General features: G+C 45.1%; 3 protein-coding genes across 5 annotated transcripts; 2 read left to right on the top strand and 1 right to left on the bottom strand.

Moving 5' to 3' along the window:
* Positions 1-5,352: 5,352 nt before the first annotated feature.
* On the bottom strand, positions 5,353-15,283 carry LOC119841922 (oxidative stress-responsive serine-rich protein 1-like). 2 transcript variants are annotated; one of them, XM_043495563.1, is made up of 5 exons: positions 15,097-15,139; positions 11,088-11,175; positions 8,871-8,992; positions 8,102-8,212; positions 5,353-6,223 (listed from the first exon to the last, which is right to left on the bottom strand). In XM_043495563.1, the coding sequence occupies exons 2-5, from the start codon at positions 11,088-11,090 to the stop codon at positions 5,521-5,523; spliced, it is 939 nt and encodes a 312-aa protein (XP_043351498.1). In that variant the 5' UTR covers positions 11,091-11,175; positions 15,097-15,139; the 3' UTR covers positions 5,353-5,520. The 2 variants fall into 2 exon arrangements, with proteins under 2 accessions (XP_043351498.1, XP_038225664.1); XM_038369736.2 differs by lacking the exon at positions 11,088-11,175 and having other exon boundaries at positions 15,097-15,283.
* Positions 15,163-28,211, top strand: OSER1 (oxidative stress responsive serine rich 1). The gene is made up of 4 exons (XM_038369739.2): positions 15,163-15,456; positions 19,876-19,981; positions 25,774-25,887; positions 27,227-28,211. The coding sequence occupies exons 2-4, from the start codon at positions 19,905-19,907 to the stop codon at positions 27,918-27,920; spliced, it is 885 nt and encodes a 294-aa protein (XP_038225667.1). The 5' UTR covers positions 15,163-15,456; positions 19,876-19,904; the 3' UTR covers positions 27,921-28,211.
* Positions 28,212-33,688: 5,477 nt separating this feature from the next.
* Positions 33,689-99,299, top strand: JPH2 (junctophilin 2). 2 transcript variants are annotated; one of them, XM_043495562.1, is made up of 6 exons: positions 33,689-34,869; positions 50,401-51,184; positions 78,767-78,885; positions 92,662-93,584; positions 96,291-96,388; positions 97,561-99,299. In XM_043495562.1, exons 1-5 carry the CDS (start codon positions 34,491-34,493, stop codon positions 96,369-96,371), a joined length of 2,286 nt encoding a protein of 761 aa, XP_043351497.1. In that variant the 5' UTR covers positions 33,689-34,490; the 3' UTR covers positions 96,372-96,388; positions 97,561-99,299. The 2 variants fall into 2 exon arrangements, with proteins under 2 accessions (XP_043351497.1, XP_038226380.1); XM_038370452.2 differs by having other exon boundaries at positions 33,691-34,869; positions 97,566-99,299.
* Positions 99,300-114,825: the final 15,526 nt, after the last annotated feature.

The following is a 114,825-nucleotide window of genomic DNA, read 5'->3' as shown; positions in this document are numbered from 1 at the left end:
CTCCAGCTTCTTCTGATCCCTTGTCTTTGCCCCTCATGCTACAAATGTAGCACTAAGCCTCTGGGGTGAGGAGTGGCTGGAGGGGGACTGAGATGTTTGGTGAAATGTGCCCGTTTAGACCATTTAACAGGAGCTCCCCACCTCATCTATTCCCCACAGGCATTGTCTATGGGAAAACGTGCAAGACAGGTCTGACCTCCACAAATAGATTTTTAAATGAGGCAGATTTCCTTTAAAAACCTTTGGGGGGGGGGGGTATGGGACGGACAAAAGAGTTAAAATGAATAAGCATTTCCCAGTGCATTGTGTCCCTCAAGCAGGGAAAAGTAATGGCAGAGGGAAGAGCTGGGGGTTAGGAAGGGCTATTGCTGCCCTTACTCCTTTATTCTCTTCAGTCTCATGAAACAACCATGGAAGAGATTCACTGTCTATAGCAAGGGCTTGCAAAGTGCAGCCAGAGGCCTCAGTGCAGCCTGTGAAGACTTAACAGAAACAGCTGTTCATCTCTAGCGTTTATGACAGGGGAACTCAAGCAGCAGGCAATTGCTACTCAACTGCCAAGAGAGATCCAGCTCGCAGCCTTGAGGCTGTGCACACACTGTATTACAGTTATATAAGTGCAAACGTGGGCCTGCCTCTAGGGGGCTGGCAAGTTGCTGATGTAGCCCTCTTTGTCACAAACTTTGTGCGCTCCTGGTCTGCAGCTTACACAGAAGCACAGTCTGAAGTGCAAAGAAAGGCAATGCCACCTTCCTCAGCTCATCCTAGTCTTGAATTTAGCATTTTCTATTCTCCAGGCACAAGAATAAGAGGTGTTTTCATTGCCCATAAAGCATCTTTCCAGATCTCTTTATATTAATAACTCTCACTGACAATGTACATAATCAAATGGTGCCGCTGTTTTGGGCTTAGAACAAGAGAAGGAGAGCCACTCAGTATTAACCTATCCGACCAGATCATTGTCCACCAAGCACCATCTAGTGGACTATTTGATTTTATACTATATATTGTACAGTCAGGACTAGACATGACAGTCTCTGTATCTTTCTGAATCCTGCAGATATTCACATCCTTTGGGAGTGTGTATTTGGCTGGCAGTCAGACTGGGTGTGGCCTAATAAACCAAGCAAAGGATTGAGAGGCAGGATTGCTAGGTTCTATTCCTGGCTCTGATGCTAACATTGTGTGACCTTGGGAAAGTTCTTTTCCCTCCCTCCTGTCATCAGTTTCTCCATCTGTAAAAATGGGGGTGAGATTGATCCCCCCTACCAGCTGTTGTGAAGTGAATTTGTTAGTGTTTGAAAGTTGCTGACTAGAGATATGGAAAGGATCAAACTGAAGGCATGCTAAGGGTTAAAGTACTGTGGGCTTGCTAGCTAGGAGATTAGGAGTGAGATTGAAAAGTGGGTGAAAGGCTGAATCCAGGACTTCAGAAACACAAAAACATGGCCCAACTTAAAAAGAATTGGTGAGTATCAGGTGCTTTGGTTTTTCCAGCTGGCCTGAAGCCAGGGAGTGCCAACATATATCCTATAGAGTCATAAACATAGGGCTCAGGAGGTTGTCCAGTGAAATCCATGACCCCCAGGCCAGGGCAGGATTACCTATACTTGTCAGATGTTATCTAACCTATTCTGAGAGTGGAATTCGTCCATCCCCCTTTGAGGAGAAAAATAATTCAGTGAACCTAGCTTCCCCACACTCAAACGGAGCCATTTCTGAGGCTGGCAAGAGTTAACTTATTTGATGTCTTTGTCTTGCAGCATTCTAAGTTCTGTGAAAGTAACATGAAACAAATGAACACGATGAAGAATTGGCCCAGCTTTGTTAACTCCTTGTTTTGTAATGATTTTGAGCTGTGGCTAGAGGAAGAGTGAGGAGCAGCAGGAACAGAGGAGCTCATAAGAATAAGGGAGCACAAAAAAGAAAGAAGGGGAAGAGGGGCCGTCACAACTCCTCACTTGCCTTACCTAGCCACAACCAACCAACAGGGTTTTGTAGGCACTACTGTAGAGATGAGGGCTTATTAATTTTACCCAAGAGTTTTCCCCAGGTAACATGGAAGAAAGCCGGATGGTGTTTAATGAAGAAGTTGAATGTTGGACAAGGAAGCCAGAGACGCTGGCAGATCAAAGGCTGCGGCTGACGCCACCACGAGTTATTAGTTAGGCTGAGATGAAGAGGGAGCCAACGAAGGGACTGATGTGATCAGAGAGGCAAGCCATGATGATGATCTTAGCAGTAGTATTCTGGATGGACTTGAGGTGAGCCAGGCTGAAATAGTCAAGCTGTGAACACTTCTATCTAACTCAGGGCACACTGGAAACTTCATTGGAGAACCTGCTTTCGTGCTATTTCCACCTGTTTTGCAGAGCTAAGTTCCATAGTTCAAATGAGACTCCAAGAAGGTCCTAGTACTCTAGGGTGTTTCTTGGAATGGTTTGAGTTCTATTCTTTCCTACATTTCTCCCCCAGCCCGGATCAAATAGCACCAGGACTTGATCCATGCTCTGTGCTGAGAAATCTGCTACATAATTGGTGCCATCTGATGCATTTACAACATTTGAGCTTGAGGCCAAACGATCATAGTATCAGCCTGTTGGCCCAGGCTCCCCACATTTCCTGTACATCTTTCACAGCAGCAACGTCATTGCTCAATTGCAGTTGGTAAGATACAAGCACCACTGCAGTGCTTAGCAGGAGCCGCTGCCCCAAGGTGACCTGGGAGTCCCTTTCATCAAACACAGTAACAATGGAGATTTCATTTTCAGGGAATATGGAATGGCTGGGCCAGTTTTCAGTGCTCCTGCCGGTACATGGAGAGTTGGGTTTTGTTTTATGTTTGCCGTGGGTCACAAACAATGAATACCAGTTTCAGGTGGAATACAGGCATAGCCTAGAAGCAAAAAAACATCACATGAATGCTTTATAATATGGATTTGTTAACATTTTGGGCACCCCTCTCAATGGCAGGCAGTCACCATTTTGTAAGAGGGTATCTTTGCTAAGGGCAACGCTGTAGTCTCACTCCCCTTGAGAATAGGAAATGGCAGAGGGCATTTCTTCATGGAATTCTCTGCAGATGAACATTATCCATTTTCCCCCTGCTGAGAAGAAATGTTCTTTTTTGAATAGGTTAAAAATCATTAATCCTAAAAATCTGTTTTAAAAAACTACCACTTGTGTCAGATTTACTCAAAAGGAAGGAAAGAAGGGACAGACTGGGGAGGGTATGAGGGGGCGGGGACTGTGTGTGTATGGTTAGTAGAAAGCCACAGGAAGGGGAAATTGAGTAGTGTGGTTTGCAGGGGGATGTGGGAGGGAGAGAGTGAGAAAATGGTCGTGAGTATGCGCAGAGAAATACACGGGACATGAGGGAAACTTGGGTGCGTGTACAGGGGAATGTGGAGGCCAGGAGCTGGGTGAATCTGCCCAGTACGCTCTGGCTGGTTTTTGCTGCTCCAGAGTAGGGTAAAAACAGACAGCCTACTGCTGGACTCTGGACCTAAACGTTAAAACTTTTTTTCTCTTAACGCTGATATTAGATACCTTCAGACCATTAGAAATATTACATGGTAACATTCTCTTTGCATTTCCTGAGTGTTCATGTATGAAAATTCCTTTGTATTGCTATTTATTAATAATTCCCACATAAAAACATTGAGCTGGAATTAAAAGGTAACAACATTATAGGGATTTTGTAATTATCAGAAACAAGCATTACAAGCCCAAGAGATTCAGAGTTAAGGCTAAACTTAAAAGAAATCCAAACTGTGTTAAGGTATGAAATGCACAGGAAAGGTACCCAAATAATCTTAACTGTGCCTTCTAGCGGTGTGATGAGGGAGAAAAGACAACAAAATTAATGTGTCTAAAAATCAGTTTAATCTAATCTGGGACTACAAACACTATTACACATTAATAATAGTTGTATAGTTATTACATAGCATCACTAGAGGTAGAACCTGTTGGTTCCAGCTGACGCTTGGATGTGAGCAACACAGACGATGACGCACATTGTTGATGAATGCCTGCTAACTAGTTTCAGTGGTGGCCTAGAAGAACTGCATCATGCCACTGAAGATGCCATCGCTTGGCTAGACGACTATGCTCATGCTAAATGAAATAAAGTACTGCAGGGAAAGTTATGGTTCTTTGGGTACCTTAGCTGTGTGTTTCCAGACTTCAGCATGTTTGGATTTCTTTTAAAAGCTTAACTCTGAACTTCCTGGATTTGTAATGCTTGTTTTGGGGATAATTACAATATCCCTGTAATATATTTACCCATAAATTACTGATCTATACTCAACCTGAACTCCAGATGTGGAAAAAAAGTAAATGAAAATGGAAGGGGGGGGTTTTAAAAAAAAAACAAGTTTTTGATTTTTGACAAATGAAAAGTGATGGGTCAGTGTGTATTTTTACAAGTGTGTTTTTCGGTGAAAATTTCAGTTTAGTCAAAGTGCCATTTTCTGCCAACAGAATGTTTTGACAGAAAATGTTCATCCAGCTTCAGTGTTATTGCCCTACACCATCTAGTTTGTATGATGTGTATATAGTTTCTCTGCCCCATTCCAGACTCTCTGCCTATGGCAACATTGGCCCAGAAACAACCAATGAGGAAAAACCCATAATTTGATGTATACAGGAGCTGATTTTCTTCTACAAACACAGTGTGGCCTAGTGGACAGGGCACTGGACTGGGATTCAGATTTGAGTTATTGCCAGCTCTGCTATGGGCCTGCATTGTGACCTTGAGCAAGTCACTTCACTTTTCTCTGCCTCAATTTCCCCATCTATAAAATACACAATACTTACCTCCTTTGCAAAGCTCTTTGAAATGTACAGATGAACAGTGCTATGAAAGAATATTATATTATTATTATTATATAGGGTGCAGAAACATGCTCTACTACAGTCTGCACTTCTAAACATAGCTGTGAGGAAGAAGCCTTCAAAATTTGCTTCAAGTGGAACCATCTATGCAATACTCAGATTAAGCAATGAAAGACACCCTGCCCAACACACAGAATATTTACTTATCCTTCCCACACAAATGGGATGGTTTAAGATAGAGCCCTAACTACATATTGTTTCTTTAAGTTACTGGGCCTTACTTTGTCTTAAGTATTTTGCAGTTAAAAAGAGAAAGGATCTCCCAAATACCACAAATCCCCTGATTCAGTCATAAAAGGCTATTCTTCTAAGACATATAATGAAAGCAGTACAGGCAGCTCAAATGTCCACAGCACAGACCAAAGAACAGAGGGAGTTTATTTGATCTACAATGAATTCTTTGAGCTTCGCAGAGTTTAATGCAATCTTTTAAAACACTAAGCTCAGAGGCTACTGTCTGTTTTTCACTTTATTAAAAAACTACACTGTATGGTGCAAAGAAACATTTGATCAAATACACAGCAATGAGAATGGCCAAATTCCCACTCATGCCTCTGAGGGAGCACTTCATCCACTCATTACTACTGAATTTCCAGCCCGTGATTCTCCATGGATTCCTTGTAGTCAAGTGTACATCATTTCTGCCATGTGGGACATTTTCTTGGGAATATATAAGTAATATTCCATGTATCCGGAAAGATCTTCAATTGTCACATCGTCCACGAAGGCTCGAGCTTGCTCAGAACAAGATCGGGGAGAACCTGATGAAGCCATACCAGAGGACGATTTGTTCTGCAGAGACTGGGAATGGACTTCTAGCACTGCCTTTTCACATTCTGACAGGACGTTCCGCAAGCCAGAAAAAGAGTACACTTCCATGTCTTGCCACTGTTTGCACTGGCATTCCTTGTCCACGCAAGGACACTGCTTGCTATCGCTAAGCACAGATAATGACTGGAAATCTGAAGGCTGTCTAGAATCCAGGCTGGTTTCAAAGGATGAAGAAACAGCAGCAGAATTCTCTCTTGAATTCTCCAAAGGCTGTTCAGTTGTGGAAGCTCCCCAAGGTTCATTTCTGGCTCTTCTGCAATCACTGGCATCAAAGCAGGAATCATACTTGTCCCCAGTACACGGTTCTTCTGCAACACAAATGTCTGAGCTGATAGTACTCTTTGAAGTGTCTGGCTGGCTTTTGTGTTTCAACTGGCTGCGGGCAGAAGATGCTTTCATACTGCAGTAGGTAAACTTGGGAGGATGCAGGACAGGAGACTTGGAACGTCTGCGACGCTGGGTTCTTGATGATCCCCTGGAGGGCTTCCTCACACACCTGTTAGTGAACAAAAGATGAACAATTAGGTTACTCAGAACTCAATTCTGGAGCCTAATGCTTTCCAAAACAGGACCTCACTTACAGCAAGACAGTGTCAAGTATCAGACCTGAATGATGATAATCTATACAGCTATAGAAAATCCCAGCACTCCACTGGTATCTGAAACCCTCAGCAGACCAAGTCACAGAAAAAAATTGACAAGAGATATTCTGAATGCACATTTATAATAGCTATAAATGCCAGTGTTGGTGATTAAACTCTTGTATCTTTAAATAAAAGGGAATGGGGAGAGAGAACTGACCTTTCCTCTACCCTAGATTATGTTGGAAGCAGAAGAAAGTGGGAGAGTAGCATCTAGAGAGGACTTTAAGAAGGATTGTGAGGGAGCTAATACCCCAAGGAAGGATGCTTTCCTGCTGTAGGATGTTTTTTGTAATTGAATACACCAAGCTGAGGAAGTTTTGAAGTTGCTGTTGAGGGAAGTAGCAACAGACTCAGGAGAAAGGAACTGATGCTGGGTTTTATTTCATTTATACTAAATTACAAAATGATCATCCAGGACACCTAAGGATCTGGGTGAAAGAAAGGAGAGGAAAGGACTGATATGACAATTGTCACAGATACTGATACTCAGGAGGATGTAATTGATATCATGACAGAAGAGGAGCTGATATGGAATATTGTTATAAATACTGTAGGAGCAGGAATGTATTGATACGTAAACTAGTTATTGAGAGAGTATACACTTCTACTGGGATAGTGGAATGTTTATTGCACACCATAATGCTTGGATTCAATAGGGGCTGTAGGAAGAACAAACGGGGAAGCGAAACAATGGCTTCCCAGATAAGAACATCTAGATACATACTTGAAAGACAATGGTGTTAGGATCAGGGATCCTGTCTCCTCTGTTTCCATCAAGTTTCAAACCTCACAGATCAAAGGGCTACAAACAGGAAGTATTTTGATTCCTGCGAAGATGGGGAGGGGTGTCACTGGTCAGCAACTGGTTTCAGAGTAGCAGCCGTGTTAGTCTGTATTCGCAAAAAGAAAAGGAGTACTTGTGGCACCTTAGAGACTAACAAATTTATTAGAGCATAAGCTTTCGTGAGCTACAGCTGTAGCTCACGAAAGCTTATGCTCTAATAAATTGGTCAGCAACTGTTTAAGGAAACAGGCTGGCATGGACAGGTTCTGTCGAGGAGTATGAAGGAACTGGTCCTTCCCGGATCTAAGAGGTGGTAAGTCTAAAGGGGCAGATAAATATACGTACAGTCTGTCCTATTTTTTTAAGATTGTTTTCTATTAAACGGTCTGTCCTATTGTTTTCTATTAAACGCTTTTGTGCTAAATACCTAATACTTTGCTTTAAGGAGGCTGTTTGGTCACTGCTTACTTCTGTCATTGCCCCAGAGGGAACAGAATTCCAGAGTCTGGAAATAAATCAGATCTGCTGAGGTAATCAGTTAGTACCAAGGGACTGATACCCAAAGCCTGGTCTGAGAATGGAAGAATCCCACAGTTCCATTCAGAGCCAGGTAGCAGCTAGAGGCCTGAGAGCTGAAGGAAGATACACTCAAAAACATCAGGAGGGATCAGAGGTGAAGTTAGCACAGTAACTGTGACACATATGGATACTAGTATCTCTTGAAGGGACACAAACAGCATTTGCTTCAAGGCTTTGTTAAAAGGCTATTAAAAAGAATTAAGATGAACTCTAAGTTAAGGTTTCTATAAACAAAAAAGGGGAAAAATAACATGGCTCAGCTGCTTAATTAAACAAGCAATCCCTGTTTGAAATGATGTTATACATGTTTTCATCATCTCTAATTAACAAGGAATAAATATACAGTTCAGTTAACAATGTGTTTTACCCATGCCAAGTCTCTTTGGCACAGACAGGTTGAGGTTTGGTTCCGTCCATAGCTGTTCTTATCGGTGCTCTCAGACTTGTTCCCTCATCCACAGACAGAGATGCAGTAGATCTGAGTGAGAGGAAAAATGCCACATTAAGATAGTGCCACAACATATGTTTCAAAGTGTCTCCACATTGATGTTGTGCCCTACCCCTCTCAGAAGGCTACTTTAATGGTAATGGAATGTAAATCCATGTTACGATTTCTGTTGTCACACATTCATTGCTAACCAGAGACTTATGGTTTCACTGAAAACAGGAGGACAGAATGTCTACAGCAGCAGACCAAGGAGCCAGTGGGAAGGAAGGGAGATGTGGCAACAGAAGTGAAGAGGCTACCTATCCATAATTACTCTCAGACAGAAATGAAATGCAAGGCAATTCCTGTATAGGACTCTAGGCCCTGTTTTTCAGAATTGCAAGCATACAATTGCATTACCAGAAATGCTTTGTTTGCCTAACTCTCTCAACTGCAGTAAATGCAAATAGCCAGTCAGAAGTCTAATGAGCCATCTATAAATACAACCCCTGTGATTAAATGTGTTTCCACCCCAGAGGTAACTACATTGCAGCGGTCACTGAAATAACTCCTTTATGTCCCTTACTTACCTGAGGGGAGATTGGAGGCTTAGGTAATGCTTCTAAAGAATCGAACAATGGAAGTACAAAGTGTTTTTCATTTTATTAAAACTTGACAAACTGAGCTACTTTTCTACAAGCTCACTTACCCTGCTGCATCTACTCTTAGCTTTTTGAAAGCTGTCTGCAGACTCTCTTCCTCTCTGTCTTTATCTTCTGAGTCCATTGATGAGCTGTCAGAGTAACACTGATTCTGCCATGGAAGTGTGCACTGAAAAATATACAAATTGTGATTTGATATTGGGAACTGAAGACTTACTGGTCTCTGAATAAAACTCTACACAACTGAAATGAGCCATCATGTTGTGTTTCATTCCTCTAGTGTCAGTCCCATTGCCTTCAGATTGGAACCATTCCATTAATATTATTTGTTCACCATGAACTGTGTACTCAGCATTGTTCACAGTGCAGAGGAAGACACAACCTCTGCCCTGAAGAATTACAATCTAAGTCTTGCCATGTCCCTACACACTATTTTAACACAAGATGTATTTTGGTATTAGTTTATAAAACAGTAATACTGGCATTTCAATTTCACTTAGGCACTTATCATTGACAGACGGGACACTGATCTCAATCAGCCCTACTGAGTGGTTTCTGGTCAGCACACTGAACCAACACACACTGAGGAACTTTTATGTCAATAAGCTAAAGAGAACATACCGAGAAAGAGTAAGAACAGTGAAGCCTATAAAAAGTATATATATTATCTGCTTGAAATCATACAGAGAAGAGTTAATTTTAGCCGATAGGGCTACACCACAGACAGGAGTGTAGAATTTAGAGATTAAACAGTCAGTTGAGTTGTACTGCTTTTGTAACCTGTTACTTTAGATAGGCCACACCTAGTCTAGATAAGGAGATACGAATAATAGGTAGGGCCCTACCAAATTTACGCTTCACTTAGGTCAATTTCACAGCCACAGGGTCTTAAAATCGGTCAATTTCATGATTTCAGATGTTTACATCTGAAATTTCAGTGTTGTAACCCTGGGGGTCCTGATCCAAAAGGGGATGGGGGGGCAAACCTGCTGTAGAGGGGTTACAGGATTGCCATTCTCACTTCTGTGCTGTGGAGTTTGATGCAGCTGGAGGAGGCTCCCAGAGGTGGAGGTAGGTCTGATCTCCCCAGTGCTGCTGGGAGCGCCCCAACCGGGTGCTTCTAGCTGCTAGTCAGGGCTAGTGATGAATTAACACATGGGCCCTGGACAATTTGAAAAATGGGTGCACCAGCCCTGGCAGGAGCCCCAGGGCGGAAGCCTGGAGCCCCAGCAGGCAATGCAGCCCTGAGCCCGGGCAGGAGCTAGGAGGGGGGGCAGCAGCCTTGAGCCTGGGCACCCTGAGCCCCAGCTGGAGCCACTTGGGGGGTGAGGGGGAGAGGGCAGCAGCCCTGAGCCTGGGCAAGAGCCAGGGTTTGGGGAGGCTGAAGCCTAGAGCTCAGGCAGGAGCTGGGAGGGCAAAAGCTCCAAGTCCCAGCTGGAGCCACGGGGGTGGCAGCCCCCATCCCAGGTCCCTGAGCCCAGGGAGCAGCCATTGGGGGGTGCAGGCAGCCCTGACAGGAGCTGCAGGGGCTGGAATCGCCGAGGGTGGAAGCCCAATTCCCAGCTGGAGCCTGGTGCCCCCAGCCCTGGCAGGAGCCATTGGGTGGGATAGCAGCCCCGAGCTTGAGCACTTAGAGCCCGGGCAGGAGCCATGGAGAGAGGGACAGCCCTGGGCTGGACTGGAGCTGTCCGGGGGTGGCAGCCCCAGCCCAGGTCTCTGAGCCCAGGCAAGAGCCACAGGGGGTCAAAGCCTCAAGCCCTGGCTGGAGCCCGGGCAGCCCCCAGCCCCAGCAGGTGCCGCAGGAGGGAGTGCAGCAGCCCGGAGCAGCCCTCAACCCAGCTGCCTCAAGCCTGGGCAGGAGTCGCAGGGGGTGGCAGCCCCCAGCCTGGGTGCCCTGAGCACTGGCAGGAGCCGTGGGGGGGTGGCAGCCCTCAGCCCGGGCACCCTGAGCCCCAGAAAGAGCCGCAGGGGGTGGAAGCCTGGAGCCTAGCTCTAGGGCTGCTGCAGCACAGAAGTGAGGGTGGTACTCACTTCTGCACTGCCTGTGGAGGTGGGTCTGACCTCCCTCCGATAACAGCCACACAGGGGAAGGAAAAGCCTTGTCCCTCCCCAGCCCAGCTTATTTCAGGGAAATCAGATTTCATGGGGAAGGGCTTATTTCACGGTCCGTGACATGTTTTTCACGGCTGTGAAACTGGTTGGGCCGTAATAACAGGAACTGAAGTGTTGGGATAAACAGCATAATTATATAGTAGAATATTTACCATTAAACAGTTAGTGGTGTTGTATATTGCTCTTGCAAATTGATCCTGACTTGAAGGCAGTTTTCCTCCCTGCCACACCTAGCTTGGACTAGAAGCAGAAAACAATAAAACCCACATTGGAAGAAAGTCCCTCTGTGCACATGTATCCAATCAGTCCCGCGCTATAAAGATTATACAGAACAAATGAAAGCATTTTACTGTCTGAATCTTAAAGTGGCTGAGCATAGTACTCACTATTGAGAAACTGGCTGATCATAATGCTTGCTATTAAGAATTCATTGCTATCTGTTGTTCTAGGTGGATTTTCTCTTCTGTACACTGTCCCACTGCTACTGAAGAACTCTTCCATAGGTCTAAGAGCTAATATCAAATATCACTTCCTTCCACTACAGCAGAAGGACCAGCACCTTGTCTGGGACCTCAGATATCAGCTGTGTTCTCCAATCGTCTATTCTTTCATGCACTATGTCAATGGTTCCCAAACTTTTTACTCAGGTGACCCAACAACTATATTTGTTTTTTTTTTTTTTGCATCCAACTCAGGGGTCATATGGGGGAGGGGCAAAATGAGAGTCCTCCGCACCCCACTGGTGGGCACCAACCACCCACACCAGCACCCTCTGCCTTGGCACCACAACTTGAAGCTTGGCCTAGTGTGGAGGGGAGGCCTGGAGACAGGAGGTTGGAGAGCAAGCCCACCCTGCACTTACATACTGGTAGCTGTTCCAGTCCCATAGACATGGCCCAGTTACCCACTCTGGGTGCATGGGATTCCAGTGCCACTCAGGTTTGGCCCAGCCACCTGAGTGGCAATGTGACCCCATACATCAGGTCACAACGCCTGGAGGAAGGAACTGGGCCTAGCCCTGGGGGACAGCTTTGGGGTGAGTGCATGGTGGGTTCACTTTCCAACCCTCCTACGAGATTCCCCTCTGCACCAGGTTTACAACCCATTTAGAACTTTGTTGGGACCCACCATTTGGGAAACGCTGCTCTATGTGCATCATAGGCTGCAAAGTGTAACTTACAAATTACTTGAGTACATTTCTTTCTCCAATCCATAGTGCACATACAGAACTGGCTAAATGTGGCAACAAGACATGCAGGAAAAAGGAGAGACAACAAATCAGGGTGGAAGTAGAAAGATAAAATTAGTCACTGAGACAGGACAAAAATGCCTTAGTTTACTCTCTGCTTATGAATTCCTGTCTTGGAGCAAGGTGCTGCCACTCTCTGCCCTGATTCAACAGCATCCCAAAGGCTATTTAAGTGGGTAAGTATAAAGGTGTGCAATGTACCTTCAGATCTGGGACTAAACAGGAAGGTAGGTGACAATAACCTGACACTTTCTGTAGTGGAAGCTCAACTATTTTAATTTAATAAGCAGTTGTAAATGTATTACGTTTAACAGATGCAATAAAACCTTGCATGCCATACAATGCTAACACCATGCTTTTTGGGCAGCTGTGCTGTCCTTCAGCATGCCATCCCCAATGTATTCAAGGGGACGTTCTCAGCACGTGCACCTGTTGTGTTGCTGGGTTTCCTTTTTATCTATCTAGGTTTTTTACAGTTTAATCACCATGGTATCTGAGCACCATTGTATCATGACATATATATCTGCAAAGTAGAAAGGTGTGATAAAAATATTCATAGCCTAAAAGAAAATAACACAATGTGACATGTGATTCTTCTCTAAATGATAACTCTATAAAATGCCATTTTCTTACCCTATGGATCTGTGTGTATTCAGTCACACTTAGTTTTCTATCAAAACCACATTTTTATTTCTGTTTACTTCAATTAGCTCTGCACACCTCCGGGAGAGGAAATGAGATTCTATTCTGGGAGCTTCTGCATCAACAAATTGTTAACCACATTCCCATTGCTTCCTCAATTTCTGTCCTCAGGGCATGTAAAAACCATGGAAGACAACTCAAGGTAATGATGCTACACTGATGCCTGTGAAGGCATAATTTAATCTCCATAACCTGCAATCTGATTTCACTCAGTCCTGGATGCGTTTGTGGCACTGGCACGTAGGAAACATCCACCCCAACACTCAGTTTACAAGTACAAAAGGCCATTCTTGACTTGGAGTCACTGAGACACAAACATCGAACCCCACAATGACTTTTCCACACAGCCTTCTCTGAAAAGTGTGATTTTATTTCCCACCCACCTACACATACAAGTTTTATTTCAAATGTGACTCACACCTCGCTACACACAAAAGTGGTACCGCTTTAGAAAGCCAGTATAAAGAAAAGGAGTACTTGTGGCACCTTAGAGACTAACAAATTTATTAGAGCATAAGCTTTCGTGAGCTACAGCTCACTTCATCAGATGCATTTGGTGGAAAAAACAGAGGGGAGACTGATATACACACACAGAGAGAACATGAAACAATGGGTTTATCATACACACTGTAGTGATCACTTAAGATAAGCCATCACCAGCAGCATGGGGGGGGAAAGGAGGAAAACCTTTCATGGTGACAAGCAAGGTAGGCTATTTCCAGCAGTTAACAAGAATATCTGAAAAAAGAAAAGGAGTACTTGTGGCACCGTAGAGACTAACAAATTTATTAGAGCATAAGCTTTCGTGAGCTACAGCTCACTTCATCGGATGCATTAATGCATCCGATGAAGTGAGCTGTAGCTCACGAAAGCTTATGCTCTAATAAATTTGTTAGTCTCTAAGGTGCCACAAGTACTCCTTTTCTTTTTGCGAATACAGACTAACACGGCTGCTACTCTGAAACCTAAGAATATCTGAGGAACAGTGGGGGGTGGGGTGGGGGGGAGAAATACCATGGGGAAATAGTTTTACTTTGTGTAATGACTCATCCACTCCCAGTCTCTATTCAAGCCTAAGTTAATTGTATCCAATTTGCAAATTAATTCCAATTCAGCAGTCTCTCGTTGGAGTCTGTTTTTGAAGCTTTTTTGTTGAAGGATAGCCACTCTTAGGTCTGTAATCGAGTGACCAGAGAGATTGAAGTGTTCTCCGACTGGTTTTTGAATGTTATAATTCTTGACGTCTGATTTGTGTCCATTTATTCTTTTACATAGAGACTGTCCAGTTTGGCCAATGTACATGGCAGAGGGGCATTATTATTGCGAATACAGACTAACGCGGCTGCTACTCTAAAGCCAGTATAGGTGAAGTAGTACAATCCTCCCTGCGGACACAGTTATATCAGTACAAACGTGATTATAGTGGTATAGCTTAGTCACATATATAAAAGGGAATAACCTGTAGTGGTATAAGGTACCATTATATTGGTATAGCTTTGTCTACACTAGGGCTTGTACCCACATAACTATTTTCACGAAAAACCAGAGCCCGGGCCGAGGGTTACACTGCAGACCCCCTGTGCGTAGCTCAGGCCTCCCTTGCACAGACCCTCCGATCCTGGCCCGGTGCTGCGTGAAGAGCAGCAGCTCCCCGCTCCCCGCGCTCTCTGCGTTTGTCTCTCCTTGCGCTGGAGCGGACTGAGCCGCACACGCCGCAGCGGGACCGGGCTCGGCAGGGGGCGCGGGTGGGCGCAGAGCGCGCTGCTGCCAGGCTCACTGCGCAAACCGAAGGGCAGAGCAGCTCTCCGGGGCAGCGGGCGGTCGCCGTTCGGCGGTGTGCCTACAGCGCCGAGCACACGGGGGCCAGGGCCCTGGCTCGGCCAATCCAGGCAGGCCAGAGGAGCTGTGGACGCTCCCTGCCGCCCGCAGCCGAGGGGGCACCGGTCCCCGATCCCTCACGCGTGCGATGCTTGCCCGCTGGGAGACCCTGAGCGGCGGCGGCGGCGGCGCTCAGGCGGGCTCCCCTCACAGCCAGCGCGGCCCTATGCCCCGGACGAGCCCCCGCTGCGTCACCTCCCGGGCTTCTGGGGTGGCCCGTCCCACACCCCCCGCGCGCGGCCCCGATCCTTCTTCCACGAGAAGGGGCACGGAGACCGGGGAGGGGGAGGGGGGAATGAGACAGGCCCTCCCCGCCCGGCTGCGTCACTCACCAGAGGGCCTCCGACTCGCTCTCCGAAAGGGGATAAAAACAACAGGAACTGACGACAGCGCACGCGAGGAGCAAGACGGCCGAGACGCATGCGCAGCCGCGCCCCCTCCCCTCCCGCGGAACTATCGTGCGGGGGCAGCATATGCGTCCTTTGCGTTTCTGCCCCCAGCGTTCCCGGAGGGCGCATGCGTGCAGCCAGCCAGCCAGCCAGCCAGCCAGCGTCCCCTTTCTGGCGCGGAGGGTTTTCCCATCCGGGTTACTCGACCCCGAACGGTGGCTCCCGCCCCGCCCCGCCCCGCCCCGGAAGAAGCCGCTGGGTCTCGGGGCGGCGGCGGGCTCCTTCCCCGCGGGGTTGAGCGCGGTAAGTGCGTTGGGCGGGGCACCCCCCCCCCTCCTCCGCTTTCTCCGGCCCGTCCTCCCCTCTGGGCGCCCCCTTCTCGGGCGGCTGCTCCGCCCCTTCCCCCGGGCCAGCGTCTGCCGCGACTCCCGGCCAGCGGGCTGTGTCCGTGCGGCAGGGCAGCCCAGTCCTCGGCCGCCCTCGCACGGTTCCTCCCCGCCCTGGCCGAGCGGGGGCCCCCGGTCGGCCCCCGCTCTCGGTTTCCTCCGGGTGACCGCGGTTTTTGCTGCTGAGTCACCCCGGCCGGGCATCCCGGTCCCCGCTGCGGGGGACGACACATCGCTCCGGGCTGGGAGCCCAGGGCGAGGCCGGAGCTGCGGGGGGACGGGGACGGCCGGGAACTCAATCCCCGAGCTCCCGTCGGGTGCTGCTGGCCAAGGGCGGTGAACGAGTCCGGTTTAAAAAAGCGCTAAATTAAAAATTCCCGCTGGATTCTCTTGGCAGCTTCCGGCCCTATAGGTATCGCTGATGTTCCTAAGTGCCTGAGCCGCCTCCAGGCCGGGCTAGACTCTGTGCCTCAGGGGACGGGCGAACTGATGTCTCCTTGCCGTTTTTATTCACTTACACGCTCCTTACCTTTGCGCGGCCAGTGTCCCCTCGAGGCTTCTCAGAGACTGGTCTCCAAATGAAATAGAACAGTGGTTTTCAACCTCTGGTCCGCGGCCCCGGGGGGTCCACAGACTATGCCGAAGCTTCCCAAAGGGGTCCGCGGCTCCATGTGAAACGTTGTAGGGATCTGCAAATGAAAAAGGGCCAGACACTACCGAAATGGAATGAATGTGTTTGCACAGTGATGCTCATACTGCCCAGCCTTTTGCGTGGTGGGGAGTTCCCTGTGATTGCTATTTGGGTTCTTAAAAATATTTAAGTCTCTTTCTGAAGGTAATAGAACAGAAGTGGCTTGAGATTATATAGTGTGAAGGCAGGTAAAACAAGAATATAATTTTGGCCGGCATTAACTAGTTTTAAATCTCCCAAACTTTCTTCTCATGGGTTTCAGAGTAGCAGCCGTGTTAGTCTGTATTCGCAAAAAGAAAAGGAGTACTTGTGGCACCTTAGAGACTAACTCTAATAAATTTGTTAGTCTCTAAGGTGCCACAAGTACTCCTTTTCTTTTCTTCTCATGATTAGTCTTCAGAAGCTATCCAGATTATTGAAGATCACTCAGAAGGATTTAAATTCATCCTACCAGTTTATCATAAAATGCATAAGTTCACAATCAGTTGACTTTTGTCAGTGAATAAAAGTAACAGGACCACATATCATGTAAAAATTCCACCCAAACTAAAACTGTCACTGTACTAAAAATCTTTTACTAAGATTTTTAAAAACTTTTGCTCCATTCCCTTGCTACAGCCAACTGTTATGCTTTTCAGCCTGCTGTGATAGGAAGTGTTCTGGCTTAAAGCTTCAAGTTTAACTTGGTATCGGTCTAAAATTGGCAAAAAAGTATAAGCTGTTTTTAAGGATAACTTTTCTTTGGGGGCAGAGAAGAATAATTTTATTGAGGCTAGTCCCCACACTGGATTTATGATAGAAATTTTCACCCAAACATCTACGTAAAGTGGTACCATACCCAATTAAGAGTGTACCCTAAGCCAGGCTGTTTTGTTAACCTTTTCTCATTTGTTTGCTCAGATGAACATCACAGTGAGCAGTATTTTATTCAACCACTTCCCCTTGTGTTGGTTTGCTGCTTCAGTTCATAATATGTGCGTCAAACACATTATGACGCATCCATCTTTCTGGATGTGTCATAATGGCACCCAACTAGCAGCTAAGGAATTCATCTGAGTGAAGTCATTGTAGAGCAAGCAGCAGACACACCATCTGGGAGATCTGAGGGGGGCCAGGTAGAAATGAAATTCTCAGGTAGAGAATTTACCCTTCATATTTACTTGTTTCATTTTGTCTTTTGATATCTGTGTGACTATTTAGCTGCAACTCTCTTTCATCTAAATTTATTCTCTCTTCCAACATATCAAAGAGTTAGAATTAATTTAGTAAATGTATTATTCAAATACCAATATAAGTAGTATTGTACTGGTAGCTTGATTTAATAGCCCTTATTAATTAGCCTTCATTATGGTAGTTGAGATCTGTTGCTCTTAGGTATCTATCTCTCTAGTGACTTGAGAACTCAACTCTGTAGTGAGTAATATTCCATTTATATCTGTCATATCAAAAGAGCAGCTTCATAAGGAGTTGAGACAATGTGTGTGTATGAGGACTCATCTGCGGGAGTATATGGAGTTCTTAAAAATTAAAAGAATCATTTTAACCATAGTGGTCTAGTACTCCTTTCCCAATCAAGACAACTTCAGTTTAAACACCAGGTGTTAAAAACTTGTTTTAGAGTGATTAAAGTACTAGAACAATTACTAATTTGATTTTGGGCAACTGATTATTAATAAAATATTGACAAATTGGGAGGAGCTGGAGAAAAGCAACAGAGATTGTTAAAAGAATCCAGCTAGGCCAACTGACTGCTAGTTGCACGAGCAGTAAGGGACACAAGTCTAGAAGTAGCCTGTCCTGTAGTAGGTGACTTCTGGGTATTCTTCTGGCTCTGTCAATCTGTTTCTTCCCTTCAGCAGGTGGGTATATTAGTTGTAAGAATGCATGATAGAGATCTTGTAGGTGTTTGTCTCTGTCTGAGGGGTTGGAGCAAATGCAGTTTTATCGTAGAGCTTGACTGTAGACAATGGATCGTGTGGTGTGATCTAGATGAAAGCTAGAGGCATGTAGGTAGATGCCATCAATGTAGCGCAAGTAGAGTAGGGGCATTAGGGGACGAGAGCTGAGGAAGCATTGTTCTAAGTCAGCCATAAAAATGTTGGCATACTGTGGGGCCATGCAGGACAGGCCCAACAAAGAAAATAACAGTACGCCAGTAGCCATCACCTTCAGCCCCCAACTAAAACCTCTCCAATGCATCATCAAGGATCTACAACCTATCCTGAAGGACGACCCATCACTCTCACAGATCTTGGGAGACAGGCCAGTCCTTGCTTACAGACAGCCCCCCAATCAGAAGCAGATACTCGCCAGCAACCACGCAACAGAACCACTAACCCAGGAACCTATCCTTGCAATAAAGCCTGTTGCCAACTGTGTTCGCAGATCTATTCAGGGGATACCATCATAGGGCCTAATCACATCAGCCACATTATCAGAGGGTCGTTCATCTGTGCGTCTACCAATGTGATGTATGCCATCATGTGCCAACAGTGCCCCTCTGCCATGTACATTGGTCAAACTGGACAGTCTCTACGTAAAAGAATGAATGGACACAAATCAGCCGTCAAGAATGATAACATTCAAAAAACAGTCTGAGAACACTTCAATCTCTACGGTCACACGATTGCAGACCTGAGTGGCTATCCTTCAACAAAAAAAACTTCAAAAACAGACTCCAGCGAGAGACTGCTGAATTGGAATTAATTTGCAAACTAGATCCAATTAACTTAGGCTTGAATAGAGACTGGGAGTGGATGAGTCATTACATAAAGTAAAACTGTTTCCCCATGTTATTTCTCCCCTCACCCCACCCCCCACTGTTCCTCAGATGTTCTTGTTAACTGCTGGAAATAGCCCACCTTGATTATCACCACAAGGTTTTCCTTCTTCCCTCCCTCCTTCCTGCTGGTAATAGCTCATCTTAAGTGATCACTCTCCTTACAGTGTGTATGATAAAACCCATTGTTTCATGTTCTCTTTGTGTGTGTGTGTGTGTGTGTGTGTGTGTATGTGTATGTATGTGTGTATATATATATATATATACACACACACTCTATATATCTCCCCACTGTATTTTCCACCGAATGCATCCGATGAAGTGAGCTGTAGCTCACGAAAGCTTATGCTCAGATAAATTTTAGTCTCTAAGGTGCCACAAGTACTCCTTTTCTTTTTGCGAATACAGACTAACATGGCTGCTACTCTGAAACCTGTCCTCTTCTACAGGAAGTTGATTGGTGTTGTGGTGCTGGCCCTCCTTGTTTGCTCTACTGCTTCTGGAGTGGAGTTTTGGTTACAGTGGAACTAAGTACAGGAATCTATAGAAAACTGCGTTGAAGAGATCTATCCCATCTCTTGCCCCCATTTGGCTCAGAATTGACACCAAATTATTTTACTGTAAAGGTTTTTATTTGCCTGAGCTGTTACACATGATGATGACTCTATCATTTTTGCATATCTTCCTGCTCCTCTTTCTGAATCCTCTCACAGAAGTGTCTTAATATAGTGACCAGGGCTGTATGTATGCTACAATTTGCTGCTCAGAATTTATTTCTTGAGTTATGATGATGGGCAATTATAGTAAAGTGCTGGTTGTCTCCATTTAATTTTCAAACAATTCACTTTTTGCTTTCAATACCATAGGGTAACTGTCAGCACCCACAGTGCCAAGAATGAAAACAGAAGCTAAGGATGGAGAAGAGGAAAGTCTTCAGACAGCTTTCAAAAAGCTAAGAGTTGATGCAGCAGGGTAAGCAAGAGTATAATGATGTATTGAGGAACTATATGACCAGTGAATTGCTAGGGAACCACTCTACAAATCTGAAGTGATTGAGGTAGATACCAAAGGATTAGGTAGTGGAAGGCTTAACTGTAGCACAACAAATTGAAGTCTTTTTTTTTTTTTTTTTTTTTTTTTTAAAAGTTTAGCTGTGGGGATTAGTAAATGGGATACAGATCAATTCCCATCTAAATTGCTGGTTCAAGTCCAACCTGGGCTAACAGTAACCAAAAATGGTTACTATTTGATAGCTGTCATTTGGCTGCCCATATTAAATGAATTTGGGCTGAGCCCTGGTTATCAGAGGACATGTACACATTAATAGAACGCTGCTAATGTAACTAGTATTTATTGGCAGTACCAGCAGCAAGGCCAACCACTGAATTGAACCAGGGAGATGGACTCCCTTCTTACCCCTTTGAGTTAGGTGGTCTTGCCACATCCGTATTGAAGATACTGGTGAGGTGATGTAGGAATCCAGCATTGCCACCATTGGACTCTAGTCTCCAGGAATGGCAATTTCTTTAACAAAAACACTGAAAGGGAGGATGTTGTGTATATCTTCTCCTTACTTGGGAGACATGATATGCAGTACTTGACTCACTGCTCCACGATACTAGAGCACAAAGAATCTGTCCACCTCACTTTTAATTCTCAGAATGGCAACCCTTTCCTACTTAATAAAAGAACACTCAATACAATTATCAAGTCTGAACTCTCAAACCTGGCCTACATTGGAATTTCAGCCACTGGTGTAGCTGCACCAGTGCAAACTCCTAATGTAGGTACAGTTTGCACCAGAGCAGCATGATTTGCAGTGATGCAGCATTCCTTGGTTTGAAAACAATGTAAACTGGGCTCGTGTAAATAACTCCTGTATAAGCTATTTGCACCAAAGCAACTGAACAGGTGGTTACAATCCAAGTATAGACAAGGCCTCAGTTTCAAGCTGGCCAGGGTACCACTGGAATCCTCGCAGAGCCCCAGTATATTCAGGGTCTTTCAATACAATTAACCAGGCTCACTGGAAATCTGTGACGCTCCCGTTCCCTGCACGTGCCCCGTCTCCAATATGCTTCAACTCTTTTCCAGTAAAGAGAGCTCAAAGAACTGATATGATCTCTCCCACCTTCAGTCTCCAGTCAATTGGTCCGTGTTCACAGCAGTTACAGCAGAAAGAGGAGCTTCTTTCTGAATATTAATATCCTGGTCTTTTCTGCATGTCAACTGTCCTGAGCCCAGGACAGGGAGAAAGGGCTGAATTTCATTTAACAGGAAACCTCCACCTCCAATCTGAACCAATTTAGTGCAAGTGTTGCAAAATAATTCCCTGTTTGGCTGAAATCCAAAGTGTCAACCTGAAAGGATGCTCTGAACTATTACAACTCCCTGAAAATGGGGTTTGGAATGGATTTGTGGTGTCCTACTTTGACAGTTAATGAGCATCATAAATAAATGAACACCCTGCACATATCAAACATATTTAATCCAATGATCTCTGATTTGATTTTTAACTATTTGGTTCTATTGCATTTAAAATCTGAAGTTGGGTGCTGGCTTTGTTTAATCAGATTCAAGGATTCCTAATATCAAAGATCAAACATTGCAACTGACTAAAGAGCCTGAAAATAATCCTATGAGAAATGTCACATCTAAATATTCTTATCTTGCATTCCAGTCCTGACTGTGACACTCACTGTATTCCCCATCTGATTCACTTCAGCTCTCCGTACCCAAGTTTTTCTGTCTGTACAAATGTCGGTATTACCCTCATTTCAAAGCACTTAGGAGTGAAGTATTATAACAATAGTTTACAAACATAATGTCCGTACGGAGTTTTCTTTGCAGGTGCAACAGTAAAACATAGCTAGTATTCTTATTTCCCATGTTTGGGAGAGGACCAAAATACATAAGGATATTACAGAAAGGCCACTTTAGTAAACTTAAAATATCAATGTCCTTGTTTAAATACTGCTGCTTGGTTGCTGTATAATACTTGGACTTTCCACCGCAGTGCCTTATGAGTAAAGATGAATGATCCATGGATTGGATATTTGGAAACTGGAGGACACAGTAGTGATGAATGACACGGGAATGGGAAGGGTGATTCACTGCTGTGACTAAGTGGAGATTACTACATCATAAATTCTCAAATGTCATGCTAGCAGCTTAAAGCTGCCTTACATCTGTCAACTGAGCTAAATAGTTTAGGTTGCCAATATGTAATCTTCGTCTTAAAGCAGTTTTAGTTCAGGTCCTACTGGTCTTTGCATTAAATGAGCCATTTTTTCTTCTTATAAAGCCTTACTGCCCCTCCACTGACTACTTTGGTCTGCCCTGATCCTTCTGCTTCACAGTGATTCCCTGATCCCTTTTAAAATGCAGTTCATCTCTTCACTGCCTTCAGCTATTGCACTGTCATTTGTTTTCCCCACTGCTATACTCTTGCCTGACCTCATGCTTCACCTTCCCCTCCTTGTCTGTTACTGCCCATTTTCTCTTCCAGGTTCCTGTCATGAGAGTTGTATGAGCAACTCCTTTTGAAACTGTATAAACAGTCTTTTGAGTTAGTGGGAGAGGAGGGAGTATGCTTTCCTGACCTGACTTGTCAGGACTTTCCAGAAGGTCGATAGACATGGGCCTAAACTTTAAGAATTTCAAGCCTAATTTTCACTTGCCCTTTGAGTAACTGCATACACAATTGTAGTTTATGTGTACAGACTGTGGGCAGCTTGAAAATGTGGACTGGGGGGGGGGCAGTAAATCTTCAAATTCTATTTAAGCCAAGGCTCTGAAAATGTAATGTACTGTAACCTTTCAGCTCTGTTGGCCAAACCTACAATAGGGAGAAGAGTTTCTTGTAGCTAACATTCTCCCTGTACACAGGGACTAGTGTGTTCCAGTTAAACAGTCTATTTATATCCAAGGAATGTTTATATTTAGGAAAGACTGGCTTTAAGACTTGGGTGGTGTTGGGTTTTTTGTGGCTCTAAAAATTGAGGCATTTTCTGGAGTCTGTTTCTCTAGGAAAAATTCCATTTAAGGCTGTTGTGTGTAGCTTAGAGTTGCAGTGTGAAGGTCTAATTTAAAAGCTAGTGTTTAAACAGCTGCCATTCTAATTATTTGTTAAAAATTGTATCCGTATAATGCTCCTAAGCATTTAATCAAAATTCAGAGAAACTCCATGGACATCCTTTCCTCACTCCCCCACCTCAATTTTCACCTAAGTGTAATATACACCAGCAGCTTTTGTCCTTTCAGCTACAGAATCTTCTTTCTACCCTGTTAATCAGGTTGATTTTTTTTTTCTAACTGTTAAGATTTACTTCAGATACATTTATCATTCTTCCCACACCATCAAGTTCATAAGGCAGCAGTCAAACAGCCTGTCATCCCTATCCTGGACTTGTTTATCCAGATTTTTTTATATTCAGATGTAATCAGATGCTTCTTCAGCCACTATCATGCTATGGAACATGCCTCTGTATCTCTTGCCCTTAGAAATGCTATTTTAGGGCATTCTTGAAATTGACATATGAGACATCTTCTGTCTGTATTACTTGTAGGTGGTTGTGCCTATTTTCGGACCTTTTCTTTACTTGCTCTCAGTCCATTTTAGTTTGAATATTCTATGCAGGCACTTCCATTGAAAGCTGTTCAAATGTGCATTGGTCCTATTTTTCCAGGACCCTGCTCCATGTAATGACTAAAGATTTATTGCTTCTAAATATCTTAAGTTTGGTGTTTTTGCTAATTACATTGGACTTCCATACTTAAATTTTTTGAAGTACACTTGGCTTTCCTATTCTGGACCCTCCATCAAGTTCTGTTGGATATGTTTTTTCAGCAGTTGGCTCTGCTTTTATAGAGTATCAAGTGGAAGTCATCCAGCAAGAAAGGGTAATGGAGCAGACTATTTTCATATACACCTCTACCCCGATATAAAGCGATCCAATACAACACAAATTCGGATATAACTTGGTAAAGCAAAAATGGCTTTCTGTCTCGTCTACAACATTGGTTCTTAAACTGGGGGGTCGTGACCCTGTGGGGGTTGCGAGCCCCGACCTCTGCGCCGGGCTGTGACCGCGACGCATAGCTGCGAGCCTCGACCCCTATGTGGAGCTGCGTGGCTGCAAGCCCCAACCCCAGACTTGCTGTGAAGGACGACATCAGATGCGTCTTTTCTAAAACAACACCAAGAATAAAACTTGTTTTGTCAAGTACTGTATTAATGGTAATGCTCGAGGCCAAAGCAAGTTCGATTTAACATGGTTAGATTTTTTTGGCTCCCGAGGATCGCATTTTATCGGGGTAGAGGTATATTCCAAATCATACAGTCTTCAAATTTTACTTTGTGGGGAGATTTTTCCCTGCACTTAATGCAAGAATGTGAGTTTCTTTAGGGGCCTAAGTATTTTAGTAATATGCAAGTAATGGTGCTGAAGAAGACTTGAGTTAGTAAAAGCTTATAGACTGATGTAAGCTTTCTCATGTCTCCTACTAGTACAGTACTGTTGTACACCATTTGAGAGCTGCTGCATTTCACCTTGGTGGTTGATCCACAATCAACTACCATCTGTAAAGTGCTTTGAGATTCTCCATACTGAAAACCTCTCCGTAGAAAATTCATCCATTTTTACATTTAGTGGATTCAGAAAACATGGGTTCTAAGCATTCATTCATTGGTCATGGGAGCTATGATTTGGTTAAATCTAACTTTACTTCCTTCTGGTCCTCAGCAATGAGCAGCAACGCATAGTCTTCAGACAGAAACTGGATTCTATAAGCCTCTGTCCATTCCACTGCTAGTAATCTGCTTTTAAAACAGTTTTCAAACCTGCCTGAACATAGTTGTAATGCTGTTTGCCTACACTTAACCCATTTTATAACTGTCTGATATCTGGTTTCAGAGTAGCAGCCGTGTTAGTCTGTATTTGCAAAAAGAAAAGGAGTACTTGTGGCACCTTAGAGACTAACAAATTTATTAGAGCATAAGCTTTTGTGAGCTACAGCTCACTTCATCGGATGCATTTGAAGTGAGCTGTAGCTCACGAAAGCTTATGCTCTAATAAATTTGTTAGTCTCTAAGGTGCCACAAGTACTCCTTTTCTTTTTGTCTGATATCTGAGCATTATAGAATGTAGCTATAGAAAAAACTTATTGGCTCATATACATTATTCTCTATTACATATTTATTGGTGTTTTCTTGCCCCATTAATGCGTAATTGCAGGTTTCGTTTGGCTAACAGCTTGCAACAAGGTATGATTTGGTAAATAAGGCTGACTGGAACTGTTATAATCCTATTTAATATTTATTTTAGTGCCAAAAGGTGTGTTAAGAACATTACAGGACAAATGAAAAACCATGATCCATGCCCGGCAAAGCTTAGACTTCAAAATTAAACATAATGTGATGAGCGTAACAAATAGTAGGGTGAGGAAGGACACAGGTTACTACAATAACATCATATGCTTGCTTAATTTATGTATGTTCACATATTGGTGGTTCACTATGAAAATTCAGTGAATTTTTAACACTTCAGTTATAAACTAGCACACTATGTGTCTTTCCTGGTTTGGTGCTTCAATGAAGCTTTTAGGAGGCTGTTCGTTTGCAAACAGTTTGCTTAAGGCACTTCTGATTACAGATTAATGTGTTTTTTGGGAAAGAAAATTCATAGCCTCTCTACAATATTTTGACATACATAACTTTTGCATTCTCTTCAGTTAATGGCGGTGTATTAATGTTCCTCTTTCAGGTCCACTGCTTCTCTTCCTGTGGGTGAGGGTACAATTCCAAGAGCACTGGTTAGAACAGCTACAGATGAAACCAAACCTAAGAATGTGTGCACATCTAAAGAAGCCTGGCATGGGTAAGCAGAGGGCAGCCTGGGACTGACTGAACGGGTTTTTTAAATGTAAATGAACTGGAATTATTTTAACTCTAATAACCCAATTCTGTTACTGGTTTTGGATTCTAAACAGACTTGTTTACAAAAATTTTACATTTTTCAGTTTCCCTTTTAAAACAAACATGCCTGTCATCCCTTCCCCCTCATTCCCATGCCATTTGTGTTCTGTTTCTAAATTTACAAAGTGAAACACCTCTGAGCTGAAGTGGGTGAAGTTCTGAATGCTGTAGCCGCACCAGCATTAGAAGGAGCAGAGTAAACCTATCCAGCAAGCTGCTGTACTTGAAAATGAGTCATTTTACGTCATGAATCCTTTCTTGCAGGATCATTTGGCATCATACAGTAGAGTAGTAGGTGCCTCTAAAGCACCTCTATCTCTGAATCTTTTGCCTTTTGTTTCCTTAAAGTGCTGCATAAGCACTAAGCATTACATTTTCAAATTACTGTTGAAACAGTCTTGAATCGCTACTAATTTCATAAAGAAAAGGAATACTTGTGGCACCTTAGAGACTAACAAATTTATTAGAGCATAAGCTTTCGTGAGCTACAGCTCACTTCATCGGATGCATGTGGCCCCTGTGTTCTTTCATTCCATGTGCTAAGTGCCCTGCCTCGCCTCTTTCAGATTCCTCCTTAAAACCACCTTTATTCATTCTCTTACATCAATCTCTCAGGTGCTAGTTCCACACCTTAGTTTACCAGAACTGATATCATGTCTGTCTGAGTTAGTTCGTATAATCTTGTACACCTGTTCTGTAAAAGCTCAGTGGATGCTACTGCACTCATTAAAATGTAATATAAATACAGTAGCACCTCAGAGTTACGAACACCAGAGTTATGAACTTGACTGGTCAACCACACACCTCATTTAGAACCAGAAGTACACAATCGGGTAGCAGCAGAAATCAAAAAGCAAATACAGTACAGTAGTGTATTAAACATAAACTACTAAAAAAAAAATTAAAAAAAAAATTTGACAAGGTAAGGAAACTGTTTGTTTCATTTAAATTAAGATGGTTAATAGCACATTTTTCTTCTGCATAGTAAAGTTTTAAAGATGTATTAAGTCAATGTTCAGTTGTAAACTTTTGAAAGAGCCACCATAATGTCTTGTTCGTAACTGAAATGTTTGTAATTCTGAACAACTTCCATTCCTGAGAAGTTTGTAACTCGGAGGTTCTACTGTACAGTGGAGGAGGTTGCTTTTTAAATGCTTTTTCCTACTCTGATTCACAGAAAGAAAATACTACTTGCATCTGGTTATAGAGTAAACACTCACTTGTGTATCTTCTACTGCTAGGTCTATGAGGAAACCTTCAAGAGGGGCAGTGAGAACCCAGCGTCGGAGGCGTTCTAAGTCTCCAATCCTTCATCCTCCTAAGTTTATCCACTGCAGTTCAAAAACGTCTTCTGTGTGCAGCCATCTGGTACACAAGAGCCAGATTGACACTCCGGACAACAGCACCGGGCTAGGGGTGCCAGTCCCAAAGGAATTCTGTGCAAATGAACGATCCAGTCCTGTTCTAGATGGTGTTGGCCACAAGGGAGTTGTTGCTGAGCATTCGGGGGCTTCTGTTGCAGAACCAGTGCCAGAGAACAAACAGGAAAACTCTTCTGTTGTTGTTTCTCTGATGTCCAAAGCAAGTCTAAAGACAACAGATCTTTCTGACTTCCAGTTGGTGTCCAAACAAAGCAAGAGTAAGCCATGTGCATGCATGGACAAGGCCTGTCAGTGTAAGCGGTGGCAAGACATGGAAGTGTACAAATTCTCTGGCTTGCAGAACACCATCCCGTTGTCACCGGAAAGAACAGTTGCTGAGGACCACTCCCAGCCTTTGCCATCAAGAACTCCCTCAAGTTCTCCACGATCTTGCTCTGAGCAAGCAAGGGCCTATGTGGATGATGTGACTATTGAAGACCTTTCAGGATACATGGAATATTACTTGTATATTCCCAAGAAAATGTCTCACATGGCAGAAATGATGTACACCTGACATCAATGGGCTTTAGAGAAAGGGTTTGATTGAAATCTGCCCTCAGTCATACTCCACATGAGAAGCAATCCACTCCCTGCTCACCGTGCTTGCAATAAAAACACTTCATTGCATCCCAGCTAACTTTTGTTATTTAAAACAGACAAAACACCTTAATTTAGAAACATGACAGCTCGAACCCTACAATGGTGGTTGATTTGGTTAGAGAACAGTCTCTTCCCATATCTGCTTATGGAACTGATTACTTGGGAAATTCTGCATTGATTAAAGATCTTATTTAAAAAAAAAAAATCCTGCAGTTCTGGGTTATTGCAGAGACCAGTCCATAGAAAGCGCTGTATGGGATCAGACTTCTTTATTTGGAAGTCTGATGCTGTATCTTAACTCATGAGGTCCCTTTTTGATGTTCAATTGCAACTCATAAACAGGCACTTATGGATTCAGGGTTAGCTTTGGAAACTTGTCAAGTGGGGCTGTATAGCACCAAATTATGGGAACACTTTAAAAGTGGGGGTCATGCCCCATTTTTTTCCTTTCTTTACATCCATTGCTCTAATTATTTCCAGATGCCTGAATTTGCTTTTCTGGGGGGGGTGCAATCAATTTTGCTTCTTTATGATTAAAGAGCAGCTTTGTTTCTAGTAGGATAAACTTTCTCTTCAGACTCTGACCTTTTCTTCCATTTTCCTTTCTTCACAGCTCTCCTATTCTCCAAGTTAGTATACTATCAGATTCTAGTATTAACCTTGCAAGAGGTATTATCACATTAGGCTCCCTACTCAGAGAAATAATTCAGGTAATCAGATCTTCTACCTTTGTCTGCTGCAGCAGAAATAGATGGCTTTGTATCTTGAATGTAATTGTTCCTCATTAATAGCCAAAGGAAAAGCAGTTGATGAGGTGAGTTGACTCCTTTGGAATTTTTTTTTAAATGCATCAAAAGACTAAACAGCATTTTCCATCTTCAGTGTGCTTTTGTCTGCACATCCTTCCCCCACTGTAATCCTGATTGTAGTTAGACAAAAATACCCAAATTTGTCCTCCCTGCAATTGCTCATTTCTGAGGGCTTGTCTACACTGGTATGCTAAATAGGCGCTGCTGTGATTGATGCAGCAGTGTACATTTAGCAGATCTGGTAAAGACGAAATAAATCAATGGCAGAGTGCTTTCCTGTCTGCTTCAGTACTCCACTTTCCAAGAGGCGGAAGGCAAGTTGGCAGGAGAGCATCTCCCACCGACATAGTGCGGTGTAGACACCAAGTTAGGTCAATGTAAGCTGTGTCATTTGGGCGTGATTTTTTTTAATACACACCCCTGAGCAACATGACTGACTTTAACTTAAGTGGCAGTGTAGACCAGCCCTTTGAGACATAATAGACCTGCAGGCTTCAACTAACACTTGGTCAATTGCCAAGTCGGGACATCTTGGGTCTTCTTACTGCCTCCATATGTTCCCCTTTCCCTCCCTTCTGGCAATCCATTTACTAAAACATAAAAATATTGGTAGTGTGATCCTTGTCTTGTCGTGAGGCAGAGTGCTGATGGATACATGTACAGTTCTCCACTGCCTGTAGTGCATATCTCCCTGCAAAGAAGAGCAGATGCAGCTCAAATCTGCATGTGATCACATCAAAGCAGCACCAACAGCTGTCTCCTGTTCTAGGTTTAGCAGTGGAGAGGGGCAAGGGAATATAGTGCCAGGTACTGAAACTACCCCTTGTGGGGAGGGCATGAACCAGTGTTATCATGTGCTGATGCTTTTACAGTTTTGTGCCTTGTGTGAGAGATGAGAAGAATTTAGGAGAAATGCTTCCTTGCTAAATTCCATTGGCACCTCTGGTTATTAAGAATGTCATCCTTGCTCCATTATCTGCAGCTTGATATGGCACAGGATGGTCATTGTCTATCAGTGTTATAATCTATCCTAGTGAAGTGGCCTCACAGTTGAGACCGAATTGATGACCCCAAACTACCTAGCATTTCTTAATGTCAGAAGTCCTAAATAGGCAGGCTGTGCTGGGTCCATTTTCCCCTTCAATTTCCCTGCATTCAGATAACTTAATAAGATTTGTCACATGTATTTGAATGTGAAGTAGCTCCATTTCCTTGTGTGTGGTTGTCTGCTGCAGGAATAGAACTAGAACTGTAAACTCTGAAATTTCATTGTATCCCCCAATTGCTCACTCTTTTGGATTTTTTTTCCTATATATATAATGCCAGTACCAACTCATTGCACTGCTCATTTATAATTCATACAGTAGATATTACATCTGGGGAATGGGAGTAATACCTTTCATAGGGAGGAGGGCCTAGTTACCATTCCACTATTTTGTTTTCTCATGGGAGTCCCATAGACTTAAGGGTAAGGATTTATATTTTGATTGCCCTGCTTTGCAATACATGAAGTGCAATGTGGTGGACTTGGTACAGTCAATTACTTTGTCCTGAATTTTACAAAGAGTGAATCCTGGAGTACAAGTCAATATCTAGTAGGGACCCTAAAGGAAAACTGTACAATACTTAGGTATGTACTGTTGATGGTTAGGGAAGGAGAAGCATCCAAACAAGTTGGTAATCCATGTCTGGCCACTAGATGTCACCTTTACTCCATGTCTCTGACAATATAGACCCGCTGGCTGATGCTTACTTTAAACTTTCTAAGTCGTGCATCAGTTCAGTCATTTAGGAATCCTATAGCCAAGTGGTGCTTAAAATATACATTTGAACATAATTTTCATTACAGTTTTGTTGTGGAACAATGCTGCAGTTTGTAATAACTTTCATGGTCTTGAACTTGACCTGTTTTTAAGACATTAACATCATTGGTGGTGGTAAACCAGATAGGAATATTAAACTCTGGTCTTCTAGAACAGCATGAGATGTACCTGAAGACACTTCAGTGTTAATATCTCTTCTGTTTTATCACAAGTCTTGCAATATTTTGTTTTAAAGTCCCAGCACCTTGAGTAAAGTGACTACATGAAATTCTCAGTTCTCATTTAAAAAATAAAAAAATCTACCCCTCAGAGCAGAGTGAGTTGAAAATGTGACCTGCCTGTACCATAAGGGCTCAAACCAGAAGATGGTGAAAGAACCCAACACTTAACTATTTTAGAATCTTCTTTTTAAGCCAATCTTATAACTTGAGGTCTAACTCATGATGTTTGAATGCTTGGGGTTGACAGTTCTGCACCTGCCATTTCTTAGCCTCAGATATGCTTAGATACTATGGTGATAAGTGCAATATAAGAAACTATGTAGAATAGAATTTTGTTGCTAGTTCCCTTTTTGTTTGAATGACCTCTCTGAGAACCTGAGTGGCTGGGTAAGGGAAGAACAAGGTTAGCCTAAGTGACTGTTCGCTTCACTTTGTGTGTGCGTGCGTGCCCAATGGGTAGGTGTATTTGCATGTGGAGTTGTATTTAGGCACCATGTAGCATGTACTTTTGCAATTCTAAAAACTGAAGCCCATAATGATAGCATCAGTTGTAAAGCCCTGTACAACCATGCAATGGGTTGTCTTAATTTTACAGATGAGACAAGATGTTGCAGTATGCCTGGACCCATACAACAAATCAGTAGCAGAGCTGGACGTAGAACTCTGGAGTTCCTATCTCAATACTTTACTTCTTACTAGGGGAGCATAATGTGCCAGCAGTAACACAAGTTAGCTCCGTAGCTGCCATTGCTTCCTTTGGGATAAGCACCTGCTCCTAGTAATATGGTGGTCACTAAATAGCACATCATACTTTTATAGCCTTGCTAAGCATCTTCTTAGAGTATGGGGCAGGTTGAAGGAGGGAAAGATTTGGATCAGTGGGACATACTGGGGTAACTTTCCCCCATCTCTTTCCTGTGTACTTACCCAGTCTTGTATTTGAAGATGGGAGTTGTGTCAATACCACAGCAGCTGTATCTGGCTCTATAGTTTAGTTCTATCTCTTCCAAGCACAATGCAAATAAATAGTGCTCACACCACCTACTTGGCAGAGCCACTGCTTGTAAATCTTTTGGAGTAGCAAACATGTTGATTGACTATAAAAATAAATAAATAAAAGCAGACCATAAGGTGAAATACAGCCAGAGATTTTTTTTTTTTTAAGTGGGTCCTGTGTCACATCTGAAGTAGACAGAGAACATTGAAGCAGCCAGCAACCTCTTTGGAGACGAATGCATCTTCTGTGCATCTGATGAAGTGATCTGTGGCTCACAAAAGCTTATGCTCAAATAAATTTGTTAGTCTCTAAGGTGCCACAAGTACTCCTTTTCTTTTGTGCAAACTTGGTCTCAGCTGACCTGGGAAGTGGATTTCAGCAGATGCTTCACATGCATTTACAGTTGCTTGTTCATTGAGGGCTTGTCTATATTTGAAAACATGTAGGGGCTAGCTAAAGCGATTTAAAATTGATCTAAAAACATGCCAACCCTCCCAGTCTAGATCCACCTCAACTGCTTTAAACTTTGCTTAAATCTGTTTAGTTTAATTCTGTAAATTACACATGCAAGCAAAACTGGTTTAAACGCATCTACACTAGTGGCTTGAATAAACTAGATTGATTCAATGCAGACCAGGCTTAAGTAATCCTGGCTCATACTACACATCACAGCATGAAAATGGGAAAGTGCAGTGCTCAATTACACCTGTACTATTGGTGACAAGACCCTGGATTGTCAGCAGAGCAACCGATTCCTCTTGGCAGGAGTGATGGAGATGAGCATGATTTCAAATAATGTTTGGAACTCAAAACCTTTCTTGGGGTTTCACTTTAATGTGTATATTCTTGTCTTCGTCTCACCCCCATGTCCTCAATACTGCCTGTGAGTGAATAAATGGGCTTTATTTAAAATTTTAGTGCTTCATGCAGCATACTTCATCGTATTCCCAAAAGTGTTTGTCACCTAAACACTAAACTGCCCGTTCGATGTGGCCTCTGCCGCATTCATGTAATGGTCAGAAATTCTGGTGAAAGGAATGGTATTACTAGGGAACAAAGACTGAGCGGATGGGTGAAATTGTCAGGTAACAGAGACCTGAGCCATGTCCCTGCAGATGGTAAAGGTCCTGTTGTGTCCAGCTTAGCAGGAGAGGCAGCCAGAAGTCTAGTAAGGCTGCCTTCTATCCTGAGGCTTGTGGGACTGGTCTGAGTCTCGGTCTTGCTCTCTAATTGTACTGGGAAAGAGGTAGTGGAGGGAAGTGGATACTTAGCTGTTCTCCTTTTGCTTCAGTGAGCAGGGAAGGAGTGGGAGCAGTTTGCAGATGCATGTTGGGGGGGCGGGACAGCGTTGCCTCAGAAACATTAGCTTTATATGAGCTTTTTGCCTTGGCTGTGTCTTTCTGCTCCACATAAGGCTGGAAGCAGGACAGCAGCAGCTGGGAACTCAGAACTGACTTTTAGGGGGACGTCTTGGCCCTTTGCCATTCACCCCTTTGCTTCCCCACCTCTGGTCCTAGCCATTGTTGTGGAATGACTGTGTTCTGAGAGTAAACCCCCAGTCATCTGTCCACTTCCTGCCCCCTACACCCTCTGGTTCCCCCCATTCCTTCCCCCCCCATCAGGAAACATGCCCCAGCCACTGAGCAAATCTCTGTGCAATGGAGAAAAAATGCCAAAAAGTAACTGAGCAGGAGAAGCTCTCCCCCCTACCACGCACACCTCCCCTAGCTGCTTCCCAGGGTCTATTTTTAAGCAGGCACTTACCTACTTTCCCAGCTTCTCCCCTCCCCTCTTCTTTTTCTGGATTCCTGCCCAAGCGGGGGGGGGGAGGGGGGTGTCTCTCTCCTCCTTTATAAAAGGCCCCTGGAGCAGGGGCTGGGCCTGTGGGGGTTTATTTTGGGAGCAGCTCCTGGGATCCGATGGCCTTGTTAGGGCAGCGCTGACCTTTCTACAGCCGGAGGAGGAGAGAGGGAAGGGGGAAGGGGCAGCAAAGGAGAGAGAGAGACACGCACATAATGGGACTCTGAGGAGGGAGGGACTCTGCAGGCAGCCGGAGCCGCAGCAGGAGCCGTGGGGCATAGCAGCCTGGGCGGGTATGATCAGGAAAGGGGGACCCCCCCAGAGAAGCCCGGGCCCCCCCTGCCCTTTCCTGGAGAGCCTCTTAAAGGGGCCAGACGCTTCCCCAATGCACCGTCAGGGCAATGCAAAGCCTGCAGAGATACGAGTCAGATCTTGCAACTGAGTTTTATCCCTCCCCTCCCAATCTGCCCCAGTCCCACAGCATGGCCCTTGCTTGATTGTCCGGTCCCCTAGGTGGCAGGTGGGTGCTGGGTTGCAGAGAGGTCCCTGTGGCGTTCAGTGTTTGCAGTGTCCTCACCCCGATCCTTCTCCAAGACAGGATCCCTTCCCAAATCCCTCCCTCCGTCTATCCTCTGGCTGGGCAGCACAAGGCAATCATCTCCTTGGGTCAGAACCTTGCTTTGAGCATTTTTAATTTGGAAATGTGGCAACATTTTAAACTCCCCAAACTTTTGCTTATGAAAAACAGTCCAGCTAAGTAGGAAGGAAAGAGAAAGAAAGAAAGGAACGAAGGAGCAAAGTGGAGATCCTGGCTTGCTGAGCTTGGATGGCACCATGAGTGGAGGAAGGTTTGATTTTGATGATGGAGGAGCATATTGTGGGGGCTGGGAAGGGGGGAAAGCCCATGGCCATGGCATCTGCACTGGTCCCAAGGGCCAAGGGGAGTACTCGGGTTCGTGGAACTATGGTTTTGAAGTGGTGGGCATATACACGTGGCCCAGTGGCAACACCTATGAAGGCTACTGGTCTCAAGGCAAGAGACACGGTTTGGGGACTGAGACTAAAGGACGGTGGCTTTACAAAGGCGAATGGACCCATGGCTTTAAGGGACGGTATGGGACAAGGCAGAGCATGAGCAGTGGAGCAAAGTATGAAGGCACCTGGAATAACGGGCTGCAGGATGGTTATGGCACCGAGACTTACGCAGATGGAGGTAAGGGTGACACCGGAGGGGCCAGTTGGGGTCAGGTCAGTGAGCAACATGATATTTGACCTGTAAATCCAGAGGCTGTAAATCATCCCAGGAGTGAGGGAGTTCAATTCAGATCACCAACAGCAAAAGCTGGGGTGGAGAAATCAAAGCACTTTACTAGAACATTCTACCTCTACTATATATTTTTATATATATCTGTGTGTGAGCGAGCTTTGTGTGTGACAGCTTTTTATCTACTTGCAGTTAGGTCCTAATTTCTGTAGTCTGGCTGCCCCTTGGAAAAGTGCAACATTCAGGAATCTACATACATTTCCTTTTCCGTACACCAGAAAAGTGAGAGAGACCTCAAATAATTGTAAATAACTATGCTTTCTATGTGAAAAACTTCCTCAAAGGTCTTGATTATAGATGTTTCCTCCAAACTTTATTTTCTATAGTGTGAGGCTAGTGAAAGATTGGATTATATTATGGGACCTCTGATTGAAGAATTATGGGCCCATGGCTACAGCAAACTATAAAGTGATAAGAATTAATTCTCTTTGAGCAAAGAGTTGTGGATGTTTTGCCTTATACATCATTGTGTCATCTACAGCATTTTAATGCTCTGTGTCTGTTTACTAAATACCAAATTGCATGAATGCACTTAACTTGTATATGACTAAAACTCAAACCAAATGTTTATCAAAGCTATCTGGAGAATTTAGAGGTTTCAGAGTAGCAGCCGTGTTAGTCTGTATTCGCAAAAAGAAAAGGAGTACTTGTGGCACCTTAGAGACTAACAAATTTATTTGAGCATAAGCTTTCGTGAGCTACAGCTCACTTCATCAGATGCATTTAGTGAAAATACAATGGGGAGATTTATATACACACACAGAGAACATGAAACAATGGGTTTCATCATACACACTGTAAGGAGAGTGATCACTTAAGATGAGCCATCACCAGCAGCAGTGGGGGAAAGGAGGAAAACCTTTCATGGTGACAAGCAAGGTAGGCCATTTCCAGCAGTTAACAAGAACATCTGAGGAACAGTGGGGGGTGGGATGGGGGGGGGAGAAATAACATGGGGAAATAGTTTTACTTTGTGTAATGACTCATCCATTCCCAGTCTCTATTCAAGCCTAAGTTAATTGTATCCAATTTGCAAATTAATTCCAATTCAGCAGTCTCTCGTTGGAGTCTGTTTTTGAAGTTTTTTTGTTGAAGGATAGCCACCCTCAGGTCTGTAATCGAGTGACCGGAGAGATTGAAGTGTTCTCCGACTGGTTTTTGAATGTTATAATTCTTGACGTCTGATTTGTGTCCATTTATTCTTTTACGTAGAGACTGTCCAGTTTGACCAATGTACATGGCAGAGGGGCATTGCTGACACATTATGGCATGTATCACATTGGCAGATGTGCAGGTGAACGAGCCTCTGATAGTGTGGCTGATGTGATTAGGCCCTATGATGGTGTCCCCTGAATAGAACTGCGAACACAGTTGGCAACGGGCTTTGTTGCAAGGATAGGTTCCTGGGTTAGTGGTTCTGTTGTGTGGTGTGTGGTTGTTGGTGAGTATTTGCTTCAGGTTGGGGGGCTGTCTGTAAGCGAGGACTGGCCTGTCTCCCAAGATCTGTGAGAGTGATGGGTCGTCCTTCAGGATAGGTTGTAGAGTCTGGATGATGCGTTGGAGAGGTTTTAGTTGGGGGCTGAAGGTGATGGCTAGTGGCGTTCTGTTATTTTTTTTATTGGGCCTGCCCTGTAGTAGGTGACTTCTGGGTACTCTTTTGGCTCTGTCAATCTGTTTCTTCACTTCAGCAGGTGGGTATTGTAGTTGTAAGAATGCATGATAGAGATATTGTAGGTGTTTGTCTCTGTCTGAGGGGTTGGAGCAAATGTGGTTATATCATAGAGCTTGGCTGTAGACAACGGATCGTGTGGTATGATCTGGATGAAAGATAGAGGCATGTAGGTAGGAATAGCGGATCTCACAGATCTTGGGAGACATGCCAGTCCTTGCTTACAGACAGCCCCCCAACCTGAAGCAAATACTCACCAACAACCACACAACAGAACCACTAACCCAGGAACCTATCCTTGCAACAAAGCCCGTTGCCAACTCTGTCCACATATCTATTCAGGGGACACCATCATAGGGCCTAATCACATCAGCCACACTATCAGAGGCTTGTTCACCTGCGCATCTACCAATGTGATATCATGTGCCAGCAATGCTATCATGTGCAAGCAATGCCCCTCTGCCATGTACATTGGTCAAACTGGACGGTCTCTACGTAAAAGAATAAATGGACACAAATCAGACGTCAAGAATTATAACATTCAAAAACCAGTCGGAGAACACTTCAATCTCTCCGGTCACTCGATTACAGACCTGAGGGTGGCTATCCTTCAACAAAAAAGCTTCAAAAACAGACTCCAACGAGAGACTGCTGAATTGGAATTAATTTGCAAACTGGATACAATTAACTTAGGCTTGAATAGAGACTGGGAATGGATGAGTCATTACACAAAGTAAAACTATTTCCCCATGTTATTTCTCCCCCCCCATCCCGCCCCCCACTGTTCCTCAGATGTTCTTGTTAACTGCTGGAAATGGCCTACCTTGCTTGTCACCATGAAAGGTTTTCCTCCTTTCCCCCCCTGCTGCTGGTGATGGCTCATCTTAAGTGATCACTCTCCTTACAGTGTGTATGATAAAACCCATTGTTTCATGTTCTCTGTGTGTGTATATAAATCTCCCCACTGTATTTTCCACCAAATGCATCTGATGAAGTGAGCTGTAGCTCATGAAAGCTTATGCTCAAATAAATTTGTTAGTCTCTAAGGTGCCACAAGTACTCCTTTTCTTTCTGGAGAATTTAGTCACCTATCTTCCACTAGTATAAATCCCCTAAACTACTTTGAAAATATCAGCCCATGTTCACGCACAAAGGCACACAGAATACAAGTATTCGTCAGACATTTTGCAAATGCTCTGAATGGTAAAGAAAAAATTTAATTAGATGTGGTGGGAAGCGTCTGAAACTGATAAACAATTGTAATGTAACATCACAGGAATCCTGTGCAAGTAATTTTGCAACTCTTCAATAGTGTAACGGTGCGTGCTGCCATGTTTTGTATGGCTAATCAAGAGGCTGATTTGCGGGGAAGGGAGTATTCGCGGATATATTCCTGAGGATTGCACTTTATTATTATTCAGGACCCACAACGCCAATTATTTATGAAGAAAAATAATTTGAGAAATGTATCTCTTCATAATAAAAAGCATATCACATTTACAGCATTTCTCAACTGCGGCCACAGCCTCCTGGGTGCTGACTGGGGGAGCGGCAAAGCAGCAAACCCTCCCCCAGTGTCGCCAGCATGTGCTGGTCCATGCCCCCTTCTGAAGTCACAACCACTGTAGGATCAGGTAACCAGTTTGAGTTCTCCATCTTCCCGGGGTGGTGCTGCTTGAGCTTCAGCCCTGGCATGGTGGGTGGTAGTCTCTGGCCATGTGGCATAAGGCTCTGGCCCCCAGCTGCAGGGCTTTGGGTTCCGGACCCTGAGATCCGGTCCCAGGCTCACCTCCCGCATGTCACTCTGGCCCCTCCTGCCTCTTCCAGTCTCCAGCCATGCAGCGGGACCCCAGGTTCCGGGCTCACTCCTACCCTCCATTGCCCCAACCCCTGCTGCCACCTCAAGCCCCCACGTCACCCCTGGTCTCCCTCCCCGCCTTCCCATTCTGGGCTTAATTTGTTGCCCAGCATGCTGGGCCTAAGTAAGTCTGCTGTGAAAATAGTATTTACAAATATTGCTTTTCACAACAGCAGACTTACTAGCTAGCAAGTCTAAAAAAAAAAATCAGCCAAAAAGCAAAACATGCAAAGCACCTTATTTGAGTTTCTATTCTGTTTCAGTCCAGTAAAGACGAGAGACAACTGTCCATTATTTTTATTATTGAGTCTGCAAAAAACCCTACATAAATAAATTACAATTATTTGGACACATATGTGTGCATATTTATTTGTTTTTCCTAAAGTTAATTAAGCATTTTAGGAAAATTTGTCAGAGTGGCCACCAGCAAAAGTTTTGTTGGTGAGAAAAAAAATGTGCTGTGAGAACCCCTTCAAATAATAGGAGAGTTCAAGCTAGAGTATTGGCTTTCCGGGACTTTGCTTTAATGTGCCCTTATTCAGCAAGGTACTTAAGCATATGCCTAACTTTAAGCAAGTGCTGAGGTTCTTACACTTATGGCACATGAAGTTGCAGTTAAAGCTGCAGATTAGAGATGAGCAATTTCATTTGTCCAGTTCTTTAAACTTCATTCTTCTTCTATCTTCAGGCTATGTGATTTGTTAAATAATCCAATGCAGTTTACTATACCGTGATAATGGAGTGTAGGGACTAAACTATGTGTTTGTAATGAATGGAACGATTGACATGAGGATCTTTAGGTCATTTGTAAGGTATGTATATGTTTAGTGTTATGACACACTCATACAGCTGTTATCCAGCTAATATCTTTCATTTATATAACACCTTTCATTCTTAAGGATGTCAAACTGCCTTAAACCATATGCAGCGATTGCTTCATCCACCAGTGAAACGCAGCTACCTTTGGGATGTGATGGTGCAGATATTCAATAACACACATTAGCACTACAGAAGAAGGACATCTAGGCAGGCAAAATATTGGCACAAAAACTGGAGTTTAACTGCCCCAGGGTGAACACTTCCCCACTCTTACCCCCAAAACAAAACAAAAAACCACCACTATAGTGGTTTCCTCTGCCATGAGTCAGAACTTGAATGTTATGTGTCATCTAAACTATGGCATCTCTGTTGACAATAGTGCTCAATTTTACTCCTGGGGGCGTTCTGAGCCAAAAAATTAATTCTGAGCATAATATTTTAAAATTCTGCATATTTTATTTGTCAAAATAACACAATGTAATAATGCCAGTTTCAATTATTTTGGTTATTTATTTCAAAATACCTGTCAGCAAGTATGTCTGTAACAGTACAGACAACAAAAAAGATTCAGGAAATGTTTTTTTGATAAATAGATCCCTTACTGGACATATTAATACATAATTTTGAGTAATAATTCATGTACACTACAATACAGAAATGGATTTTCCCTCAGAAGCAGTTCAAAGGTTTGGGGAGTCAGGGGTAATGGAGGAGCTGAGGGAGAGGCAAGTAATTGCTGGGAAGGATCCTGGGAGAGAACCTGGAGGGTTGTTGGGTGTGGGTAGAAGTGTGGAACACGGTTTTTTTGGGGAGGGGAGGGAGGCAAAGGGATTGTTAGGGAGTTGGTGGGGAGCCTCTCCCATGCAGACTCTGGCTGACCGCCTAGAATCTCCCATTCACTCAGGCACATCTGCTCCCATCCCTGTGTGGCCCTGCATCCTCACTCAGCCACCTCCTCCTCCCTGTCCCCATGTGGTCCTGTACCCCATGCCTATTCAGCCCCGGGGTCAATGCTATCACCCATTAGCTCTTGTGTCCCCACACCAGTCTTCCCCCAGTAGCACTTCTGAACCCCAGTCTATGTGACTCCCCAGGATCCCTGTGTGCCCCATTCTGTCCATTCCCCCCATATCTGTGCCTCCTCACCTGGGCCCCTGGGCAGGGTGCTTTGAGGCACACAGCCTCCAACCCCTCCCTCTCTGTAGCTGGCTGTTCCGGACCTAAGCCAATTGCCCTCTCTTCTGGTGTCACAGCAGCCCTTGGTAAATGAAAGGTGTAATTGCAGTGCTTCCCCAGCAGAATCCATTTTCTGCGGCGAAAAGGCCTGCGGGGGACATGAATTCTATGTGCACACAGTAGCACAGAATTTCCCCAGGAGTAGTGTCACTTACACTCATTGGGTCTGGTTCAACATTAAAGCAGAACCCAGACTCATTAGGGACCATGCCACCTAATGTATCGTAACACGTATAAGAACATGTATGTTTGGGTTTTTTTAAATGTGGTTAACTCAAAGCATCATGATATAGTTCTGTTGACAAAGTGTGCGACTGGAGCCCTTTAAGAGAATAGTGCATTATAGGTAAAAGGGAAGGTGATCTAGGATCAGGAATGCCCTGTGTGTGTGAATGAGGTAAGCACATTACAGCATTGCGTAAATGATTGCTTGAGCTTCAGTCTCTGACTTTATTTGCAAACCCCATCATTTTTTGTGCAAGAAAGACATGGAGGGTGTCTGGAGGGGCTCTGGGTGTTTCTTTGATCATACTAAACCACACAGAAAAAGCTGTAATGTAAACATCTGGTCTTCAACCCCTGTTTTGCAATACAATGATTGTATAATTTTTAAAAATGTCTTGTGTTCAAGCTGAGGCCTGAAAACAGTGTTAAATAGTGCAGGACTGTTTCTGGGGAGCTGGGAGAAAGCACTGGTGTAAATTCATCTCATGGGGAAATAATTAAATTAAGTTGTCATAAGACCGGTGGGAGAGGTGAAAAGAAACAATGAGGCGAGTTTCAGATGAGCTGTGAAATAAGCTGAAGACTCAGTGAGGTGAAGAGTACAGAAAGGCTGTTGCAGCTGATAGGAGCTGCAGAGAAGAAGGTTCTTGCACCAACAATGGTGAAATTGTGCGCTTAGAGGAGTGATGGGAGGAGGCTGGAGAAGGAAAGAGAGAAGGTCCATGGGGTTGGCCAAGGTGAGTCTGTGCAGAGTTTTAAAAACAGAGAAGGCAATTTTCTGGAACCTGAAAAGGGAACCAAGGAGAGGAGCGATATAGCCATGCTTCTTTGTGTGTACCAGATGGTGAGCAGCAGCGGTGCTGTGCATATTCTGGAGTCTGAGCAACTGGGCCATGCGGAAGCCATCAAAGAGGGAATTAGTAGCAATAATCAAGCTGAGAGGGGACTGAAGCTTAGAGGAGAATTTCTGTAGAACTGGAGCTAAGGCAGTAACCATGATTTTTCTGCTAGTTCTGCCTATTGCCAAGTGCAGACAACAGATAGCAAATGTATACGGAATTCTTCACACTTCCTACTGATTCTGAGCTGCAGTCCTCAGAGGCAGCTAAGGGACTTGGAAGTTTGGGCAAAACTCAGCCCTAGTGTAACTTCATTGACCCCAAAAATAACAATAACAGGGCTTATAAAGTACAGTTCCTCCATAGATCTTAACGTGCTTTACAAAGAAAGCATCACCATTTAACTGAGGATAAGTAATTCACCCAGGGTCATGCAGCAAGTCAGTAGCAGAGGTGGGAACAGACTCCCAGTCTCCCAATTCAGGGTCCAGTTTCCTGTTCACTAGCCCATGTTATCTTTACAGTGGAGCTTTACCAAGGCTGAATTTGGCCCCAACATTGATGCTTTTTAGTTATGCACTGTCTTAAATCAAACCTCACTCAGGTGACTTTTGTTCTAACAGCAAGCACTAAGTTTTCATTAGTTTGTTTTACTTGTGTGTCTATTTAATCTGTCTGTCCATGACACTAAGTACTTCCAAAATGTCCATTATCATGGTATCTGTGCATGAAACTTTACGTCTGTAAGAATTAGGGATACTATTTTGGCTGTTGCCAGTAAGCTGGCAAGTAAGCTCTTTAAAACTACAGTGAGAATTTTTTTATCTTACACCATATGCCCAGTGTGGAAAAGGAAGAGGGTGGTGTCTCCTGAAGAATAGACCCTGGTTCATGAAGTGAGATACACTATGTGACACTCAAATTTCAGCACTAGCCTTTGAGCCCATCAATGACCTGTGGATCATCCTGTCTCTGTACTAAATTGACCACAGCTACTTATGGAAGGTGTGATATATTATCTGACCTAAGCAGAGGGCACACACAATCCATTTGTGAATCAGAGTGATTGAGACTGAGGTCTCCAGAGACAATGATTAATCTGCTCTGCAACTTGAGCCTTCCCATCTTGTGCGTATATAAATAGAAAGGGTCAGCTCTATTTAGGAGCAGATCTAGAAATCATAGCAAAAACACAGAAACCAGCCAGACTCCCATATGTGTCTAACAGGTATTACTAAGAGCCAGGTATGGTATCCTTTGGGTAAGAGAGAAGGGGGGCATTTCATAGGATTTCTTGTCATTAAAAAAAAGCAAAGCTTTCCACTGATGATGACATAAAGGGGTATTTTTGGCTTTTTGTTGTTTTTTCTTTCCAATCTACACATCTCCCCATCCACCCTGTTACTTCATCTATCAACCCTCTGCCCTGGCCCTGCTAACGAATGAGTGACTCTGCAAATTAACATTTTGGCCTTTCACCTCTGCCGATCTGTGTGTTCCAGCTTTGACTTAAGTTGCGGGGAAAAGCGAGGCAGTGGTCCATCCTAATCATAAATACAGGGTTTTCCCATCACAAAACACACTGCATGTTGGCTGAGATTTTGGGGCCCAGGGCTGCAGTAGCTGGGGCAGCTGTGGGTCAGGGTGGATCTGTGTGGGGCTCATGATTGGAGTAGCAGGAGTTACTGTATGTCAGGGCTAAGATGCATTGGCAAAGCTCTGCTGGTGGAGACTTCAGTAGCTGTCCACACCAGATCTCATTCTGGCCAGTACCCTTATTTAGGTTCACAAAATTATACAAGCTGTTAAGAAGAACTAAAGAAAATATGATTCTGTTTACCCACTCCCACTTGCCTCTGTACATTCCTTTCCCTGCTTTGCATCATTGGGCTTGTCCTGATGGGCCTTGGCAGGAGAGGGCTGTTGCTTTCTCTCCAGCTCAGTGATGAGTGGGTGTTTTTAGCCAGGCTGGACAGAACACAGCTGTGTGTCTCCTTTAATTGCCCCTTTCCTGAGGCCACCCTTGGGCCTGTGAACAGTTGTATTTCTCAAGGGAGTAGTGGAGAGAGGAATGCCCGTTCTGTGCTGTGGGGAATGAGACAATCCACATTTACACGAGTGGGTGTGAATTATCCTAGCTCTGTGGATCTGAGGAAAGAGGCCAGGCTGACTGCATCAGGGCTGTGCCTTTATTCAGATGTGATTTCCAGCTCAGGTCTTTGTTCCTTTCCCCTCTGCCCCTGAAGAATCTACTGTTCCAACTCTGGACAATTTTTCATACCAAGAACATTGTGCCATTAAGCAGAATTTTTCAAAACTGCTTTGAAGACTTTTAGGGTTTTTTGAGCTGTTGCCAGCTCTAAATCCCTGGTTACCAGCACCAAGCTTCGGACTTTAATGAGATTACTCAAGGCTTTTGCCTCATCAGGGACAAGAGTCACATTTTCAGGGGTCTCCAAACTGCTGCAGTTTTCTTCTATTGCCTCTGATTTGGGGGGAAAGCAACTGGGAGATTTCAGAGTCTGGGACCTGTTGTTGTGACTATAAAAAAACGTGTATTTGATTATTTTTTTGAAAGGTGAAGGAAGAGGAGAGGAAGTTTTCCCATTAAAATGTCTAACCTGGTCGGCTCAGCCTGAGCCCAGGCAGGGGGGTCATATTGTGATTTCCTCGGAGGAAAGCTGTTGCTGTGGGGAGTGCAGACATATTGCTGTTTCTGAATGTGGATGTTCACTAAAGCTGGCCAGAATAGGGGGAAAATATCTAGGAAAAAATGTACACACATTGTCCGCACCCCCACCTCCAACCCACCCATATTTGGAGTTAATTTTTTAAACTTTTAAAAAGTCTGCAACCAGCTTTGATCTTCACAGAGTGGAAGATGGGCTGATTTGCACATGGTTCTAATCCCACATATATTAATGATGCAAAATAAATAGTTACACATTTCCATTTTACAGCTCCTTTTATCCAGGGAATTTAAAAGGCTTTACACATACTAATTAGCTAAGGACTTGGCTCTATAAAATTTGCTGCAATTTGTGCAAGGTGTGTTTTTAAACCAATTTAGTTAAACCAGGACAAAACCCTGTCTGCACACTCTGTACATGTCTACACTATGAAAATAAAAGATGGGTGCATTTTTAACATGAAGTAGCTTTATATGTGTTAAAATCCTAATGTTGACAAGGCAGTTGTAGTTCTGGCACATTAGCTTGTCAGCTTAAACCCTAAAGAGGAGCCCCACTAACATATGTTAAAACTATACTTATCTTGTCTACAATAAGATTTTTCCATGTTGGTTATCATGGATTAAAATTACAAACTTTCCCCCCCTAATTAAGAGATTGCCTCTTTTTTAGGGCTTGTCTTCACTATAGTTTTATACCTTGTTAATTGATTGCCAGGCTCCAGGTGTTTGTGGCTTACCATAGGTTGACCCTAACGTTAGCCTGGAACACACATTTGCCGAATACCCAGACTGGCCTTTACATAGGTGTTAGGTAGGTCCATGTTGGCTTCGTTTTCACAGACACAAAGGTGGTTATTTACAGCGAGCTAAGTAACAAGGTCACTAGGTGACTCAGTGCTGTATCCCTTTCACCCCTACTCATGGTTGACCACATCTCCTTTTCTGTGTGCCCTGGGCTACCTGCTGGGCATCCTCCTCCTATGACATTGCTTTTATGCCACTGTAATTCCATTAAAAAGAACAGGAGGACTTGTGGCACCTTAGAGACTAACAAATTTATTAGAGCTTTCGTGGGCTACAGCTCACTTCATCGGCTGCACCATTCCATTGACTACAATGAAATCACTAGAGTAAGTGCGAGGAGAATTGTGTCTCTTAGCAGGTTAGTGAGCTGTGAGTAAAGGTTGACACTAACATTGATTCCATCTGGTCAACACCCCCGTCCCTGGCTTTTTCCTTGCCCCTCCTTGCGCCCCTTGCACTGATTGGGGATCTTGCTAGGAAGAGGCTGTGGGCATCCCTGTCTCCTTGACTGTTTCCATATGCTGTTCTTTGCTGTGTGACAGGCAGACTGGTGCAGGAATAAGTTGTCTTTCTGCTGCTCACTGACTTCATTATTCAGTGCTACACAGCGGTGGCCACCTCAGGCTTTCTAACTACTCTCAGCAGCTGCCCAGTGAGGCCCTGGAGTTTGTTTTATGGCTTTTGCTGGGTAAGAGGGTGAAAGCTCTGAGAGAGGCTATAAATCATGGCTTGGGAAGTGACATGGAAAAACACAAAGCTGAGTCCGGGCACTTTACAGGGAATCACTGTTTGTCCAGAAATGAGCTGTGAGCACAGTCAAGGGCTTTCAGTGCCTCATCTTCTCTGCCTGCTCAGTCTGGGGTTTGTGCTCAGGCCCCGTCTACATGGGGCATTTAGCTGCATGAGCTTAACTGTTTGAAACAAATTTGTTTTTAACAAGAGTGGACTGGGAAGCGTGGTCAGTGTCAAAACCAGCTTAAACTGACTGTAGAGTCACTGGCCGGCCGATCTATATGTAAATCGAGCGGGCTGAACCATTCTAAACCAGCTCTAAAGTGATCCAGTGAACACACTTAAAGACCCAGAGTGGGATTTTCAAAAGTGCCTATAGGAGTTAGGCACACATTGACAGTCGGTAGGAGATGGGCACCTAATTGGGCGCTTAAAAATCTCGCCCCTCCAGTGTGGACAGGTGCTTACAGAATGTGGCTGGGAGGTGGCATTGCCTAGTGGTCAGAGCACAGTTGTAGACATCAGGGGATCTCGTCAGTGGCGCTCATGTTCTGCTCTGCCACAGACTCACTGTGTAACCCTGGGTCAGTCGCTTAAACTCTCGGGGCCACGGAGACTTGCTAGAATTCAGTTTTAAGCTCATTAATATTGAACCAATATTGAATGGAGTCTTCTATCCTTAAGGCATTGAAAGAGGCTGAAGGTCACTAATGTCCTACAGAAAGGTTTCTAATGTCATTCCATATTATGTGTCAGCTCTGCTTTCAGGCTGCAATCCCAGCACAAGCAGAGACAAAGCAGTTGAGTTCAAGGGCCATCTATACACAGAATGTGAACTTATTTATAGATGAATAATAAAACTTGATAAAGGATCATTGTCACCATTTTACAGAGGGTCAGAGAAGGGGTCAAGTTATGTGCCCAAGCCCCGCAGCTGGTGAGTGGCCAAGCAGGGAATGGAAACCAGGTCTCTTGACTCCCAATCCATGCTGTACCCACTATACCATGCTGTCTCTTTTCTAAAGCAGTTTCTCCAAACCATGCTAGAAAACAGCATGAAGAGAATTTTGCCGTGGTAGGTTGTTTCCATTCGGCAGGTGGCCACTTCACACCCCAACTCTTAGTTCTAACTGAGCCCTTTGTTTAGCTGCCTCAACAGAGAAACCGAATGCTAAGTGAAGATTGGGTTCCCCTTTTCCCACCATCTGTAGTTCTCCTAGCTCAGGGTTGAGGTGTTCAGGCTCTATGCTGAGGAGCACAATGTGAGAACGTAGATAGCTGGAGAGAGGCACATGGGGAGGAATTCGTGGCTGCTGCTGCACCTGGGCACTTCTTCTGTTCCTTGTTGGAGTGTATAAGTTAACACCCTGCTGACAGGTTCAAAGAGGATTTCAATGAAACCAGCATCTTGGGAGTAAAGATTATTTGGCAGAATCGGCCAGGGAGACTGTAAAATGTTCACTCCCATTATTGCCAAAGAAGGAATCAGAAACCATCTCCTGGGCAGGACCATCTTGGGTTTGACTAATAGATTGTGGAATTTAATTTCTTGGAACTAGGCTGATCCTTCCCTTTGGGTGAGAGCTGGAGAGGGGAGGGAGGGAAAGTTAATGGAATTGACACACATGCTGTCACCAGCCTCACCTGATGCTAGATAGTTAAGCACTGGTTCCACCGTCTGCAGAGGATCATGCAGTAACTGATGTTGTGGCAGGGAGGATGCTTTCTGTGTCCTTCTCTGCATAGGGTTTGCTTCTCTAAGGGTGATCGTACTCTGCTACCTGCCAGTAAATCACTGACACTGAATCTTGTCCCAATTTAATAGAAAGCGGCCCATTTAGAACAGATGCCCATAAAAATGTCCCCTGCACAGCTGGCCATTTGCCCGTGAGAAACTGAGCCCTTAGGAGGGGCGAATGGCCATGCTTTGCAATGGTATTTAACATCTGCACTGCACTAGCACCTTTCATCTGCTGACCGAGGGCAGCATGGTGCAGGGGACCGTGTTCTGCGCTGTGGTTTGCAGATTTCAGAAAGGGATGGCCCATTCCGGACTCTCAATGATGGCTGGAGGCAGAGCTGAATGCTGCTTTTGTTTTTGGTGGTTTGCCAGTTACTGAGGCAACCGTATCAACAGAGTAAGGGAAATCCAGGGAGAAAGGGATTCTGGCATGAGTAGAATTAGCATTCTGGGGTATTGACTGGGCAGGAAATGGGCTCCCCCTTGGGAAACCTCCAAAGCAGCCACAGCAGTGAAACTGCTTCTTTCCGATTGCTCTGTATTGAGGCTCCACAATGATATTCCTGCCTCAACACAAAAAGCAAAGGTTTTCCCTGTAGCCCATGCTACCCTTCTCTAGTGCCCTTCCGAGGGTGGATCTTGACATTAGGAAATTAAGCTTCACTCACATCCCGGGGAACTGTGGCACAGGAGCTGAAGAGATTTCCCCAAAGTCTAGAGAAGAGAAGGTTGACTGGGGGACGTAACAGTCTTCAAATATAGAAAAGGTCATTTCAAATAGGATGGTGATCAGTGGTTCTTCATATCTGCTGAGGGCAGCCTGAGAAGTAAATTGGCTTAGTTCGCTGCAAGGATGATTTAGGTTGGACGTTAGAAAAATGTTCTAACTATAAGGATAGGTAAGCTCTGGAACAGGATACCTAGGCTGTGGAATCCCCATCCCTGGAGATTTTGAAGAACAGGTTAGACAAACACCTGCCAAGGAGGTACTAGGTATACCCTGCCTCAGTGTGTGGGAATGAACTAGTGATCTCTTGAGATCACTTCCAGCCCTACATTTCTATGATTCGATGACAGTAGCTTACCCAAGGGGCAGTTTGACTCCACACTGAGGTAATGAGTGAGGGGCGGCTGCAGTCCACACTGTGTTCCCACCACCGCAGACCCACCTGCTGATGAATTGCTAAGTCAGTTCTGCTCTGAATGGGTGGCTCACGACAGCCTTTTGAACTCTGCACAGCAGAGGGCATCTTTTCAAATGGCTGGAGGAAAACTGGCTGGCAGGAGGGACATTTTAACTCCCCAGCGGAATCATTTTGGGTTGAATGTATCCAGCGCTTTGTAAATGAAGGGACCACAAGTAAGAGCCTCCATGGTTGTCTAGTAAGAGCACCTGGCAACTTGATTCAAATCCCACTGCAACTAATGGGAGTCTGATTTCAATAGGCTTTGGGTCAGGCCTCTAATCACCGGGCACTGCCAAGCAGAGAGCTGCTTTTGGGAAGCTGGCCTCCCAGGCCAGTAGAAGCTGGGAGTGCTAGGGAGGCAGTCTGCTCACTCCTGACTGGGAAGGCAGCCCTTGTAACTTTTGATGACCCCCGTTCTGTCCCCTTCCATATGGGGATGCTGAGGGGATCACCCTCAGCCAGAGGGAAGCTTAGTGTAATGCAAATCCTTCAAAGGGGTGAGGGGAAGGGAGAGGGTGTCCTGCAAACATCCCAACCTTGGGTCAGTGCTGGAGGGCCTCGAGGTGTGGCTGCCTCTCTTTTCTACCTATCCCTAAAGCTAGGAGCTTTATCCATCAGAACAATAGGTTATGGGCTTTGTTCTGGGAACAGTGAAGGGCAGCGTATTCAAGGGCTGCAGGAATTGATCTCCAAGACAGACGCTTTTAGACTTGTCTCCTAGAGTCTCCCCAGCGTTTTGAGAACAGTTTTGGTCTATCTAGGTGCTTCTTTGGGCCCAACCATATTAGTATCTGAGCACCTCACAATCTTTTAATGTATTTAGCCCCTCAACACCCCTGTGAAGTAGGAGGGTGTCGTTATCTCTATTATTCAGATGAGGAACTCAAGCTGAGTGACTTGCCCAGGGACTCAAAAGAAGAGCTGAAAACAGGCCACAAGATCATCCTTCTTCCCAATCTTCAGTTAACTTCCCATCTCTGCTAGGCAGCCCAATGTGTGGCTGGCCCCTGGGGAGATCACGTTCACTGTATACAACATTAGCCATTTTCATCGTATGCAGTATTAGTGGTGGACAATAATGTGAATCTCCAAGAGCGGAGCAAGGAAGTGGACTGGAAGGGGCTGTCATGATGCTAGAGAAGAACTGTTTACATCGCTGACTGTGCACATACAGAGAATAAATACCATGGCAATCAGCCATCAGGTGTAGTACACACAACCTAAAATTCCAGAAACGTTGGGGCCAGATTCTGTTCCCAGTCACGCTGGTGTAAATCCAGAATGTGTCCATTAGAGTGATTTTGGGTTTACAACTGGTGTAATTAGAGCAGAATTAGGTGAGCTAATGGAGAACACCCGCTGTGTGTCAGGGCAGGGAATATGGCTTGCATCTATTCTCCAAGCCGCCTGCCTCTATGGGCTGTGACATTTGCAAACTGGTAATCACTTGTGCAGCTCTGACCTTTCCCTCCCAGCAGAGGGCAGCAGCTGGTGCACAGGCACGAGGGCAGCCGTTATGTCATGCGGTGGTTTGATTTGCTGTGCTTGTTCTTTGTATTGAGGCATCGGTTTGAAAAATAAGTGCTGTGCTTAACGAGGTCCCTGTTCTTGCCTTTAGGAACGTACCAGGGCCAGTTCACCAATGGCATGCGCCACGGATACGGCGTCCGTCAGAGCGTCCCATACGGCATGGCGTCTGTGGTCCGCTCCCCTCTCCGAACCTCTCTGTCTTCCCTCCGTAGCGAGCACAGCAACGGCACCTTGCCACAGCAGGACTCGCCGGCAGGCAGCCCTGAAAGCATCCTCATGTCACCCACTATCACTCGGGGAGGCTTTGCCCTCAGTCTGTATGCGGATGCTGGAGCCAGCAAGCCGAAGAAAGGGGGCCTCTTCAGACGGGGCTCTCTGCTGGGGAAGCTAAAGAAATCGGAGTCCAAAACCTCCCTGGCCAGCCAGAAGAGCCGAGTCAGCTTCCTTAAGAGCGAGAGCGGCATCAGCTCTGCTGCCAGCGACGCGACCTCCACTGTCAGCTTGGGCGAAGGGGCGGAAGGGGAGGAGTTCCCGCCCTTCGAGTCTGACATTGATGCCACCACCACAGAGTCCTACATGGGTGAGTGGAAGAACGACAAGCGCTCGGGCTTCGGGGTGAGCGAGAGGTCGAGCGGCCTGAAGTACGAGGGCGAGTGGCTGGACAACGTGCGGCACGGTTATGGCTGCACCACCCTGCCGGATGGCAAGAAGGAAGAAGGCAAATACCGGAAGAACGTCCTGATCAAAGGCATGAAGAAGAGGGTGATACCACTGAAAAGCTCCAAGATCAGGCAGAAAGTGGACAGGAGCGTGGAAGGGGCTCAGAGGGCCGCAGCCATCGCCCGACAGAAGGCTGAGATTGCAGCCTCCAGGTAGGAGCTCCAGCTCTGACAAAGGCACACCAGGTTTCATTACTGATTGTGTTGTTTGTTTACAGTTTTATAGAAGAGTAGCTAGGAATACTGCTTTTCACAGAGCAGAGCTCCCTGCAGCTAAGTGATGTGTTGGAGCATGCAGCCAAGCTATCTTCGGCATCTCTTTGGCTCCCATTACTGTAGCATCTAGCACCTCACTATCTGGGTATCTTCACTACACCCCTGTGGGTTAGGGGACTGCTGTTATTCCCATTTCACAGGTGAAGAGTTGAGACACTTAAGTGACTTGCCCAAGGTCACACAGGAAAGTCTGTGGTAGAGGAGGGACTTGAACCCATATCTTCAGGATCTTGGACTAATGCTCTAACCACTGAACCATGCTTTTTCTCTGCTGCATAGAGTTGCTTGCACTGATCAGTTAAAACCTTTGCAGCTGATGGGACAGACGTGGGGCGTGAGGAAGAAAGATTGGCCATGGTCTGAGCATCTCGCAGCTCAATTACTTAGGTCCCGTGAGTCTTTCAGGTTTCTCTGTTCCCCCCCAAATCTAACAGAGGCCGGACCTAGGGGGTTGGGGAAGGCTACCAAGCCACTAACACTAACTTCAGCAGGACAGGAAAGGATGGGGTGGCTGGGCCAGCTCTTTAGCTGGTGTAAATTTGCATGGCTCTGTTGACATCCAGTGGGACAATGCCAGCTGAGAATCTGGTCCCCTGTGTGACACATCATCACCTTAATAGATGGCAATACTCTTAAGCATTTATAGAAATGTTTGGAGATAACATAGGGAGGCACCTTTAGTCCTCAGTGAAACTCATTGGAGCAGGTGGATTTTTTATTACTAGAGCAGAATGAAAAATAGTCTGTTTTGGCTACAATAAATCAGGACAGCCTTCTGCATAGGGACAGTTTGGCATCTGGGTGACACCTCCTTTATTAAGAGAAAAACCCAACAACAAAACCACCACTACAGAAACATTCCATCTCACAGTAGAGTCACTGCAGGATATGGGGTCTGTAATGACCAATAATGCTGCAGCTGCTGTTGGTCTTCTAATGAGGGCTTTCCATCTGTTGGACACATAGTCATATCTTGGTCACATTGGGCTACAAACAGAACATCTCAGCGTTTCCTGAGAAGTGTGTGCTGTGCCCTGGTTTCCACTCCTTCCCCTCACACAGTGCCACAAGGGTTCAGGGCATGTAGTGATTTGGGGGAACAAAGTTATTGTCATAACCTAATTTTAGCAAGCAAAACAATGTCAAGGGCTAAAACCAGGTTCTGCTTGGATTTCACCACTCAGGAAGCAGGTCCCTGAGTTGGGAACCATACTGAATAGTGGGAGATGGCAGATTGGTGCAATGAGTTCCACTGCTAGTCCATGTATCACTCCAGAGACCAGGGACCTGCTCCAGTGATCTATTTGCATTCACCCAGGTTTTTGAATGATTTACCAGGATTCATGTGCCATGAGGCAGAAGTCAGCTAAACTCTGCTACTGACAGCTTGGAAACTGTTCTCTCAGCTCAGACTGCTTTAAGATACTCTGGGAAGTAATAATATGAAATACTTTGGTTAGGTTCTGCTCTGTTCTCTGTTCTCTCTGCTTTGCCTATGCACTAAGAATATTTTGTCAAATGGCTGCAGGTTGTACATAAATGCTTCTGACTCTTTGCTTAAAGCAACACTGGCTAGTAGCTCAGGCCATAAACTTAGGTTTGTATTAAAAAAAAAAAGACAGGGCTTGCAAAACCTCAGAGAATAGAAATATTGGCACATATTTAAAATAACTGGAGTTTTTTAAATTGATCTTTCATCCTTTACTGTTAGAGACCAAACATAACAGGATGCCACCGAAGGCAGAGAAGAGATGCAAAATGAAATGGGCTATAAACAGAAGATGGAATTGACGCATCTAGTTTCACTTGACAAGCAGAGTGAAGTGCAAGGGAACCTGCAGCCGTGGTGAAAAAGTGCATTTAGATTTTTAAAAGTTTGTTCAGCTTTAATGATCAAAAGAGTTATTGGCAATGTAAAATAGGAGGTTTTTATTAAAATATACAGGGCCAGGTGCTTAGGTCTTTACTGAGGAATAGGTTCTGCCACCTTTATGCTAAGTAGTAGCTTACTTTGGTGGTGTCCCACTGATTTCAGCGTAAGTAATGGTGATGGAATCTAGCCATGAATAAGGACCAAAGGATTTGGCCTTATATATTTAAAAAACCCAAGCCGTTCCTTTTGTATGTTACCAGTTTGATTTCAGTGGCATGAGTAATGTACTATTCAGTGTGAGTGTGGGTGGCAGGATCTGGCACTAGATTTGCACTTACTCTTTACCCAGGCAAACGGCTATTGAAGTCAATGGGAGTTTGGCCTGGATGTGGCTCGTGGTTCTTTTTTGACTTGTCCCTTTTAACTTTGTTCAGCTTCTCAGGAGATGATTTTTTGAAGACTTTGCCTCATTCTCAGGCAGGTGCGGGGAATACCATCCGCCTGGTGAAATACAGCATGGTGCCTCCATTTAAAAACCATCAAAATCCCTTGGAAGCCAGGCAGATACTTTGCTCGATAATATTTCAGCTCAAAGTTTTGAACCAAGGCTCCTGAGCGAATGTTGAGTTTGGCTGCTTTTAGCGAGCTTGGTTAGCGCAGAGGCTGTCAGAAAAATATCGGCAAGTTTCAACAGAGTGTCTTGTGGAGACGACGATGATCAAAATAACAGATCCATGCTGCTGCCTGAGCTCGCGAGCGGCACTGGGCCATGTTCGTCTTGGCACAAAGCGCTCCCTGTTACATCATCTGGATGGGCCTGGTGCTCTCTTTGTTCGTGCGTGACTTTGTAGTGTACTGGAAAAGGCACATTCAAAGAGCGGCAAGGCCATAAATAATGCTGTTAGAGCAGCAAAGCTGCTCCCCAAGCACTGGTCAGTTTATATAAGGCTCTTTTTTAGTAGACACGATTTACACTTCAAATCCAAAGGAGACTCTGTAGTGTTTTCCATCAGGGGTTGGAATGCGTCCACTGCTCTCACAGGGGCCAGCGTCCTCGCTAGCACAGCTTGGAAACCATTTCCTATTAAGGGAACTTTTGAGTCAGAGGAAATAGGGCATTACAAACCTTTTCCTTAATGAGTCCTCCCCTCTCGTACATTGTGAGACAGTGGATAGAATGCCTCTGAGCATGCTTAACTGGTTCTCCAGCTGGGTACCTATCTAAAACCAAATGTATGTCGAGGTTCGTGTGCTGCCCTAGTCTGTGCCTGGCAGTGCCAGCCTCACTCCTGCAGTGCGTAGGTTTGCTCTTGTGACAGTTAGGTCAGGGAGCCTGACCCGATACTGAGAGCGCTGCTCTGGCTTCCAACTTCTGCTTGCAATGAGTTCTGTTTGCAAATTTGGGTTCGAGCGGCTGCAAGGGGAGGACTGGCCTTGCAGGTGATCCAGCCAGGATGTGGGGGTGCAGATGAGGATGGGGTAGTGACTCAGGAAAGGGGTGAGCAGAGCTTTGTCTTCTGTTCACTTCACAATAAAGTCACAGTTTCAGTGAATTTTTACCTTTGGGGCCATAATTGCTGTCTTTGCTTCATAAGGGGCTAGCATCCCTATTCACAGCGTCTTTTTTGTTAATGTGTCCCTTCCCCCTCCTTTAATCTCAGCTCTAAGGACTAGAGTAAATCTAATGCTCGGAGTGTTGACTGGAGAAACTCTTGAGCTCTAACCCTGACACTGACTTTCTCTGTGACATTGGACAAGCCACTTGCTCCCTGCCTCAGTCTCCCCACCTGTAAAATGAGTCTAATATCTTTCTGAGGGCATGAGAACTAGGTGACTAATATTTATAAAGTGCTAGATAATCATTCACTTTCTTCTAACCATAGAGTGTTTTCCCTCTCATCAGTTTTGCCACGGGGCTTCTGGGCACTCTCGCAGCTGGAGCTATCTCTCTAGCTAAGGTATTTATGGGTATGTCTACACTGCAGCTAGACACCCATGGCTGGCCCGTGCCAGCTGACTCAAGTTTGTGGGGCTTGAGCTAAGGGCTTGTTTAACTGATGTAGACGTTCAGAAATGTGGGCTCAGGTTGCAGCCTGAGCTCTGGGACCCTCCCACCTTGCAGGGTTCTAGAGCCTGAGTCCGAATGTCTACGCGACAATTACACAGCCCCTTAGTCCAAGCTCCAGTCACCTGGCACAGGCCCGCTATGGGTTTTTAATTGCAGTGTAAACATAGTTTATGTGGCCCCCATCACCACAGCAGCTGAGCATCTCATAATTCCTAATGTGTTTATCTTCACAGCACTCCTGTGAGGCAGGGCAGTGCTATGATCCCCATTTTACAGACGGGGAACTGAGGCCCAGAGAGACTAAGTGACTTGCCCAAAGTCACCCAGGAAGTCTGTGGGAGCAGGGACTTGAATGCAGGTCTGCCAAGTTCTAGGCTAGCTCCCTAGCAACTGGACTATCCTCCCTCACTTGGAGACCTCTCAGGGCCAGGGCTAGTGCGAGCTTCTTGCTACAGCCCTGTCTGAACTCCCTTTCCCTTTCTGTGTCCCACTAGTGACTCCACACCACTGCAGGGACCTTACGCAGTGTTTGGGTGACCTAGACAATGCCCTCCTGGAGCGCATCCCTAAACCATTCTAGAGACAGGAATTGTTTTCAGTATTAAGAGAATTTCCAATCTCTCATCTCCAATCAGAGCTACCCAGAGACTCTCGGTCCCTGGGGAAACCTCCCTATACAGCCAATAGTGACCTATAACACCCGGGCCAAAATCCTCCATCCTAATGCCTACTGTGACCATCTGCTGAAGTAGGAGACCTTGGCATGTCCTGGGAGAAGAACATTCTCATGACTCTATCAGGATAGCTGCAGTGACAACAAAGCTGCGTGTGATGAAAGGGGAGTTGGCCTCTTGCCTGTATAGGGAAGGAACCACAAGCAGTCACCTCATCTGGGTATATAGCAGGGCATTTGCCAATGAGGCAAACTGGGGGAAGCCTGGGTAAATGTGCTGATGTTATGAAGGGGGAACATATGGCTCTGCAAATTAAGGGTTGAAATTTGTGCACTAGGAAGGAAGCGACATTGGAATTTAGCAGAAATGGGAAGGTGGCTTCAGGGTGGTAAAATAGTTTCTTTAATGCACAAATTCTAGGGTAGTGAAGCTGGGGGATCAAAATACAGAATGAGCCTCTTGAATCACAATATGAAAGTGCATTGAAGTCAATGGAACTGCCTTGCTTACCCCAGGGCGGAATTTAACAGCATAAAACCCTGGTTCCAATTGATGAAAAGTGTCTTGGCTTTTTGGTCCCTATGGAAATGTCCTTAGCTGCCTGGTAAGGCTACATGACTCCTCCATTTAGAGGATAGTGCTCATCCTTATATGGGAATGTGAGGGTATTGTTAGGGTCTGGTTACCCAGGCCAAGCAGTCAGATTCTGCAGGAAATCTGAGCATCTGCATACTTGTACGTGATCATGATTTTTCACTGGCTTTTTATACCTTAGGGAGCCATTTAAGGATCGAGTTCTGGCCTCCTCTCGGCATTTCCACCATTCAAAAAGGGAAATATCACAAGAAGACCAGTGCTGCTCACTTTTTTTTTTTAGCCCCATAAAAGGTTCCTTGAGGTTTGGTAAAACCAGTGAGAAATAAACCCAAAATGCTAAAACCTGCCCAAACCCCAGCTCTTTGCGGCTTTGGTGGCTCAGGCAAGCTGCAGAGGTGTAAAGAAAGATAAACCCCCACCTATGCTACACAGTCCGTGCACAAATTTCCACATTCTGACCAAAACCCAAGCCTTTATTTGGAGCATGACAATCTACATGGAACAAGCATTGACAGATCAGGGGACATACATGTAATAGACCACTTTACCCCTGGGTCATACCTCTTCCACGTCTCTTGCTGTGAAATGTCTCTGGAGCAGCATCTGTGCAGTGTTTCAAAGGGAGCAGAAACTGGGAGCAGCCCCCTGCTGGCTGTGGATTTTCCCATGTCTCCAGCCAGAATATGGCACAGTTGAGTGTGTTTTCCTTCCAGAACTGTATTGTTTTGGCCCTGACAGGTCCCATTATAGTTCTTTCTGAATTAGAAATCCAGCAGCATTCCCTGTTATGTCACCTCACATTCAGAAATTTTGATTTTCCTTTTCATGATTTTAGTAAAAAATTGTAGAGGTTATGTTTGTGTAACCCTGAATGTTCTGGCTAAGTGTGGGCAGGCTTTTTGCAGGGTTCTCTCTCGCAGCTTTGTCAGGACACTGTCCTCCCACCTGGCTGCAACCCCGGCTGTTCCAGTCTGGGATCTGCCACACAGCTTTGCCAGTGTATCTCGTTCAAGACCTACAACAGCCAGTCTAATGAGCAGAGACTCTCAGTTAAGCCCAGTTAATGTGTTTGTGATGTTGCCGAGTGTCAAGTGCAAACTAGATGGACCGTCAAGCTGGCTTGCAACCCAGATGTTTGGTGCAATGTGGCACAGTATGAATTCACTAACTGCTGTGCACAAACCGGCCCCCGTCATTCATCAGTTACTCTACTCTGTGGGGCTCGTTAAGCGAAAATGTATGATGCAGTGCAGGTAATGTGGCTAAGGAAAGATGACAAATGAGGTCTTGAGATACCACATGGGAAGTTATTTGTCAATTACCAGTGTACAATGATTGGCTATAGGACAAGCATCATGTTAGGGGGAGTTACAAGAAAATACCTTGTAGAGGCAAATAACCAGGTTATATAACAACCAAGAAGGCACGGGCCTACATGGCAAGAAGCTGTACTGGGATGTTTCATTCAAGTGTCAGGGAATGTTGCCCATTCTAAAGAGTGGCCTTTGATTTTCCGTTCTTTGTTCTGTGGGTATGTTCCCCTGTGAACTGGCAGAACAAGATCCTCTGTATGGGGCATAGTACTAAGGCGAGAGAAATAACTATGGTACACATGCATCTCAGGCCGGTATTTCAGTTTGGGGTGACCGTAGTGAAAGGTGCTCTCCAGGCTGCTAGGTTGCGATTGGAAATCTCCCTTTAGGCCAGCCTGAGATTTGTTGAGTCTGTGTGGTGGAGGCCCCCAAATACACGAGACATCGAGCAGCTGCTGACATGGCTTGTGTGTCAGGCTGGCATTCTGCTTCCCTGAGAAGCTCCTATTGTTTCTGGTCAGCAGAAACAACTCAGAGCTAGTGAGAGCTGTGCAATTAGGAAGGCTGGTGACTGTGCGGTTACCTGACGGCATCTGTGCTAGAATGCAGGCTATGTGCTAACTTGTCAAGCAGAGGATAAGTGATTCCTTCGAAAACAGGCAACTGAGGGACAGCTTTCATCTCCTTAAAAATAAAAATCCAAGATGAGGCACAGAGCCTGGCTGCTTTTTGAGGGCCCGAGCCCGGATCTAGGTAAGACTTGAGTGATTCAGCTTGGTTGGTTTGCTGGAGGCCTGAGACCCCCCTCAAGTCATTAGCTACAAAGCAGTCCTTACAATTGCTAACGAGAGTGAATTTCCTTCTTTGCCTAAGAAGACTTTTAAAAGGGCCAGATCTACAATGAAAATTCAGCAAATCCTTCTCACTCTGGGTCACGCTTAGCTCTCCGTGACCTCGTCAAGTCTCTGCAATTTGGTATCTGTGCCAAATGAAATCCTAGCACTTCTTAGCCAACTGGAATGAAAGCAGTGTTTTTTAAAGGGACACTTCCATGTGTTCTGTAATGTGTACACTGTACCTTTGGCCCTTTCTTTTGAACACCTTGAAAGTTGTATATTGTGTCAACAAATATCCTCTGGAATATATCTGTCATGTGACATATAGTATTTATTATCACCAGGAAACCCACTTTTATGGAAGCAGGAAGAAATCACTGCCACACTTTACTGATTTATCTATAGGCGCCTCATATGAAGATATCTAAGCACCAGGATTTTTTACTGGAGACAAACACAAACACAAATCAAAATTAGCACAGTTTTATGTTTGGGCTATACAACATCTAAAATCAGTAGGGTATCTACTATTTGAACATACATTTTTCCACGGCTTTATAACATAGATTCAAAGTGCTTCCACATTGTCCTTTTAATACATAATGAAAAAACTCTCAAGAATACACTGAAATAATTTAAGGAGAGGCCAGGCAGTGTATAAATAGCATAACAGAAATGGGATGAAGTTGCGGGTACAGGAAAACACTCTGGGACTTTCTTTCCCAAAGGCTGGCCTCAATTAAAATTGTGTGCGAGACTCTCTTCTTACCAGATAAATGGTTTACTCCAAGGTTTTGAATTCTAAATAGCCTGGCTGTCTGTGTTCTGTGGGGCACTTCTGAGCTCTCCCTTCGACTAACAGAGGCACTTGTCTGCTGAAATGTGAACTGAAACTCTCCGATCATTTTTCTGAACTATTCTGCCCATTCACATTCTTAAGCAATGTTACTTATATCTCCCTGTGCTCAGCCTTTCAAACTTACATTACCTAGGCAGGAATGAGCATCTCCTTAGGGGACCGTGATGTATGGTGTAAATGACGCATTGAAAACACTGGAGTCAGCAGAGAGTCCCTGACTAAATAAGGGAATGCACAGCAAAGGTTTATCAGAGCTACAGGAGAATGCAACAGCTGAGAGCCAAAGCCTGTGACTCTTAGCCAATAAAACTTGAGCCCACTCAGGTGGACCTTAGCTGCATGGTTCCAGTAATAAAGTACTTGAACTGTCAAGACTTGCTTAAGCCGCATCCAAGAGCCACCATCCATTCTGTCCTGGGGTATTTGGAAAGGTTACACCAGCCACTAGAGAAATCAAACAGCAAAAGGAATGGCTCACAGCCTTTCACAAAGCAACTCCATACATAATGTTCAGAATATCTTTGAAAGAGCTGGACCCCCACCTGTGATGTTTGGAGCCAAACTGATGCCTAGTCCTGGAGTATGGACTTCCAATTCAGTCTATGATATAGGCAGGTGATAACTGCAAAGTCTGTATCTGTATGTAAACTTCCCCAAAGTTGGGGAGCATGTGGATCTGGGTGGTTCAGTATTGCCAGCCTCCAAGCATTCAAAACTTACTAGCTGTGCCTCAATATTGTGAGATTTGGCTTTAAAATAATGTGATTTTTAATAACAGTACATCTGGGGTTCATTTTCTTTCCCTTCTGGTTTGTGGGTGATTAGCATGGACTCAGGTCATGGTGTAAGCTCTCCACAGCCATGAGGGGTAGAAACATACTTTTAGATTATTATTGATGACAGCTAAGTATTCACATAGTTATCTATTCACAAAGCTGCCTGAGCTGGGGCTTTGAGAAAAAAACCAAACATTGTGAGTCTAATAATAAAATTGCAAGAGTTGGCAATGCTGGAGTGTGGTTCAGGCCCATCAGTACTAGGGCAGTTTCCCCAAGTTTAGACAAGGCTCCAGGCCCTCCTCATTGTTCTGATTTTTGTTCTGATTAATGCTCGCTCCCGGCCTGGGTACCATATGATGGATGTGTAATGAATAGAATTGCGGTCTATCCATGTAACAAGCAGACAATATGGAGGAACTAAAGTGAGCCTGCTTACTAAGGACAGAATCCCATGTGGAGTGCTACAGAATCCCATGCTGAGTTGCGAAAATACCCCTCCCAGATAGGATTGCAAGGGAGCTAGAATAGTTGGGAACAGCATTTACATAGTAACGTGATCAGACCCCTTAAAAAAAAAAAAGGAGTCGACCAAAATAAAGTTCTGTTGCCAGTTACAGTTCCACAGTCAGTGCTCACTGGTCCCCACTGCTCCCATGAGAGGAGACGCAGGTCATGTCACAGCGCACGCTCTCATTCCAGCCCATTTCCATAGTATGAGCAAAGAAACATTGAGAAGGCAGGAGGGAGAGATCATTCCTGGTCCTTTACTTTGCTCCATTGAAGAACCCTTCTCCTTGCCAAGTTGGGTTATGCACAATCCCTGCTAGAGCCCATTAAAGCTTCCCTGAGTATCCATCACTTGAAGCTTTACATTTTCTAAAAGATATCATCTGGCTCAGCCAGAAGTCATTGGGCTTGATGCAGGAATCACTTGGTGGAATTCCCTGGCCTGTGTTACATAGGGAGGTCAGACTCGATAATCATAATGATCGCTTCTGGCTTTGAAGTCTCTGAATCAGTAAGAGGGGGAGTCACTCCAGGTCTGCAAAAGGCACCCCAAGCTCATGTTGTGCGGGGGAGTAAGTGACTGAACAGTGGAGCCAAACTCAAATCCCTCGCGCAGCAGCATGTTCAGCCTCCACTAATCAGCCAGGCTGTCCACGCGTCCTTTGATCTGGAATCATATGAATGAACATCTCACCTGCTCAGTAGACACAAACACATGGGAGTTACTGTACATATGGGCAGGGAGATATGAACATACCCATGACCCACACGCCTGTAGCCTGTGTGCTACTCCTCAGGACTCTGGGATCATGAATGCAGCGGTTAAGGGAAGCTGCTTGTTCTCTTTCCCAAGTGGGTGTGTGTCTACGCGTCGAGCTAGAGGTGTAATTTCCAGCTTGAGGAAACATACCAGTGCTAATTGTGCTCAAGCTAAAATAGTAGCAAGGCTGCAGCAGCGCAAGGGGTGGCAGAGGCTAGCTGCCCCAAGGACGATCCTGTCTGTGGCTCTAGGTATGTACTCAGGGCAGCTAACTGGTCTCACTCCACTGCTACACTTTATTTTTAGGTAGGTCTCCTCACATTGGAGATTACACCTCCAGGTTGAAGTGTCAATGTACCATCAGACAGCTCCCACACCATTAAAATTCCATGTATTTGAAAAGGGTGTGACACTAAATAAAGCCTGTTAATTCATCATAAAGTCATAGATCCCCAAACCACCTGCCGTTATTTTAGCACCAGCTGAAGTCTGGGGCCTTAATACATTGGTTTGTGGCTTTTTATAGGCATGCTACTGCTGCACTAGCCCCAGAACTAAAGAAAAGGAGTACTTGTGGCACCTTAGAGACTAACAAATTTATTTGAGCATAAGCTTTCGTGAGCTACAGCTCACTTTATTGTATGCATCCGATGAAGTGAGCTGTAACTCACAAAAGCTTATGCTCAAACAAATTTGTTAGTCTCTAAGGTGCCACAAGTACTCCTTTTCTTTTTTGCGAATACAGACTAACACGGCTGCTACTCTGTAGCCCCAGAAATGTTTGTTTCTCTCACACGAAGCAAAATGAGTAATGCTCTTCCTTTTGCATTTGTGGAGCCCTGTGCTGTGCATTATGCTATTTGTCTGCATGAGCTGGGCTGCTGAGCACACGTGATCCTATCTGTGCTGTTTGCCGGTGCAAACTCAAGCTCTATGCATACAAAGGAGGGAGCATAAGCACAAAAGGGAGGCTTGCTGAAAATTTGGGCTTCAACAGTCAGGCTGCCAATTTTGGTTGCACATATTCCTGGAGGTTTCATCACATGACATAATCTTTAATTAAAGATTAATCTTTAATGCCTGCAGACTCCAGGACAATCCCGGAAGGTTGGCAACCCTATTCAACAGCCACAGCAGTGAGCTTATTGACCCATCACCAGCCTCCTATAACATATGGCCTGAGGGAACCTTTGGCTGGGGAAACGAGAGAGTTCTCAGGGGCTTTCACAGAATCTACTGCCTGCACCGTAGTGGGTTATTGTAGTTCACAGAGTCTATTTTGGAGGAAGAGAGCATTTCCACGCTCCTGTTTGCTTTCCTTGCCTCAGATTCTCACGTATCATAACTTCCTTTCTAGGCTGACTCATGTATGCACATAAAATGGGTCTGTCTGCAAAACATGAGGAAAGTCCATTAGCCTGCTAGCATGGACGGAGCCTGGTGCCAAGCACGGGAACACCTAGAGGAATCAGCTCACTGGTTTTGTCACTAGAGTTGGGAAACAAGAATGGCTGCGGTGGTCATGGGTGGAGTAGCCAGGCCACCTTGGATGTTTTGACAAAGATTAATGTGATCTGATGACCTTTGATGTGCATTGAAGAAACATTTTCCACCACTTCCTTGACAGCTATCTGTAGTAATTGGTCCCTTTCGTTAGAAAGCTCAGCAGAGAGGCCAAGCACTGAATAGGCCAGGGAGACTCAGCTCCTTTCTCACCCTGCCTTAGAAGTCGTTCCTCCAGGCCAGGGACGAAGAGTATTGGTGGGGAGCAGTGCAGGGGAAGCCTGTCCTGTCACTGCCTGTGCCAGAACTGGCCCTGAGACACACTGGGCTGTAGTTCTTAGCTCTGGGGGAGCGTGGGCGATAGTACAGACACACACACGGATGGTGTGGTCTGAAATTTTCTGGTGCTGCTGGGACATTAGCCGCGTTGGCTGGAGTGGGTGTAGTCCTTCCCTCTCGTATGCGATGGCTGCAGAAAGCTCCTGCCTCTGTTTTTCCCAGTTGTTGTGGTGCTGAATGGATGTGAATGTCACACTCTCGGCTGAAGTCAACCTTGCTGGCATCGGGACAGCGCAGGCTGCACTGCTAGGCAGTACATGCTGCTGGGCTGCTTTTCTCTGGTGCTTCCTCTCACGTCTACTTTTCTATCTCCCCTCCCTGAAGTGACGTTTCTCCTAGAGTTTGGGCCACAGTTTGCCTCAAATCGACTAGGAAAAAGACTTTGCAAGGCCATCATGAGTTAAGATTTGGCTGCGTCATTCGGGATTACTAGAGAAGGAAGAATGTTTCGGATAATCACAGGTTTCAGCATCCGATGAAGTGAGCTGTAGCTCACGAAAGCTTATGCTCTAATAAATTTGTTAGTCTCTAAGGTGCCACAAGTACTCCTTTTCTTGTTTCGGATAGGATCTGTTGAACTCCCTACCCCAGTTCTACTCCCCCAAACTGGCAGATCAGCAATCTAGTGGCCCTTATGACACAGTTCATGTCCTGGAGCTACTCAGCTGGTCACTTGAGCCTCATGAGCCTGAATTATAGGGGCTGGTTTGGGCTTTTTTTTTTTTTTTTTAAACCAAAGAGCATGGCCATCCACCTAGCCAAGAACCCCAGGGAAACAATTCTTGTGTTTGCAGAGACGGCGCAGGGCAGTTGTCACTACAAACATGCTGAAAATTAAATCAGAAGAAGGTTGTATTTCTTAAAGAAAAAATTACAAGAAATACTTTGGTATTTGGCAGTACCGCTCCCAAAAACCAATACTGAGCCCTTATAAAATGCTCCCCGTGTTTCAAAGCACTGTGTAAACTTCAACTGCTCTCTCCTCATCCCCTCACTGTTAAGGAGGTGTCAGGATCCCTGGGGAGACTGAGCCACAGGTGTCAGAGGGATTCAGTGTCAAAGATGACAGGTTTCAGAGTAGCATCCCTGTTAGTCTGTATTCGCAAAAAGAAAAGGAGTACTTGTGGCACCTTACAGACTAACAAATTTATTAGAGCATAAGCTTTCGTGAGCTACAGCTCACTTCATCGGAGGCATGTATCTGATGAAGTGAGCTGTAGCTCACGAAAGCTTATGCTCAAATAAATTTGTTAGTCTCTAAGGTGCCACAAGTCCTCCTTTTTTCTCAACTGAGTGCACTTTCCTAGTCATTACCGAAGGGTTATTCAGTACAGCTCTGAAGAAGGGCAGAATGTTTTAGTCAGGTTACAGTAGCGTCTGCTTCTTTCTTTTGAATCAGGTTTTGTAAGGAGGGACTGAGACCATCATGGATTTCTATTCTCCTTTTTGAGTCTTGCTTGTATTGGTAAGGATGAAGAGTTTAAAAGTATTTAGGCACCAATAGATGTAGATAGGTGCCCAGTGGGATTTTCTAAAGCACCTAGGTACCTAATTCCCATTGAAATCAATGGGAGTTGGGCACCTAGGCACTGGTGTAAATCCCACCAGATGCCTGTTTATATCTTTAGGCACCTCAATGCCTTTAACAGTCTGGCCATAAGGGACTATAGTATTTCTGGAAGGTGCCAGTTGCTCTCAGACAATTGAGGTAGCTATGCTCTCGCCTGTAGAATGCCTCTGATTCAGGGTTGGAAGGAAGGATGGCTGCATGATGCTAACTCCCTTCTGGGTGTGTGGTAAATAATGCTGCAGGGAGCCTGGTGAATGAAGAGCAGCCCCTTTAAGGAAATCATATTCACCTCATTTGTGGACTCTGCAGGCTCATATAAGCTTCACCTGGTGCACTAGTACTGTTTGTGCAGAAAGTAGGTTTGCCTGGGGTGAGGATGGTTACTGCTGTGTTTGCTGCTATTTTACACCACTAGCTTACGCTGATCTTATGCAGGTTTCAGAGTAGCAGCCGTGTTAGTCTGTATTCGCAAAAAGAAAAGGAGTACTTGTGGCACCTTAGAGACTAACAAATTTATTAGAGCATAAGCTTTCGTGAGCTACAGCTCACTTCATGAAGTGAGCTGTAGCTCACGAAAGCTTATGCTCTAATAAATTTGTTAGTCTCTAAGGTGCCACAAGTACTCCTTTTCTTTTTGATCTTATGCAGGTTCTCTAACGTGGGCAGGGGGTGAACATTATGCACCTGACTAGCTGAAGGGGATTTTGTTCCTTGCAGTTCGGCTGGGTGATATTTTGCCACCAGTGCAGCTAAAACACTTTCCATTTGTGTTAACAGTTTCTGAGTTCTCATCCCTGGGCTCCCAGATTTTGCCTTCCTGGTGCCTAATGAGCACAGTCCTGACTCCCAGTGTGTGGGGTTCATTGCTCTTGGTGACAGTAGTAAATATTCATAGAAGAGCTTTGATGTTCTGGGTGGACTGGGAGGGAAGCTGAGGTCTCCAGGCTCCTCTGATTTCAGACATTTGATGTGGGTGGGTGCATTCAGAAAGGAAGACCCAGTGTCGTATCTTCCCATCCCTGCCCTTCTCTGTTCTATTGTAGCCCAGGGCCTGTAGAACCATTTCCACTTAATCCCTCGTATTCTACTGCAGGTTTATCATGTCAGTGGGGCTTCTCCTCCAACTGGGTTCTCATAGAGATCGTCCTGGAATGACTCTACTTGTCTTTTAATACTAAGGAAATGGAATAACAAAAGGTCCTTGCTGCTCTCACCTGTTTTCCTTTTCCTTTGGTAACCTAGCAGAGAAGTGAGATTCCCTTTGGTTATTTTCACTGACAGTTATTCTGGGAATAAAAGGGTAGAATTTGGGTTAACCTAACCATTCTTTCCAATGCACCTACGCTGTGAGCAGAAGGACAGATGGTCTTGGAGTTAGGGTACAGGACTGGGGGTCAGGAGAACTGGGTTCTACTGCTAGGTCTGCTGCATAGTTCCTGTGTGCCTCAGTTTTCCCATGTGTAAAATGGGGTTAATAATACAGGGGTTGTGTGAGGCTTCATTCATTAATGTTTGACATGTGAGAAGATACTATAATCATGAACACCAGAGAAATGCATGTAAGACACTTGATACAAATTGCCCTTTTCAGATCTTCCCCAGAACTGAGTCTTTATCTAAAACACAGACTAGCCGCTGCTTCTGTAGAATCAAAGCCACAGGTGTTGATATATTTTTGGCCTAGCACATTTTTAAACCGAGAAGGATTTCATCTTCCAAAGGCATTTGCACACAGCCCTGTCAGTTTTCTAGATCCCTCATCTCAAGAGAAAAAATACAGGAAAATCAAAGCGTGGCTTCACTCTGAAAAGTGACTGTAAAAATGTCAGCTGCTTGATGAACAGAACTGCTATGTGTGTATGCAGAGCCACAGCCACTGCACTTCTGACAAACATGAGATTTTTCTTTTTTTATTCCAGTTAGCCCTGCCGAGCCTCTACACGCAAGACAGGGAGCTGGATTCTATTCCTTCATGTGCACTGTCAACAGAATTGTGTACTGAGTTTCAATCAGCGACTCTTGGGCAAACCCACAGAAGACAATGGGGGGCAGAGGGGTCACTGAGGGGCTATATTTACTGCACAACCTTTCTGACTGGTGGTGATACTGTAAGGGAGATAACCCAGAACAACACGAAATTCCACAGTCTGTGTTATGCAGGAAGTCGGACTAGACGATCATAATGGTCCCTTCTGGACTTAAAATCTGTGAATTTTGACTCTTGAGGACAAAAGGGCTGGTACGAAAATTTTGTGTCAAAGCTTATTTGCAATGAATAATTGACTTTTTGCTTTAATGGAACATTTTTCACCAAAACTTTTTGTTTTCCTTGAAAATTTCCAATTTTTTCTGTTTGTTGGAAAATAGAAAAAACCTATACTGAAAATATTTTCATTTTTCACCGTTTTAGGCCAAAAATATTTTTGGTTTATCGTTGCCAAAAACTGACCAATATGTGGTGGGGTTTTTTGTTTTATTTAATGAAAAATCAACATTTTCCTCAGGGAAACATAGCCATTGCTGATCAGCTCTTTAGCCCAAGTAGTTCGCAGGCTGTCAGTCAGAAAAACATACCTTTACTAATAAATGCAACATATTTAATCTTGGTGCCACTGAGAAATTTGCTCCCTTCATCATTCATGGAATCTATATTTAGTCCTGTGACCCCACCTTTCTCCCTGCCCCACACTGCACTTGAAATGAACAAGAGGAGGCTTCTGGCAGGGTGTTCTCCATGCGGGATCCTTGACTTTGGAATTGATTTCCTCCCACCCCTCTTCACACACACACATGCTTGCATGCGTGCACTTGTTATGAAATAGTCCACATTTGTCAACCTAAGGTGCATGCTGTTAGGCCCAAATGCATCCCGAGGAGGGAGTGGGCTGAAGATTGGAAGAGCTTGATTGCTGTGACTTCAAAGGGGTTATTGTCTTTAATGTATTTGTCAGTGGAATGCATCATCCAGTTTGACCTTACTGTGAAAGTTAATTATAAAAGGGGTGTCCTGAGCATGAGATGAGCTGCTTTTTATATAGTTTATAAATCTAAATCACTAGCATTGGCAGTGATTGTTCACAGCCTGAGGGCAGTGTACCTTGGCATATTACTGTGGGGCTGATCGCAGGCACTGGGCTGCACAGACTGATTTGTTATTGTAGGGTTGCTAGGCTGTGCACTCTGATTGGAAGAAGTTATATACTCACGCTCACCCTCCTGCTAATAGGCAAAGCAGCAGACAGAAGCCTTGGAGCAGGCCAAGAAAATGGGCAAAAGGAAGTGCAGCCTCTAACAGCGAGAGATTGAATCTACCCTCCTGTCTGCAGAGAACTGCACTGACTTTGTCATGACATATGTTCCAGCCAGGTTGAAGGGTGAATGGAAAAGCTTTTCATCAGCTGAAACTCTAGTTCAGGGCTCTGTGTTCTTCCTGGAGCAGGAGATGACAGCAGTAAGAGTTAAAGCATTTGTTAAATTCCTTACACTGATATCTCTGAGGCCCTCCACTCTTGCAGGGCAAACAAGGCCCATGTAGTTGTTTAATACAGCCTGCTTTATCTCTGATAGGTGTGGCCTGTGGAGACTGCAAGTCCCAGTAACAGCTGTTCCATCCTGAGCTGTCTCTGGGCACTGCATGTTGGGACCTGCAATCTGCATTAGCAGCATCTCCATAAGAAAGAGAACGGCAGCTGACTCCCAGCCAGTTGCTGTGTTGGCCTCTCATCTAGGTCAATGGGGGCCAAAGCTGCAGCATTAAAGAACATGGTATATTAATGAAGCAGCAAGAAAGCAATACTGAGAATTAGAAAACCTTAGAATGTTTAGCTAACCAGTTTCCCTTGCTCAGAATGGGGATCCTTTGGTAGATGTCTTGAGGAAGATAGCTGCCGATTCGTCTGCTGTAAGATTAATATCGCTTTAACTGTTCTGTGGGGAAGTATCATTCACTGAAGGATACAAATGGCTTTGAGCTATTTAGGGCTGAGGATAACATTTTAGTATTTTAAAAATTCACCAGGTAATCATAAAGACTAATGCTCACTGAGCTTGTTAGATTTCAATGAACTTTGACAACAATTCCTTGCTCCTAAAGCATTCCCTAAAAAACGATACTTTTTTCCAAGACTAGATGGTTTGGGCATTACCCTTTATGCCAGAAGGGAGGAGTGAAGGTACTGTTGAGCTAGCTAGCTAGCACAGGTATTTACACAGTGCCAATCACTTCAGTAGCTGAGTGCTGGTACAACAGAGTGAAAATCCCAGTGCATCTCACAAATGGGTTGTTTGAGGAAGGAGATTGGAAATCAAAGTAATTTCAAGGTTATTATGTTTTATCTTTTTTTAAAAAATAGTGACATGCTGTAGAACAGTAAGTATATTTCCTGCATTAAGTAGTTGCTAGATTGTTTGTTTGTATTTTATTTATGACTTACACAGCACCCTTGGTGTGCATGAGCATTAACAACTATCAGTAAAAATCCTGCCCTAAGGAGCTTACAGTCTAAATTGGATGGATACGAAACATAAAAGGTTGATATCCAATGGAGGAGCGGGTAGTGAGGCCTCCATTTAGCCTCTAGAGCAGTCACTTCTGTTTGTAGTGGGGTGAAGGGTTGGGAGATGGAGACGGATGGGATAGATCCAGAAGTAAAAGTAAGCCGGTACGCCCCGGTACAGCGTACCAGCAAGAGCCGGTGTACTGTACTGGCAGCTCGGCTTCCCCAGGGGGCAATTTAAAGCAGTGGCTGGAGCCCCAGGCCCTTTAAATTGCCTCCAGAGCCCCACTGCTGGAGCCCTGGGGTAGTGGCTGTGGGGCTCCGGTGGCTATTTAAAGGGCCCAGGACTCCTCTGCTTCTACCGCCTGGCCCTTTAAATAGCTGCCAGAGCCCCGCTGCCACTACTCCAGGGTTCCGGGGGCTATTTAAAGGGCCGGGGCGGTAGAAGCAGGGGAGCCGCAGGCCCTTTAGCCCCCAGAGCCCTGGGGTAGCGGGGGCTCCCGGGGCTATTTAAAGGGCTGGGGCTCCAGTTGCCTCTGCCGCCCCGGTCCTTTAAATAGCCACTGGAGCCCCGCCACTTCCCCAGGGCTCTGGTGGCTAATTAAAGGACCGGGGCAGTAGAAGCAGGGGAGTCCTGGGCCCTTTAAATAGCCCCCGGAGCCTCGGGCTACTGCTGCTACCCCAGTGGGGGAGGAAGAGGAGGAGGGGGGCAGTTACCTTACAGGGTGGACTGGGGTTGTCTCTGACCCCTTCAGCCCCGCCCCTTCCGCCCTAGGCCCCACCCCTTCCGGGGGCCAGAGCTGGCCCCAGCATACCTGTAAGTCACTCGACTTACTTTCACCCCTGGACAGATCTGAATAGAAGTATGGGCAGGGGAAGGAGGAGAAGAGCTGACTAAAGGGGAGGAGATAGAGCAGAACGTTACAGTAGAGTTATGGGTGATCAGTGATGTAAGTCAAAAGATGTAGGCTTTGAAGAGATGGAAGGTGGCTTAACACATGAGAAGAGAAGGCTCCAAGCATAGAACTGAAAATGGAAAAGCAGTCAAAAGCATCTGTACTTTACACATATCAACCCTCCACCCGCACCTCCCCAAGAGTTGGCCTCTTTCTGGTACCAATATGGAAGTTCTGATTTTCCCTTAGGCAAAAATGTGCATGGAATATTCCCTGTTTTTTTTCAGTGTTGTAAATGTTATCACTGAGCCAAACTATTATATCTTACATTTCCCAGGAAGGATAAAATGCAATAGACTTCATATTTGAAATATACAATATCTTCCCCCTCCCCTCCATACATTGCATTAGTAGAGTACCAAGTATGGCATTTATTGATTAAATGGACAGCAGCCATCAAGACCCGGACTTTTAGAAGAGTTAGTTGTGCACTTTGCAGGTGAAGTTAGAGTGATTGTACATGCAAAATCAGGTACTTGCACACTCAAAAATGAACATTATCAGCCATTTGTATACACAGTTATTGCGTCTGGACTTGCAAGTGCAGCAATTGTGCGTTCAGTTAGATGTGCAATTCTGTCTTCATTTTGCATATACAACTTTTCTGAAAACCTAAGGCCAACAAACATGTTACATGCATGATATGTAGGGCTGTCTGACCTGTCAGATTAATGCATGTAACATACAGGCATTCATATTATTATTTGTATTATGGTAGCACTTAGGAATCCCAAACAGAACCAGGGTCCCATTGTGCTAGGCACCGTACAAACTAATAACTAAGAAGACAGCCCTGCCCCAGACTGCTCACGAGACAGGACACAACAAGCTGATGAAACAAACGGGGTAGGTGTGGGTCGGGAATAGACTGTAACAATAGAACAAACAGGGTTTATCAGAGAAGCCAAGTTGCCTTTCATTTAACCTGTTAATTAGTGAAAATTCATGTAACATTTTTGAACCAGTGGTAATTTGAATATCAGAAAAAAGGGGCTCAGTTAGTCATTCTTGATGGGGGTCTCTGAATCAGTCTGATAAGGCAAAACACTGAGTGGTAAGAGCTGTGATGAATGGGGCTGTGCTTCCTGGACCCTGCACAGAATAACACTCTCTACTGAATGTGAAATAGTTGGGGCAGGCATCTGAGTTATTCCACTATTTCTGGCTACAAGGTCAACTCAGTACCTGTAGGTTGTAAGTGGCTCTCGGGCTGTATTTGGCATTTGCAGTATTCTCTGCTCATTCTAATCTCATCTACAGTCCAATGAAATGTGGATGCGCAAAACACAAGAACAGTCCAAGAAGACAGGTTTATTGGCTTGGCTTATGGGCTCACCTGTTAGTGAGCGGGCCCAACTTTGGCTCCAATACCCTCAGAGGATTTTAGTAGCAATCAGAGGAATGGATTGGGCAGCAGCACTACTGGGAGTCAGCCAGAAAAGAGAGGAATGGTGCTGTATCCCTGCCCTTATACAAAAACTATTACAGCATTAGAGCTTTTCTACTCTCTCCAATTGAGTGCTAGCTAAATCGTAAGCCATGCTGGTGGCTCAAGAGCAGCAAAAAGCATCACCATACGGGAAAGGGTGATTCTGGATCATAGCAGGATGCCAGCTCCCCAAAGCACCATAAAGGGGAACTAAAACACAGGGCAATGCACTCCAGAGGCAATGGGCAGCGTGCAGTGTGCATCATATGCACATCTCCTCCTGACCTCTGCTTTAGACAAGTGCTCCCCTTCCAAAGAATTTGTGCAACCTATTTTTAACCATGCTGACTGGGGAGCTGAAATTAGGAAGAGAACTTCTCCACTGCAACAACCTGAAGTCTGTGCTCCCTAATGTGTAGGTTGCTGCTGGCTGTCCCCGGGGGCGCATTCCTAGATCACTGCCTTCCTAGTTGGGACAGAGAGTTCTGTCCTGATTTTTACGGGGCCTTTTCCTTCCTTTCCATTTATTGTTACACATGAGATTTGGATTGTGTATTGTGTAGTTCTGTTTTGAAGAAGAGCTATTGACTTCTGCCACCAGTAAGTTTAGAGTGGAATTTTCAAAGATGCCAGTCCCTGCAGCACCTTCCTTCCCACGCAAATATTCTGCCCTGCTTGTCTGCCTGTTGAATTGCTCTCTGGTGTGGTGCTATATGTTTGTGTAGAGCTGGTAGGAAAAAATCACATTTTTCAGGAAAAATTCACCCTGATTTTGACCAACTAAAGAGCTGGCTGAAAAAATTCAAATTTCTAAAAAATTTTGCAAAAAGTGTTCCTGTTTTTTACCAGCTCTAGCCTTGGGGGAAATTGCTGGCTCTTAAGCACTTTGAGGTCTATAGCTGAAAAGCTACTTCTTTGTCCTCCTTCAAATCTCTCCTTAAAACTCTCCTTGGCTGTGATGCCTACAAAAAAAGTAGCGATGGTTAGGTGGCTGGTGTGCTGAGTCCATTGCCCGTCGTACTGAATGAGCATTATTGTCTGGTCATTTCCCGGTGCTTCCCTGTCTCTCAGTCTGTCTCTCCACTTGTTGCCTTTTGTCTTATACTTAGACTGGATGCTCTCTGGGACAGGGACCATCTTTTTGTTCTGTGTTTGTACAGCCTCTAGCGCAATGAGGCCATTGGTGCCAGTTTCTAAGCAGTGGCTCCAGAGCATGCAGCAGTTGTAGCCGTAGGCCCCAAGTTCATGGTGTTAGAAGAATTGCAGGAAAATGCTACATCAGTGCATTGAGGCAAAGGCCAGCCTCACAAAGTGAGGGGAATCAGCCGCCATCATAACAATATCTCTTATTTACACAGCACCTGGAGGATCCCAAATTCAGACTATGTGCCGGTGTGGGGAGCAGATCACCATCAGTTATGGTGGTGAGAATCCAGACTCACTCCATTGTCTGCAATAACTGAGGTCAGGATTGGCCCCGCCCACATCCCAGTGCGGCGACTTCCGGCTGCTGAGCTACAGACCTGCTGCCTAGGGTGACCAGATGTCCCGATAAAATCAGGACTGTCCCAATATTTAGTTGTTTGTCCCGTGTCTCGACTGATGTATGGTCGGGATGCCATTTGTCCCAATATTTTGCTTCGGTGGTACTCTGGTTTGTTTGTTTGTTTTTTGCTTCAGCGGCACTCTGGCTTTTTTTTTTTTTTTTGCTTGGGGCGGCAAAAAACCTAGAGCCAGCCCTGGTGTGGGGGTGAGCCTGTGGCTGCCCCCCCATGTGTCCCGATATTTTGTTCTTGTCATCTGGTCACCCTACTGCTGCCCTTTCAGTTGGGTAGTGTGCTCTCCTTCTCTTCCAGCCCTGAACTCCTATGCAGTTCCCCAGGAGGAAGGAGCTAGGCTCTGATCTCGTGCCAGTGTATCTCCGGAGTTGTTCCATTGTCTTCAAAGGAGTTGCACCCACTTATGCTAGGGTTAGGTCTGGATCGCCATTACCAGGCCCTGCACTGTTCCTTATCCAAGCACTGAACTCAGCCGTGCTTAGCTTGGGAGGACTGACAGAATCATTGCCCCAGGTCACGTGGTTCAGGCTGACTTTACTGTACTGTTCTTGCCTGGCCTGGGTCTGGGCCTGTAGGAACTGTATTACTTCAGAGGAAGCAGCCTGCTTGTCCCATCACTAGAGCCTCATGCAGCAGCCTGATAAGCACAAGATATAACAGCCTCTTAGGAGGAAGGGACGCCTCTGTGTACCAAACCGGGACTGCCACGGGATTAGAGTAATCAGGAGTGGTCTTGTCTGGTGTAACCCCCCAGGCCATGCCGAAGCTGTGTTTCATCCTGGAACATTAAGGAATGAGTTGGGGTATCTATACTGACCGTTGCTAACATGTTAGTGTGTGCATTCCTCACGCACTAGTGAGGAGGGAAGCCCACTTTCTGTGTATCAGCGTGGCACCAGGTGCCCACTAGAGAGCCATATGTACCCGCTCCAAGTCCCTCACCATCCTCTGCTTGAGTAGCTTGTTGTAATAACTGAGCCATGCAATGCCCCACTTGGGGTGTCTGTGCTGACCAAGCCTGAGCGAGACAGGAGCTCCAAAAGCTCTGACCTGCCACACCTCACCATAAATCAGTATGTGACATGATTGATGGCAACTGTGTCTCAGGCCTTGTCAATTTGCAGACTCTAGAAAGGGGATAAGAAGGTATCTCCTCACATGGCAAATCACTTCTTCTCTTTGCCCTTCAGGGAGACTGAGGTCATGTCTACACAGGGACATCCAGGAAAATTAATCTGAATTAACTAACAGTGTGAATTTGAAGTGGATTTGTTAAATTGCATTGAATCCCTGTGTGGATGCAGTTATTCAGAATTAAAGTGGCCTTAATTCGATTTAGCATAATTCACTTGGGAAGTGAATTAAACTAAACTGAATTACGGTTACTTTAATTTTAAATGAGGGTGTTCACACAGAGTTTTAATGCAGTTTAACTAATCCACTTCAAATTCAGATCTTTAGTTAATTTGGTTTAATTATCCTCAATGTTCCTGTGTAGATAAGCCCTAATACATCCAGAGCTGGTTCCTAGTTTTAGTTCTCTAAAAGTTCATTTAAGTTAATCACTTTAGAGCGAAGCCCCACTATCGTGTTAGCCAAAACTGCAATATACTAAAAGCAAACAGGCTGATGATGATAGGGGGGTGACCCTCCATCCAATTTAGCCCCCAGAATGGCAAGTTAAGGTGGCTGCAAATAGGAATGTGCCTGCTTGATGTCTCCCAGTCTGGGAATGTTTCTTATTCTATCATATGTCTCTCCCTTGGACATTCTGCTACTGAACATCCCATTACCCCATTCTTTACAAACTCTGGGCTTTGGTTTAGGAGCCAGATACCACAACAAGGGCTGGATCTGTGCATCCCTTCCTGGCTATAGCAAGCATGTGATCCTGCAAGTGGTCCCATTGGACCAGAGTCTGTGCTCTGCTCCAGCCTCTTTATGCCACTTCACCAGCAGTAAACCCTGCAGACGGCCCCTGGGGATCACTGTATGTCAGAATGGCTCTACATTGCCTCTCTCACAACCCCCAGCATAGAGGATGCATTGTGGGAGGAAGGGAACATGGCCACAGCATGATGAGTATAAGTTAGGGTGGCCATGAGGCAGCTCTGACTTAAAACAAGGGCCAAGAGAAGTTGAGGAATGCAGGAGTTGCAATGAGACTACAAGGGAGTGAGCGCTCACCAACGCGCACCAGGATGGCCCATTCTAGCCCCAAGCGTGCAACTTCAACCACTTGATCAGTGGGACAGACAACGTCCTCAGACACTGTAGGGCAGGTTCTGAGATTCCCACCCTAATTTAGTAGCTAAAGCCTGGGCTTCTTTCTCTGGATTGCCCCCTCCGGGATCCAAGTGCGAGAGCGGCACTGTCAGTGTCTGTCAAGCTGCACTCCTTCCCGGAGCATTGCTTTGGAGAGTTAAAAGGAGCACCTCTCTGCAAGGTGAAGGCTGCTTTCAGGCTCTGCACTGAGCACTGGGAATCCACACAGATTCCCCAGGCACGAAAAGCACATAAATATGCCACCAGGCCCTCCCCAGATTGTAGTGGAATTAATCACACTGATTATATGCTACCAAAAAAGGAGATACTTTCTCTGTTTACAGCTTCCCGTGATCTCCTGCATGTAGTCGAGGTTTAAAATTGCAGACTTCTGTCTCATCAGCTAGTGTCTCTGGATGTTTCAGGAGCTCTAACAATATTGGACAGAAAAACAAAAATTGTAGAAAACCATCCGAGAGAGCTCAGCTTGCAAGCTAAGAAGGAAGATGATGGGTAAATGTTAGCAATAGGCTGACTCCTGTTTCCAACATAAAGGGAGATCATTCCAGATATAACGAAAAGGAGAACTTGTGGCACCTTAGAGACTAATAAATTTATTAGAGCATAAGCTTTCGTGAGCTACAGCTCACTTCATCGGATGCATTTGGTGGAAAAAACAGAGGAGAGATTTATATACACACACACATGTTCTCTGCTCTAGATCAAATGCATCCAATGAAGTGAGCTGTAGCTCACGAAAGCTTATGCTCTAATAAATTTGTTAGTCTCTAAGGTGCCACAAGTACTCCTTTTCTTTTTGCGAATACAGACTAACACGGCTGCTACTCTGATTCCAGATATAGGAATTCTGAAGCACAGGGGGGATGTGTATTGTGGTCGTTGTGCATGTTAAGAATCAGAATGCCCTTCCAGTTCACAGGTATTTTACAGCATTGCTGAGCATGAAGATTCGGGAAATTGCTAGCCATTTAATTCTTTTCCATAATCTTTGTGACCAAGAATCATGAAAGTTTCTCTCGCTTTTATTTCAGCAGCCTCTTTTATTGCACCTGCAATATTTGCATGCACCAACACCCTCCCCCCTCACGCATATGTAAGTGGGTATTTGGTGCAAGAGAATTCATTCTGGTGTCATGGTTAAATTGAAACTTGGGTCATTACATTCTATCTAAAATTCCCTTTGCAGTCTCCATGGAATACAGTATCTTTCCTCAGTTCCAGTTCGAAGATGTTGCTGTACCATTGTGTGCCATCATACAGCATCCGTGTTTCACCCCAAAGGGGTCTGTGTATCAGTGTGGGGGAAAAGGATCACTGGATGTCACTTAACTAGCTCACAGATTATTACAAGGCTGAATTAATGCTTGTAATTAATAGTATTCGTGTTTACACGTGCAGATCAATAATCGTACATCTAACTGTCCATATGCATACAAATGCGTGTGGTTTTGCATATGCACATTTACATATCCACGAATATGGATTGGCGTGATTCTGGAAGCTGCTGAAAATCTGGTCTCGATGACAGTGTTAGGAAAACAAGTATTCTTAGCCTTGGATGGAACAGGGTGGCTTGTGCGTGCACAGAATTGGTCTCTTCTGTTTTGAAGGTTCAATTTCACTGTTGAAGTCAGTGTCATACTAAACAGGGATCTTTGTTCCAAAGCTAGCTTAACTTCTCATGTAAAAATCATAGAGACCAAAATGCTAGGTATCTCAGCAATATCACACACAGACAGATAACTTAAAGAAAAGGAGTACTTGTGGCACCTTAGAGACTAACAAATTTATTAGAGCATAAGCTTTCGTGAGCTACAGCTCACTTCATCACGAAAGCTTATGCTCTAATAAATTTGTTAGTCTCTAAGGTGCCACAAGTACTCCTTTTCTTTTTGTGAATACAGACTAACACGGCTGCTACTCTGAAACAGATAACTTAGTTAGCCTTATGAAGCAACCAGGAGATGTTTCTCTACAGGACTCAAGAAGCAAAGGTATGCAAGAGGAGGCCACCGCTGATGGTTTTTATATTATAAGGGCAGCTCTGGAGGTTGGTATGGATAGGGGAATCTGCCTGGAAAACTGGACTCTTGTTTCTTTTATGGTCACTTGAGAGGCACTGAGGACAGAACTTGCCAAATTTTGCCCACTGTTGTATACTGGGATCTGCAGTTCCATAGGCCGCTACTATGCAGGAAAGATGAAGCTGGCTGTGTAGCACACTCAAGACTTTTGATGCTGCACTTAGGCCATAATGTTGTTGTCATGTACATTGTATAAATGCCCAAACTGTGCAAAACACATATGAGTGCATGGTTCCTGCCCCAAGAACTTACAATTTTAAATACAAACAAACTGATAAAAGGTTGGGGAAAGGAGTGTTCCTTGGTGTTCCCTGGCTATGGAAATGGAATCCCATCCTACAGAATGCAAGGATGCCACATCTCGGAGGGAGCCTTTCCCTCCATGTCCCACTACAGCTGGTGTGATTGGCTGGGGCACTCCTGCTGCAAGTCCCCAAGGTTGAACGTGTGGAAGCCATGCAATGGAGCTGTGCCATTTGTTAGCATAATTACTGGCTAATTAGGCACATTTGCAAGCACTGTTAACCTATTCTTATGCACGTGAACACACACTATGCTCAAGCAGGTGTGCACCTAACTTATTTGCCAGTCTGTCCCTTTTTGCTTAGCTGTCCATACGCTGTGGATTTTAATTTCCATTGGGTGGCTTCTGTTTGCTGGCTGGCAGGGTTAGCTTAGTATAGTGCTAGTTTGCCACCTGGCGATGGCAATAATCATGTCTGTTTTTAACTACGTCATGGTGCCCAGGTCTATGGCAGTAGGGGTGGCAGTAAACGTCCGAGGAAAATTACTAGTTGTCAGGTGGATAGGCTAAACTTTTCACTGCTCCTTCAGTCAAAGGGATTATTGGGAAAGGAGGTGCCAGATTTTTAATTCTTCAGTGTTCTCTGTGTAGCCAATGCCATGTGCTTGGGCAATGCTGATCATAGCTTCGGAAAGTACTTGATGTCATGCTGGTGTTCTCTTCACAGGACCTCCCATGCCAAAGCCAAGGCAGATGGAGCTGAGCAAGCAGCTCAGGGAGCTAACAATGAATCAAGTGTAGCCAGGACTATGGCCAGGGAACTATCTCCAGACTTCTACCAACCAGGTAAGATGTGGGAGCAGCTTCTACTTAATCCTCAGCTGCTGTGCCCCAATCAGCAGGGAGCGGGAGGGTGCAAGAGGAACAGAGGCTGAGAAGAGCAGAGGAGTGTTTTGCGAGTTCCCAGTGGGTCGAACGCAGCCCATTGGTACAATTTGGGCTGGCCAGTTTACTCAGTGATACTGACCCAAGGCACTTTCCCAAAAGCTTTTTGCTCCCCAGGTCAGCAAGGGCTAGAAATGACTTGGAGAAAAGAAGCAAATAAATAAATAAATAAATAAATTGGCGCTCGCACCCCCCTCTATTTCCCCCTTTCTATAGGTCCGGCTGCAGCTTTGCCTGGGCCCCAGTTGTGTTTCCATAATCCCCTGCTTGTGAATCGGGGTTGTAGCAGCTCATCATGCGCAGGCCTGCACTTTTGAAGAGCTTTACCTTGATTTTTGTTGGTCCAGCTTTGCCAGAGGAATATATAGTTTCATGTGTCTCCACACTGGACATGGGGGTTGTCAGGTTTAGCTAATTAATGCTTGTAAAATGCTGTGAGAAAGTTACTACTGCAAAATATTATTATTAGTTACTGTTTAATTTCTTCCCATGGATGCTGATTATTCTGTTAGAAAAATACTTGGGAGGCTATTTCTTGAGATCCAGCATTAGGGAGTTCATAGATGTGATGTTTAGTACTAGAACCTGATCATAAATGCCACAAACTTTCCCTAACTACAGCCAACTGGAATGCATTCTTCTAAGTTTTGTAAACCTGACTTTGTCAAGCGAGGGAGCAGATCTAGTGGCTAATGCAGACAACATGCAGTCCTAACTGGCATCTTTCTCCTGACTTGTTTTGTTACCTCAAGCAAGTCACTCCATCTCTCAGTGCCTGAATTTACAAAGAGGCTCGGTGATATGCCTAAGGTAATACAGGAAATCAGTGGCAGAGGTGGGAATAGACCCCAAGTGTCCAGATGCCCAATCCCCTTCATTAAACAGTAGGCTGTGATGTTTACTTCTCTTTTGATTTGAATATGTTATGGATTACAGTGATCTCTTGTATTAACATATGAAAACAGGACACACAGTAGGAAAGAAAAATTGCTCTTCTCCAACACAGAGAGAAATTCTGCAGGTTGAAGGAGAAAAATCCCCACAGATATTGGCCAAATTCCTTGCAGACTTCTGTTGTCCCTGGCTATAATAGCCAAGATGCATCACTCTGTGGGAGGACTTCCTGGGTACCCAAAGCATGGTCAATGCTTTTGTAGCTGGCTTTAAGCTGGGAAGCACCATCACATGTTGGCATGTGTGTGAGCCAACATGTGATGCTTCAGTTAACAATAGCTCATCTAATCCCAGCATGAGACTGTCAGCTGTCACTTATGTTCCACAATTCACTCAGCACACACCAGGGTATTTATAGCATGCATGTAAGAGGAAATTGGAATTCCCAGTGTGTGGGAGGGTTTAAAGTATATATTTAGATTTTTTTTGCATCTGTGGTGATTCCATAATGTAATTTGTGCAGCCTTTGCAAAATGGCCCCCCCGGGCTGAAACAGCAAGTCATTCCTGTTTCAAGCCTCAAATGCTTGAATCATTTAAATGCCTTTTGAATTTAGAGTCTCATCAGATTCTTGCATCTTCTATTATTTTATTAGCATTCCTGTTTTCCTTCTTTTACTCTCTTTTTAATGCAAATTGTGTTTTATTGAGAGAGTGGAGTACAGAAAAGCAAAATGATATAATAATACCAGGAAAACATGCATCTGTAAACAATACTGTAATGGCCTGAATCTTCATTTACACTCAGATCCCTTTATACCACTCTGCCAGTTTAAAAGGGCGTAAACGTAGCGTAACTGAGAATCTGGCCCCCTAGCAATCAAATTCCAACCAAGTGTTGTACAAATGGAATACCTTCATGTCAATCTTTCTTATGTCATGATGTTCCTCTCTGTTTTACTGAATTTTATTTTAAGTACATGATTTTTAAATAACACAACAACCTCCTGTTTATCTGCAGACTTGAGTTTATGGGGATCAAATAAAGACCCAGAAATCACATGTACACAAAAGAGAAAATAAATGTCATTTATTCTCTTTTGCATGGTTTCAACCCATAGCAGTAACTCCCATGATTTCTCATCACATGACACATCAGTCATTTCTATTCACAGTGCTGTCTCCTCCAGATTCAGGCCACGACTGGTTGCACACATCTGGCAGTGTGATGTCTCATCACAGATGCGTCCTTCTCCCTCTGTTATGGGTGCAAAGTGGAGCTGGGTAAAATTTTTTGGATGAAACATTTTGGCAACAGCAAAAGTTTCACAAATTCATATTGGTTTTGTCCGTTTGGTTCAGATGCAAAAAAATCTGAAAAATTCGAAACGCTTTATGTCAACTTTTTCAAAATGATATGTTTTGATTTTTTGGGGTCAAAATGACTTTTTATTCCAACATTTCTGTCTTATCTTTTAAAAAATGGAAAAAGGTACAAACACTGCTCAGATTTGAAACCAAATTTTTCATTTTGGATCAACCAAAATATTTCTTTCAAGACAAAATGATTTTTTTTTTTTTTTTTTTTACTTTTTGCTTCATTGAAAACTCCAAAAATTTCATTTTTGGCTAGACTTGAATCAATTTTTGTCCTGATTTTTTGGAACTGCCGGTGAACTGAAAAGTCCATTGTTTGCCCAGCTCTTGTGAGAGGACTCCTGGACTTACACAGCTAAGTTCCCAAGGGTATGTCTTCACTGCAGAGTTAGCCTGGGGGCTGGAACACAAGTCTCAGCACCCAGACTAACCTAGCCTGGCTGTTAGTATTGCCACAGCAAAGCTACACCTATGTTACTGTGTCCTCACTGGTTCTGCACTTGACCATGCATCCCTGGGGGCATATCCCGTGGTTCTTCTTTGGGTGCTTGTTCATGTCAATTCCATTCTAGGTGTGTGCATGCCCACGTGCGTGGCCATCGGAGATTTTTGCCTTAGCAGTACCCGTAGGACCAGCTGTAGTGCCCCCTAGAATGCCACGCTCATACCATGGTTATCAGGCATTGCCTGCCCACACCCTCTCAGTTCCTTCTTACCACCCAGGGTGGTCAGTTGGAGCATCTCTCTTGCTCATCAAGAGCTAGCAGTTTCTCCGATTGGACTTCATGCCTTCAGGTCTTTGTTCCATTGTAGTTAGTGTTAAGTAGTTGTTAAGTGCATAGTAGGTCCCAGCGGGGACTTCACCCCAAGCGAGGCATGCCCTGAGCTCCCAGGTTTACGCCCTGCTCGGTCTGTGGCAGGCCTATGCCTGTGAGTGACTCCCCCCTCCCCGACTGCTGCCTTAAGTGCTTGGGGGAATCGCACATCGAGGAGTATTGCCGGATCTGTAAGAACTTTCCACCTCGCACCCAGAAGGAGAGGGACATTCGCCCATCTGATGGAGTCTGCTCTCTGCCCAGCTTCTGAGCCCTCTGCACAGGCCACACCGCGTACTTTGGCCTCTGTGTGCAGTGCGCCACCAGAGCCCAGCTCCTCTCAGCACCGTTCACCGTCGCCGGTGCCAAAGAAGAAGGCAAGGAAGCGCCCGCCAGCACCAGGCAAGAAGGCCCAGAAGTCATTCAGTAGAGAGACCAGGCCTGTGTGCCAACCTTCTCCGGAGCAGCACAAGCATGCCTCCGCGGCTGGGGCGCTTAGCCCTCTTAAGGGTCCATCACTGCCTCTGGTGAGCAGTATGGGACCCACCATCCTGCCTGCAGCGTCATCATCCCAAACCCAGGCACAGAGAGAGCACAGTTCTCCACTGGCTCATACGGCATCTCCGGTGTCACAGGACCAGGCTAATGCTCCCCGAGAGGGCAAGCCAGCTGTTAAGTCCCCTCCGGGGGCAGGGGAGCACACCGTAGGTCACTGGAGAAGCAATCCTGTGGCAGGTCACAACTACATTGCCAGTCGCCCAACCTCTCCCCCCGGGTGCCGAGACATTATTCCACAGTCCAGCGCTCCCCATATTATGACCGACATGTTCACCCTCTTGCCGATCCGCGTCTAGACGTTGGTCTTTGTCGCCGGCACCGTGGGATCACTCCCCCTCATGTTACCGGTGTCCACGGCACCGTTCTCCCCGACGCCAGTTCTCCCCAGTATACTTACAGTCACTTACACCTGGTCAGCACTTACCAGTAGCCACAACCAGCAAGCAGACCCAGGAGTTGTCGGCTCCTCCCTGGTCACTGGAGAGTAGTTCCTCTGGTGCGGAGGCCCAGTTCAGCCCATTGCCTCGGTCTCCACAACGGGATTGGGCACCAGAAAATGTTCTGCCATCCCTGGCACCGCAGTGGCAGCAAGGCCAGTGGCCAACATAGTGGCCGTATTGGGGAGCATGGGGAGTTCTGGTGATGACAATGCCCCCTTCACAGCACGCATCAGTGGAGCAAAGATCGACGGTCCCACTGGTGGAGGTGGGGGCCGGAGGTGGAGGATCCGGTGCCCACCCCCAAACCTCCCTCTCCAGTGGCTGCCGAGCCCTCAGCGCCTCCACCAGCGGCCAGGGCCTCCTTGTCTTCTCCGGACGAGGAGGTTGTGGGACCTTCCAGGGCCAGGCCCCCAGATGACTTTAAAGAACACCAAGCCCTTCTGAGGTGGGTGGCTGAGAACTTGGGGCTGGAAGTACAGGAGATGGTGGAGCAGGAGGACACTCTTTTCAATGTCTTCTCAGCCGCCATGCCTGCCCGGATTGCCTTATCTGTACGTGATGGGGTTCTCAAGATTGCTAAGGTTCTGTGGCAGACCCCATCCTCTATCCCACCCACCTCAAAACGGGCTGAGAAAAAGTACTTTGTGCCAGCCAAAGATTTAGAGTAGTTGTATACCCACCCTCCCCAGGGCTCGCTGGTGGTGTCAGCGGCCAACGAGAAGGACAAGCAGGTCCCCACCCCCTCTATCCCCAAGAGCAAAGAAGTCAAGAAACTCGATTTATTTGGCAGAAAAATTTATTCAACAGACAGCTTACCATTCTGGGTGGCAAACCATTAGGCCCTCCCGGGCCGATACAATTTTAACCCCAGGGACAGCTTCCAGAAGTTCCAGGACTCCCTTCCTCAGGGTCAGGCTCAGGAGTTTGGTAGCCTGATAGAGGAAGGGACTGCTGTAGCCAGATGCTCCCTGCATATGGCATGGGATGTGGCAGACTCGGCAGCAAGGGTTGTTGCACTGGTGGTGGGTATGCAACGCAGCTCCTGGTTCCAAACAACAGGCCTTTCCCAGGAGATGCAGGCATCAATTCAGGACCTCCCCTTTGATGGAGCTGGGCTCTTCTCTGATCAAATGGACACCAGGCTACACGGGTCGAAGGACACTAAGGCTACCCGTCGCTCATTGGGCATGCAAGGAGAAGGGACACTGGGTTTAGCCATCGCCGCCCTTCCTCCTCTCGCTCGCCAGCCCAGCCTGGACCTGCTAAGCACCCGGGGGGCCAAAAGCGATTGTTTTGAGGGTGTGCTCGAGAGCAATGCCACAGTCAGCTGGCTGGATCCTGCCCATCCTTTCCTCAACCGCCTTTCTCCCTACCATTCGGCCTGGTCGTGGGTTACCTCATTCTTACCAGATCTTTCCATACCCCGATGACTGGCTCATCAAGGGCAGGTCTCTAGGACAGGTGCAGAGATGCTTCGATCTGGTGTGCTCCGCTTGCAGCAACCTGGGCCTGTTGATAAAAACAGAAAAGTCCTTGTTAACGCTGGTCCAGCGCATAGAGTTTATCGGAGTGGTTCTCGATTCCACCACGCGAGCCAGGGCCTTCCTTCTGGAAACACGCTTTCAGGCCATGGTGGATATCATTGCCCACGTGAGGAGACATCTGATCACCACGGCCACACTTGCCTGTGGCTGATGGGCCATATGGCAGTGTGCATGTACGTGGTAAGGCACACCCGGCTTCATCTGTGACCCCTGCAAATGTGGCTAGCAATGGTCTAAGTTCCCAGCAGGCACCCGTTAGACCGAGCGGTCACTGTGCTAGACTGCACCCTCTCGCTCTTGAACTGATGGCTAGACCCCAAGTCAGTGCTGTGGGGGGAGGGGGGAGGTGTTCCCTTTATGTCCCCATCACTGTTGCTCACCCTGGTCTCAGACGTGTCAAATCTGGGCTGGGGAGCCCACTTGGGCAAGCTCAGCACCCAGGGTCGCTGGATGCAGCATGACTTAGCTCTTCATATCAAAGTCAGGGAGGTCAAGGTGGTGTGCATGGCCTATCAGGCATTTTTGACCCACCTGAAAGGCAAGGTGATGCAAGTCCTCACGGACAACACGTCCACAATGTATTACATCAACAGGCAGGGCGGAGCCAGGTCCTCAGCCCTGTGTCAAGAGGCGCTCAGCCTCTGGGACCTTTGTGTACAGAACGCCATCCACCTGGTGGCCGCTCACTTACCTGGAAGCAGGAACATCCTGGCAGATCACCTCAGCAGGACCTTCTCCTCTCGCCACAAGTGGTCACCCCATCTGGAGGTGGTCAACCTGATCTTCCGACGGTGGGGTACTCCCCAGATGGAGCTGTTTGTGTCCAGGCAGAACAGCAAGTGCCATGTGTTCTGCTTCCTATACGGTGGGGACAAGGGTTCCCTGTTGGACGCCTTACTGATCCCATGGTGGGGAGTGTGGATGTATGCCTTTCTGCCAGTGCCGCTTATCCACAGAATTCTGCTAAAGGTGAAGCAAGACAGAGTGTGCGTCGTTCTCATTGCCCCAGAGTGGCCTCGCCAGCACTGGTTCAGCATGCCGCCGAGTCTTTCGGTGGCCAACCTGCTGCAGTTACCTCTCTATCCGATCTGCGATCCCAGAACCACGGCAATCTGCTGCACCCGAACCTGGTGTCACTGCACCTGATGACGTGGCTGCTCTGTGGCTAAGCACGGACGAGCAAGAGTGCTCTGTGTCAGTCCAACAGGTCCTGCTGGGCAGCAGGAAGCTTTCCACCAGGGCTGCCTATGTGGCCAAGTGGAAGCACTTTGCATGTTGGACCTTGGACAAGCGTGTTTGTCCTGAGGAGGCCTCGTTGCAGGACATCCTGGACTGTCTGCTGCATCTAAAGCTCCAGGGCTTGTTGCTGTCTTCAGTCAGGGTGCACCTGGCAGCCATTTCTGCATTCCATCCTCCGCTTCAGGGCAGATCTGTCTTCGCCCATCCTATGACGGTGCAATTTCTGAAAGGTCTAGAGCACCTGTACCCGCACATCCAAGACCTGGTTCCCCTTGGGATCTGACTCTGGTGCTCTCGAAGCTCAAGGGCCCTCCTTTTTAACCCCTAGCTTCCTGCTCCTTTCCTGGAAGATGTCCTTCTTGGTCACTATAACGTCGGCACAGTAGGTGTCCGAGATCAGGGTGCTCACGTCAAAGCCACCTTATATGGTCTTCTACAAGGACAAGGTCCAGCTGCACCCGCATCCGGTCTTTCTGCCCAAGGTTTTTTCCCAGATCCACACGGGCCAGGACATTTACTTACCAGTCCTCTGTCCAAAGCCTCACGCATCAGATGAGGAGCGCAGGTTGCATAGGCTGGACATCAGACGAGGGCTGGCCTTCTGCATCGATAGAATGTGGCTGTTCCACAAGTCAAAGCAGTTGTTCGTTGCTGTCGCAGACAGGATGATGGGCTGCCCGGTGTCAGCCCAGAGAATTTCATCTTGGATCACAGAGTGCATCTGTCAGTGCTACAAGTGGGCGAAAGTGCCCCCGCCAGCGGTTGTGATGGCTCATTCCACTAGAGCACAGGTGTCTTCGGTGGCCTTCCTGGTACAAGTGCCAATCCAAAAGATCTGTCAGGCTGCCACCTGGTCGTCGGTCCATACGTTCACGTCGCCCTACGTGCTGACCCAGCAGGCGCAAGACGACGCCAGCTCTGGCAGAAGCTGTGCTGCAAGCTGCACGACGTTGAACTCCGAGCCCCCCTCCATGATGCTGCTTGTGAGTCACCTAGAATGGAATTGATAAGAGCAAGCACTCGAAGAAGAAAAACCAGTTACCTACCTTTCGTAACTGTTGTTCTTTGAGATGTGTTGCTTATGTCCATTCCATTATCCGCCCTCCTGCCCCTTGGTCGGAGTTGTTGGCAAGAAGGAACCGAGAGGGCACAGGGCCGGCAGCACCTGATATACTGCGGCGTGAGCGTGGCACTCTAGAGGGCGTTACAGCTGGCCTCACGGGTACCGCTAAGGCAGAAATCTCTGATGCCCATGCATGGGGGGGTGCACACACCTAGAATGGAATGGACATGAGCAACACATCTCGAAGAACAACAGTTACGAAAGGCAGGTAACCTTTTTTCCTTTGTGCTGAGAGACTCTAGGAGTCATTCCCAGTTAATTATGTCAATTGTGTGAGAACTTGTCTATCCCCTGGGTGGAATCATGGGAAGGCATTGGAGGACTGTCATTACTTGAGTGGTTTTGCCTGCATCCTCACTACAAAGTGAGCAGTTTCCAGCTTGAGTGAAGCACCCAGGTTCTAACCCAAACTCTCAGCTGGGCCAACCAGCACAGACTTAAAGCACCTCCAAATGCAGGTCAGAGGTTTATTTTTGTGGATGGTTGAGGGAGGGTTGGGCTAAAACCCAGATAGGGGCCTCGGTAACTGCAGTAAAGACATACCCCAAGAGGGCTGCCCCTCTTTTGCGATTGCAAGTAGTTAGAAATACAAAGTGCTCATATTTACACCTGCAGTTCATTTAGATGGGTGCAAAAATAGTGCCTACGTTGCCAGTGCAAATCGCACCAGCCCTTTAGTAAGCATTCTGCACACTGCCCCAGTCAGTATCACAGTGTAACAAACAGAGGCAAAAATCCTACAGAGAAAGGGCCTCACTGAAATGTTTCACTTAGAGGCAGGCGACAAGACACAGGCTGAACAAACGCCGGAGAGTGAGAGAGGTGGGGAGTGACGGCATGTTTGTGAGATTGATTTTTCTTGTGTGAATTATTCAGAGGGAGAAGACGGCACCAGCTGAGAGGCAAGGAACCCAAGACAGGCGGGGAGGCTGCTGGGCGCTATTTTGAGGAGACTGAACAGCTGGTGAAATGGCCTCCAAATAATCTAGTTGTAGCCAGAAATAAATGGCCCTGAATGGGTCTCCTTATGATTGATAGGAGTGTGCAGGCAGGGCAGGGTGGCTAAAATAAATCCTATACCTCTCCCCTACCCCCACCTTTGGTAGGAGTCACCCTATACAGGCCAGTGTTAGCAGCATACTGCTCACACTGTTGATTTTTTAGCAGGAGTAGATCATCAAAGTCCAACTTCCAGGCCAGGCTCAAAACCTCAGTTAATACTTGGGGAAGGGGAGAAAAAGAGATTGAACGGCTACATAGTCCACTGTAGGGAAACTTAAAAGCCCTGTTCCCTTTGGAGCACATACTCTGCTACATACATCTGTGTTCCCCAGAAGCTCTCAGGTTCAGCAGAATCATACATGGGATGGTTTCAGAGTAGCAGCCGTGTTAGTCTGTATTCGCAAAAAGAAAAGGAGTACTTGTGTCACCTTAGAGACTAACAAATTTATTTGAGCATAAACTTTCATGAGCTACAGCTCACTTTTCCACTGAATGCATCCGATGAAGTGAGCTGTAGCTCACGAAAGCTTATGCTCAAATAAATTTGTTAGTCTCTAAGGTGCCCAAAGTATTCTTTTTCTTTTTGCGAATACAGGGGATGCTGTTTCCAAAGACAGTTGTAGGTGGCATGGCTTGAACAGGAGCCAAAAGCATAATTCAGAGCAAATAATGTTTTAATGTGTGATGCCTCGGTCTGTTCCCAGACTGCAGTTTAAGATTGGCTCAAATTATTATTTATCATTTTGTATTACTGTAGCACCTGTGGAGCTCCTGTTGTGGACTAGGACCGCCTTGTGCTCGTTGCTGGACAAACACTGGACAAACTCATTGTTCAAAATGATTCACCAAGTAACTCCAGCCAGTGGTTCTTGCTCTGCTGATCAGTCACAGACAGCACGTTGCATTCAATGTTCAAAACACAAACTGGACACCTGGTGTATTTCTGTTCCCTGACCAGCTAAGCAGAGCTCTTGGAATCAGGTTTCTGGTCTGAATAGTCAGGATTACAAATGTAAAATTTGCTTTACATGAATGATATGCTTGAATAGTCCCTAAAAATTCACTGTCTCTGCCAGCACACTTGTTTGGTGAAATACTGGCAGAAAGTGACCACAAAAGGGGCGTGAACTCAGACTGAATAGAGTCTTTTACTCAAATGAATAGCCACAGACATGTTTCTCTTAGGCGCCCACCTCTAATTTAAATCCGGGTTGTTTGCTCTAGTGAAGGCAGGATTTTTTGGCAATTGTACTAGACAAAACAGACTCCATCTTCTCCATCCCCTCTCAGAAGGATTCTTAGCAGAGGTGTTGGATTGGGACCATGTGGAGTGGAAGGAAGCTGTACTGCAACCAGTGGGAACATGACATGGTCTCCTACATAGGGCACTAGGGCTCTCCCACTAAACTGCTATGTGACCTAGGGCAAATCACTTCCTCTTTCTGTGCCTCTATGACCTCTCCCACCCTTTGTCTGTCTTATCTATTTAGACTGCAAGTGCTTTGGGGGCAATGGCTATCTCTTACAATGTGTATGTACAGCACCTAGCACAATGCAGCCCTGGTCTCAGTTGTGGCCTCTAGGCACCACTATAATATCAATAACAATAACCACCCTTCTGTAGACCAGGGGCCAAAGTACCATCCCTGCATCCTCACCTTTGCCTACTGCCCTTTGACAACTAGGATAGGCCAATGACTCTATCCCATTCTGTTCTGATTCCTGCACTCGCCCCCTTGTTATTGCTCCTTTCAGCAGTGCTTTAAGCGATGTGACCACACATCTATTTGTTGTTTGTTTTTTCATCATCTCCCCACAGAGAGAAGCACATGCAGGGCATGTTGGGTTGGTAGGGTTTTGTTGATTGTTTTAAAGAGGCCAGATTGTACTACTGTACTTCAAAATGTAAGCAGGTTTGTTTGGTGGGGATTTGCCGTGAAGTCTTTGTGCAACGTTACCGAGAAGCAAAGATTTACTGACAGGAAAACAATAATCTAAGCTGTGTTGACACCAGCAAGTCAGATGAGGTCAGACATCAGAGTGAAATCTAAATCCTGGAGTCACCTTGTGGAATTGGAATGGATGTTTGCTCTGCTGTTCTGAACAGGATCTCCATGCCAGAAGTCACTTAGCTGGACATTGCACAGGTCTGTGGAGCTGCTTATAGTCAGACTTCATCTACGCACTTGGCTGTCACAGCAGGCCCTTTTGCCTGGATGACTCATCTGGCTTTCCCATACAGGTGCAGGGAAATCCAATCAAGGAGTGACTTTTTATTCTGACCTATACCTCCTTGTCTCAGTTTTCCCTTAGCTGCCTGTTTGAAGGGCTGTGTCAGAGATAGAAATAAGCATCTGTTTCCAATGTGAGGTGAATCTCTTCTGAAAACATACTGTGATTTTAGGAGTTTAGATGTACTGCGGAAAATCCAACCTGGCTCTTTTCACATGAGATGGTTAGAAAGTCCTTTCTTCAGGCAAAGAGAAATCAATGCATGGAACAAATTTCTAGGGCAAATGACTAGAACAAAGAATATAAGAGTCAGAGACATTCACATTTGTTTCAGAAGGAGGGGAGCGAAGGAATGTGGAGAAAGACAGGAAGGTGAGAGCGTGGCTATATCTCCACTGATTTTCCTGTGCGTGTACACATACTCGCACTTGCTGTCATCATGCTAGTATCGGCAGTCAAGGCACAGCTGAGCCGTGTCAAATACAAACCAGTGGGTATGTACTCTGCACAGTCAAGACTCCGAGATCCTATTCCAGCTCTTCACATGACTGACTGGGTGACCTGGGAACATCACCTTGTGTCTCTATCCCTCAGCTTCTCCATCTGCGTAATGGAGAGAACAGCAGCTACCTCGCTGTGTTTCAACTGAGCTGCGATTGTGATACTGGTTGTTTGTAAAGAATATGCTGCTCCTTGGGTGAAAGGAGCTACAAAGATATGTGGGAGAATTTTTATTTCCCACTCCCTAGAATAGCAGGGATTTTTCTTTAGTTGACAGGTTTATTAACAAAGAGGGAGAGAATCTTCTCTTGGGTTTTTCAGTGTATCCTTTAACCTGGACCAGGGTGTCATCTTCAGCAAAAGTCCCAGCTAGTTAAGTCACTCGGAGAAATGCAGCAGGACTGTTTAGCTGCTGGGAAATGCAACAAAAGGCCGGTTTGGGAGGAACTTGAATGCACTCAGAGGCAGATGACAAGGCACAGGCTGAGCAAACGCCGGAGAGTGAAAGAGGTGGGGAGTGACGGGGAGTGGGAAGAACTTTCTTGTCTTTCTGCATATTATCTATTTTTTCAGTGGAACCCTGCAGGGTCCATGTGCCAGTTTCAGATAATAATGTGTTGAATCACCGACTGGTGCCTGTATCAGACTGGCCTTGCAGAACATAGGATGAACCCATAAAATCAGGGCTGTCCTTAAAAATATAGTACGGGTGGTACACGATCTTCTTGCTGGGTCACATCCAAGCTATTGACCTAGACAGTCTCCCATGGAATTAGACAGTCCCCATATGTGGGCTTCAGTATATTTTAAGGTAAAGGCTTAGTTACTTGAACCATGTGCTTTATATAGAGTCCATGTCAGAAACAGCACAGAGCTGGCATGGCCGAGTTCAGGCAAGAGGCCTGCAGGAACCAACAAGTCCACGCAGAGAGAGTTACCTTACCTTGACCTGAAGAAGAGCTCTGTGTAGTTCAAAAGCTTGTCTCTTCCACCAACATCAGTTGGTCCAATAAAAGATATTAACTCACCCACTTTGTCTCTCTCATTTACCTTATCCTAGGCAAAGTGACAATGTAAACATTACAGGTCCTGCTTCTAACTGAAGGGAACAATCCTGGTCAATCCAACTAGACTACAGGATCTTTCCCATCTATAATGTCTATGATTCTGAAAACACCTTGTTCCTGATTTTCAGATATTTAGTTTGGAGGTGCAAAGTTGGGTCTGTGGCGGATTAATGATTTTGCCGCCCTTAGGCCCTGAAATAATTGCCACCCCCTTTCATTCTTTTGCATAGCATTTTTTTTTAAACTGAGAACTGCTTAATTTCTTCCTTCTGGTCATATTATTAATGTTTAGGATTGTCGTGAGTATGTTTACTAAATGGCGTTGCGCTGTCATTGGTGGTTTCAATATGTGCTATGATTAGTAGAATCGCGGTGTCACTGATGCTTCAGTTTGGTGCGCAGTTACAATATGAACAAACGATGATACAGGCATCCGACAGACAGTGGGCTTGTGCAAAAATGCCGCGATTACAAAAATGCTGCTATTATAAATTTGCCGCCCCTGCAAATTTTCCACCCTAGGCCTTGTCGGCCTAGGTGATAATACACCATTGGATGCATATTACTAGAGAGGATCTAACTTTCTGCTTGTAACTAAAAATCAAGTCATTTGATGTGTAGTATTTGCACCTGCAGTGAAGTGCAGACACAAAAATGTAGGTGCAGTTTTTTGCAGGCACAAACGTGCATCCTCAAAAACAGTTGTCAGGTCATGGGGCACCAGAAAAGTAGGTTCCTTGTGTTCTCACATGATAACAAGGATCGTAAGGGGCTCTTGAGCATGTGTTCACTCAGACCCTTTAGCTCATGAGAACGAAGAGGCAGGCAGAGGGTGACCAACTACTCATAGAGGATGCTGAACATCTCTTCCTTTCTTCTCCTCTAGGCCCTGAGTACCAGAAGAGGAAGCTGCTCCAGGAGATCATTGAGAATGTAGAGAATGTGGGGAACATGGAAGCGGTAGCTCCACCAACCAAAGCGCCACCACCATCAACCCCTCCAGAAAGCCCTCAGCTCCATGAGAAAGACTCTGCCCCCTGTAAGGAAAATCCAGCCCGAATGCCATCTCCGAGTCCCGCTGGAACGCCGCCGGAGGCAAAGCGGGCAAAGCAGAGTTCACAGAGGGATGGCTTCCTCAGCCCTGGCAACTGGAACGGGGATCACAGCAGAGACGGGAGCCTCACAGGAAGTAGGCCCAACACACCATCCAATCCACTGTTGGCACACGGGGAGAAGGCAGCAGCCAGTAGCAGACCTGCCTCACAGAACTCCATTCGGCTCAGCAATACCAGGACTTCAGCAGACCAGATGGAGATCAAGCCCCTTCAGAGGATAGTGCAAGAACCTGATGTTGAATTATACCAAGGCTATCACAGCTATGCAGTGAGGACCTCCCCAATCACTCCCCCCTTGGACTTTGAGGAAGAACCATTCCCTGTCCCCAAATCACCTGCCAAGTCGGTCTCCCCAGAGCCAAAAACTGATATGAGGTCTTTTGAACACAAAGCAGAACTTCAGAGGAGGGGAGGTACACCCATCACTCAGCAGGAACCAGCACCTGAAGAGAAACCAGTGCCCAAAGCAGAATCTAAACCAGAGCAGCCCACGCCAGAGCCCAAACATAAACAAGAGCTGAAGCAACACCATACAGCTGAGCACAATGCTGCCGCGAAAACAGAAGCTGCAACTGAAGCCAAGCCTGAGCAAAAGACTGAGATCAAGGCTCTGGCTAAACCCGAACCTACAGTGGTAGCTAAGAAGGAGCCTTCGCCTGAAGAAGTGACACAGGAAGTGGATGATTTTGAAGAGGTGATGTTGCATGGTAGCCTTATTAGAATAGGAATTTTATGCGTATGGGGCCAGATTTTCAAAGCAGCCTTTGAAATTGTGTATTCTCTTGGGGTGTTTGCACACCTCTCACCAATTTGCATGTGCAAGTGTGGGTACAAAATCTGCACATGCACTTTGGAAGGCTTGTTTGAGAGTTCAACTTCTAGTGAAACATCTTGCCAGTATCTTGGTTAATTTAAGGTAATTTGAATTTAATATAACTTTAGGTGAGACCAGATGCTCTATGGTTTCTTCTGGCCTTAAAATCTATGAAACTATGAAAGATCTCTGGAATAGTTTTATCCATGCCTAATGCAGGGTTTCCTGCTAGCGACAGGATAGCTCAGGAGATTGGGAATTGACCTTTCACCTTAAGTTAACTGGTTTGTATCTGGAACAGCTGGGCAGTGAATATTAATAGGTGAACCTCAAAAGGGTCTGAAGGTTTAGATACTTAGAATTTCAGAGGCTTCTTCAAACCTTTATGGCCTAGAAATTAGGCTGGAATCCTCATAAGAAGTGGCTTCCCAGTGTTTGCTGGGTTAAGCTGGACCAGTAATACCACAAAGATGGTGTTTCTCATCTTATTTAAAGATAGTTCTGCTTCCAGTCTCAGGTGAAAGAGGTGCTTTGAATCTTTTGTTACAAATATTAATTTTTTTGACTGTCATATGAAGTTTGGGTTTGACTTTCTGCGTCAAGGTTTGGGTGATTGATAAGGTAGGTTCTTATTTTATCCTCATTGGCTTACCTCTTCCTAATCAAAAGCCCTTGTTACCACCAGAAGGGATGGCAGCCTGTATCGAGCAAACCAGTGGTCTAAAGCCAGCATAGTGGCCTAGTGAAGGGATGCCCACATCACAAAACCCCTGTCCACATAATCTATCTAAGGTACTTTTATGGCCCTAGTTGCCATAGTATCTGAGCGCCTCACAGCCTTTTTACTATATTGAACCCCACAATATCTCTGTGTTATTACAGATGGGGAAATGAAGCACAGAGAGACCAACTGTGAGTTTCAAAAATAACTGGTGATTTCACGTGCTTCAATTTGGGGTGCCACAACCTGATACAATGTAAAGGGCCCTCGTTGTCAGAAAGTGCTGAACATCCATCCTCTGAAAATCAGGCCTATTCCTGGTATCTCAAGTTAGGCTCCCCAAATTTTAGACACTCAGCATCCGATGAAGTGAGCTGTAGCTCACAAAAGCTTATGCTCAAATAAATTTGTTAGTCTCTAAGGTGCCACAAGTCCTCCTTTTCTTTCAGCATCATTAGTTACTTTTGAAAATCTTGGCCTAAGTGACTTGGCCATGGTCACACAGGAAGTCTGTGGCAGAGTGGGGAATTGAATGCAGGTTTTCTGTGCCCCAGGCTACCACTCTAACCACTGGATTGTCATTCCTCCCTGAAATTGGGATCTGAATGTTCCCTGAAGCTCCTGGTTGTGTTCTGATGCCAGGTTTAAGTTTTCCCACTAGAGAGGAAGGGGCTGGCCAGCAGATCAGGATCCGAAGTCCTGGGGGCAGTTGAATCTGGGGTTGTGGTTTGGGCTCATGGCTTGAAGGCAGAAATCTGTTTAGAAGTTATTCTGATCCAGTCTCAGGCAGCCCTGATGACAAGCATGTGAAGGTGACTGATCGTTACAGCCTCAGGTTACTGTATAAAAGTGTCCCCCTGAGAAGGAATCCAGTTACTTTTCAGCCTGAAAGTAGTATGCATTCAGTTTGAAGACTTTTGTTAGCAGCTTATTTCTCCTGCCCCAGTTTAGGTAATGGCCTTCCTTTCCCCGGTCATTGTACCCCAACTGCTGCTGCAGTCTAGCTATGCAATTCACACACATGACACAAAAGGGACCAAAACTGATCCACAACTTCTGGCTTTTGTGCAATGTAATCATTTGCATGCATCCAGTTCCCTTTTGGATCCCATAGCCATTTGTAAGACGGGTTTGTTTGTTTTTTCTCCTAAAGTAACTTTCACAGCCATTCCTGCCTCTGGATGAAAAAGAAATTGTCAAACAGAAAATTATTGTCCAACGTTGTATTTAAAATGTCCCTTTGTCTCTCTCTTTTCTTGGAATAGTTTTCTTACATCAGATATTGGTGTGTAAAATAACCCCGAGCTTCATCTATCTTTCCACCTATGAGGAAATTAAAGTTGTTTTCTCCCAGCCCTATGGCAGTGTTGGAACATCAAATAATATAATAAAACAACAACGACGGAAAATCAATATCACAAGAAAATGGTTTTTCTTTTCTCAACATGCTATTTTCTCTTCTAGTCCCAAATTAAGACAACCTAAGAAAAATAAAGTAAGTTTTTCTTCTTAGAAACAGCAACATTGCAAACATGGACAATTTGTGGCAGAGGCACTGGAATTTTGAAAACAACTTGAAATGAAAGGTACTAGTTGTTTGCCCAAGACCAGAGAGGCTGCCGTGGTCTTTTCAGCCTGGTCAGATAGCGAAGAAGATTTAATCAAAGCACGAGAGTGAGAGCTGCTGGATACTCAGCACTTTTGAAAATCAGGCCAGTTATTTAGGTGTCTAGATTTAGGCACCCATTTTTGAAAGAAATTGGTTTAAAAGTGCCTTTTGAATTGGGTGGTAGCTCAGAGAACTGTATCTATGTCTGCATTTGAATCAAGGTGGTTAATACTTTGCTTTGGCTTTTTTCCCTTAGGGACCTAACACAATCATGATCTGCATGGTCATCTTATTGAATATTGGTCTGGCCATCTTATTTGTACATTTTCTGACATGATGTGCCCCTCAGTCAAGGTAAGATTGACAAATGCATGGAAATGAAACAGTGAAATGAGTTCAGTGGGAGAAAATTCCCTGCTCCTGTTTTGAATATTTCCCTAAAGAAAGACTCCGTCTTCCTTTTTTAAATGGCAAACTTTGCCAGGTGGGCCAATAAATCACAGCCAATAATTTATTCAATAAGTGTTGCCTCTTTTTGTGTTTGCAATTAGTTTGCAAACTGATAGGGATTCTCAAATGTATTCATTATCAAAAGTATTAGTTGAAGAATTCTTGGTCAGTTGTTTTTTCATGGGGGTGGGACTTCGTTTTTCAACATTCAAATCTGAACTGTTTTGATTAAGTGTAAGTCACATGATATACTTTTAACCTCCCTCCCGCACCCCAGTTAGCTGAGCATGACTTACAGAGTAAGATTTCCAGCTGTAGTTGAGCTAACCTGGTTCAGATTAGGGTTAAACTGTTGTTCAGAGACTGATCTGGACACTGAATGGGGATGAAGGTTTAGCTTAGGCTTGGTGGCATTAAAATCTTGTGCACAGTCCCTGTGAGGCTACAGGCCCAAATGGTAAATCTCTCATAAGTTCACACAAGCTTTCTATCGTCTTGGGCTGAAAATGTGCAAGAAAACTATTGAATCTGCATCCTAACCTTAGTCTTGACTTGGCCTCAAACCTGAACCTAATGCTCACAGGGCCATGCCCATTCAAAGCCTGATCCATGCTCCTGTTCTGTTGGGACGACCAGTAGCTAAAACAGCTCAGCTAAACTCTGCTTTATTTAGCTTAATGTATTAATCATTATTGCAATGGTGTGAATGAAACCTGTGGGGGGAAATACATTAATAGTCTTTACTGCCTTCTGCAGTAGGATAAACAGCAGCTCTTAGCGGCCAGGTTTGGTAAAAAGCTCTTGAGCCTTTTGTTTACTGGAGAGAGATGTTTTTGAAAGTGGGTGATACAAGTTCATTCCAAATCTGCCCACAGACAACTTGCAGAATGTGAAGCATGTGTTTCAGTCCCAAGGACTGAGCCCAGCTTCCTCCATTATAAAGGATCCAGGCAGAAAGGGAGATGCCATCCTTCCACACTCCCTCTGACCAGAAGCTCCTCATGCTCTCCTACAACATACCTAGGAATGGTTGTACATATTGCTCTTCACTAACCCTTCCATTGATCTTTGCCCGGAACAGGTGTTACCATTGATGTAGACCATGGACCTTGGCAGGGATTAAACTCTTGGACATATGGAAACATCAAAGAGGAGGAGGTTAGAACCTAAAGTTGCACAACAAACATGAACCTTAAAATAAAGCTTTCTGATTATCTGGTGAGCATCGCTGCTCCCAGTCGGTGGGTGACTCTCCAGTCCAACAAAAAGAAGCCTGGATTTTTGCAACCCTTCCTCGTTCTTTCCTTTGTAGGAACTAGCTGTTGCCTTAAAGTGTTCTCACCAAAGTCACTGATCGTCCCAGGGAAGAGGGATTTATCTGTAGTTGTAGAAGCATGTACACTTAAGTGCCCTGTGTTCTTTGACTCCCTTGACTGACTCCATTTCAGAGATTTTTCCAGAGAATGTCAATAAACACAATGAGATAATCCAATGCACATGTTAGCCAGGAACACTCATACTAGCCAGGCCAGAGCTGGGGGTGTTCAACAACTCCACTAAATCCAAGAGTATTATCAATCCACCATTAGCAAAAGCCTTAGGCTGCTTCCCCTGCTGCTACTGAAATGGAGTTAGATTATTTACTAACAAGGCATAGCCTTGAGGGAACCCATACTTGGAAGTCAGTGAATCTAATATCATCCAAAGTGAAGAAACCAAAAGCATTTCCTCTCCTGGGTCCGTAATAATTTCCTGCTAAGGGGCAAGTGAAATTGGGCTGAGTGTAAAGCAAGCAAGCAGCCTCAGACCAGATAGCTGGATCACACATGCTGCTGCTGAAGAACCAGTAGGCAGGTTGCATTGCATTGTACATGCTTGACAGAATGGCTAATCAGAGGCTGTTTCACTTGAGTGGGCAAATACTAGCAGATGGAGACCGTGTCTGCTTAATGACTACGCAGAATCAACACACTGGGTCTTGTTGCTGAGAGTTGTCCACGTCACCAGCAGTTAGATAGGATCATTTTGCAGTAATTACTCCACAGCTGTGATTTTTAAAGAAATATTTGTCCGGAATTCCTTTTTTTAAAACACACATGCACACACAGAAACAGTTAAAATGTTGCAATCAGAATCTGATGTAAGCTGCTATTAAACTAGGCAACTAACTTCCAAATACAGAGACGCCATTATTACGCATCTCCAGTGTTTTCTCTCTTTCATCCTTGGGCTGCAGGCATGGCCTTCCAACCTTGTTGGTCCAACAAAAGGGAATGGATTTTTCAAACAAATGTATGCAGCACCATTAAAATGAAAGAGGTCAGGGTTTTTTTTTGTGAGAAAACAAAATACGGGATCCAGACAGACTCCAGTGTATCTGCGCCTCCGGCTGAAAAAGACACAACACATAGGCTTTAACCAGCAATAATATAAAGAGGGGATAATTCTAGGCATTGTTCTGGTGTTCTAGACATAAAGGCCTTAGTGATATGCAATAATCCTTACAAAGAACTACAAACTGACAGTCCAGCTGTGCTTTTGTAATGAGATACTTCCTTCACAATATGTTCTGACCCTTAGCAATACAAGCATGTAAAGATGGCACAGATGAAGTTACAGTTTAGTGTGAGACTGAGTGCTTGGACAGTTCTTTCTTTTTAAAAATCAATATGTATTTTGTATCAATTTCTAAGGTATTTTAAAAATGTATTTACAGTGGATCATGCACCTCATGTAACCTGAAGTCCCACAGCACAGTACCAGCTGGGAGAAAATGAGAGAGAGAAAAGAATGGCAGAAAACTGATGGTTAAAGGGGGAAAAAAAAAACCCAACAGTTCCAAATGCCAATCTGTAAGGATTTCAGATACAATGTGGCAAATGTGCAGGGATTTAAAACAAAGGGGTAAATCCTCTGTGCAGTTTAGCTATAATTTATCAGTTGTTGAAGATAAAATTCAGATAAACAGGAGTGATAGTTCTTTTCTTCCTCCCCCCCCACCACGTTTATTTTGTGACTATATTTAGCTCAGGAATGTTGCCACAGTAGCACTTACATGGTATTAATTGTGGGAGGAGAAATTAATTTGATCCCTGTCTGGAAACCATGTGGCTGTTCCAGCCCTGAGAAAGCAGAGAAGTATCTCTTAGGAACTTTCACAGAGAATAGGGTGCTAGCAATTCATCTTTTTTGAACCTGTCTTCTTTTTCTAAATATAAATGTATTGTAAACACCAGGCTCAGTTGCTTTGAAATTTTATGACCCATTTGCTGGCACTTAGTTGCCAGCTGTACAGTTTCAATATGCCTGTTGCTTTTTTTAACCACATATATGATTGAGAGATCTAAGAGATCTTTATTTATCTCTAAGCACAAAACCGGATCTTTTAAAAAATGCTAAGGCGATTTCTCTCCCAGTTTGTATGCATGTGATGTGCACTCAATAATGTGCTTTGTTCCCAGTAATGTTCTGAAAAAAGTCGGTAGATTTGCTTTTATAAACAAAAGCCCTAAAGGGGATATATATAGATATATAGATATATATATATATGCATCAATCACCTCTTCGGGCTTTTGTTTCTTTAGATGCAAAGTAACAGATTTACCTCAAACTGCATGCCTTCAAAAATGACTAGGATATTTTGATAAACTTTTCAGGTTTTACAAAGACAGAGATACATTTCATTCTTCACAAGGACTGCCTTCTTCACAGGTTTTGCAAGATGTGTACTGTCCATGATCGGTGTAATACCAGCCAGAATTTTAAGTCAGTTCTGCTGGATTACGTGCAATAATAAACAGTTATCTGCTCACAAATTTATTGTGTATTTTTAAATCAAAGGCCGGGGAGGGTGTGTTAGGACATGGTAACATGGCATCCTTACCTCATTTTTTAAAGGAATGCTTAGGATTGTGGACCCCAGAATTTGACTTATAACACCTAGCTTTGTTCCCTTACATCTTTGTGCAAAATTCATAGCTTTTTTAAGGAATGCTTTTTCAAAACACGTGTCAGTTCTGGTTTTTAAAATCTTTGATGCGAGCAGCCCAGTTCACTTTTAGAACTCTACAATAAAAAACCATGCATGCTGCCCACTGCTCACGAGTGATCCTACAACACTGTAACAAATCAGTGCACGCAATTCAGCATTACGGGGGAGACCTTTCAATAACAAAGCAGGGCATGCTGCCCATTGTTCGCAAGTGACCCCACAACATTGTAACAAATCAGAGTACAACATTTCAGCACAGGGAAGAGACCCTTCAATAAATAACGAGCTAGTGTGTGCAGATCTGTGCTCATGAGCAACCTACAGAAACCAATTTATGAACACCTACAGGTACAGTAGAGGGGAAGTCATTCTACTTCTTGAACCGATTTTAATTTCAAGGAAGAACTTTTCAAAAAGTGGGCAACTTTGACTACAGTCCAGAACAGCAATGTCACTCAAAGGGCTGGGAACAGGGTGGATGGCGTGGGAGCACTACAGAGGCAGCCTACTCTGCCCATTGGCCCACACACGCCCCTCAGTTTCCCCTGCAGTGTTATTCCTGGGCTGCAGAACACTTGTTGCCTTCCTCAGCTGAAGGGTTGGTTCAGCCTAACGTGGGTTGTTGGTTTGGGAGGGGGACAGTTTGGGAGAAATAAAGGGGACTCTCACCCTCATCAAGACATATCTGAAAGCTGTGAGACGATATGCATGTTACTGCAAGGGAAAGATTCCAAACCTAATTCCCCGCAGAGATTCCAGCCCAGAAATACCAGCTGCAGTATAGAATGGAGAGGCTGTAAAATAACTCTCGGGCAGAAAGCGCAGCAGTTGTCTTCCCTATTCCTTTATATTTGAGGCTCTAGAACCCTCTACTGGAAAAGTGATGCCATTACAGACTCAAGTGCGACACTGAGACGAGAGCAGGGTGTGACTATGGCTTTGGGCATGGTTTTGCTATACAGAATTCTAATGGAAATGGTGAGGTCACCGGTAATGGGAACTGATCCTGGTAAGAGTGGGTGAATGGGATTAAAACCCTACAGCCAGATTTTGAACAGCGCTCAGTATGCAGCAGCTCCCCTCATTCTCAGATGGGGGACGGGGACCTGCACACTTTTGAAAACCTGGCCATCAGCTTCTAGGCCTAGTCAAGATGACAGATGATAGTGCAGCAGCCCTAGGAGGAGGCTGTGAGCTGGCACCCTGGTAGACTCCATACCTGGGTTCTGGTGCCTCACCTCTCTCAGATGATTTCACTAGCCCCTCCTGCTGCCTTTTCTGGATTCCTTACAAGTCCTGGCTATCCACATAATGTGCACAATGGGAGAACAAGTTATCTGCTCTCCAAATCCTGGCCACTAGTTGCTAGTCTTATGTATCCATACATAGAGACACACCCACATGCATATGCATATGTTTCGACAGCCATGACACATAAAGTGGTCACCATTGAGAAGTCAGCATTTACCAACAACTGCCACACAGTGAGATGTGATATAGCTCAGTGTTCTCCTACATTTAGAATGAGAAATACAGTAGTGACTAAATAAGAATAGAGCTAGTAAATATAATTAGAACACTCATATACTGTGGTATGGAAATGCAGTAACCCTGTGCTCACTGCTTGACTTTTAAAATCATTGGGCTGAAAGCTGGATTCTTCTTCTTCCTTGCCACAGGGTGGCACAAAGGATGTTTTGCAGCCAAGATGTGCACAGACAACACTCTCCAGTGTACAGACTCTCAGTTTCTTACAGCTGATTCTAGCCTGCAAGTGTCTGGGCAGCAGCCCCTCATGTATAGGAGTAAGCATGTTTGTCCTGTGGCTTGCTCTCAGCAGCAGTTGTGACTGTGTATGTACATTCTCCAACCCAAATGCCTAGGTGGAATCAGAATCTTAGCAACACCTCCCTGGGACGAGCTCGCCATAGCCTCAAGACAGGGTAAACTTACAGCTCTCCCTTTATCCAGGGTATTTTGCTCTGAAACAGGCCTGTAATTAGGTCATTAATCCCATTCCCTGTTACAGTTAATTGACTTTATTACTTGTCCACTGTGCATTTCTGTAAAGCTCATTCTAACTCTTACCTCCGTTCCTTCCCTTCTTTCTCCTTCACTATGAATGTAAAATGAGACCCAAGGTCCATGTGCCTTTTTTATAGGCGATTTGCAAATGCAAACAGTTTAAAGGTCTAATCACCCACCACATGCCCATGTGGCTGATCTGTACACGTAAGTGGGGTACCACTTAGTCCCCCTGACCCACCAGCCTGGGCTCCCTTTACACTGTACTGCTGGGACCAGCCTGCCATACCCTCTCCCAGGCTCCAGCCTGCACTTTTACCAGCACACATACAAGTAGGGACACACCTAGCTGCAGTTACATACAGACGCTGTAATCAGCTCTGCATGGGGAGGCTTCAGCTAAGGAACCTCCCAGCTACTTAGGCATGCACCACCCTCTGGACTGTAAACCTAAAATTATACCGTCTTGGACTGCACAGGGAACTGTACAGCGTGAGCTGATGAAATTCACCCCCTCCCTCAATGTGGAGAGGGTATATACAACAGCTTTCTGCCCCAAGTTATGATTTCCCCAGACACTGGTTTTAGACAAAGCAAAAACGAGTTTATTAACTACAAAAGATAGCTTTTAAGTGATTAAAAGGGATAGCAAACTGATCAAAGCAGATTACCTAGCAAATAAACAAAACCCACAAACTAAGTTTAACATACTAAAGAGATTGGATATGAATAGCAGATTCTCACCCTAAGTGATGATACCAGCAGGATACTGATTCTTAAGGGGCAAGATGCACTAATTTACAGCTTAAAATCCCTAGGTGTTCCATTCACAGGCTAAAAATCCCTTTACCCTGAGTCCAGCACTTCCCCCAGTTCAGTCTCTCTGTTCCTTAGGTGTTTCCAAGAGTCTCTTTGTGTGGGGACCAGTGAAGAACCTTGATGATGTCACTCCCCTGCCTTATACAGCTTTTGCATATGGTGAGAACCCTTTGTTTCAAAGCGTGATTCCCATGCCAGTCAGTGGAAAAACACTGGTATCCCAAGATGGAGTCTGGCACCAGTTGATCTGGTAGTGTCACAGTGGCCATGAGTTGGAGGCTGTTTGTAGCATCCTCAGGAAGGCTCCCCAGGTTCAGAAAGATAAGCTTCTTCTAAGGCCTATTGTTTTCTTAATGGCTCATTAACCTGAATGGGCCCTTCCCAGCCAACCATCTAGAGTGAGGGTATGTCTACATAGCTGTTGTTAAAGCATTGCTGTGGCTATAATAAAACCACCTCCACGAGGGGAATAGCTACCAGTGCTGTAGCACTGTCTACACTGCCACTTTACAGCGCTGAAACTTGCATCGCTCGGGGGGGTGTTTTTTCACACCCTGAGCAAAGAAAGTTTCAGTGCTGCAAGTGGCAGTGCAGACAAGTCTGGAGAGTCTTTTGCCTAGTGGGCATTCCCAGATGTAAACACCTTTGTAATACAGCTATATAGTCAATATTCCTAACTTCAGATACAAAAATGATACATGCATACAAATCCATGTCCAATAAATCATAACCTTTCCAATGAAATTTCACATGGCCTATCTTGCCTAAAATAAATCAGAATTATGCCATAATCATATCATATAATAACACTGTGAAGAATATGGGGTGCGGTGTCACACTCACAAATCTGTGTACATGTGTATATATATATTTGACAGCAATAATACACAGTGGAAATATCATATTGTGCTGTGTGTGCATAGCCACAACCACCTACGTTCAGACTCATTTGCTGTAACTCTGGATACAGATATACTAGAGCTGTGCAGAGGATGGTAATTCCATCTCATGAAGGATTCTGACATTTCAAAATTTGGCTTCATTCCAAATCAGAACGAAACCTGAAAATTCTCTGCAAAGCAAAAGGAGTTTATTTTTACATTGTTTTGGGTCAACTGAAATGTTATAATAATATATAGTATCGTACAAAATGAAAAAAGAAAGAAACAAAAGGTCATTTTAAAATGAAATATTGAAATATCCTTCAGAACTCTTTTTTTCCCCAATTTTTTTTTCAAAACAAAATTTCAGCTAAATTGACACAATTTCATGAACCATTCTAGTTTTGATGGCACCACTGAAATTTTTCTCACCAGCTCTACCATATACATCTTTCTCTTCAGCTATTTCATTCTCACTTCCCCTCCTCCATCATGACAGGAATATTTCAGCCATGCCAGCAATGCCCCTCTATCATGTACATTGGTCAAACCGGACAGTCTCTATGTAAAAGAATAAATGGACACAAATCAGACATCAAGAATTATAACATTCAAAAACCAGTCAGAGAACACTTCAATCTCTTTGGTCACTTGATTACAGACCTAAAAGTTGCAATTCTTCAACAAAAAAACTTCAAAAACAGACTCCAACGAGAGACTGCTGAATTGGAATTAATTTGCAAACTGGATACAATTAACTTAGGCTTGAATAAAGACTGGGAGTGGATGGGTCATTACATAAAGTAAAACTATTTCCCCATGTTTATTCCCCCTTCCCACCCCCCACTGTTCCTCAGATGTTCTTGTCAACTGCTGGAAATAGCCCACCTTGATTATAACTACAAAAGGTTCCCCCCACCCCGCTGCTAATAGCTCACCTTAAGTGATCATTCTCATTACAGTGTGTATGGTAACACCCATTGTTTCATGTTCTCTATGTATATAAATCTCCCCACTGTATTTTCCACTGAATGCATCCGATGAAGTGAGCTGTAGTTCATGAAAGCTTATGCTCAAATAAATTTGTTAGTTTCTAAGGTGCCACAAGTACTCCTTTTCTTTTTGCGAATACAGACTAACACGTCTGCTACTCTGAAATCAGCCCTCACTGTTCTTCTGCTGTCATTCAATTCTTACTGGTCTTTGGGTGATAATGGTTTTAATAGGGTGTTAAACTGCTAATTATTCAGTTGGATATGTGGTCTTCAAGGATGCCTAACACCACCATTTGCATATTTACAGGAGAATCTAATTGATGGGATGGGGAGCACTGTGGACAATCAACACATGATTCATGAGAACATGTCTATTTAATATTTATACAGCCCTACCACTTCATAGGAAGAGCAGAAAAAAAGACAGTTCTATGAAGTATTAGCATTTAGCCACAGACAAATTGGAGAATTGGTCTGAAATCAATAAAATGAAATTCAGTAAAGAGAAATGCAAGGTACTACACCAAGGAAGGAAAAATCAAATGCACAACTACAAAATGGGAAATAACTGGCTAGGCAGTAGCACTGCTGAAATGGATGTGGGGTTACAGTGGATCACAAACTGAATATGAGTCAACAGTGTGATGCACTTGCAAAAAATATCATTCTGTGTTACCAGGAGTGTTGTGTGGAAGACACGGGAGGTAATTGTCCCGCTCTACTCAGCATTGATGAGGCCTCAGCAGGAGTGCTGTGTCCAATTCTGGGAGCCACGCTTTAGGAGAGATGTGGACAAATTGGAGAGAGAGTCCAGAGAAGACCAACAAAAATGATAAAAGGTTTAGAAAACCTGACCTATGGGGAAAGATTAAAAAAAACTGGGCATATTTAGTCTTGAGAAAAGAAGATTGAGAGAGGACCTGATAGCAGTCTTCAAATATGTTAAGGGCTGTTATAAAGAGGACTGGGGTCAATTGTTCTCCATGTCCACTGAAGGCAGGACAAAAAGTAATGGGCTTAATTTACAGCAAGGGAGATTTATGTTAGGTATGAGGAAAAAATCCTAACTAATTAAGCTCTGGAATAGGCTTCCAAAGGAGGTTATGGAATCCCTGTCATTGGTGGATTTTAAGAACAAGTTAGACAAACACCTGCCAGGAATGGTCTAGGAAGGTTTACTTGGTCCTGCCTCAGCACAGTGGTCTGGCCTATCGAAGTCTCTTCCAGCCCTAAATTTCTATGATTCTATGATTTCACAGTCACACATTGCACAGCTAGACTTCATAGCCTTTTCTAACACAAATGGGGTTTGTGAGAAGTCTGAGATCATTTGACGCCACATCCATTACTATTAAGGCTATGTTTTAGTCATGGGTATTTTTAGTAAAAGTCATGGACAGGTCACGGGCAGTAAACAAAAATTCACAGCCCATGACCTGTCCATGACTTGTACTATATACCCCTAAGTAAAACTTGGGCCGGGGTTGCTCTGGGGGGGGGCGGTCCAGGGGCACGGTGGGTGCTGGGGGGTGGCCTGGGAACCTCACTGGTGCTAGAGGCAGGGTGGGGGGGAGGAGGCAGGCGGCAGTATGCAGCCCGGGAACCCCGCTGGTGCTGTGTGGGGGAGGAAGGTGGTTGTCAGCATGCAGCCTGGGACCCCTGGTGATGCTGGGGGGATGGAGGATTGGCGGGGCTGCCAGGCTCCCTACCCGGCTCCACGTGTCCCTGCAGCTCCTAGGGGGAGGTAAGGCCAGGTGGGCTCCCGTCAATGGGAGCTGCGGGGGTGGTGCCTGTGGGCAGGGACAGTGCGCAGAGCCCTCTGGCCCCTCCACCTAGGAGCTGCAGGAACATGCCAGCTGCTTACAGGGAGCCCGCCCCCCCTCTCCCTCCGAAGTAAGCGCCACCTTGCACCCCAACACCCTGCCCCAGCTCTGAGCTCCCTCCCCCACCCAAACTGCCCCAGGAGCGGCCAGTGTGGCTGGCCCAGAGGCTGCCTGATCTGCTCGGGCTGCCCCGGAGCCAGCTGCACCAGCTGCTGCAGAAGTCACACAGGTCACGAAAGTCACGGAATCCATGACCTCTGTGACAGACACGCAGCCTTAATTATTATTCATGGTACCAGGTACAAGCTTAAAGAAGGAAAACTCTTGTCTGAATGTCTTTTTCCCCCACAAGAGTCATTTCTATCAAAGACAGGATTCCCAGTTCTAGTGCCAGTCGGGAGCACTTTACTTCTAACATATGAATTCCCACACTGGCCTCACATGTTCAGTTGTATAATGTGAAATCCCGATGCGCTGCCTTTGGCACGGTTCAGGTAATCTTGGTAATGATGGAATCCTGTCGGTTTGTCTCCTTTTATTCTGCAATTGTTGCCATTCTGCCACTTCTGCCTGCTTGGTGAAGTGTCTATATTAGGCCATTCCTTAGCTTCCTTCATTGGTCTCTCTGATGAGTTTTTGGGAGGAATGTGTCCCAGGGAGAGGCTCATTGGAAGTATCTGGATATTACAAGTGCAGCCAGTCCCCAGGATCTTTCCACATCCTAAGAAGATGATAGTTACTTCACAGCCTCTCATTATTTAATGCAGCCACTTGCAGCTGTTAATTTATTATTCATTATTTGTAGTGCTGGACATTGTGCAGACATTGATCGACGGAAGTTCATTCACCCCTGTTGACTGCATGGTAGCAATGCAGACAGTCATACATGTGGTGGAGGAGTGAATGATTAGAAGATTGAAGGTGTGAGGCAAACCGGCAGCCAGACCAGGGCTGCTCACTCAGCTTCAATGACTCACCCCCCTCCATCAGAGCCTGCAGTGACTCATCCCTCAGACATGCTGCAGAAGCAGCCTATCCCTGGTCAGGGCCTGGGTCAGATGACCTCCTCCCCCCCCCCCCCCCGCACAGGTATTTCATTCTCACCACCAGAGCCATGAGTTAGTCTGTGCAATAGCACCACTCAGCTAGGAACCCTCCTGCTGCCTTGTAGTGTTACAAACTTCCTAGGTTTCCAGCCTGCCCTCAATCCTGTCCCTGATCCTGCCTCACTCTTGTTCCAGCCTGCTTCAGCCTTATCCATGCCCTGTTCCAACTCGCTCCAGCCCTGCTCCTGAACCCCTCCAGCCCAGCCCCCACCTCTTGACCCTGAGGCCCTTGGACTGACTCCAACCTGGTTTTGATCTTTGGCCTCCATCTGGACTCAGAACTATGATCCTGATTTGACTTGTCTATGGATAGTGACCCTGGTTCTGACCCACAGCCTGTCCCCTGGCCTTAGTTTCAGCACAGCCCTTGGCCCGGTCCTGATACTACATCCAGTTTCAACCTTTGGTACCTATTCTGAACACGCAGAACCTGACAGATGGGTGGACTGCTCTCTCGTGCCACTCTCGATGCTCAGCCATCTGACTGCTGGATCAGTTTAGATAGTGACTTACGACACAGACGAAAGAAGAGGATTTGTATTATGGTAGCACCTAGGACCCTCAGTCATGGACCAAGGAGCTACTGTGCTAGGCACTGTACAAACACAACAAATGATGGTTCCTGCCCCCAAAGAGCTTACAGTCTAAGTATAAAGCAAAAGACAGCAGGTGCATATAGACAGGAGAGCACAAGGAAACAGACAATACTAGTCAGGAGAAAGGCAGTGGTCTCCGCACACCAGCTGTCTAACCATTACCAAGTTTTTGTAGGCATCCCTGCACGGGAGAGCTTTTAGGAGGGGTTTTATGAGCACAATGAGGCGGCTTTGCACATGTTCACAGGGAGACGTGACGGGCAGCATGCGAGAATGCATGAAAGCGCCGGTTTAAAAATGTTTTAAGTGGGCAATGAAGGCCAGTACCATTGGCAGAACGGGTGCGAGTTGACATCTAAAATTGTTACTCATATTCACCGCTACTGGGCTCCTAGACTCCATTCAGCAAACCACTTATATATATGCTTAAGTCTCATTGGCTTTTATAGGATGTAAACTTATGCTTAAGTGCTTTGCTGAATTGGGAGGAATAAACGTGGGCCAAAGGCACGTATGTATAGTTCTGGGACAGTGACTGAAGAATGCCCTAAATAGAGCAGCAATCCCTCTTTGCACCCCAGAGCCGGGGTCTGAACAATCCCAAAGCTGATAAACCGGTTTCCTGAGTATCTTGCTCTCTGGCTTCCTGAGACAGTTTTGTGCTTTGGTTTCTTTTACACTGGAATTTACCATTGGCTCTCAGCTTACTCCTTCATCTCCATAATCTCTCTGGATTTACAGAGAAAAGATAAAGTGGCACAGTAATTTTCTTTCTCTCTCTGAACTACTGCCTTAAAGCCAGTTTGTGGGTTGATTTAAGGGCTTTGTGATGTAGTCAATACCCTACAGTACTGACAACCAACTAGGCAGCTGTACTGGTCAAACTCAGATAGGAACAGAGATTTGATATTAGTTTAGAATTTAATATCAATACACCTTAAAGACTTGTTAGTGAAAGCACATGCTCTGGCTGCATTTCACTTGCAGTACTTGCAATTAAAAATTATAGCAGTTTATATATATTCTTGTATAGCACCTTTCATTCTAAAGATGACAATGTGCTTTACACAAAATATAGATAGGGACTATTCACTCACCATTGAAAATCACAATCCTCTGGAGTGGAAAATAGCAAGAATTCACCATACGGTTGTTGCTACAAGAGGAAATGGAAAATAATCTCAATAGTTTCAATCAGGGAGAAAGCAAGTCAGAAGAATGTAATTACCTGGTTAGAATTTAGCCTTGCTCACATCTCTCATTTCGTGAAAAGAGCCTCAGTCTTGCATCTCATATGAAAGACAGACAGAGAGGTCGATTTTCAGTGGGGGCCTTACCTGTACTCCATATCACAGCCCAATTTTGTATGCAGACATACTTGTTGCTAAACATCTACAACCCAGCAGCTGCAAACACAGAAATATTAGCACTTGTATCTGCAAAGCCATCCCCTTCAATTCTAACACTTGCACATTTGCAAGATTAGACTACGGTGCACAAACAGATGTTAATACACAGAGGCATATGTTATATACGTGCAAAGTACTGGTGGAAATATGAGTGTTCACCAAAGGGAAACTGGCCCTTGTGTTCCACACAAAGAGTATTCATACACTGAATCCTTTTGTTTCCTATGTTACAAAGGAAGAGGAGGGAGTCTCTGTGGCATACAGACTGAAGAGACTCCAGAGCTGTCAATGGGTTAATAACATTTTTTCTGCTACTTCCTTGCTGAATTGCATCTGGAAATGGTGTATAGCCCCGTCTTAAAACTAATGACTCAGGGAACTAATTAGACATTGGGTAAAACAACTGGGGAATGAATGAGAAGAAAAATGAACTATCCAGATGCCTTTCTGAAAGAGCTTATTGGAATCCACACCTGCACTCCCAGTGGTGAATAGACCAGTTCATGGCAAACCCCTGCTCATCTGCTAGATTGACTAGGCCTAGAGTTGCAATAGGAAAGCATCCATGGTCACGTGTTTTACAAGACAAAAGGCTGGTGTGTTCAATTCAGGGTACGGCTAGACTGAAAAAGCTACAACCGCACAGCTGCAGCTGTACCACTGTAGAGCTTCAGTGAAGACACTCACTACAGCAATGGGAAGGGTTCTCCCATTGCTATAGTTAATTCTCCTTCCCAAGAGGTGGCAACCAGGTTGACGGAAGAATTATTCCATTGACCTAATGCTGTCTACACTGAGGGTTATGTTGGCAAAGCATCTCTCAAGGGTGTGGATTTTTCACACCTCTGAGAGACATAGCTATGTCAGTGTAAGTTCCCAGTGTAGACCAGCCCTTGGTGTTTTTAGTGTTGTGTGCTTATTACTCTTCTCAATTAATTACCAGTATAATCGAAGCAGATCTACCTATTATAATCATGCCGTTTGCAGTGGTGTTGTCTCCATGTTGGTCCCAGGTATTAGAGAAACAAGGTAGGCAAGGTAATATCTTTTACTGGACCAATTTCTACTGGTGGCTTGGAGAAGATTTCAAACTTCACAGAGCTCTTCTTCTGGTCTGGGGGGGCTAGAGGAGAGCTCTGCAAAGCTCAAAAGCTTGTGCCTTCCACCAACAAAAGTTGGTTCAATAAAAAATATTCCCTCACCCACCTTGTCTCTCTATTATAATCATCAAAAAGAATGAGGAGTACTTGTGGCACCTTAGAGACAAATTTATTTGAGCATAAGCTTTCGTGGGCTAAAACCCACTTCATCAGATGCATGCAGTAGAAAATACAGTAGGAAGATATATATATATATCTTATATATATATATATATATACAGAGAACATGAAAAAATGGGGGTTACCATACCAACTTGAATGAGACTGATTAAGGAGGGCTATTATCAGCAGGAGAAAAAAAACTTTTGTAGTGATAATCAGGATGGCCCATTCCAAACAGTTGACAAGAAGGTGTGAGTAACAGTAGGGGAGAAAAAAATTAGCATGGGGAAATAGTTTTTAGCTTGTGTAATGACCCATCCACTCCCAGTCTTTATTCAAGCCTAAATTAGTGGTGTCCAGTTTGCAGAATAATTCCAGTTCTGCAGTTTCTAGTTGGAGTCTGTTTTTGAAGTTTTTTTGTTGAATAATTGCGACTTTTAGTCTGTAATTGAATGTCCAGGGAGGTTGAAGTGTTCTCCGACTGGTTTTTGAATGTTATAATTCTTGACGTCTGATTTGTGTCCATTTATTCTTTTGCGTAGAGACTGACCGGTTTGGCCAATGTACATGGCAGAGGGGCATTGCTGGCACATGATGGCATATATCACATTGGTAGATGTGCAGGTGAACGAGCCCCTGATAGTGTGGCTGATGTGATTAAGTCCTATGATGGTGTCTCTTGAATAGATATGTGGACAAAGTTGGCAACAGGAGATCTTGGGAGACAGGCCAGTCCTTGCTTGCAGACAGCCCCCCAACCTGAAGCAAATACTCAACAGCAACCACACACCACACAACAAAAACACTAACTCAGAAAGCTATCCTTGCAACAAAGTCTCGTTCGAGTTGGTATGGCAACCCCCATTTTTCATGTTCTCTGTATATATATATATCTTCCTACTGTATTTTCCACTGCATACATCTGATGAAGTGGGTTTTAGCCCACAAAAGCTTATGCTCAAATAAATTTGTTAGTCTCTAAGGTGCCACAAGTACTCCTTGTTCTTTTTGCTGAGACTAACACGGCTACCACTCTGAAACCTATTATAATCACGTTTATCAAGACAGAACCCCAGCAGTGACACAGGGCTTTTCATTAATCAATACCAGACACAATGGAATGAGCAGATGGATTTACAAGCTCAATACAAAGGAGTCACCCCGTTGGAAAAACCTTTGGGGGATGATATCCCCAATTGTTCAGTAACTCTCAGGTTCATGTTGGCCTGTTCCTGCCATTCTGCATGAGGTGTTCAGCCGGCACAGCTGGAAAAGCCAATGCTCTCACCTCCTCCTCTGGCACTTTCACCGCAGTTCGGAGCCAGTGGAATGTGCCGTGGTTATGCACTTAGGCATTGTGCACCAAGAGGAGTAACCGCGTACACTCCTAACTTAAGACCAGCAATTAGTTGCTGCTTCTTTTGTATGCAAGTTTTCAAGAACTAAGAAATCAGGGCACCGGTACAAAGCAACCCACTCTCTTTCTCATGGATAATTAACTTGAATCTATGGTCTGCCTAACCTTTCTGTCTAAAGTATTAAGTATTAAGTATTAAGGTACCTATCTCCTTGGTATCTCGGCACCATCCAAGAGATCAGAAATACAGAGAAAAGAGTTGGAATGTTTCATGTAACTGTTACTAAGAAAAAACTGACAGTTTGGGTTCCTCATGGTTGCTTGGCTTTCTCTCTTCCCCAGACAGGTAGTCAGACAGCAGGGCACTAGGGAAGCTTGTGAAAGAGGGAACCTGCGCAGCAAATGCCAGGGATAGACTTTGAAATGTAAAAGAACAAAGGAGAGAGAGGGAGACAAAGCAACAAATTTATTCTAAAAGTATTGGAGTAAACGTTAGCATCTGAACCCACTGCTTTAATTACCTCCACTGCGATGGCAATTACAAACAACAGCAAGTTAGCAGCTAGGATTTAGGATGCATTCCAGCCCAAACACCATGCACTCTAGTCATTAAGCAAATGTTCCCACCTGATAGCTGTACATGCCGTGAAGCAAATTTCCCAAGAAACATACATGTATAATACCATTTTGCATGGGTATCTGTAGTGCAAGCATCCCTCCGTGCTTTGCATATATGGTAGGGAGGCAGTAGGTGTAGTGGGAATGTCTGGATTCTGTTCTTGGCCCTGCCATAGACTCTCTGTGTGATCCTGGGCAAGTCACTTCACCTCTCCAGGATCAATTTTCCCACCTGTAAAACGGGGATAATTGTACTGTGGTACCTCTCTGGGGGATTGTGAACATGAATTAGTGATTATTTGTATGGTGCTGTGAGAAAGTGTAAAGTGCTCAATAAGTGCTACAGCTTGGGTCCTTGGTGACCTGTGGCACCTTTGTGAAGGCTATGTGAGCACAAAGGAGCCACAAAGCAGCTGTAAGACTGCCCCTCCACCCTCTTGTCACATTGTCTGGAGTGGTTCAGAAGCACTAGTGCCAACCTCAGGGCAGACTGGCTTTATGTTCTATAATTAGATTTCACCAACCAAATATCAAGTGTGAACTCCTAAAGCACGCTAACAGCCTTATCATGGAGTCATAGACACTGTTGTTGGGCACTTCGGTCTATCTTGCCACCCTGGCAAGCTTGTCTCTGTGATAGATGGTCCCTTACACCAAAAAGCACAACAATATTCAGGTTACTCCTAGTCCCAAGGGACCAGTCACTTACCTGAGGTCAGTTGTACGCGGATCTCAAACCAAAGCAACACTTGTAGCCAGTCCTGTAACAAACTAACTAAAGATGTATAAACTAGGTAAAAGAAATAAGAGGGTTATCTCCAAGATTAAATCAGGTAAACGTACACACTCAAATGAGATACAGTCTTAGGTAACAAAAGATGATAGTAGCTGCTATAATATACAAGCTTTATATATGTCCTTCAGGGCTAACCCAAGCTTAATAGCTGGAGACCCCTTACTTACATTTAGAAATCTTCACCCCTGAGAGTTCAAGCACCATAAGAATAACAAAAAGAAAAGGAGTACTTGTGGCACCTTAGAGACTAACAAATTTATTAGAGCATAAGCTTTCGTGAGCTACAGCTCACTTCATCGGATGCATTTGGTGGAAAAAACAGAGGAGAGATTTATATACACACACACAGAGAACATGAAACAATGGGTTTATCATACACACTGTAAGGAGAGTGATCACTTAAGATAAGCCATCACCAACAGCAGGGGGGGGAAAGGAGGAAAACCTTTCATGGTGACAAGCAGGTAGGCTAATTCCAGCAGTTAACAAGAATATCAGAGGAACAGTGGGGGGTGGGGTGGGAGGGAGAAATACCATGGGGAAATAGTTTTACTTTGTGTAATGACTCATCCATTCCCAGTCTCTATTCAAGCCTAAGTTAATTGTATCCAGTTTGCAAATTAATTCCAATTCAGCAGTCTCTCGTTGGAGTCTGTTTTTGAA

The sequence above is a fragment of the Dermochelys coriacea genome, chromosome 13, assembly GCF_009764565.3.
Source record: "Dermochelys coriacea isolate rDerCor1 chromosome 13, rDerCor1.pri.v4, whole genome shotgun sequence".
NCBI classification, from domain to species: Eukaryota; Metazoa; Chordata; order Testudines; family Dermochelyidae; genus Dermochelys; species Dermochelys coriacea.
The sequence above is the reverse complement of the archived record's forward strand: the minus strand, read 5'-3'. Positions and strand labels throughout refer to the sequence as shown.

What these genes read in the sequence shown, in the direction of transcription:
- LOC119841922 (XM_038369736.2), bottom strand. Translation starts at nt 15,282, where the DNA reads ATGCGCCCTCCGGGAACGCTGGGGGCAGAAACGCAAAGGACGCATATG. An exon ending in CTAAGAGTAGATGCAGCAGG is followed by an intron (nt 8,213 to 8,870) that starts GTAAGTGAGCTT and finishes CCTCTCACTCAG; the next exon opens with ATCTACTGCATCTCTGTCTG. An exon ending in GCCAAAGAGACTTGGCATGG is followed by an intron (nt 6,224 to 8,101) that starts GTAAAACACATT and finishes GTTCACTAACAG; the next exon opens with GTGTGTGAGGAAGCCCTCCA.
- OSER1 (XM_038369739.2), top strand. Translation starts at nt 19,905, where the DNA reads ATGAAAACAGAAGCTAAGGATGGAGAAGAGGAAAGTCTTCAGACAGCT. An exon ending in CTAAGAGTTGATGCAGCAGG is followed by an intron (nt 19,982 to 25,773) that starts GTAAGCAAGAGT and finishes TTCCTCTTTCAG; the next exon opens with GTCCACTGCTTCTCTTCCTG. An exon ending in TCTAAAGAAGCCTGGCATGG is followed by an intron (nt 25,888 to 27,226) that starts GTAAGCAGAGGG and finishes TTCTACTGCTAG; the next exon opens with GTCTATGAGGAAACCTTCAA.
- JPH2 (XM_043495562.1), top strand. Translation starts at nt 34,491, where the DNA reads ATGAGTGGAGGAAGGTTTGATTTTGATGATGGAGGAGCATATTGTGGG. An exon ending in CGAGACTTACGCAGATGGAG is followed by an intron (nt 34,870 to 50,400) that starts GTAAGGGTGACA and finishes TCTTGCCTTTAG; the next exon opens with GAACGTACCAGGGCCAGTTC. An exon ending in TCCAGACTTCTACCAACCAG is followed by an intron (nt 78,886 to 92,661) that starts GTAAGATGTGGG and finishes CTTCTCCTCTAG; the next exon opens with GCCCTGAGTACCAGAAGAGG.